At 58.9% G+C, this 107,345-nt stretch overlaps 5 protein-coding genes across 9 annotated transcripts; 1 reads left to right on the top strand and 4 right to left on the bottom strand.

Moving 5' to 3' along the window:
• The first annotated feature begins 3,375 nt into the window (after nucleotides 1-3,375).
• EIF4E2 (eukaryotic translation initiation factor 4E family member 2) lies at nucleotides 3,376-24,472 on the top strand. 2 transcript variants are annotated; one of them, XM_084638441.1, is made up of 8 exons: nucleotides 3,376-3,472; nucleotides 4,734-4,848; nucleotides 5,592-5,726; nucleotides 8,696-8,800; nucleotides 11,078-11,230; nucleotides 11,405-11,541; nucleotides 21,110-21,195; nucleotides 23,999-24,472. In XM_084638441.1, exons 1-7 carry the CDS (start codon nucleotides 3,453-3,455, stop codon nucleotides 21,153-21,155), a joined length of 711 nt encoding a protein of 236 aa, XP_084494567.1. In that variant the 5' UTR covers nucleotides 3,376-3,452; the 3' UTR covers nucleotides 21,156-21,195; nucleotides 23,999-24,472. The 2 variants fall into 2 exon arrangements, with proteins under 2 accessions (XP_084494567.1, XP_084494568.1); XM_084638442.1 differs by lacking the exon at nucleotides 21,110-21,195.
• Nucleotides 24,473-29,919: 5,447 nt separating this feature from the next.
• Nucleotides 29,920-36,343, bottom strand: LOC311525856 (phospholipid scramblase 3-like). Its single transcript, XM_084638256.1, has 7 exons — nucleotides 35,805-36,343; nucleotides 34,903-34,977; nucleotides 34,316-34,508; nucleotides 33,890-34,001; nucleotides 32,251-32,350; nucleotides 31,538-31,596; nucleotides 29,920-30,715 (listed from the first exon to the last, which is right to left on the bottom strand). The coding sequence occupies exons 1-7, from the start codon at nucleotides 36,286-36,288 to the stop codon at nucleotides 30,689-30,691; spliced, it is 1,050 nt and encodes a 349-aa protein (XP_084494382.1). The 5' UTR covers nucleotides 36,289-36,343; the 3' UTR covers nucleotides 29,920-30,688.
• An 8,205-nt stretch (nucleotides 36,344-44,548) lies between these two features.
• Nucleotides 44,549-61,902, bottom strand: CHRNG (cholinergic receptor nicotinic gamma subunit). The gene is made up of 12 exons (XM_084638802.1): nucleotides 59,201-61,902; nucleotides 56,382-56,521; nucleotides 55,400-55,444; nucleotides 54,553-54,662; nucleotides 53,766-53,921; nucleotides 52,357-52,454; nucleotides 49,023-49,226; nucleotides 48,422-48,536; nucleotides 47,468-47,582; nucleotides 46,561-46,768; nucleotides 45,621-45,754; nucleotides 44,549-45,298 (listed from the first exon to the last, which is right to left on the bottom strand). The coding sequence occupies exons 1-12, from the start codon at nucleotides 59,241-59,243 to the stop codon at nucleotides 45,134-45,136; spliced, it is 1,533 nt and encodes a 510-aa protein (XP_084494928.1). The 5' UTR covers nucleotides 59,244-61,902; the 3' UTR covers nucleotides 44,549-45,133.
• A 3,262-nt stretch (nucleotides 61,903-65,164) lies between these two features.
• CHRND (cholinergic receptor nicotinic delta subunit) lies at nucleotides 65,165-73,351 on the bottom strand. Its single transcript, XM_084639836.1, has 11 exons — nucleotides 73,217-73,351; nucleotides 72,648-72,692; nucleotides 71,787-71,896; nucleotides 71,148-71,303; nucleotides 69,590-69,711; nucleotides 69,045-69,245; nucleotides 68,153-68,264; nucleotides 67,746-67,860; nucleotides 66,805-67,015; nucleotides 66,082-66,200; nucleotides 65,165-65,464 (listed from the first exon to the last, which is right to left on the bottom strand). Exons 1-11 carry the CDS (start codon nucleotides 73,328-73,330, stop codon nucleotides 65,282-65,284), a joined length of 1,488 nt encoding a protein of 495 aa, XP_084495962.1. The 5' UTR covers nucleotides 73,331-73,351; the 3' UTR covers nucleotides 65,165-65,281.
• Nucleotides 73,352-83,134: 9,783 nt separating this feature from the next.
• PRSS56 (serine protease 56) lies at nucleotides 83,135-98,546 on the bottom strand. Of its 4 annotated transcripts, none has more exons than XM_084639708.1 (17): nucleotides 98,364-98,546; nucleotides 94,519-94,680; nucleotides 93,228-93,428; nucleotides 92,172-92,225; nucleotides 91,266-91,452; nucleotides 90,773-90,881; nucleotides 90,432-90,591; nucleotides 89,979-90,121; nucleotides 89,346-89,505; nucleotides 88,797-88,985; nucleotides 88,165-88,326; nucleotides 86,969-87,023; nucleotides 86,279-86,438; nucleotides 85,695-85,815; nucleotides 85,259-85,348; nucleotides 84,492-84,598; nucleotides 83,135-83,922 (listed from the first exon to the last, which is right to left on the bottom strand). In XM_084639708.1, the coding sequence occupies exons 1-17, from the start codon at nucleotides 98,452-98,454 to the stop codon at nucleotides 83,749-83,751; spliced, it is 2,325 nt and encodes a 774-aa protein (XP_084495834.1). In that variant the 5' UTR covers nucleotides 98,455-98,546; the 3' UTR covers nucleotides 83,135-83,748. The 4 variants fall into 4 exon arrangements, with proteins under 4 accessions (XP_084495834.1, XP_084495835.1, XP_084495836.1 ...); XM_084639709.1 differs by having other exon boundaries at nucleotides 85,695-85,812; XM_084639710.1 differs by lacking the exon at nucleotides 85,259-85,348.
• Between the last annotated feature and the right edge of the window lie 8,799 nt (nucleotides 98,547-107,345).

Here is a 107,345-nt window from a genome sequence, read left to right as displayed (position 1 = left end):
CTAGAGCTGGGCAAAATGTGGGGGACGAATCGCTTATCTGGGGACATATGCCATTTCAGTCAACTTGGAATGATTTGTGAATTTGATACAAATTCAGTGTAGTTTTGGCCAACACCATTTGGGAGTTGGGGGAGAGGACTTAGGAGCTGTACAGAAAATGGGGGAAGAAGTGATGTGCCAGTGACCCCTTTATAATCTTTAGCCCCGGGGTCAGAGCTGTCAGCTGGGATGTGTGAAACCTGGGTTCAATTCCCCCTTCCACCCAATGTGGCACAAGGATTTGAACTTGCCACATCCCTGCCCATCTCAGGAGCATGCCCTGGGCTATGGAGCATCCTGGGATGGGGGAGGAGGGGGGTCTTTCAATCTCTCCCATCAATGCTGTTCTACTTGGTGTAAATAAATAGTTGTTGGAGCAGGGACTTGGGACCCCCCCCATGTCTTAGGGGTGTGGCCTAACCATCAGCTGAGTCCTTTTCACTTGCGGGTCCAATGACGAATCTTTTATCTGAAGTGGAACAGCTTCCAAAGGAGAGATTGTGAGACCATCTGTGTCTAGCAGTTTGATTGCTCACCTGTAAGGCTGGAAGACCTGGGTCCAAGACCCTTGCTCCAGAGCAGGGATTTGAAGCTGGGGGTCTCACACAAGCCAGGTAAGTGCTTTAACCACTGGGCCACAGTCGTCTCACTCTTTGTCCCACTGACTATTTAAATTCATACTCAGTGGAATGGCTTCAACATGAACCACTGAGAGAAACCTGCCCCCAAATACCTCATAGCCCAGCTGCCAGGGCATTTTCCTGGGATTGGAAGACAGCAGGGCTCTAGGGAAGTCCTGCCTCTTTCCCCACACATGCTCAGAGAAGCAGTCCTGCCTCTGCCAGTGCCAAGCTGCAGAGGCACGTCCAGCATTAAGAGAGCATGTTGCAAAAGCCAGGACATGTGCTAAGACCACATATTTGAAGCCCTTATCACTTTGACAGGTGTGACCTGCTTTCCCCAGCTCGCTGGAAGTCCCTCGGTCACAGATGTGCCTCTCTCCCTGGCAGATGTCAGGCTTCCATCATACAGCGTCCATGTGCTGGAGCTGTTACAAATATTTTTCTTTGCAATTTTTTTAATGCATGTGTGGAGGTTTTTTCCACTTTTCAGCCCTGAAAATCACTGACCCTGGCGGTCCCTTGTAACCCTATGATTCTATGACCCAGCCTTCCCAGAAATTCTTCTCACACATGTCCTAGTAGATGTGGTCACTCTCTGAACTCTTATCCCCTGAAACTAGCTGACTCTACTCTGTCTTCTTTCTCCACCAGCAATATTGTTTATTGTGCCTCTCAGGACTCTGAGGCCAAAGAGTTCAAAAGCGGCCATGGATTTGGGCCGTCTCAGATTTTGGGAGCCCAGTTTGACACACCTAGGACTGAGTTTTTTCAGAGGCACTGAGAATCCAAAATCAGCAGAAGTCATGGGAGCTGTAGACACTCAGGGTCGCTCCAAGATATGCGACCCAAGACAGCTCAAGGAGAGCTGGGCCAAATTTTTTCATGCAAAATCTTTTTCCATTGCAAAATGCAGATTTGGGTTTCGGTCAGCTAATTGTTTTGGTAAGAAGAAAAAAATCAGGAATGTCAAAATAGCTTGTTTGGCATTTCAAAAAGGAAATCTTTTGACTTTTCATTCTGGAAAGGTGTTTTGCTTTGGCAATTCCTCCAATTCTACTTCTGATAAAATGTAAAATCTCTCCCAAAATTGAAACAAACCGTTTCTTTGGTCACCATGAAACATAACCTTTTTTTCTTTGGACATTTCAGCTTGTCTAAAAGTTCGCAACATTTTCATTTCAGGTTGCCCTGAAACAAAATTTCATTCCTGATTATTTTGCCCCCCCCCAACGCCCAGTTCTGCCACCAAACCAAAAAAAATAGTTTTTCACACAGTTCGAACCACAAAGAAGGCACCCCAAGCCCATGGCTGCTCTTGAAAGGTTTGGCCTGACTGCCTCTCAGAGAGACAAGGCGGGTGAGATAATATATTTTATTGGACTGACTTCTGCTGGCGAACGAGGCAAGCGGTTGAGCTGCACATTAGTCCACATACAGCAAGCAGTCACAACCGCAAGCCAATATCACCATCTAATGACCAAAGTTGTTAGTTAAAAATAAGGTTTCTTTTTACTTATATTGACTTGCAAGATTACACACAAGAAGTAACATGGAGTTGTGAGAGGAAAAAAAGATAATCTCTATTATCTAGCAGCATCTGTTTGTCCCTTGGATAATCTAAAAGAAGAGGGAAGAAAATCATTTTTAAATGCGTTTCTGGCCTGAGGTGTTAGCATGAGTTATGCTAGCATATCTTGTAATCATATATATACTGTTATCCCCGGGGTGGGGAGGGCACAGGAGTGAGGATGAAAGGTTCAGAAGGACAGCCAAAGGGGAGCCTGGGCAGAGACCCGGTCAGCACCCACTGCTGCAGCATGCTCCCCAGTAGCAAAGAACCTCCCTACTGTGCTTCTTGCTCCTGCATTGGTGAACGGCCACCGTAGCCAGCCCCAAGAGGAGGCTGACAAGGAGATCTCACGGCTCTGCAGGGTGTGCGTGGATGAAGAGATGCGGGGGAAAGTGCAGCCACAGCCTCAGCAGGAGGAGCCCGAAGAGGGGCTACAACTCGGCGCACGCCAGGCGTATGTGCACCAGGGGCGCCCTGGTGCTGCAGAATGGGCAGGGGTTGGGGCGATGGAGAACCAGGCCCGTGCTCCTGGCTCCATGAAGGAGGCGCCAAATGATGTCCCAAGCATCCCCGGAGCTAATGTGACACGGACTGGCCCTGCCAGGGCCCCTCGGCCTCTGCAGGTGCAGAAAAGTCCTGGTACTTTGTATCGGGGCCAGACACAGGGGTGAGGAAGTGGGTGGAGGCTCCAGCATTTCCACTGGCTAAAGTGGGACGGATCCTGCCACAGGGCAGTGGGGGGGGTTTCCAGTGCTGGCCATGGGTGTGTGTGTGGAAGGCCTGGGGGGCAGGTGCTGGCCGTGGGGGATGAGAGGCCCAAGGTGGGGGCGGGGCGGAGGGGGGCAGGTGCTGGCCGTGGGGGGTGAGAGGCCCAATGTGGGGGCGGGGCGGAGGGGGGCAGGTGCTGGCCGTGGGGGGTGAGAGGGCCGCGGGGGGGGCATGTGCTGGCCGTGGGGGGATGAGACGCGAAAAACCCAGGGACGGGCCCGGCGGGGGGCCGCGCCTCCTGACTTCCGCCACACTCAAGATGGTGGACTGGCTGCCCCCCGCCCCCTAGCCGCGGCGCCCGTCCCGGTCTCGCGAGGACGGCGCGCGCATTCATTGCGCCGTGCGGAAACTTGCGTCGGTGCTGTGGAGTTCCGCCGCTCCCGGAAGTGGCGGAAGGGTGACTGGCGCGGAGCGGAAGTCACTGGAGAGACGGGCGGAGGCGGCGAGCGAGGATGAACAACAAATTTGACGCGTGAGTCTGAGGTGCCCCCCCCTTCCCCCCCGGGCTTGGCTCCCTCCCCTTTGCTCTGCGGGAGCGGGTGGCGGGCAGCGGGTTGTGTAGCCGCCGCCGGGGGCAGCGGCCTCGGGGACCAGACGCCTCTCGGCCAGGGCCAGCCGCCAACGCCAGACGGGGCCCCGGTCAGAGCCTGGCTCCTGTCCCCGCAGCCCGCCCGCTGGCCTGTCCCGGTGAACGGAGAGCTGCGGGCTCCGGCACCGACTGCCACTTCCCCGGTGGGAAGCTCGACCCCCGGCCCTGCCCCGGCGCCACCCTTTCCGCCAAGGCCCCGCACCCAGCCCGCTCTGCCCCCTCCCTGAGCGCACCCCGCCGCGGCCCGGCCTGCTCCGCCCCAGCGCCTCCTGCATGACGCTGAACAGGGGGCGGGAGGCGCGGGGGGGGGGAGGAGCTGATCGACGGGGCCGCTGGGGAGTGCTGAGCACCCACGATTTTTTCCCTGTGGCTGCTCCAGCGGCACTGGGAGACCTGTTTGGTGCAAGATGCTCCCTGGGCTTCAACTGACTAACTCCCCTTAGGCCTGGTCTGTATCTAAAGCATAGGACAACCTGGCTATGATGCTGAGAGGGTGAAAAATTCATCTCCTTGAGAGATGTAGTTGAGCCAGCCTGACCTCCAGTGTAGACACTGCTCGGTTGACAGAAGAATTCTTCTGTTGACCTTGCTACTGCCCCTTGAGGAGTGGATTTACTACAGCAATTGGAAAAGCATCTTCCCTTGCTGAAGTAAGTATCTGTGCTATGGCAGCATAGCTGCGGCTGTGCCATGTATCGCTTGTGGTGTAGACGTACTTTTAGAGACTCAGTCTCTTTTCCATTCCCCAGTTGACGGTTGTCAGTATTAGTTGGTGCATAGGTCCCGAAGTGATGGGTGTGCTATAATTATCTTCAGTGGTACTTCCCTATTTAATGATCTTTCAAACAGATTTCAATGTAGGAAGAAAACCTGTAGTTGTCCTAAAAGTTAATCTGGTTTTTAAGAGTCGATGTGCTTGAGCTTGGGGTTCTTGTTGGCCAAGTGGTCTGTGACAGGGGTAGGGCACATAAGCTTTCTCATGTGGTTCTCCCTGTAAGAATCTGTTGTCAGTAGACTTGCAGCATAGGCTCCATTGTGCCAGCGGTTTGTGCCTCGGGGAGAAGTCAAGTAATATAAGTCTCACTTTTGTAGGATGGCACCTCAGCCATGAAACATGTAAAGCTCATTCTTTTGCCCTTGCCAGTTTGAAAGATGATGACAGTGGGGACCATGACCAGAACGAAGAGAACAGCACACAGAAAGATGGTGAGAAGGAAAAAAATGATCGTGACAAACCCCAGAGTAGCACCAAGAGGAAGGTGAGTTCTTGATGCCCCACTGCCATCATCAAGGGATAATGCTGGCATCTGCATGAGGTCAATCTGTCCCAGTGTAAGGAGTATGTCTAGGAATGCTGTCCTGGCTTAGTGCTGTGTTAGCACCGTGATGGGGAGCCATATAAGCTGTTGGGTAAATAGACTTTGGGTTATGGGTACATGAGCCAAGCTTCAGTATCCTCTCTACTAGTGCAGCCAGAGCTCTTTGCCTAGGAAATTGGGCTCCATATGGAGACGGAAAGCAAAGGTGGACTCTTTCCTCAATCAGATTTTCAGAAAGCCTTGGTTGGGGGGAGCTTCCCATCGCTTTACCAGATCAGCTTTGTGCTTTTTAAACAGTCTGCATTTCTTTGCTGCCAAGGACAAAAGGGAATTTACACAGAGATTAATGCTGCTCCTAAATTGGCAAGAGGGGTTCCTATTGAGAGACGTTCCTCCTGGGACTGAGCTGCAGCCTCTTTAGCACACCCAGTCCTACCAGTTTGGGGAACAAATGTGCTATGGATTTCTAATCTCCTATTTGAATTATAGTCAATTGCTGCCAAACTAATGGTCTGTGTCAAGCTATTAAAGTGAGATGAGATTTTTCTGCGAAAATGAGTCTAAACTGTTCATCTTAGATTGTGATGGCAGCAACGTGTGGGCAGCTAATGCTCTGAATGTAGCTTGTTCAATCTCCTCTTGAGAGAAATATGGGAGAATAAATGAGCTTATCTGTTCCCCAGGCTGTCGTCCCAGGGCCTGCCGAGCACCCCCTGCAGTATAATTATACTTTCTGGTACTCCAGACGAACACCCGGGAGACCCACCAGCTCTCAGAGCTATGAACAGAACATCAAACAGATCGGCACCTTCGCCTCAGTGAGTACATTCCGATTGTTCTACCTTTTTGACTAAACACGATGCAGCTTCTCAGTGTAGCTTTTCTCTATGGCTATGTGTCTGCATGTGTGTACCACGTTTATATACCTACCACCAGACGTAAAGGAGAGCGGTTCATCTGCCTTCATCTGAGTCTCACATTCTGACTCGCCTACAACAGAGGACAGCCCTAAAAGAGACCAGGAAGCAGCACTGCCTTTCCTGTTCTAGAGATTGGTGTCTTTGCTAATAGTAGCAGTGGAAACAGAACTCCCTGAGCTTGTAAGTAATGGCAAGTAAGAAGCATTTCCGTTCTCCTTTATGTCTCGCAGTAGATACGCAGTAAGTCAGGCTCAGGACTTGGCAGGTGGGTAAGAGAGGAAGTGATTTTTCCTATATTTAGAAATATCGAATGGCTGTAACTGATGTGCGAATCATAAACCAAAAGCTTTTCTGTCCACTGCTTCTGGCAATAATGTTGTAGATTCCCATCTACATGCATCCCCTTCATGAATAATATACTTGGAGCAGACATTTGTCTGTTTTACACATGTAAATAGCTGATGGGCTTGTATCTGTTGACGACGTGGTTCCTTGTCTCTCCATGGAGTTGAGGACTGAAAAGCAAAGCTGGGTGGCACTGGCCCTCTGAAATACTGTTATAAAGCCAGGAGACATGGGAAACACATATAGAAATCACTGCCAAATCTTGCAGAAACAGAAATACAATGTCACCATCCAGGCAAGTAACCCTAAATTCAGACCCAGCCACTGTCTTCACTTGTGAATAGTTTCAGAAACACTCTCCAGGATGATCAGGACCGCAGAGGGTACAAGATAAGTAAACTTGTTGCTCCATGAATTTTCCAAGGGTCCCTTTCAGTGTGTTTATTTATCCTGTCCACTTCTGAACTCTCTACTGGACCATTTGAAATGTGAAAATATCCTATTCCAGTCACACAGCTTTGGAGGCAGGTTGTTGAAATAAGTCTATTAGTCTATACATGTTCAGTGTACTGAGGTGTCACATGGGCCTGTCCAGACATCTGGATCATATCATTCCACACACAGGGGGGCAGGAATGGGGAGAAGGCTGGTCATGGGCTGACCCCTAGGACTCATCAGTTTCTCTTACTTCAACAAGTAAAATTTGCTTATCTGCTCTCCCAGCTGTGGAGAAAGGAAACAGGTTTAAATAGTGAGGAACCAGCATAACTGTTCTGCATGTGGTGAGATAGGCAGTAGCTGTCAAACCACTTTAGTTTAAAAAAAACAAAACACTTGTTGGAATGATTTGTGAATTTGATACAAATTCAGTGTAGTTTTGGCCAACACCATTTGGGAGTTGGGGGAGAGGACTCCCCCCTGCACTGCTTTTTTTTTTTTAAAGGAACTAAGAACCTGTGAATCTTTTGCTTTCGCTACAATAAAGAACAAGGAGAAACTTATTGATTCTCCATTGTAGACTGGAAATGACGCACTTTCATGTGGGATAGGAGATATTAGCTTAAGAAAGAAACTTGTTGACAGGCAGGTAACAGTTTTCTGGTGCTAGGTTTCAAGGAGGAGGGAGAATAGGTTTAGGGAAAAGCATCATTTTGAGCGCAAGCCTACTGTGTGTAGTTTTGGCTAAAAATCACTAGGCATTTGCAAATACAAAATTAGCCACTAGAGGGCATATCATACAGTTTGGGGAATCTAATGTCTACACCGTATTTTAATGACAGACTGTATTCAACAAGATTTTTTTCCCCTCATTTCTTGGATCCATAATGAGTTCAGCTCTTGAAAGGGATTTTTCCCCCCTGAAAGATAAGTACAGACATTTTAAGTATAATTCCTGGGCTTAAATTGGTGGCCATACTATTGGGTTTTCTCCTAGTCTTTGTGGCATTGCTCTTGTTCAACTCTTTTGACAGCCCTACCAGAACTTTTAATTAGCTCATTATTGGACAGAATCCTTTAAAATGCAAATGATGGCTTTTTGTATGAAAACAAATCCATCCTTATCTTCTAGCTGGGCCTTATCCTGTGCCATTGAACCAAGTTGGGGAGCTTTACTATTGAATTCAGTGCTTGCAGGATCTGGTCCTAAGTGCTTTATTTAAGGAGAAAACTCTCTGTCATCCAAAACAGCTCAAAGGGCCAGAATAAGGCATTCAGGAAAGTTTTAAGTGTCAAGAAAAACTTTACAGATTTAAAAAAAAACCCACAAAAAATCCCCTAATTCACTGCTGCCTGGGACACTGAAAGTCAATTCAAAGAGTGCTGCAGCAGAAACCAGTGCTCAAAGGGGTTAAAATGTACAGTGGTGGTTAATCTTAGCGGTGACTAGGCAGCCGTATGAATACGCACTTTAAAAGGTGGTTTAAGATCCTAAACTAGCACCAGAATATGTGTATTGTCCTTCAATCACCTATGGTAAAACCCAAACTGTTCCTGTGAGGAATAATTCCAGGAGTTCCCACTGTTGTAGAGAGGAAGGGTATGAAATGCTAATGAGACTCTGTGTAGTGTGGAGAGAACTATCAGTAGCTTACCCCTGTGTTGAAAAGCTTTTCACCACTGGCTGCAAATTGAGGGTGCTTGGGTGGGACTTGTGTATCTCTTCTCGCTCTCCTCCAAAGCAGCCTTCATCCCCCTCGGGTTTTCTTTACACAGATAGACTTTCCTGAATTATTTGGTGTGTCTGTTACGCTCGCAACAGGCCAGACACTAATAATTGGGCTGTGTGCCGGTCACACAGCTGTAACCACTCCCAGAAACACCTGCACAAGCCCTATCAATGCCACTGCTCTGTTTCTGAATGTCCTGAAGGCTACTGTCCTTACGTGCAGTCTGACAGGGAAGCAGCACAGAGCTGCCTCGCTGGAGGGAGAGAGACTGACATTGTGACGCCCCCCTTCTAAAGTGTTGGGAGCCATATTGGATGACTTGTCTTTGACTGCCTGGTGCATGTGGCGTTACAGGTGGAGCAGTTCTGGAGGTTTTACAGTCACATGGTACGTCCCGGGGACCTGACAGGCCATAGCGACTTCCATCTCTTCAAAGAGGGAATCAAACCCATGTGGGAGGTGAGTTGGCGCTCAAGTGTCTGCCTTGTGTTGTTATCAGGAATTTTCTGGCCGAGCAGTGACTGGTCTCCTAGCATTAAATGTCAAGCCAGGCTGTCATTCCGGCTGCAGTTACATTTGTCCTCCTGCAGAGCCCGGTCTCCTCTCACATAGCGGCTACTGACACAACTAATGAGGCACTTGCCCTGCATGCAGAGGAGGGGCGTTCAGGAGCAATGCAAGCTGGCACTCTCCCTGAGACTAAGAAAAATTGCCTCTGGTGATCAGCTGTCTCCAGTCTAAGATGGCAGATTCCAGAGAGACTCCCGAAGCTGCGGCCCAAGAGAACTTGGCTACGTTACTGTGTGCTTTTTTGTGACACATGCACCTTGTTCTGGCTGATTCAGTCAACTGCAGCCTGAATGTAGGAGACCAACTTCTCTCCTTGTGGAAGGAAGAAGCCAGTGGGTGAAAGCTCAGGCACTGAGAATAAACAGAATCATAATAAAGAATCTGGGGGTGGGTTGGGAGGCTTGGATCTGATTTCCTGTCTTCTTTTTCTTGGAGTTCAGCTTGTTTCTTTGTAGTAGTCAGACAGTAGGTCTGCATGGAAATTGCCACACCCGACCAATTTTCCCTCTAGCTTGCTCACCTGTCCCTAACAATGACCAGTACCAGTTGCAGTCTGAGAATTTTATGCCTTGCCATGAGGCACCTAACTGCTACTCTGCCTTGAAGAAATTATTTCTGACCCCAGTTGGCAATTAGTATATGCCCTGAAGCATGGGGATTTATAGCCCATGTTGCCACAAATACTATTCTAATATAAATGTCTATCCTTTTTGGACTCTCCGTAACCTAGATGCTTTCATAAGATGCTGCAGCAGAAGATTCCACCTGTCAGTATTTAAACTTTTTTAAAAAGCATCTTAAAATGGTTCTTTTAATTTCGGGTACCCACTTTGTTCGTGTATTGAGAAAGGAGTAACTTGGAGCTCACTACTACCCTTCGTTTTTCCACTAGTTTCCTTGTGCTTTTTCTCCTTTCTAAATTAATCCTAGTCCACTGTCCTTGTATGGTCATATATAAAATACCACTCCCTGCCTCCGTGTGATGCTAATCCATTACCTGACCCTACCCTACCATCTAGCAGGATATCAGAAGCCTCAATCGTAATGTTTGTGGTTATTTACTGTGCTGGGAGATCGAGCTGCTCATCTGACAAAGGGAAATTAAGCAGCTCACTGAACTGAGGTGCACTCAACCTGAAAGAAAACTGACTCTAACCCACAACTACAAGACCCAATCCCTCACTCCAACCACTGTTCGTTCTGGCCCCGAAAACCTCCTAAGTTCTTCTGATTATTTTCAGCAGTCACATTGGCTCCTTTTTGCTTCCTTGTCCACCTTAGTCAATGTGGAAAGGTCTTCATGGGGTTAAACTAAACTTCCTGCTAAGGACTGACTCCTGGATAGCTCATTTCTTAAGGGGAATGGTCTGTTCTCCCAATCCTGAACATTTGCTCCAAAGGCAATTTGCCTCCCGTCGGTAATCTCCCACATTACTGGAGTTTGTGCTGACTTCGTTTGTCGTCCTTGCGTGTAGCTGTTTTTGCCGCCACCTGCACTGAAATCTTCAGCCTGCATCTGTGATAGCACCAACAGTCATCAGGACTAGGACTGTAACGTCTCCAATCTTACTGTGACTCACTCCAGTACTGGATAGTCTAAGTGAGGGAGCCTGTATTTGTAACAGTTCTCTCTGGTAACTTGCAGAAATAACCTGTTCTCTGCAGTTCTTCCTCTGCCTTTAAGGAGCACTTTACAAACATTTATTCCCTTAACATCCCTGTGATGTAATTAGGTATTCTCCTCCTTTTACAGCTGGGAAAGCTGAATCACAAATTGCGAGGTGACTAGCCTAAGCCTAGAGGGGGAATCAGTGTTCGAGATGGAAGTAGAAGTCAGGAGTTCCTATCCCCTAGTTGCATGTGCAGACCCCCAGATCATGGTGATATGTTGTATCAATTTAACCTGGTTTAGAGTCAGTACAGTGTGAATAGAGGGAAGATCTGTGGAATCTCTGGGGAGAGTCATTGTCTCAAATGTTGCCTGGCATTCAGAATACCTTTGTCATGCCTCCTTCATCACTAAACATGACAATGCTTTAGCATGAACATTCCTTCATTCTGTCCCTCTTGGTCCCATGTGATTGATATTTGCTCATTTGTGAGCTTGTTGTTTTAGCAGCAAAATAGCTGGGAGAAAACGAATCACTTTCTCACCCCTCTTCCCAGGACGATGCCAACAAAAATGGTGGCAAGTGGATTATCCGTCTGCGCAAGGGCTTAGCGTCCCGCTGCTGGGAGAATCTCATTCTGGCGATGTTAGGAGAACAGTTTATGGTGGGGGAAGAAATCTGTGGGGCAGTTGTCTCTGTCCGATTCCAGGTAAGCCTCCATTGGGACTACGTTGGGCATGTGTGCTGACTTGGGGGATGGCATCTGTGGGGCAGTCATCTCTGTCCAGTTCGATGTAAACCGCCCTGCGCACTATCAAGCATATGTTCTGGCTGGAGCGCACAAACACCCATCGGTTTACCCCCCATCATCATTGTTTTGTAGGAGGATATTATCTCCATATGGAACAAGACTGCTAGCGACCAGGCTACAACAGCTCGGATACGCGACACGTTACGCCGAGTGCTTAACCTACCTCCGAACACCATCATGGAATACAAAACGCACACCGACAGCATCAAGTATGTGCGGGGGCAGGGGGAGGGAGCGCTGTCAGTTGAATGTGTGTTGGTTGGAGCAGTTTTCTGTAGGATCCAGGTGCAGAGAAAAGTGGTCACACACACTGATGCTTTGGGGCTGTTATCTGCTAACGATACTGTAAACAGCATGGCCTCAAAAAGCCTCTCGCTGCCCTACTGTTGTTGGGAATATATGAATTTACTAGTAAATCCCTCGGTTTGCCTGTAGCCTGCACTCCTAATCTCTTTCTTAGTGACCCGCCCTGGTCTTCATCTGGGAATGAGCTACCCATCATGGGAAGGGGCTTTTTCGATTAAGAAACAAGATTGCAGTGGGGAACAGTTCCTTTGAATGAGGAGGAATTATGGAGAATAAAATACCAAAGCTAACTGGGATTTATAGAATCATTAAGTTAATAAATGTTCTTGGGAAAGCACTGTGTAAATTTACAGTGCTGTACAACTGATTTCTAATCATAATAAATCTTTATAGTAAATCGTCCCAACCCTTGATAACAGAGGCTTTCTAACAAGACTAGAGGATCATGGTACGTAGAGAGGACAGTTGTATTTTAACAAAGCTCATTATAATTTGCCATGCTAGGCCATTCGGCGGACTTTTATTTCTCAAAGTGTCAAAGAGTTGCTGCATATATGGGTACTAGTCATAAGTAAATAACAATAAACCATTTTCACTGAGGTTTATTATAAACCAGGGTTAGACTAAGAACGTTTCAAAGTTTACATACGCACAAAGAAATTAATAAAGAGAGAAATTCAGTGGAGTAGAGGGCTTTCTAGTCCATCTTGTAACCAAGGGCACAAGTACTTGTTGTTTTATTTTCCTTAGGCTAACCCTGTTTCCATGTCTAAAACTTCCCAGATCTTGGCAAGCCATCCATCCAATTTAAACACCACAGAGCAGTGGTCACAATGACTGGTGAGATCAGCCTAGTTCTTGGTGGGACAAGCGTCTACATCGGGGTGGGCAAACTTTTTGACCCTAGGGCCACATCAGGTACAGAAATTGTATGGAGGGGCAGGTAGGGGAGGCTGGGGGAGGCTATGCCTCCCAAAACAGCGAGGTGTGGCCTGGCCCCTGCCCCCATTCCAGCCCCCCGGAACTCCCACCCCTGACTGCCCCCTGGGACTCCTGCATCCTATCCAAACACCCCTGTTCTCTGCCCCCTGACAATCCCCCTGGGACGCCTTCCCCTATCCAATCCCACCTGCTCCCCACCCCCGGGACCCCCACCCCGTATCCAACCCTCCCTGCTCTCCCCGCCCCACGTTACCCGTGGGGTGGGGGAAAGGGGGTCTCAGTCCTTTCCCTGTGTGTTTCCCCTGCTCGTTTGGCTGCTCTCCCTGGCAGTCGGGCAGGGCTTGCTCCCTGTCTGGGCTTGGCTGCTGGGGACAGGGGCCAAGCATGCTGGAGTTGGAGGGGGGCCCTGACTTGCTCTGCCCCTGTCCCCGGCAGCAGGGCCCAGGCCCCTTGACTGCCCCCCGCAACCCTCCCTGCTCCTCGCCTCCCCCTTGCCGAACTCCCCCTGACCGTGCCGCCCTGGAGCCCCAGGTCTGGCCGCGCTATAGCCGGGCCGCCTGGCCGGAGCTGCAGCCACGCTGCCCAGGCGCTGGGGGAACTGTGACAGGGAGGGAGTGGAGCAGAAGGGGCGGGGCCAGGGGCTAGCCTCCGGCCTGCTCACCACCAGGGAGTTGGGCTGGCTCCTCTGCAAGCCTGTCCTGACCCCGCTCCCTGGCAGGAGCTCAGGGGCCAGTGGAAAGGGTCCCGCAGGCCAGATGTGGTCCGCGGGCCATAGTTTGCCCCCCTCTGATTTACATCATGGAAGCCACAGTTGCTGCATGTTTAGATTGTTGGTCAGCTAGTCATATTACATATTTTTTGTATTAATGTCAAAGAACCTTTCTTTGCCAGAGAACCTCTCCTTGGATGACCACTGGTGTATGGGGATGGAGGGGGAAAGAGATTTTTCTTATTAACCTAAAGCTGTTCCTGACTATTCTGTTGCTAAAAGATCTGACTTGTTTTATTGACTGAATCTCTCATTGGGCTCTGTGAGCCATCTCGCTGTGTAGCAAGCACTCCTCCTGCACATGCTTATGTTAAATGCTTGTGGAGAGCAACATTTCTGTCATGCCTGTTTGATTCCGAGATCTCAGAGGGCTCCTGCAGACCTGCATTTGGCTGTGTTGTGTCTGACCTTTGTTTAGAGACGGCATAGTCTTCAACCTAAGGTTGCGGGACTCTCTGTGGGTGAGGGGACTGTAGAAACTCCTCAGTCACTTTCCCTTCTCTTCTCCCTACCTTCCTCCATGGCTCTGTATAGAAAGGCCCTGCTCTGAGCCAGCATTCCAACTATCGTGGCTGGAGGCAGCTTGGCTGTCTTGGTGAGGGAGAGAGGGTTTACCAAGCGGTGCTTCCAGTGTAGCCATCCCGGCCTTTCCCCGGAGACTGAATGTGCTCTTTCCACAGCATTCCTAGCCTTTGCTGCCCTAGGAAATGGGAATGCATTGCATTGCCCCAGGCTGCTGTATTCTGCCCCTTTGCTCATGGCCCCTTGTCTCTGGATATTGTCCCTTGCATTTGTTCTGCTGACATACAATCCAGGATGCCAGTGTCTGGGAATAACAGGTGTTTGAGGAACAGATTCACTTAAACAGGGCATGTTGTTGACTAGCTCACATTACAGCTGGGAATGATTCTTAAAAGGGGCTAAATTGGCTTGTCTCCTGCTCATTCTGGTGTAGTTAAGAATGCAGGAAGTGAGCTTGCAGCTTCTTGTAAGCAGGGCTAGGCTATTCATTGACTTATCCAAGGGAGAACAAGAACTGATTGCTGTTAGCTAGTTCAAGTCTGCTGCTGTGTGTTTCCAACACAGTCCCAGATCTCCCTTTAATAGTGTTGTTTTCACTGCACAGATTTTGATCTCACTTCCACCGTGTAAATCCAGAATCTGGCCTGTTGTGTCTTGCTTTCATACTGTTTGCATTAGTGTGTAGTTGCTGCTAACAACCAGTTTAATTGCTGCAGTTGTAAACTCTCTGGGTTGGGTGCAGTCTTTGGCAGATTAACAACTCTGTTAGTGTATTACAGCACTGGCTGCAGTCTGACTGTATCTGGCTGAGCTGGTTTGCGTTAGCAGAGTCCTTTTGCTAATAAAGAATCTTTTGCAAACCTGCTGTTATCTTCCAGAAAATCTCACCCTCGTTACCTTCCCTGTCTGTCAAGTCCTGTTGAAATACAAGACTACACTCCACTTATGTTGCACATGTACCATCTGATTTATGACTCTAGGGGGGCTTTCTAGCCATTACTCTATTCTCTCACGCTGTGGCTGTGTTTTATGAGAGGCCCTAATGGACCTGCCCTGCTGGAGATTGTGTCAGGGCCTCCTTTCCAAGTGGTTTCTGGTGGTTTTGTTTGTATGGACTGCACCTCTCCACCGGAGCTCGGCTCACGTGCAGAGTTTGATTGGCATCTCCGCTCTGGGGAGGGAGTGGGTTTCGGGAGAACATGGGCTTTTCTCACAAAAGTGTGTGTGTGTATGTGTGTTTGTTTGTGTAGGGCATTGCCCTTTATTAGCTTTTGACACATTGCAAATGAACATCTCTAGAAATCTCCAGCATGTCCCTCACTGCAGTTTCTGGGCCCTGTGGGGCAGGATTTATATATTACTTGTGTGACATTAAATGTACATATTAAACTTATTTTATACACCCCAATTCTTCCAGCCACTCAGAGGTGACAAGCCCCTCTGCTGCTGAAGGTACTGATGCTGCCACGTTGGTTAGAAAAGAATCGGTTGTACCCCTGTCGTTCAGAGGGGTTGTTCTACACACCATTCTTCCTGGGCTCTGGCCGTGTTTTTAGCTAGATAAGTGGATCTTTCAGAGCCTTTTTCCTGTGTCCCTTCATTCTCATGCTTATGATTTTGAGAAACGTCCTAAATCCCAGCAAGTAGTAGGGTCCATTTGTTTCCATATCATTAGAAGAGCTAGACCAGTCCCTTGCAGCATTGCGTAAGTCCTCGGACCTGCAGTACCATAGACATCAGTGCTGGTCTCCTTTGAAATGCATGTGGCATTGCAGTAGCGGTCTTGTTTTAATGGATGGGGAGAACGTCTCTTACTGTTCCCCAAGAGCTCTTCCTTTTAGCTGTTGTTCTTCAAAACCTGTAATGCTTGGAGAGTTGAGGGAAATTCTGTTGTACCTCTGCAGCCATAACTGCTCCTGTCACCCCTAGGTGTTTTAAACAACCGAGTGAGACGTGGTCCCCAGCCCATTAACCCTGCACCTGGCACAGCCTGGGAATAAAAGTGGATTCTTGACAGTTGCACCCTTCACTTGGCACTTCCTGGCTTTTGAATGTTGTCCCCTTCCCATTACCTTGTTACAACGGAGGCTGTGCCATTTTCCAAGGGAGTGAGGGATTGGCCACCAGCACAGTAGCGTCTGGCGTAAACTACTGCAAATATTGACCCTGGTAGTGGGTGAACCTGGAGCTTGTTGGGGTCAGTGGTGCATTTAGGGAGAACTGGCTGCTGTAGTTGTGGGACATTTGTTTGTTGGTTTAGCAGGGTTCCTTCACTGACCCATATGTTTTCCCCCATGTCTACCCCCAATCCTTCTTTCCAACTCATGCTGTGTGTTCGGGTGGCTGTTCCCACCAGCACCACGCAGTCAGCGACCCAGGGTAATGTAGGAGTGATACCCCCCGAGAGAGGGGAACATATTCCTTGTGTGGCCGCACAGCAGACTTCTGCAGAGCCAGCGGGGCTGGAAATAGTTTTAAGTGACTCTGGAGTATCCTGCCAGAGCTTTGAGCAGGGCGGCTTTTCTGAAAACAAAGCCCCTGTTTGTAGGTGGCTGCTGCTGCAGTGGGAGCTGAGCAGGGTATAAAACTCTGCCTTCCCTTCGGAGTCGGCACTGAGAAATACTGGAACTACTCGAGTCAATTGGAAGAATGGCTGATCTTCTTAGTGCTGGCATCAGGTCTTTGTCACTGCAGACACTTGGAGAAAATAAAAGGTCTGAGGTTAGCGAGATGATGAGCAGATACAGAAGGGAACAGAGGGAGGGTTCTGCGGTGTAGGGAAATGAATTACGTGGTTATGTAGAGCCCCACAGGACACGCACGGGGAACTAGGTCTTGGATCCACTGGAGACTGCTGGAAAGTGAAATCCCCACAGAGTTTAGCGCTGTTTGGCCAGGAAATCCTAGCAGAAACTGATTCTATGGGAAAGTGCAACGGCAAGTCAGTGGGCTTCGTGTTTGTGGGGGGCATCTCCTTTGCCGCCACATCAGAGCATAGCTAATTCTACAGCTCATTTGACCCACTGGGAGGCCCATTTCCATCTGCTCACAATTTCTCGAGAGCACGCTGGGAAATGAAATAGCTGAACGCTGCAGCCACTTCTACGATTGTCTCTTTACACTGCACTGAATGGGACCTGCCCCCAGGGCCTCTAATTTTTAGCCCTGTTCTTACCATTATGCAGCTGCTTTTGTGGAGGGTCTGTGGAAGGGAACCTGTAGAAATCCGCACTGGACTGACACATGCCTTAGTCTGGTCACGTGTCCAGATGTATGCATTGCTCTGTACTACTTCCCATCGGGCCTAGGAATAGAACCGTGGAGGGCAGCGACAGTCCAGGGCTAAAGATTGCTTCCTTTTGTCTTGAGCGTCTGCAGCAATGGCTCACTTCAGTTATCCCTCCATCCTCCAATCCCAGCCAGTAGATTCTGCAAGTTTAAAGAACCCTTTCTTAACACTAGGTTTTGAAATGGCGGTTCTGCCGCTAGGGTCCGTTCTGTAGCATCACAGCGCATGTCAGGGGTGCGGGCAATTCTGAAAGGTTCCTTTCTTTTGGTGGGTTGTCTTTGTCATCAGAAAAGTGACTAAAATGGAGCTATTCCGCATTTCTTCTCAGTGAGCCCAGCTCAAACACGTTCATTTCAAAACATTGCTTTGTCCCTAGTTGCCAGGGTGGCAAATGTCACCTGAGATCTGAAAAATCAAATTCTGGTCTAACTAGTTTACAAGAGCAAGAATCCTTCTTAGAAGATGTGGGATCTGTCTCCAGCTCTGCTACAAACTTCCGGGGTGACCTTGAGCATGTCACTTAATTTCAAGTGCTTCCATTTCGCCACCTGTAAAATGGTGGTAATCCCAAATGTTAAGGATAAATTCATTTAATGTTTCTGTGCTGCTCAGATACCATGGTGAGGGGCATAAAAATGCCTATAAATAAAAATATCCTTACACTGTGGCACTGTCTGCCTCTGGCCCTGCCATAGGCCATAAAGATTCTGCAAGCAGAATTCAACGGGCAGCCTTGATGATGTAGGACACAAACTAGATGGCCGCTCACTCTACCCTGGCTGCAGAAATGTGTCAGGGGCGAACAAAACTAGAGAGGTGGTTTTATCAGTAAAGTCAGCAGATCTCTTTAATGCTAATAGCACTATAAAAGGTGTGGTGTTTTATCACTTCAGATCCTTTGCCTGAAGAGTTTCACTCTAAAGCTGTGAGCAGGACTCGGGAGGTAGCAATACAGCATGGATGCTGTTGTCAAGGTGTCTTAGAATTTGCTGATTTGAAGGGGATGGTGGGTGCTAGGTTCGTCGGGGTAAGGAACTTGTTCCCAAGCACGTTGGGGTGGTGGCACGAGAAGGGGGCAGTTGGGAAAGAGGCTTGTGGGGTGGACATATCCGGGCTGGGAGGTGTGAAGGAAGGCTGATGGGCAGACAGGGGGCTGTGGGCAGCTTCCAGATGGAGGAGCAGATGGGGGGAGCCAGGGAGCACCCACGAAGCCAGGGTGCTGTGTAAGAAGGGCCCATTTTTGTTACCTTTTTGATAACTACACTCTGAATTCAGATGAACATTTGTGGGTTCCGCAGATCCTGGTGTCACACTCAGCCCAGGCAGTGCTCTCAGTAGTCCTGTCTCTGAAAGATCCCCAGGTTGCATAGTCCTGAAGGAAGGTGCTCCCTGGGTGTACGTAAGGAGGGAAGATCTCAGGGGCTGAGCAGATTCTTGGGTGGGGCCCATCCACAGCATGCAGCCCCCTCAGGGGAGGGAGTAGGCTTTTTTCCTCTGGTGTAACTTACACATCTCTTTCCATGCTGTTGCCTTCCCTGTGATGAGCCCTTAGCACAGGGGCCTCCTGAGCAGCAGCTGCTATGCCTGTCCAAATGGAACCGTGAGTCTGTGCGTAAACATCCACGAGAGGCCACAGGCAGGCCCTGTTCCACAGTCGCTCGTGTTTGGTTTTGGACTGCAAGTAGCACCTGCACCCCTTCCCCCCCCCCCCCCCCGCGGCCAGGTGGCCGCAGAAACGGTTAGTGTGCTGCCCCCTCAGGACGGCGCTGGCTGCTGTGATACGTTCAGCAGCGCTGACCCTCGCATTCCCTTTGTTTGGGAGGCTTCGGATCAGAGGTCGGACTCCAGTTGTGCTCATTTAACATCAGGCAGTGGTGTCTGTCTCTCTGATGCTGTCATCCCAGGGAACCACGTCCGTCACTCACCCATCCTAACAAAGGGAGTTCTGGGAGACAATGATGAGATTGTGAGCTCCCAGGCAGGGGAGAAGAGAACGGATAGAAAACAAGTCAGCTCTACACAACAGCCTCCTTAATTAACTCCTGTCACAACTAGAACTAAGGGCATGTCTACACTGCAATGCAAGATCCGTGGCTGGCCCAGGTCAGTTGATCCAGGCTTGCAGGGCTCAGGCTGAGGGGCTATACAATTGCAGAGTAGATGCTTGGGCTGGAGCCCGGGCTTTGAGACCCTTTGAGGGGGAGGGTCCCAGTACCCAGGCTCCAGTCCGAGCCCAAACGCGCTAGCTGACCTGGTTCTGAGACCTGGTGCTGAGGGTTTGGTACCGCAGTGTAAACATACCCGAAAGGGCACCCTCAGCAGTCTCCAAAGAGGCCACCGGCTGAATGGGCCATGGAGGCTGAGTTCCCCTTTTTCCCCAGAAGCGTGGTCACTGCGTGTCAGGCCTGAGGTTCATTGATGGGGTGATCTTGCTACTCCTGCCATATGAGGTCCAAGCCAGGACCTTAGCCTCAAGGACTGTTCACCTTTCACCACTGCTGCGGTGGTTGTCAGAGGGATCTATCCATGTCATGTTCAGAGAGGGGGAATGCTTTTTTTAGGAGCGATCAATGTCACAACCTCCAAGAGGTAAGGTGTGTTGGGAAACCCTGCTTGTATTGGGCCAGTTCCCCAAGAGAAACTAACTAGAAATGGGGGGGAAAAAATCTCATGGCAGGGTATGCAGCCATCAAACACAGCCAGAAAAATATCTGGGATGAACCCTTGCTGGTAAGCCCTGGCCAGGGCTTTGGGCAGTGCTTTTACCAGGCAAGAGCAGTTGAAAATGTAGCCTAAAGATTTTATTGCTGAAGAGTTAATGCCCTCAGGAGCTTACAGCCTGGCTTTTAGGCACAGGTCATGTAAATGCATTGGGAGACTCCCAGAGTCCGGTGATAACACGGAGTCTTCTGTGTTATCTGGAGTCTTGTGGGGGAGGAGGCATTGAACTGTCACAAACTCACTACAGAATAAGTGAACTCTTAGGTTGCTGGTAAATGTTTGGCTTTTGGTCTGAAAATTAGTACTGGAGGCAGAATCATGGAACGGAATCAGATTTTACAACTGAAATGGGTTGCTTCTAATCGACCATGCCCCCATGGATTGAGTGAAATGGCATGTACTATAGCAATAAGCTCAGTATTCGGGGGCACTGAGATACAGAGCTCCTTGATGTGTCTGATCTCAGATAATAGTTATGCTCATGTTCACCTCAGCATCTTTTCCCTGGGAGACCCTTCAATATGCTGTCTCTGTAAAACAGACAGTCATTTTTCAGTCTGCTAACTTTGTCCATAACAGATTCTTCGCCAGGGAATGGAACAGTAGGCCTATCCCTGTAACTTATTTGAAAACATTTTCATTGCAAATAGCTGTCGTTTTTTAGCGTAGGTGTCATTAACTGAGCAGGCTTATGATAGGAAATGAGGCTCCCTCTCTAATAACAATTGGAATCTGCAGCCTGGTCAAAGAATGGTCTAATCACTAAGCCGTACGGCATGAAAAGCAGTGTATTTCTGGGGGATTACAGCGAGCCCTGATATGTGCTGGAGAGTGAGGCCACAGACTGGGTGAATTTAACCAGTCAAGGAACATGATGATCCTCCAGAAATACACAACCCTGGGTTATTTTATTAGGAATAGGAAATGGCAATTCTAGTCTAAAAACAGCTCAAGGGTCCCACCTTGTATCTGGTGGGTATTAACCTGCTATGATGTCACCGGCAGCCAATCAGAAAGCTTCATGTCTGTGCAGAACTTTAAAGCTGCCTCATGCTGTCAGATGTCTGGCTGTGTTTTAAGGATGCTTCTGTCCACTAGGCCCTGGTGAGAACATTGCCTTGCTCTCAGAATGGCCTTTCAAACGCCACTGAATGTCTCTGCGCTCGTTAAAAGTTAAGAACCCTTTGATCTGAAGTGCTGTTTTTTTTTTCCCCCTCTGGCTTACCAGGGCCTGGGAGGAGTTTCATGGCCTGGTGAACAGCAGTGGTCGCTGATCGCTGATCGAACGCTCCCCCTCTCTCTGTCACACCCAGGGTAGGGCCTCATCTTTCTTCTTACATGACTTTATGGCATACCTCTCAGCTTGCCCGCGTTCATATGGGGACAACACTCCACAGCAGACCTGAATACCTTCTGGTCTGGCGTCAGTCCCATCACTATTAGCTGATTTGCTAAAGTCCAAACTCAGCTTTGAATCAAAAGGCACTCGTAATCTCACCCTGGGAAAAACTGCTCACTTGGCGTTTGTAGCCAGGACGCTGTCAGCCAGTTAGCCAATGCATCCCCTGTTGGCAAGGCAGCTGTGTCCCGGTGCCTCGTCGGCTGAGAGGTATGGCTTCAGCTTGTTTGTATTGTCTAGAGTTGGCGCTCGGAAGTGGAGTCGTAATCTGAAACGAAGAGCGTACCTGTAACACAGCTTGGTAACGGCGTCTCCAGCTTGGCAGGCCTTGCTCTTGACCGAGGGCTGAGGTGGAAGAGCTAGACTGTGTCAATAAAGGCTTGTCCATGAGGGATGCGCAGTAGGTACTATATTTAAAAATAGTACTTGCTGTGGCTAACAGGATGAGAGTGCCTACAGCCCCTCTGTTAATGGCAACCCTGTGCAGGGAAAATAGCTAGGTACAGTTGTCCATCTTATGACCAACATCATTTTCACACTCTGGTCCACGTACGGGATTGTGGGTGCCTTACTGTTAAGGGGGCAGAGTGCTACCAGAGTGCTACTTAGTGACTAGAGGTGTCTTCCGTTGTCAAGATGCTGTAGACAAGCTGGATCGCTGTCAAGCAATCCCTCCTCTTGCAGTGTATCCCAGTGTGGTACACAGTAATGTTCCCAAAGGGGATGTGTTGCAAGCTCCTAAATCCCACAAAGCCGCATATGTGACAGCTGCAACTCAGACCGGCTTCCGGAGTTCGTTGGTAATCCCGATTCTGCCACCGTCTCGCTCTGTGGCCTTAGACAAACATTGTTTGGATAAACCCTGTGGCCTTGGGCAAAACGGAAGAGCGTTCTTTTTTTACCTACCTCACAGGATTGACTGTTGGGGAGGGTTAATGAGATGATGCTTGTGAAGTGCTACATAAGCACTTAGTAACGTTTTATTATTAGAAGACATTCAAACGACCTTCCAAAGTAAAAAGCTCCCAGCACAGGTTGTGAAATGCCAACCTTAGAAGACAGTAAATGTGCCAAGTGCATTTGACTATGTGGGGAATGTTGATTTAACTTTCTTAATTGCATGGAGTTGCCTACCCTGGCCAGAGGAGAGTAGAGGCAAGAACAAATATAGCGTAGTCCACAAAGAAACACGTTAGGGACCATACAATACTGGGGGATGGTGAAAGAAAGTGGAACGGCAGTACTCCACCAAAGCAAGAACTAACCCAGCGATAGGAGTCCCACCGAAACCTGCTTTCGAGGTCGATGCTTTGCTGTCTGTGTGTTTGGCATGGGCTAGGGCGCAGCAGTAATTGAACTCTGGATTCGAGAAGAGTTTAGACCCATGTTCCCAAATGGCCACGCAGCCCAATTCTGCCATTAGAGCGCTCAGGAGTAGAATGGTTACCACTCTTTTTCTGACGGTGACCTCCAAGCATGTGTCTAAGTAATAGCAGGGAAAGTACTTACTGCCCCAAATCGCAGAAGGGCATTCGGCATGCAATCACCTTTAAATTCACTACTTTCAGGTTGCCCATAGACACACCAGCCTGCCCCACTGGGATATCCCAGCATGCACCATGCTGTGATGTCACAGCCACCACATGGCTCCTTAGCAGCACAGAGGTTGAAGAAACATTTCACAGTCCTACAGTATACTGCCACGCCTTTGGGCTGCCTGCATTCCCCAGCAAGGGGAGCTCTGCTGGCCTGCTATGATGCATGCTTGGGTGTCACTCGTTTCAGGTGCCCCAAAAGTCTGTTCTGAATGACCCTGTGCCCTGCTACTGTTGTGGGAACTCTGCCCATTGCCATGCAGTTACAGAACCTGCCTTCTCAACAGGTATCCCTCCCTCCCCTCCAACTTCCCTCCTGTCCGAAAGGTCCCTCTAGAAACCTGACATTATGACGTGTCCATCGCTGTCAGCCCCGCTCTAGCAGTCGCCTGGGTTGCTGCTGCTGAGGGCGGTCAGAAAGCACCACCGCAGAGGCTAACCATCGGTTTAGGTTATCCGTGACCAGGCCATGTGCCCCGAGCGAAGACGGACAAGGGGCTGATCCTGCAGCAGCAGGGGTACTAGTCACACAAGGAAGGGCTGCAGGATTGGCCCCTCTGTGTTCGAACTCTGAGAACTTCCCTTCCAGGGTACGGGATTTTTAAGGTAGGGCGCATTTGGTGCCTAACCTTCTTGCCAGTCCCTTTACAAAGAGACCCCTGGGTTAGGGGCTAAAGGCAGGAGAGCTAAGAGCACAGATGCTAAACAAAATGACTTGTCACTCGTTTGAGAGCAGAATAGATGTATGGGAAAGAGACCCTGCAATGAGCCAACTTAGTCCAGTCCTGAAATCTACCAAGCTAGTTGTGCAGGTCTGACACCCCCGTTACTAGCAATAATATCCTGTCTGTTTCCGAATGGATGAGGATGAAACCAGGATCTTCTCATTTTCCCTCTAAGTATACTAGCGATTGGTAGCAGCTTGGAATAAACAGAGACGCTGTTTGGGTGTAGTGTGGATGTTTAGCGGTTAACTAGAGGTGATTTGGGAGGTGAACGTGAATCAGGTGGGTTGTTGCTTGTTGCCCTCAGTGTGGTGGGACCGGTCAGGCTCTGTGTCTGTATCTGGGGCTATGTACTTACCTACGTATTAAACTTCTCATTCTCTCCCCCTCTCTTCCAGGGATAATTCGAGCTTTCGAAACACCAAAATCACATTGTGAGAACAAGGCTGGTGGTAAATTCCTCTCTTGGTGTGAACCCGCTGAGAGGTCTCCATCCGTGCCCTGCCATTTCTGGAGGGCCGCGCAGGCTGGATTGACCACGCCACCCTTTTGCACTCAACCCCAGAGGAAGGATTTCATTCAAAGCCCTTCTGCATCGGTGACTAATAAGCGGCTGACCTGGTCACACGAAACTCTTTGCAATGGCAGGGCAGGAGGCCGACTTTTCAGTTATCAGAGCGCCCTCCCCGTGCCTCCTTCAGCACTTTCTCTCCTCTTTCCATACCCTGTGCAGAGGATATTGTGATCCCATGCGCTCGTGCTGAGGGGTACCAGTATTAATGAATCTCTGCGGTCAGGAGAGATGACCCATTGGTTTGCAAATGCCTCCTTTCAGCTCTGCCAATAAATTATTGGGTCTCTGTTTCTTTCAATCTCTCTGGCTTGGTTTGTTTAAGAATAGCTGGGGTGGCGATTTTCTAGCTTGGCATCTCCTCCTCTGCCCTTTCACCCCAGAGAGGGGGCCAGCCTGCCTCCTTCCCCTTCCCCATCAACCACACAGGAACTGTCCCAACAAAGGGCTGGCTTTGCAATCTGCTCCTCTAGAGGAGGAGTGGAGGGCAGCCCTGCCATAACCCCACAGTATTCATTGCAGTCACAGCAGGGATGACTTCAGCCTGAGGTGTTTACCTATAAAAGCACAGGCTCCGTACCAAAGATTGGTGAATTATAACAATGCCTGGGATGGGTCTAGGTTCCTGCCACCTAGTCAGGCTCTTACAGGTGCTCCTGCCCGTGCCACCATCGTACATGTCAATTAGCTGTCCCTTAAATGAGGAGAAGGAGGGGCTTCCGAGGCCTTAACTGCCTTGACTCCGGCTGTCCGGTGACCCTGCAGGACGTCATAGGTGGAAAGATCAAATGTGGTGTGGGATTAGGGAAGAGCCCCCTCTCCTTGCAGCCAGGGTGGGGGGGGCTGGAGGAGCAGCAGCTGAGTTCCTGCTCTGTCGCTGGGGGCAACCCAGCCTGGAGCTGCCTTCCAGCATTAGCCCGTGTCTGAGAGCAGGCCAGCAGGATGGGTGGAAAAGGCTGTTAGGGGACCTGGGGATGGGAATGACACTGCTGCCACCCTAGCTTTAGGCCAGTGGTGATCTTGCTCACCTGGGAACGCACCCTCTGATTCCACAGCAACTAAGGGAGTGGATTATTTCCTCTGGTTAGTGCTGTATCCAAACTCAGTTCTGCTCAGGAACAGCTCCTGCCTTTTCCCCTCCTCTTCGTCCTGGAGCCCACAGACTTGAATTTTGGCAAAAACTGCTGTTCCCCAGTCAGCTGGAATTTGAGCCTCAGTCAAACTGGAGGAAAGGACTTTGTTAGCCAGTCTCTTTCACACAGTGCGCAGTGACCCAAAGACCTGGAATTCAGGAGTCAAGGCAGATAGATGCTGGATTTTCCTTGCTGACTGCAGAGGTCTTCAGCCTCTTAACCTTCAGTTAGCCTCAGAACAGCACAGTCTAGGGTGAGGGATCTTAGAAAATCTTGCTCTTCCTTCCAGAGTCACTTTACATCATCCCACGCTCTGGGAGAGTCACGCCTGGAATTCCTCAAAGCGCTCAGGGGGCCGGGGGTGGGATGGATAAAAAACAGTTACTGTTGTTCTGACCAGGCTGCGTGGCCCTGCACAGGGTGGCTGGATCAGGGTGGAAGACGTAAAAATCCCCAGCTGCTGGCTTTCCGTAGGCGAGACAGTGGGAGGGATAGCCCTTCTCTCTGTAGCTGTGCTTTTCAGGGCACCTTGTCCCCTCTCACCTCTTGCTGCTTGTTTACCCACCACCAGTTGCTAGGGCATCTCTTAAACAATGGATCCAGTCCAGATGCAGCTTGTTTTGCCTGATACTACCGGGTAGCATACCATAGCTGCAGCACTTAAAATGCTCCTTTTGAAATAATACTCTGTCCTGGTGCCTTCAAGGTTTGTAAGGGGGGATTTATTCTCAGTCGTAATAAGATACTCCTCTGAGCCACATTGTGTTAAGCTTTCTGCAGATGACAGCACTTAAGGTTTTAGTCTCGTTTCCACTCCCCGCGATGCGCAGAGCCCAGTGTTGCTATTTTATGTGTTTTCAGACTTTTCCCCTCGGACGCATGCCGTGGAAGGCCGTACCCAGGAGTGGGCTTGCTATTACCTCTGCCAGGGCAGCAGTCGTGCTGTTTTAAAGTGAGCCACCCTATGGAACTGCCATTCTGTTGGATGTCTGCTTCTCTCCTTCCACAGCCCCTCTGCCTCCTGTTTCCGTTCAAAACATCAGTCCCTCTGGCTCTGATTGTTCGATGGAGATTACTTTGCCCTGTGGTTTGGTCTATGGAGTTCAGAACGAACGCAGTCCCTGGGGCTAAAGGGAGAGTGCGGGGGGCAGGGGTCACAGCTGTCTGAGTCATGGTGGCTGGTACAAAGGGACAGGGTGAGAAGCGGGTTTCGACAGGGCTGTTCTTTTGTAGCCTGTTTTGCTGCACTAATGAAATCCTGCAAGAACAAGAGTGTGGACTGTTTTAATGGAGAGCGAGGGAAGGGCTTGTCTCTACTTCCAGCTTTCAAAGCCGTTCCCAGCAAAAGACAGTCAAAGGCTCCTCCACCTTGGATGGTCTGTTTAGCCCCACTTCTCACTGAGAGCAGGGAACCATGTGGCTGTGTAGGGAGCTGCCTGGCCCCTTGTGTCTCCGCTGTTTTACCAGCCACTAGTGAGCACTGACAATAGCATCCTCACGGGGAGGAGAAGCACCTTAGGCCTCTTGCAAGTGAGCCTGTGCTCCCTGTGACGAAGTGGGACTGTTCTTCATGTTTCCTCTGAATACTGTAGGGGTGCCTCAGTTTCCCCTGTGCATTTCTTAAGTCTCGGTGGGATAAGGGGGTGTAATTGTTGCAGAGCAAAGGGCCACGGTACATAGATGGCCGACACTCTGTCTCCTGGCAACTGATGGCCTGTGCCCTCCCCCCCTGCAAGGTGAGAGCTAAAGGGTTGGGGAATAAAGGAATCCGGTGACCTCCTGGCCCGGGAAAGGGACAAAGCCCAGGGGAGGAGGGGCTGGAGGGAGTTTCAGTTTGGGGCTGGCTGGGACATGGAGTGAAGGGCAGACGTGGTTGTCTGGCTCACTGCCCCCCAAAATGGACCCAGCTGAGGGGTCCTGTTCTCTGCACCTACAAGCTCTGTGTTAGACCATGTTCCTGTCATCTAATAAACCTTCTGTTTTACTGGCTGGCTGAGAGTCCCGTCTGACTGCGGAGTTGGGGGGCAGGACCCTCTGGCTTCCCCAAGACCCCGCCTGGGCGGACTCGCTGTGGGAAGCGCACGGAGGGGCAGAGGAGGCTGAATGCTCTGAGGTCAGACCCAGGAAGGTGGAAGCTGGGTGAGCTTCTTGCCCTGCAGACAGGCTGCTCCCAGAGAGGAGACTTCCCCAGAGTCCTGCCTGGCTGCGTAGGGAGGAGTTCCAGAGCAGCGCCCGGGGACTCCGTGACACCCCCCGCCCGCCCCCAAGTGCTTCATTCAGACATTTGTCAATTCCACCTGGTTCTGCCGACAGTCCTGCTGGGGCAGGACAGGCCCAGCAGGATTTGCTCCCTGCACTCTTAGAACAGACCCAGCTCCATTTGGCTGGGAATGCATTGTGCCAATGCACCGTTCTTGGCCCTGGCTCCCCAATGAACACACGGGCCAGCCCAAGGTCCCTAGCTCTGGATGCGAGCCCTCCATTGGCATAGCCCTGGCTCCATGAAAGACCACCGTTCCTTCTGCCCCCATGACGTCCCACAGCACCTATCGACCCATCAAGTCAATTCTCCCATAGACTCAAGAGGGAGAGTTATTTCTCAACACTTGGGAGGCATTCGTATTGATCCCATGAGGGCGACAGGGCGTCTCTACAACAAGGACCAACCAGCAAGTGGCCAGAGTTGCTGGCAGAGCATTACGTCGGGTTGGGTTTTCAGAACGATGTTTCACCTCTCGGAGAGTAGGCAGCATGATGGCCCACAGACGAACCAGGCTTTCCAGCCAGCTAACGCAGGGAGCCTTGCCATGATGAAACCTGTTCCATGCTGCATTTGATCAATCCCTGATCGCTGACCAGAGCCTGGGGAGAAAAAGCTGCTCAAGCATTGCAGGAGAAATGCTGGGTCTCCTACCTGTAGAGAGGGGGCATCAATCCGAACTGCCCCAAGGGGGTTGTCTGTTCCTGCCAGGATGGGAATAGGCCAAAAATAAGCCATCAAAAAAAAAAAAAAGTCACCTATGCAGAGGAAGGGTCTCTGGATTTCAGGTAACGATACCGAACGCTGGCCACTAGGCCTTGCCCCCCCGCTCATGTGCGATAGCTGAATAAGGGGGATCTCCATGGTACAGACTCGGGGTGCAGTGATTCTCCAAAGCTCATGGGAGCGGGAGAATGAGAGCCCACCCAGAACTTGTTGTTTCCCAGGTCCACAAGGGCATCTGATGTTTTACAGAGACTGGTTCTCCTAGAAAAACCCAGGTTCCTTCATTTATTAAAAGGGAACTTGATTCGCCTCTACTGAAAGGCCAGCCCTGGCCACCAGAAACCCAGCAAGCTCTGTCACAGAGCTACATGAGCTGCCTTTCTTATAAGCCTGGTAACTTACCCATAATTCCCTTTCTTAAAGGGGAAATTCATCATTTCCTCTCAGCTGACCAGGGGGAAAAAGCCTGCCTTTGCTGCATCTGTGACATACGGGGCAGGCAGGTGGCTTCCACACAGCAAGCGGTAAGGGCCTTGGGCCACAACATCACCGGGGTTAGGGGAATCGTGGTAAAGCGGCCAGGGCTGGCTCCTTTGAAAGCACGTAGCCTTTAAACCTGCTGCTGGGTTTGCACTCTGCTTTGGGAGCGAAGGGGCCAGTCCTGCATTTTCCTGTGGAGTCGGTTGCCCCTCTCACAGGGAATTAGGAGCCAGGACTCCTGGCTTAGCACTGACTAGCTCTGGGACTGTGAGCAAGTGTTTACTCCTCTGTAAAATAGGGCTGATGTTGGTTCCGGCTTGGTTAGGTGTCTGAGGTCCCTCTGAGCAACACGTGTCCTGGTTTTAAAAGCCCTGGGCTAATTTCTCCCCTGCACGTGTGGGGTTCGGTGTGAGCTGCACCCCTCTTCCCCCGCAGACTTTTGCACCCAAAGGCTGCAGCAGGGTCCGTGTTAGAAGCTACGCACCTGGTAAGGAAAGGAAACGATGTGTGGGGCGGGGCTGGCTGGGCAAAGGTGTGGTTAGTTGGGAAATCTGCCTCGAGGGGTAACTCCTTAGAGGTCTGTGGCACTCGACAACACCCCCCGGCCTGTTGCTTGCCCCATGCCTCTGAGAACCTGCCATCAGCTAGTGGGTAGACAGGCAGCCAAGCAGGGCTCGGCAATGGTCAGTGAGCTGGTTCATGTATCCGTTTGCACTCGAGAGCTAGGTCATTAACGGACCTGCACCATCAAAGTGCGTGCAGGACTCCTCTGAGTTACTGCGCGGTCCTAGCCCTGTTCCTGCAGCCTCGTTACTCCAGTCGCTCGCTCATGCCGCTGCTCCCATTTGTTGCATCTGGTCCTGCGTTCAGTCATCTGCCCTTCAAGGTGGGGACCGTGGTTTCGTATGTGTCTGTACAGCGCCCTGCACCACGCAGCCCTGATTCCGAATGGGGCCGCTGACCCCTGGAACCGCTGTGTTTCTGAAAACAGTTCCCCAAAGAGCCCCTGGGGTGGTTTTGCACCAAACCCTCCTGCTTCCAGACGTACCTGCCCAGCTGCCAGCAGCCCAAAGGGAAACTCCCATTCCTCGATTTAACGGGGAAACCCCACATACACCAGGTCCACCAAGAGCTGATTTGATGGTTTAATTGACTTCCTGTGTCAGTTACTCAGAGCAATCTGGGAGGGCCGTGGACAGACTGGGTTATGGTGCCCAGTAGGTTGAGGACCTGAGCCTGGCATATGCTTTCGCCGTGTCTGAATGCTTTGCCTCGTTCTGCTCCCCTGGCTTGTGGTGGGTTTGAACCATTCATTGGCTCCTTCCTCTTCCTGCCCTTGTGATGCTGGGGCTGTCGAGGATTCCCAGCGCCAGGTACTGTAGAGTTCAGCGTGTGAAAAGCATGGGTGTGCCTTCTGCGATGTGGGTTCAGCAAGCGGCCCAGCCAGTGCTGGATTTTACGGTGACCTGGGAGCGGAAGGGTGGCCTAGTGGTTGGGGCTCTAGCTTAGCACTTGGGAGACCTGGCGTCAATTCCCTGCTCTGCCACCGACTTCCTGTGTGACCGTGGGCATCTCCCTTAGCTTCCCCTGTGTACAATGGGGATACCTGCCCTGCCTCTCAGGGATGTTGCATTGAGGATTGGGAGGGGCTCAGACACACTGGTGGTGGGGCCACGTGCACACCTAAGACAGACAGAAAGTACGTCAGACTCCAGGTTCTCCAGTTGCCTCGTGAAAGCAGCACACGCAAAGCCAGGCGTTGAGTGCCATCCCACCTGCCCAGGCGATCCGGCGTTCGCGAGGCAGCAGCGGCCCGTGCCTCGCTGTTGGGATTTCCATGACTCCAGGGGGGAGCTGCTGGACGAGTCCCAGGGTCTCTGGCATGGCAGGGCTCCCAGCAGGTCTCTTCTAGGCCTCCTCAGCTCATCTCGAAGAACATGAAGTTCTGGGAGACATGAGAAGAGGTTACAAACAGGCGGGCGCGTCCTTGTGCTCCACACAAAGGTGGCGGGGGCGTCCTATGCCCCTGACTTTACCACTCCTCTGAGCGGGAGATGGGCAACCCCTTGGGTTACAGCTAACGACAAAACACACGGGTGCTGCTGCCTGGAGCACCGTGGGTGTGCAGCGCCCTGCACGGGCCAGGCCGGAGACGGTACGCTCCGTGGAGCGGGGGCCAGTCGAAGCGAGGTGGCTAAGGACATCCCAAGACATGACAGCTGATGGGGGAGGGGAGCTTGGCGAGGAAAAGGCAAAGCGAATCCTGCCCAGCGCCTGTGCCCAGTTGTCCCCAGCTCAGTGCCCGCACAGGGGTGTTGTGCTGCGGGGAGGATGGTGCGGAGGAGGCCTGGCGGGGGGGGGTGGAGGTGTAGCTGTGTTTGTCTTGGGTCTAGTGTAACCAGGCGCCGGAGGGGAACCGAGGCAGCGAGCTGGCAGGTGCGGGGCAGTGCGTTTAGGTAAAACAACGCCATGTCTGGCAGCAGCCAAGAGAACTCGCTAAGGCCCCCTCAGCAGAGCTGTTTGCTCAGGGGCAAGCTGAACCCGGGTGCCCTGCTGCCAGGGGTCGCTGGTGAGGCCCCTTCGCTCCTGTCCCCTCCGGTTGTTCGCCGGGTTAGGGCTGGAAGGTTCAGTGTCCCTGCCCCAGGGCTCTGGCCCACATGAGCCACTGGCAGGGTGGCCAGCCCATGAGTGCGAGCAGGGGGCAGAGGGCACGCAGTGGAGGGCCGGCGCGTGAGCGGGCGGGGAGGGTTCGGCTGCTGGCACTTACCAGGAGGAAGGCTGCTGCCAGCAGGAGAGCGGTGTCCTCGGCCCCCAGCTTTGCTGAAACTGACAGAGAGACGGTGGAAAGGCATGTTGCCCACAGCTCAGCTATGGGTACAGGGGGCGATGCCAGCATCCTCCCGGCCCCAGAACAGCCCCACTGCTTGGGTTTGGGGGCCTCTCTCCCGCATGGGACATTCTGCGGCCTCAGGAGGCGAGCATCCCATCTGCATCCTCTCCTGCCAGGTGCTGATAGCCCCCCTCCCTGGCAAGAGCATCGGAGAGGAGAGCCTCTGCTCTCTGGGTGGCGGAGACACAGCAGGGCTCTTCGCCACCACCCCGGGGCTCTCCCTGCAGCTCGCTCTGTGGGTGAGGCCAGTTCCCTCGTCCTTGCTGGAGCTCAGGTGCTTTGGGGGCAGATGCTGGAGAAGGAGCTGCCTCTATTAGGGACGGGAGGAAATTAAACCAGTGCCTATCTCCATGGTGACTGAGCCTGAGCAAGGCCTGTTTGGAGGGTGAAATGCACCAGGAACCTTCTCTAGCGACAGCAGCGGAGTTTGTCCTGCTAGGGGGCGCTGTGGAGAGCGCGGCCAGCTCTGAACCCCACCGGCGTGTGGTCACCTCGGCGTGCCCCCAGAGCCCGCCAGCCTGCCCATCCCAGAGGCCGCACTGCTGGGGGGCTCTCCCTGGCAGCCTGGCCGCTCTGCGCTCCCCACTTACTGTCCACCCCGAAGAACTCATGGTCCATGTTCCGGTCCTCGTTGAAACCCGGCCACCTCTTCCAGATCACTGCCAGGGGGCTGCCAGCGCAGGAGGTGACCTGGGCGGGTGGACAAAGATGAGCAGCTCCATGGCAAGGCCGTGCTAGCAATGGGCTGGGGCTGCGGACATCCCAAAGGGGGGTTCTAGCAAGGCCCCAGCTTAACATCATTGCTAGACTACATAAGAACATAAGCGCTGCCCCACTGGGTCAGACCATGGCCCATCTGTACCAGTGTCCTGTCTGCATCCATGGCCAGTACCAGAGCTTCGTGGGGGGTGTTCTGAACAGGGCACTTATGAGGTGATCCACCCCTGTCTTCCACTCCTCGCTTCTGGCAGTCAGAGGTTTAGGGTCACCTTGAGCATGGGGTTGTGTCCTGACCATCTTGGCTACTATCCATCGACGGACCTATCCTCCATGAACTCCTCCTAGTTATGCTTTTGACCTTCACAACATCCCCTGGCACGGAGTTCCACAGGTTAATTGTGCATTGTGTGAAATACTTCCTTTAGTTTGTTTGAAACCTGCTGCCTATTAGTTCCCTAATTCTTGTGTTATGGTGTGACGATGTGACACAGCAGGGATGGGGGAGTGTTGACCTGGGAATGTGCCCTGGAGATGGGAGACCTGAGAGCCTGTCACCTGAGCTAGGGAGGGGGAGGTAACACCTCTGCCCAGGAATGTGAACAGAGGCTGCAGAAGGGAACCTGCTGGGGAAGTGTTGACCTGGGAATGTGCCCTGGGGATGGGAGACCTGAGAGCCTGTCACCTGAGCCAGGGAGGGGGAGGTAACACCTCTGCCCAAGAATGTGGACAGAGGCTGCAGGAGGGAGCCTGCTGGGTGGGTTTAGTTTCAGTTTGGGGCTGGGTGGAGGAGCGCAGGGAACCCCAGGGCTGGGGTCTAAGCTCCCTGCTCCCCCAGAAGGACTTGACTGAGGGGTCCTGGGTGTACCCACAAGCTCTGTTTTGGACTGTGTTCCTGTTGTCCAATAAACCTTCTGTTTTACTGGCTGGCTGAGAGTCTCAGTGAATCCCAGGAAGAGGGGTGCAGGGCCTGGACTCCCCCACACTCCGTGACATATGGGTAGGAATAAATAACTCTTCCTTGTTCCTTTTCCCACGCCAGGCATGATTTTATAGACCTCAGTCATACCTCCCATTAGTCGTCTCCTGTCTAAGCTGAATGGGCCCTATCTTTTTAATCTCTCTTCGCATGGAGGCCGTTTCATACCCTTGACCACCTCTGTTGCCCTTCTGTGAACCTTTCCCAGTCCCGCTGCATCCTTGCTGAGATGGGGTGACCAGAGCTGGACACAGTATTCACAGTGTGGGCGCTGGTAGACTTTACACCAATTACTTCTGTTGCGTTCCTTCCTGCCCATGTTCACCCACACTGTATAGCCCACATGGCAAATGAGTACAGCTGCCAGCTTCCGGGTGGATGATCTATAAGAAGCCCGTGTTGCTGTCTAGAGAGTGTAGATAATCCAACGGAAACCAGGGAAAGCCCCCCACCATCCACCACAAAACGTCCAAGGTCTGTGTTTGGCGGGAGCCCCAGGGCGACGCGCTGCCCTATTCCACCCACCCCCTTACCTGGAACTCCTGGTTGGAGGAGCAGCGGCTGGCCGCACAGGAGCCTCGGATCCTCATGGTGGCTACACCGTGGGGGTCACGCAGGTCCCAGAGATGGGCAAGGATGCCCCACCTAGACACAGAGCATGCCGTGTGGTACAGCCAGGCCGTGGGCAGGGCAGCGGGCCCCACGCCAGCCAGAGGGGCGGCGGGAGCCCCTGGGCTGCACTGCTGGGCATGGCGCAGGGTCTGATCACTGGTCCATCCGCCCTGTGCAGCTTGCCGCCCACCAGTGGCCAAACCCTGGCACCTCAGAGGGGGGTGTTGCCCCCCGGTTCACCCACGCTGCCTCCACCAGCCCCCTCGTCCGTGTGGGGCCCAGCTCCTCTCCGTGCTGAGGAGCAATCCGTCCCTGAGCCCTGGTGCCCGAGCCCACGGTGCCCTCACCGCTGCCGCACGCTGCCCACGAGCTGGTCACCGGCGGCGAACACCCGCATCTCCCTCTGGCAGCAGCCCAGGCAGCTGGCGCCCCCCCCGAAGGGCCGCTGGAGCCGCAGGATTTCTTGGCCTTGCGGGTCCTGGAGGTGGACGCAGCAGGAGCGGGCAGGGCCACACAGATGCAGGCACAAGCGGCTGGTTTCTGAGGTGGGCACAGAGAATGGTGCAGACCAGGCGGCCGTCACGCATGGGGGAGACTGCGCCCCGATGCTGGGGCGAGGGGGCTGCGCGAGGGGCCTGCGGGGGGAGGGGGGCTGCGCTAGGGGCCCTGCTCCCCTGCACTGGGGGGGCTGTGCTGCACCCCGCCCTGAGCCAAGGCAGCGCCGCGGGGGATGGGAACGGAGGGGCCGTGGCAGGATCTGAGGCTGCTGCGGGAGGGGGCTCCCGGGTGTGGGGGTGGGAGGCACATCCTGCTGGGGGATGGGCTCGGCCCTTTCCATGGCTTCCTATCCAGACCCTTTCCCCCCATTTGGGAGGGTTTAGTGCCCCTCCCCCCATGGCTGGTGACAATGAGGGGGGTGGGGGCGACCAGTTACCTTCGCTAGCTACCAGCAGCTCCTTTGCCTGCGCGGTGCCCACCACGTACGTTCTCCCTGGGTCCCCGGCGAACCCTGCAACAGTCGCAGCGATGGTGTCTGAGCTGTGCCCCTCCCCGCCCTGCTAGTGCCAGGCCTGGGTGGGCAGGAAATGTCACTGCCCGGCGTGGTGCCTTTAGATTCCTCAAGCAGGGCCGGCGTGGAGCGCCCGTCTGGGACCGGGCCGGGGGTGTTCATGGCCCCATGGCTTGGGGCTGGTGGGCCCATCGCATGTTGGCCAGCTCGGGTTAAACAGTGTAGGTACCGGAGATCCCACAAAGCACCCAGCCCGGGGGCAGGTCTGACATTCAGCCTGCGGGGAGCAGATGACGGGACACAGCTTCCTGGCGCGTCCTCCACCAAACCAACGCCCCCCGTCGTCCCCCCCTCGCCCCTTGGCCGCTCTGCTCCCCTTCTTCTGCTCCTCTGCGCTGCAGGTTCGGGCGGGGTTGTCACTGCACTGGGCCAGGCTGATTTGGGGCCATCTGAACCCCAGAGACAAGTGGGTCGGAGCCGAGATTGGGGGGCGCTCCTCCCCTCGGAGACAGCCCCCACGCATGTGGGAGCCGCTCGCTATTGGCTCCCAGGCCTGGCTGGTGCTGGCTTTTGTGATCTGGGTGACCTGGGTCAGCCTGAACCCCCCAGACACTGCCAGGGGGCACCAGCTTTTGCTCCCTACTGATGGGCGGAGCTGAAGAGAGGAGCTGGGCTGAAAGGCTCTGTGCCCCACTGCCAATCCCTGGGTCCTGGGTGCTGGGATCACGGCAGGGGTCTCGTAAGGAGGAGGTGGGGGCTGAGTGCTGCGAGGGCCACAGGCCAGCAGGGAGCCGAGGCCAGCGGATTGGGCCTCGCACGGGCCTTACCGCGTGGATCAGCTCGGGCAGTGATGCGCAGCTGGGAGACGCCGGCCAGCACCTGCAGCCCGAACGGGGGAAATTCGTCGTCCTCCTGAACCCGCTGCAAGCTCTGCTCCAGGCTCCGTCGGTGGGTTCTCCTGCCCCGCCAGCCCAGCCGTGGCAGAGGTGACTCGCTGGCTTCCTCCCCGGCAGTCCCACCGCGCTCGCTTCCCGGCCGTCTCCGGCCCTTGAGCTGGTGGCCAGGGTCCTCGGCACTCGAAGGGGCATCGGCTCCAACCCGCCGATCTGGCTCCGGGCTCCCCTGGCTGCTCCCAAAGGCCGGCTCCTCAGCCTGGTTAGCCCGGCTTGTGCCTTCCCAGCTGGGGGATGTCCCCCCGGCCCGGAGGCCCGGAGACCCGTCCTTCTTCCTCAAGGATCTCGCCAGTGCTTGGATGTGCCTCTCCCGCGTCAGGTGCCCAAAGGGAGACGGCTGGGAGCTGAGCGCGGCCATCCCGAGGGGGCCGAGAGCTGAGGGCAAGCCCCGGGCGGCAGAGGGCTGGAGCCGAGCGGAGTTCAGGGTTTGGAGGGCACCTGCTCTTCAAACTCCCCGGCCCCTGTGCAGCTGGTGCCGCCAGCCCCCTCCAACAGCTCAGCCCCCGCCACAGCCCCCCTGCCCCTCCCGCCCGCTGGCGTTGCCATCCCAACCAGCCGGATCTCCCCCATTGTGCGGGGACAATGGCATGGCTGGAGCAAAGGGCAGAGCTCTGGCCCCGAGGGGTCAGCGAAGGGCAGGAGGGAGCAGCAGTTTCTCAGGAGGAGGGGCCCATCAGGCGGGCGGTGGGGGGGTGTTAATCAGGGCAGCGGGGGAGACCTGGCAGAGTGACATTAGAGCCAGAGGCCAGTCCAGAGCCCGGTTGGTGCCATGCGAGCCAGGCCGGGTCAGGGTGCTGCCAGGCCTACGGGGGCAGGAGAAAACAGGGTCGCTTGCAAATCTGCGTCTGCACCAAAGTGACTCGAGGCCCCTGGCAGCAGGGAGGGGGGAGTGTTGACCTGGGAATGTGGCAGGGGAGTTTCAATGGGAGACCTGAGAGCCTGTCACCTGAGCCAGGAGGGGGAGGGGGAGGTGACACCTCTGCCCAGGAATGTGAACAGAGGCTGCAGCAGGGAACCTGCTGGGTGGGTTTAGTTTTCAGTTTGGGGCTGGGTGGAGGAACACAGGGAACCCCAGGGCTGGGGTCTAAGCTCCCTGCTCCCCCAGAAGGATGTGATTGAGGGGTCCTGGTTGTACCCACAAGCTCTGTTTGGGACTGTTCCTGTTGTCCAATAAACCTTCTGTTTTACTGGCTGGCTGAGAGTCTCAGTGGATCCCAGGAAGAGGGGTGCAGGGCCTGGACTCCCCCACACTCCGTGACAACTGGTAGCAGAGGTGGGATCTACTGCACCCCGTGAACGGCGCTTCCTGCAGTAAGTGACTGGGGAGCAGTAAAACGAAGGGGGATTGACGGGGACCAGGCGTGCTGAAGATTCAGAGAGAGACGGTTTCAGGGGGCGGTTAACCCCGGGAGTGTGTGACCAGAGAGAAGGACTTTTGCAGTAACAGGGTCCCCCGGGGGATTGCAGCGAGCGGTCCCAGGGGCGGAGGAGTCTGCAGCTCGACCCTGGCAAAGAGTCGGTGACCTCAAGGAGGACTGGCACACGAGGGGCTTTTCCTGGAAACTGTAGAAAGCTGCCCGGCCTGCGAGTGGCCAGCAGGGAGATGTACGCTAAACGCCTTAAGAGCGACCTGGTGGAGCTGTGCAGGCAGAGGGGGCTGCGCATTGGGAAGTCCACCAAGGAACAGCTGATTGCCCAGTTGGAGGAGAGGGATCGCTTGGATGACCCGATCCCTGTCCCTGAGGGAAGCCGCCCGGTGGACGCAGTGTGGGCCCTGGGGCCTGACCAGGCTGGGAGGGGTCAGACTGCTGCTGAGGACATCCCGAGACCCTTCCTACCTATGCCTGGGAGAGGGGTTGGGAGAAGCCCAGTGAAGACCGAGGGCACCCTGACCCCGGCAGCCAGCAGGGGATCCTCCCGGCGGAGCTCCCCATCCCTGGAGCGGAGGCGGCTGGAATGGGAGAGGGAGATGAAAATGAGGGAGCTGGAGGACCGGGAAAAGCAGCGTCAGCATGAGGAGAAACAACGTTGGCATGAGCAGGAGGAGAAGGAGAGGCAACGTAGGCATGAGCAGGAGGAGAAGAAGAAACAAAGACAGCATGAACTGGAGCTGGCCAGGCTGAGGAGCAGTGGGACCCCAGCTGCGGTGAGTGCGGGGGGACCCAAGTCTGCAAGGAGCTTTGATAAGTGCATCCTGGCCCAGCGTAAGGAGGGGGAGGACATAGATAGCTTCCTGAAGGCCTTTGAGAATGCCTGCGAGCTGCACAAGGTTGACCCTGCAGACAGGCTCCAGTTCCTCACCCCCTTACTGGACCCCAAAGCCGTGGAGGTGTACAGCCGAATGAAAGGGCCGGAGGCAGGGGACTATGAACTGTTCAAACAGGCCCTGCTCCGTGAGTTTGGGCTGACCCCCGAGATGTACCGGCAAAGGTTCCGGAGTCAGCGTAAAATGCCTGAGGTCACATATCTACAACTGGTCAACCGAATACAGGGATATGCCCGCAAGTGGACAGCTGGGGCCCAAGCTAAAGAGGACCTGCTTGACCTAATCATACTGGAGCAACTGTATGAACAGTGCCCTTCCGACCTGAGGCTGTGGTTGATGGACAAAAAGCTAGAGAACCCCCAGCACGCAGGGCAGCTGGCCGATGAGTTTGTGAACAGTTGGTCAGGGGGTAGCCGGGAGGAGTCCCAAAATAACAGGCCCCCCATGATGCAGAGAGAGAGTCACCATGGGACCTCCCAGCGGGGAAATAGGGAGAACCCCCTCCCAAGGGGAATGTCTGGCGTTGGGACCCTCCGACCCGCTCGAGGGGACCAACGTGACCTGAGCTGCTATCACTGTGGCCAGAGAGGCCACGTACGGACCCAGTGCCCCAGGCTCAGGGACAGACTGAGCAGACCCAACCTACCCTGGGTTAAATGGGGAGGGACCCAGCTGGACGAGGGGCAGACGGCCCAGGCAAGGGGGGCTGCTAGCTTACTACCTACTCGGGAGGGAAGAGTACCCCAGGCCAGCTCCGCCAGAGGGCTGGAGGCTCTGGACTCAGGGTGCTCGGTTTACAGGGTGGGCGCGGGGCTGTCTCTCCGGAGAGAGTGCCTTGTTCCCCTGGAGGTGGATGGGAGGAAGGTCAGTGGATACTGGGATACGGGCGCGGAGGTGACACTGGCCCGGCCCGAGGTGGTGGCCCTAGATCGGGTGGTGCCCAACACCTACCTGACCCTGACGGGGGTGGGCGGGACCCCATTCAAGGTGCCCGTGGCAAGGGTACACCTGAAATGGGGGGCCAAGGAGGGCCCCAAGGACGTGGGGGTGCACCACCATTTGCCCACTGAGGTTTTGATGGGGGGGGACCTAGAGGACTGGCCAAGCAACCCCCAGACCGTCCTGGTTGTGACCCGTAGCCAGAGCCCGCGAGGGGTACTGCACCCTGACCTCGGGGAGGGTACCACACCGGAGGCGCAGGACCCTACCCTGGTGGGGAGGGAGCGCCGAGGGGCACGGCTCAGAGAGGCTGTGGCCTCAGACCCAGCCAGTGAGAGGGAACTGGTCCCCATCCCTTCCCCAGCCGCTGAATTCCAGGCCGAGTTGCAGAAAGATCCCTCCTTGCGGAAGCTCAGGGACCTGGCCAACCTCAGTGTGGTACGGACCATGAGGAGAGGTTGCCAGGAGAGGTTCCTGTGGGAGAAGGGGTTCCTGTACCGAGAATGGGCTCCCCCAAGGGAAGTGGAGTCATGTGGGATCAGGAGGCAGCTGGTGGTCCCCCAGAAGTATCGCCGCAAGCTACTGTACCTGGCCCATGACATCCCCCTCTCAGGGCACCAGGGAATCCGGCGCACCCGGCAGAGGTTGCTACAGAACTTTTACTGGCCCGGGGTCTTTACCACTGTCCGGCAGTATTGCCGATCCTGTGACCCCTGTAAGAGGGTGGGGAAGGCCCGGGACAAGGGGAAAGCAGCTTTGAGACCTTTGCCCATCATAGAGGAACCTTTCCAGAAGGTGGCCATGGACATAATGGGACCGCTGAGCAAGACGACCAGGTTGGGGAAGAAATACATTCTGGTGGTGGTAGATTTTGCCACCCGCTACCCTGAGGCAGTGCCCTTAGCTTCCATTGAAGCAGACACCGTGGCCGATGCGCTCCTGACCATTTTCAGCCGAGTGGGGTTCCCCAAGGAAATCTTGACAGACCAAGGCTCCAACTTCATGTCGGCCCTGCTCAGGTGCTTGTGGGAGAAATGTGGGGTCCAGCACGACTGGGCCTCAGCTTATCACCCCCAGTCCAATGGGCTGGTGGAGAGGTTCAACGGGACGCTAAAGATGATGTTGAAAACCTTTATGAACCAGCACCCGCAGGATTGGGACAAATACTTACCTCACCTGCTGTTCGCGTACAGGGAGGTGCCCCAGGAGTCTACCGGATTTTCACCTTTCGAACTGTTATATGGAAGGAGGGTGAGGGGCCCCCTGGACCTGATGAGAGACGAGTGGGAGGGGAAGGCCACTCCCGATGGAGAGTCAGTGGTGGAGTATGTCTTGATCTTCCGAGAGAGACTGGCTGAACGCATGGGCCTGGCCAGGGAGAATCTGGCCAGAGCCCAGAAGAAGCAGAAGGTCTGGTATGACCGCACGGCGCGGGCCCGTGCCTACGCCACCGGGGATCCGGTGATGGTTCTCATCCCTGTGAGAAAGAACAAACTACAGGCCGCCTGGGAGGGCCCTTTCAAGGTTGTCAAGCAGCTAAATGAGGTAAACTATGTGGTGGAGCTGTCGAACCGGGCGCACCACCGCCGGGTGTACCATGTGAATATGATGAAGCCATATTATGCCAGGGGGAATGTGGTGTTGGCCGTGTGTGGACATTGGGAGGAGCAGGGAGATGACCCTTTAGTAGATCTATTCCCTGGGACCAGAGCTGGTTCCCCCCTGGAAACAATTCCCCTCTTGGATCAGCTAACCCCTGCCCAGCAAGCTGAGGTCAGGGGGGTGCTGCATCCCTACCGACAGCTGTTTTCCAACCAGCCTGGACGCACTAATCTGACTGTCCACCGGGTGCAGACAGGGTCGCACCTACCGATAAGATGCTCCCCCTTCCGAGTCACAAGGAAAACTGCTCAGGACCTGGAAAGAGAGGTCAGGGATATGCTGGCTTTGGGGGTGATCCAGCCATCTGCCAGCCCTTGGGCCTCGCCGGTGGTGCTGGTCCCCAAAAAGGACGGGTCGGTCCGGTTCTGTGTGGACTATCGGAAGCTCAATGCCATCACCGTGTCTGATGCCTACCCCATGCCCAGGCCTGACGAGCTCCTAGACAAGCTGGGAGGAGCTCGATACCTTACCACCATGGACCTTACAAAGGGCTACTGGCAAGTGCCGCTGGATGCGGATGCCCGGCTGAAATCGGCCTTTATCACCCCTCTGGGGCTCTATGAGTCCCTGACCCTGCCTTTCGGCCTCAAGGGAGCGCTGGCCACCTTCCAGTGCCTGGTGGACCAGCTACTGAGGGGGATGGAGAGTTTTGCCGTGGCGTATATTGATGACATCTGTGTCTTTAGCCAGACCTGGGAGGACCACGTGTCCCAGGTTAGACAAATGCTGGACCGACTCCAGGGGGCTGGGCTGACCATAAAAGCTGAGAAGTGCAAGGTAGGGATGGCGGAAGTATCTTACCTGGGCCATCGGGTGGGGAGCAGCTACCTAAAGCCGGAACCAGCTAAGGTGGAGGTGATCAGAGACTGGCCCGCTCCCCACACCAAAAAGCAGGTCCAAGCCTTTATTGAGTTGGCAGGATACTACCAAAGGTTTGTGCCCCGCTTTAGCGCCATAGCCACCCCCATCACTGAGCTATGCAAGAATGGGAAGCCAGACAAGGTGGTCTGGACCGAGCAGTGCAAGGAGACTTTCCGCGCACTGAAGGAGGCTCTGGTCAGTGGCCCAGTTCTGGCAAACCCAGACTTTGACAAGCCCTTTGTGGTGTTCACCGACGCCTCAGACATGGGACTGAGGGCGGAGTTAATGCAGGAGGATGAAAAGGGGGAGAGACACCCCATCGTGTACCTGAGCAAGAAGTTGCTACCCCAGGAGCAACACTACGCGGCCATCGAGAAGGAGTGCCTGGCCATGGTGTGGGCCCTCAAGAAACTAGAGCCCTATCTCTTCGGGCAACACTTCACCGTCTACACCGACCACTCTCCCCTGACCTGGCTGCACAAGATGAAAGGAGCCAACGCCAAACTCCTGAGGTGGAGCCTGCTCCTGCGGGATTATGACATGGACGTGGTCCACGTGAAGGGAAGTGCCAACCTGATAGCGGAGGCGTTGTCCCGGAGAGGGGGCCCCGAACTTCCCCAGGTCACTGGTCAGAGTGACCCCGCTCAGCTCAGTCTCGAAGGGGGGAGAGATGTGACGCAGCAGGGAGGGGGGAGTGTTGACCTGGAAATGTGGCAGGGGAGTTTCAATGGGAGACCTGAGAGCCTGTAACCTGAGCCAGGACGGGGAGGGGGAGGTAACACCTCTGCCCAGGAATGTGAACAGAGGCTGCAGCAGGGAACCTGCTGGGTGAGTTGAGTTGGCAGTTTGGGGCTGGGGAGAGGAACACAGGCAACCCCAGGGCTGGGGTCTAAGCTCCCTGCTCCCCCAGAAGGACTTGACTGAGGGGTCCTGGTTGTACCCACAAGCTCTGTTTGGGACTGTGTTCCTGTTGTCCAATAAACCTTCTGTTTTACTGGCTGGCTGAGAGTCTCAGTGAATCCCAGGAAGAGGGGTGCAGGGCCTGGACTCCCCCACACTCCATGACAGCCCCCAGTATCCAATGGGGCATTTTGAATCCTCAGCCCGGATCCTGGCAGTGCTGGGCTCCTCCTGCCCCATGGGACTCCCTGCTACCCTCTGAGATGCGGCCCAGGAAAGGGGCAACGTCCTCTGGCACGGGCTGGCCAGCCACACTGTTAGCCCCCATCCCCACTCCGACCCAGGCCAGCCCCAGCTGAGCTCCAGGGGAGTGCTGCCTTAGTAAACAGGACAAGGCACTGGGAGGTTTCCTCCCACCCTGGTGCAAGCAGCCAGCTGACCCTGGCCTGTCTCTATAGGGCCGGCTCAGCTCTGGCACCCCATAGCCCGCCCCATGGTAGCAGCTTCCAGCTGCTAGTGCCTGGGGCAATCCAAAGCAGTCGGCTCTGGAGCCCACCTCTGGAACCCCCTCCCCAGTGCCTGTGGCTCCCGCACATGGCAGCGCCCTCTGTGGCAAAGCAACCCGTGCCTTTCCCCCCCACGAACCCCGTTTCCGACTCTGGCTTGTTCACAGCTGGGAAGGGAGGTTGAGCAAACAGCTGTTCCGCTTGCATGGCGCTTTCCTTTCCTCCGCCACTTTGGGGCCATCTCCCGCTGGGGCTCTTTGGGTGGCTGCTCCTGGCCCCGTGGGGGGAGGACGGGGGAGGGCAGCAGGGATTAGGGCTTTGCTCCAGGATCGAAGCCGGAGGAGGAAGCGGATCAGGGCGGTGAAAAGGCTTCACCAGAATCTCTGCTCTGAAAATCAGGTCTGCCGGATTTGAGGCCCCTTTCTGCCCCAGCCCCCTTGTGCCTGGGTGTGGCATGACAGAAGGCCCTATGGGGGTCTTATGGACCTTCTGGGGCGTCCCACCCATTGCCCTTACACTGCCTGCCCCCCAGCCAGCTGGGGATTGTGGCTAAGGTCTGAGGAACGAGCCAGAGCCCCTCTTGGTTCCTGAGATCTGCAAGGGGTCCAATCTGAACCCCTCGCCTCTCCTGCGGCAGCGTGCCCCTGCCTGGCCATGCTGCTCAGCCGGGTGGCCCCCGCCAGAGACCGAATGCAGAGTATGAGAGGTGCAGTCAGAGCCGCAGAGGCCAAGGCGTCTTGGCCAGCGTGCGCTGGGTGTCCCGGAGCCGGCTGGGAACTGCCTGGAGCAGCGACTGGCGAGGGGGGAGTTTGGAAACGGTCGTGGGAGGCCCAGCTGGCTGAATCCAAAGGGGAGCCAGTGCTCCCTGTGCAGCCGTTACTGGGCACGAATGGTCACGGTGGCCTCCTTCCCTGGCCAGTTGGCCGAGCGGGCGCGTGTGCCCACAGATCTGCAGCGTGCTCCGGGACTGACTCCAGGGCTCTCCCCAGGCAGCTCAAAGCACAACCCCTCCCCACCCCCACCCCGTGTCTGGGCCAGGCAAAGAGCAGGTTAATGGCCAATCGAGAGGGAAGGGGCTGGCCAGAGCTGCCCTGCAAAGTAGGAATTAATCCAGCTGAGCATGTGCCAAACCACTCATGCCCCCTGGAATGCCGGAGCTCCACCAACCAGCCTGGCGCCGCCGGCGAGCAGGTGCTCTGGGCCTGAGCTGCTCACCCTAAAGAACAGGAACCCCACAGCTTGGGCGAGTGTACCCAGAGCCGTGGCTGGCGCTCAGCAGCCTGGGAGCAGCAGCGGGCAGCCTCCCCAACCCCATCTCCCTCTGCCCGGCCGCTTCTGGGAAGCCGGGGCCAGCTGGGCCAACAGAGAAGGACCCGTCTCCCCTCCCCACCTGCTGCCCGCCCCCAGCGCCCGCCTGGCCTTTCCTTGCAGCCAGCAAAGAAGTCCAGCAGCCGTTTGGAAACGCGGTGGTGTTTACTCCCATGCCTGGCTCACATGAAACACACGCGGCCGCCCGAGATCTCCCGCCAAACCCACGCGAACCTGCCCCGCTCCCCTCGCTGGGCTGTCGCCACGTAGCTACCCACGGGGGCAGACAGGCTCCTTGTCCCCTGGGGTTCCAGAGCTGCCAGCTGCAGTGTTTGGGGGGGGCCCAGATTCAGCCAGCGCCCTTCAGCTCATAGAATATCAGGGTTGGAAGGGACCCCAGAAGGTCATCTAGCTCACTTGCCCTTTCCATGTAAACGAGGCAAGCAAGAGGGCTGCAGCTGGGTGCAGCGTGGGCGTGGCAGGCTCCGAACTCTCCCGTTCGGCTGCCATCTCTCCCAGCGGTCCCCGTCGTCTCCAGCTGCGGCTCCCACGAGCAGCCCCAGCTGAAGGGTCCAGTGGGCGGGTGCAGCCGCAGGCTCCACTCTGCAGCAGCTCTGTGAGCCCCGCCTGGGACCCGGTGCCTGGAGCCCAGGGGCCCCCCGCCGCCGTGCAGGGAGGGCTCAGCCTCCCGCGGCAGAGCTGTGGGGTGAGGCTCTCGTGCAGACGTCCTGGGCTCGCCCCCGCCCCCCGCAAGTGGGGCGCTATGGCAGGTAGCGCTTGGGGTCCCCGGGAAAGGGCACTACTGGTGCCTGGTTGAAATGGGCCATCAGGAAGATGCTGACCGTCCCCAGGACGAAGAGCGAGGCCATGACCAAGAAGCAGACGCGGTCGATGACTCTCCCCACCAGGATCCACTCCTCGTTCTCCTGCGGGGAGGAGAGACAGATGCTCACGGCCAAACCTGCTGCAGGCTCCCGCTGTCGCTGGGCCCGTGTGCCCTGGGGCCTTTGGGCTTCGGACCACGGGCAGCCACCGCTGAACTCAGTCAAAACTTCGCTCGCTTCCCCTGCGGCTAAACACGGCCCCTTCTCTCCTTCCTCCCCCATTTCCCTTTCCAGCTTGGTCGCTGATCTGCTTCTCCATACGCGAGTCCTTGCAAATTGGGCCCCTCTGTCCCCACTGTTCTGGGTCCCGCTCTGACCTGAGAGCCCCCCCCCTCGGTTAAGGCTCTGCAAGGGTGGCACTCACGTTGTCGAAGTCGTTCTGCTCCTGCAGCGTCTTGGCAATGTGGTTGCAGGCGTCCACGCAGGCCCGGATCTCGGGACCAGCCTGCACCAAGCTGTGACAGAGATCCTGGGAGCACCCGTTTTCCAGGCCTTTCCCTAGAGACAAGGAGGGGAGGGGATAGCACCAGACAGCTGGCTGCCTTGAAGGCCAGCGCTGCCCGGGAAAGCCTCCACCAACCATCTCTGTTACCCTCGGGCATCTCAAAGGCACCTGGCCCTTTGCAAAGCACCGGCCGGCCAGGCCCCAGCCCAGCGGAGCAGGCCGAACGGCACACAGCGAATTCACGACTAGCTTCGTGCACTGAAGCCTGGTACTTTTGTGGCTGCTCCGAAGCATTTCACGCAGTTTAGCACCAGGGACGCCATGTTTGGCTCTCCCTGCTGGAAAGGCCACGGCCAGCTGGCGGTTCTCCTGTTTTCCAACACGGCTGGGCATCCAGTCAGGGACCCAGAGCAGCGCCACGTGAGTCAGGTGCCCAGTCGCACCCCTCGTGGGAGGGAAGGGTTGAAGCCTGAATTTTGTTGGCGTCACTGATTCTCCCAAACGAGATGGCCCACGCAGGGGGGGAGCTGGTGCCGCTTGCCTCGCCCTGCTTGCTGCCCGCTGGCGGGCACAGGGATGGGTTTGCATCGGGACCCGATGCCGGAGCAATGGGAGCTATTCACTCTCCTCTCCTCTGCAGTCTGGCTCCTGGCACTTGGCGTCCATGGTGACACCCTCACCCCAGTACCATTTCCCTGTCAGCACCCCCACCACCACCTCATTCCAGCCCTGGGGGGCTGCTCTTACGGGGTGGATTTGCTGCCGGCAAAAGGCCCAGGGGGTCACTGTCCAGGGGGGGTGGGGGCCTCAGGCTGCTCCGCCATGAGATTCTCCCCGGCTCCACGGAGCCGTCACTCACCGATCTTTTCCAGGACGGCCTTCATCAGCCCGGCCCTCTCCTTCTGCTTCTCAAAGATCAGCTCGGTCCGGGCCTTCCACAGCATGTACTCGTCAGCCTTCACCATCAGCCCCAGGGAGCTGCGGCGCCGGGCCATCAGCGGGCGGGGGGCCATGTCCCTGCGGCGCATGTGCATCCCCAGGAAGTGGGGCAGCTGCCGCAGGCAGATCTGGGGACAGAGCGAGGAGCCGGTGCTGTGACGCTCGGGGCAGGCCGGGGGGGTCTGCGCCGTCACGCTTGGCACAGGGGAGGCCCTGTCTGTTGGGGGGCTCATGGAGCCTGAGTCTGGCCCCGGGGCCGTTCCATCGGGCGCAGTGCACTTTCCCCTGACTGACGCCGGTGGGAGCAGAAGCAGCGTGGGCTCCATGTCCCCCACCTCCGCCGAGTGGGGGCTGCCAGGGGGGCGCTAATGCCCAGCGGTTCCTTGGCAGCTGGGGACCCGATTCCATCCCTGCGGCCCTGCCCCCTGTGCCCTCATTTGGGCCTGGGCAAAGCGGTGGGGAGATGCAGTCAGATCCGGGCGGTGAGCCCGCGGCTGTGGTGCGGCCAGGGTAACGAGACACCAGGGCCAGGCCCTGCGCCCCCGTGGAGGAGAGTGCCCCATGTGCCATGGGTCGGACGATCCGACCAAGTCTCTGGGGCTCTCGATCCCGGGAAATGGTTTGACGGCTCAGTGCACTTGCCTTTGCTCTCTGACCTTCCCCCTGAACCCCGTTTTCCTGAGGCAGCGACCCCAGCCCCGCAGCATGGGCCGTGTCTGCTCTCCGGAGCTGGCGGCTCTGGGAGGAGCCGGAGGCCGATCACGCGGGCGTTAAGTGGGTCTCTGCCCAGCCTGGGTGGGAGCGCGCGCCGGCCCCGCCCGGCCTACCTGCCGCACTTTCTGCGACATGGAGTGCGTATTGGGGGTCCTCAGCGAGATGTTCAGCACAATGACGGCATTCACCACGATCACCACCGTCACCACCAGGAGAAAGGTCAGGTACCTGGAGGAGAGAAGGGGCCGCTGTCGCTGGTTGCCAGGCCGCCCCACCCGCTTCACTAGCCACGGGCCTGTGCTGGGGCATCTGCCAGCTCTTGGTGAGGCCCTAGCAGCAGGCACAGGGCAAAGCCGAAGGCCAGCTGGGATCCGGGAATGGGAAGCGCCTGGATCTCTCGCTCCACAGCAAGAGATATGTTCATATGTTCATAGAAGACAAAGGGAGCCCAGACCAGAACTTCCCAATGGTCCATCTAATCCGCCTAGCAGCAGACATCTCCTCCGACAATGCCCCTGGCTGTGCAAGACTGCTGCATGGGGGGATCTCCCTCCGAACTCCTAGCTGTGGGCTCACTTTCTGTTCAAAATGTGAAGGAGGATGGTGCTTCTAGCTCCATCCTAGCCCCCGGAGCACACTCTTGAGTTGGGCCATGCTGTTTGCCTCGGCACCCTCCTGCAGCAGTGAGTTCCGCAGATGAACCCTGGGCTGTGCAGCAAGGCATGTCCTGTGGGCCACTAGGAAGTTCTGTTAATTCGTGCCCTGGTTCTTGCATTGCGGGGCAGGGGAGCAGGAGCGGCATGGCCACACATCCAAGGCCTCTGCTGATGCTCGCTTTGAGTTACCAGTCCCCCAACCCCACCTACGACGGCTCTCATTCTCTGGCCCTGCCCATGTCCATTGTGTCCCTTGGAGCAGGGCCTTGAAGGACCCCACTTGTTCTGCCCTTCCAGGCTGAGGTGAATAGTCTCAGCTGGGATTGGGGGGTGAGGAGCCCAGCGGGTTTGGGAGCTTGCCTGGGGCCCTGCCAGATATGGGCTGGCAGGCCCCCAGAGAGCATCACTTACTTGCCAATGAGAGGCATAGCATCGGAGGTCTCAGGCACCTTCTGTGCGATCAGGAAGAGGAAGACGGTCTGGGCCAGGAGGACGTTTATGGAGACCGTGCACTTCTGGCCACCCGCTGCCGGGATGCAGAAAGCAAGAGATTAGCCTGCGTCTGCACCGAGCTCCCCAAGCACCGGCACCCTCTGGGAAGGGCTTTGCTCTTCTCCTGCACACCAGAGCCCGCGAAGAGCCTGCCTTCCTAGTGGTTAGAGCAGAGGGCTGGGAGCCAGGTGTGGGAAAGAATTCTCTGCCGTTCCATCCTGATGTGTGCGAGCGAGCCATGCGCTCCCAGAGACACGGGGGAGCCGAGGGGCCAGAAGTGGGACATAACTGGGCAGGGGCAGGGGAGAGTTTTGCCCATTTCGGTTCAGATAACCAGGGTGCGAGGGTGAGCCCCCGGTGGCCCGTCTCACCCGCATGGACATTGGACTGGGTCTGTCCCCATCAACTGCTGCTGCCCCCTTCCCACTCCAGGAGGCGTGGATTGTCCACAGGCCAATGCCAGTGGCTCGAGCCATGTCGGTGGCTGGTGGCAGCGAACTCGGGTGGGCCAGGGCTCTACCTTTGGCAGGCAGGAAATACACCAGCACAGCCACGGACGAGATGAGCACGCAGGGCACGATGATGTTGATGACGTAGAAGAGCGGTTTCCTCTGGATGATCAGGTAGAAGACGACCTGCTGGTAACCTAAGTCGTCCGGGGTGAAGCGCTCGGCGTTCACGATCTTCTTGGCCGGCCGGTGCTTGATTGCCCACTCCCCATTCTCTGCGGGGAAGACAATACCGCGTGCCTATGGAAACCACGCAGGCCCAGCCTCCTGGGGGTCCAACTTTGGGCCCCAACTCCCCTTAGGAGCAGCATATGCCACCCCTGGGGGAACAGGAGTTCATCCAGCGATGCCCGGAACTGCCTCTTGCCCACATTACAGCAGCGTGGGGGGGGGCACTGCTCTTATTTGGGGTCTTCGGGGGCAGGAGGATAGATTGGAAGAGGAATCCTGCTTGCTGGCATGGTCTGAGCCTGGACACTGAGCTGCCAGTTCTCCCCAGATGTTTGCAGGTGTCTTTGGAAACAGCAAGGCTGGGCGGGCCGAGGTCTGTGCTGTGAGCCTGTTCCTGTCTCTGCATGCCGCCCAGGCCCGACGACGTGAATGACAGGACCAGCTGAGCAACTATTGACATTTCTGTCTGTGCCCGGGGAGCCCATTCACCCTGCCCCTGCTGCCGCCATGTCTCTAGGGGGACGGAGGGGGCCCGAGACAATGCCTCCTGGATACGGGGGAAGAGAAATCCTTTGCTGGGGGCTTCCCACGGGGGGGAGGGGCAGCTGCTAAAGTCCAGGGAAAGGGGCTGGGAGAAGATTTACAGCGGTGCCTGGGAACCCTGCAATGTTCTCTGTCACGGCAGGACATATGCAGCCACCAGCTTAATGCACCCCATTTTGCAGGGGCTGGCTCCCAGGGGCCCAATCCCACTTGGGGGCTAAGCATTGCCAGCTCCCATGGTGCAGGGGGTTTGGATGGAGGCTCCGTCACTCTCCCACCTGACTCCCAGCTGCCGGGGGAAGCCGCGCGTGACACCTTACTAAGCCTTGTTGTCCTGTCTCCTACGACAGATTTTATTTTTTTACCAACCTAGATATCTGGCTCGGCCCGGTAATGAAAGAATAAATCTCGCTGCCCAAAAAAGCATTTTGCTCCTTCAAGATGCAATTAAAAGGTGATGGGAAACATCCCTGTCTGCCTGCGAAAGCTCCATTCCCCACATCAATCCGCTCCCGGTACCGGTTTGCGATTTGCAGGCAGAAGGACCGAGAACAGGGGTTAGAAAAACTCTCTCTGAGTGTGATTATTGACTTAAATACCTGTGTGATGGTGAAAAGAAAAGGAGGACTTGTGGCACCTTAGAGACTAACCAATTTGTTTGCGCATGAGCTTTCGTGAGCTACAGCTCACTTCATTGGATGCATACTGTGGATGCATCCGATGAAGTGAGCTGTAGCTCACGAAAGCTCATGCGCAAACAAATTGGTTAGTCTCTAAGGTGCCACAAGTCCTCCTTTTCTTTTTGCGAATAGAGACTAACACGGCTGCTCCTCTGAAACCTGTGTGATGGTGGCAGCTGCTAATAACCCTCTGTGTGGGGGATACCTGTGGCGCGATGCTGAGCGTGCACAGGCCAGCAACTCCTGTTCCAAATCTTGGCTACAAAACCTGACCCGGACACCTGCTCCAGCCAAGAGGGAAGGACCCAGGACAGTGCAACCAGCCCTGGAACTTCCCAGTGCTCAGGGCCCGAGTGCGCCTCCGGCGGCTCTGCTCTCTGTCATTTCCGTGTGGTGGTGCCCACAATCTGAACAACTTTCCTGAGTGCGTCCTTCCCCCTCTCGGGGCAAGCCACCGTGACGGGAGATGGGCCTTTATCCCGACTGCACACAAGCTGCATTACCCGACCAGGAGTCAAGGGGCAAAGTCCCGCGCTCGGAAGTTAAGAAAAGAGAGCCTGGGAGCCACCTGTGCACCCTCTCGGCCTCGTTCATGATACACGTGCCAACCTCTGTACCAAGTGAGGCCGGAGGCCGGCAGACAACGGCCTCCCCACCCCTGGTTTGGCCCCAGAGCAGGCCCATCCCGGGCACGGAATGAGGCCGGGCCCCTGTGGGAAACAGGACGTGCCCAGGGAATTAACGGCCATCTTCAGGCAGACCCGCGAGAAGGCTGAATTCAGGTTGCCCAGGAGCCCTTTGTTCTGGCCTTTCCTAAGCTTTGAGTGCGGATAGGGGTCAGGGTAGTCTGGGAGCAGGGGGTGGTTGGATGGGGTGGAGGTTCGGAGGTGGCGGTCAGGGTACGGGGAACGGGGGGTTTGGATAGGGCGTGGGATCCCGGGGGGCCTGTCAGGGGGTGGGAGTCAGGGGACAGGGAGCGGAGGGGGGGTGTTGGATAGGGGGTGGGGTCCCGGACGGGTGGTTAGGGGCAGGGGGTTCCGGGAGGAGGTGGTGAGGGGACAAGGAGCAGGGGGGCTTGGATGGGTTGGAGGTTCTGAGGGGGGCGGGAAGTGGGAGGGGGCGGACAGGGGGCCGGGGCCAGGCCATTTGGGGGGCACAGCCCTCCCTCCCTGGCCCTCCATACAGTTTTGCAACCCCAGTGGGCCCTCGGGCCAAAAAGTCTGCCCACCCCCATGCTCGTCTCTACTGAGCTGGGGACAGCCGCAATTTTTCAGAGGCTCGTACCGTCGCCAGGTTTGGGAGCATTTTCACCAGGGTGGCAAAAGGTGCATCCCCGCCCCAAACACCTCCCCCGCCCCGCCCTGCGCCGTGTTCCCACGCTTTGGAGCAGGGATTCGGGGCACTACAGCTGTTCAAGGGAAAGGTGTATTGGATTTTGGGAATTTGGGCAAAACGAGTTATTTTTCCCCGGCCTCGTTCTTGGACCCAGCTGAACCGCTTCAGCTGACACTTTCCCAACCAGCTGAGCCCGAGGCGGACGCCCGGCATGGAGAATTTCAGCCGAATGGTTAAAGTTTGGCAAAGACTTTAAGCAACTGAAAACGAGATCTCCTATACGGGAAGGGTCAGGAAACCTTCATAACAGGCCGTGCTACCAGTCCCGCCTAACCGTCAGTTAAACGCCAGTTATTTACAAATGTCTCCATCCCACACTGGGTGGGCTGGAGGGACCGGTTGGGTGGCTGTTGTGCTTTGCTACATTTCTGGGCCGTGCTGAGCCACGCTGCCAGCCGCCGGGCTCCTCCTGACTAGTGGTGACACCACCCTTTCTGGCACTGGCATTTCCTCCTGTAGCCAACAGCTGGAAGATTTCCGCAGCCACAACTGGTAGGCTGGCCCCATGGGGCCAGGGAAACCCCCCGGGAAACAGATAGAGGAAGCAGGTCGTTACCTGTGAAAGCTTCGGGGTCGATGACGATCCACTCAATGGTCTGCCCATCTTCCACCGTCAGCAGCAGGTTAATTTCATTGGCGCTGTAGGTCTGGGACCTATGTGGCAGGGATCGGGGGGGAGGACGCGTGTGGCTGAGACTGGCTGTCTAAAGGACATGCTCATGCAAACAGAAATGCCGAGATCCAACCAGCCAGCGGGTGCTTCAGCCGCTCCTGGGATCGGCGCTACACCCAGCCTTACGCAGGGCCGCGGAATTGGCTTTCCCTTCCTTTCGAAGCGAGGCAGCGTCTGGGCTGCCTGGCCTATGGCTCCGGCACCTCCCCAGCTTGGGGTCAAGCCCAGCTCTGACTCAGACCCATCCCACGTAGCACCACTGCGGCCACCAGCCTTGCCTGGATCCAGCCAGCTGGTAGGCGTGTGGGCACAGACAGGGGAAGAGTTTTCATGTAGGCCTCAGTCCTGCAATCGAACCCGCCCGGCTGGTCGCTCGCCCTGGTGCGGCACCTCCCCAAGTCTGACTTCAGAGTCGGGACGAGGGGTGCTCGCTTTCCAGGCTGGGGACTCCGTCTGTCTCTGCATTACGGGGCGTTAGGCACATCACTGGGGCCAGGTCCGGTTATCAAGACGGGAGCTGACTTTTATCGTCCAAGGCCTTTCAGCGACGCTCGGGGTGAGCTCCCGTCCTGCTATCGATCGGCACTGGCCGATGCTGGGGGAAGGGACCCCTGCATCACTAACTTGGATGCACTCAGAATTTAGTAACCGCTTCAGAAATCAGATCCGGTCACACGTAGCCACGGACTGATCGGAGAGGAACAACAGTCAGACGAGCCGCCGGGGCCCTGGTCCTGCACGCTGTTCCATGCAGGTGACCCCCACCAAGAACAACACCCACCTGGGTCCATCGGATCGGGGCCCATACAGTGGGAGAATTTGTGGGAAGCGGGAGGAAGTGTTGATCATACACATTTCACTCTCCCAGGGCTAGCTCGGTCTGTCTTGGGAGGGGACGGAAATGTCTGATAAAGCAGGGCACCACGCTGCCACACGCAGGGCCGTCTTGGGCTTAGGGCAATGGGCTAGAACAGGGGTCCCTGGGTTTCTTTGGTTTGCATGCCTTCGTTGGCTAGCTCGGCAACCTACAGGGCTCATGCCATGGTAACCGACCTGGCGGCTGCCGCGGAGCTGAGCACAACCTGCCTCTGGCTAAGGCGGAGGGAGGTACAGAGGGTCACAGCTGTGCATGATCTCATGGGCCCTTAGCTGGTGATCTGGGCAAGCTGCCACCTGAGAGAGGGCGTGAGAACCGCCTGCCCGGCAGGAGACCTACGTGCGTGCCCCGGGCTCTGCCCCCTGCCCTCCCATCTGGGGGGCAGCCCAGCCCCTTCCCGGGCAGCCGCACTCACTGAAACACCATGGAGCAGTTCTGCCAGTCGAAGGGGAAGTAGGTGACGAAGATGGCGCAGGAGGTGCGGTAGATGGCGGGCGGCATCCACAGGAGGCAGCCTTTGGAATCCAGCAGCGTGTTGCAGTACAGGGTGATCTCAAACACCCCGTCGATGCTGGGGGAAGGAGAGGGGCAGGTCAGGCCAGCCAGGCGCTCCCTCCCTCCCTGCCGGAGCTCATGCTGTGGGCTGGCCACTGCCCACGGGACTGGAACTGTCCCAGGGCCACAGAGCAAGGCAGCCCCAGCAAGGCAGAGGCAATCCCAAAATGCCCCCGGACAGCCAGCCAGTGCCCGACTATGGGCTCCAAACCCCCAGGAGCGCCCTACCAGCTGCAGGACAGGACGTGATTGGGGGGAAGGGCGTGCCACCACTGCCCTCTGCTGGATGGAATCGGAACTGCTCATGGCTGGGATCATGCTGCTGCCTGTTGGCTGCTGCTCACAGGAGATAAAAGCCTACTACTGCTGCCTCTAGTAGAGATCTTCCCTTTAGCCCCCCTGGTAGGGCCCTGTGCTGGTGGAACAGAGCATGTGGGGTTCTGTCTGTTCTGTCTGCTGGATGCGTGAGAGTTAGCTGCTGACCGTGACGTCTCTGGGTGGGTAGCCACAGATGCGGCCCCTGCAGGGAATGGAGCCTCACACGGAGTGCCCGGGCAGAGGGACAGCTGGACAAGGTCTGTTTGTATTGCTGGGGTCCTCACCCGGCTTCCCACTGCCCCCCTGCCCTGGGCCCTGCAGCTGCTCACTTGTTCTCCAGGACGATGTCCGGCAGCCACACCTCGGTGGAGGGCACCCTCAGTATCTGGATGTTGTCGTATTCGTCAGGATCCCACTGCAGCCGATAATCGCACCACTTCTGGAATGGAGGGGAAGGGGCTGAGCAAAGCAGGGTCAGACACTTGTCATAGAATGAGCATCTCTGGCCACCCCGTGACCCCCCAATACCACACTGCCCGGGGGCGTGATCTGCAGGGAAACGGCATGCTCTGGCCACAGGCTGGGACCTGTTAGGGTTTCTCTGCAGGGCCGGCTCCACCGTTTTTGCCACCCCAAGCAGGACGTCTGAAGACAGAAGCTGCTGCTGAATTGCCGCCGCGGCAGCCTGCAGAGTAAAGCTGCCGCCCATGTGCAGAAAGACGAGACGCCGCCCTGTCGGCACACGGACGGCCGCCCCTTTCCCATTGCCGCCCCAAGCTCCTGCTTGGAGCGCTGGTGCCTGGAGCCGGCCCTGTTTCTCCGTGACTCGTGCTGGGAGCCGTGGCGTGGAGTGACCCCTCTGGCCTGCGCTCTGTGGCAGGGGTCTCTGCCCAAGCCGCTGATCTCAGCGCCAAAGTGGGGTCTGGCTATGGAACGAGCCCTGAACAATCCTCTCCCTCCCGGCTGCCGTTTGTGAGGCTTTGGCCCCAGCCACATCTGCCTTCAGGCCAGGAGAGGGCTGCGACCTGCCCTAGCCCTTGGGCTGCAGGTCCATCGGGGCGCTGGGGCGTTGGAGGGCTGCTGGAGCTTATCATGGGGAGCGGGAGGCATTAGCTGATCTCTGCCAGCTGCATGCCGCCCAGCCCGAGTGGCTGGCGGCACCCCTGGGCATCTTACCATCTCAATCCAGATGTTGGTGGTGAGGGTCTCTTCCCGCTCGTTCTGGAACCCAGAAAGGAGAGAGGGGATTTTGGGATTGCTGCCCCGCCGCCCTGCCCTCTCCCGCCACCGCAACAGCTTCCCGCTGGCGGCTGGGCAGCCCTGCTGCACGGTGCATGGTGAACGTGAAGCTGCACGGTGCATGCCAGCTACTGGGCACTCAGGCAACGCCCACCTCATGGGGCTGCGGTGCATGGAGCCCTGAGGAATTCTCTCCCAGGGTGCAGCAGGGTGTGGGGCATCCCAGGGGTGCCCTGAGCAGGGCAGCGTCCCATGATCCCGGCCCCTGCCCCCCCAGGGGAAGCCAGCAGCAGCCACAGAGCCACCGAGGTACAGCCAGGCCATGCCCTCACTGCAACTCTGTTGCTGCCAGGAACCCTGCCTCTAATGCATTCACTGCCCCGGGCCCCTATCCAACATCGCCCCAGCTCAATCACCACCCCATGCCCACCTCCCCAGTCTCCCTCTTCCTTCCCCTACTCCCCCCAGCACAGTGATTCTCCTCAGGGACCGTTACCATGGGCGGCTCGGACAGAGAGTCCCGCAGCCAGTTCCATGGGCATCTGCCCCGGCATGGACTCCCCATTCTGACGGCAGGGGTAGTGTGAGGGACGCCCAGGCAGGACTGGCTGTCCCCGGTCAGCGCTGGGGACTGGGTGCCTTTGGGAGGAGAGGTGGCAGGGACCCACTGAGGAGGTGGGACAGGCTGGCGCCCAGCTCGGCATGTTCCTGGCATCGGTGCCCCTGCCTCTGTCATTCCCTGTCCTGGGCAGTGCACTCAGGTCTCTGTCCCCCATGCTAGCCTAACGAGGGAGCAGCCATCCCTGCCCCCGCCCCCAATCTGAGCTGCTCAAGGAGAAAGGCAGGAAAGGGCCCAGCTCTGCAGGTGGGGGCTGGCAAGGAACAGGGACGGCGGGGGGGGGGGGGGGGCTCTGCTTACCAGGGAGATGAGGTTGGTGAGGGTGAGCTTCAGCGTGACGTTAATGATGTCCCCCTCCCGCTGGGCCGGACGCAGGTTGCGGTTGTAGTTGGTCATCAGGTCATTGAGCAGCTTCTCCTCCAGGTTCCGGCACAGCACGGCTGAAAGCAGGGCACAGTCAGGCCCTGAGGGAAGCAGGCTCCATGCCACCCCCACCCAGTGGCCATGCCAGCCCCACAGAGGGGAGGCCGAGGGCGCAGGGCAGGCCCAGCATGGGCAGCAGCAAGGTAAGCTCCCCCTACACCGCTCCGCCGGTCTACCCCAGCTCGCCCCTTTGAGAGGGCGCTCGGCATCTGTGGCCTCTCCGGTGAGACCCAAAGTGGGCAGGTGTATTGTCAGCACCCACGGAGCGCACAGGGCTGCCTGGCTTTGTGCTGTGCGCCGGGACCCGTCAAACGGGATTCATACGGGGGCACCACATGGGAGCTGCTTGCAGCCTCCGCTCACCCACGTGGGGTTTGAACTGACGACAGCCAACAGTGTAACAAGCTTCTGGAGTGGGGGATGGGACTGGCCACACAGGATAAAAGCCTACTCTTGCTGCGTAGTAATGGAGTGACTTCTTGAACACAAGAGGCCGAGCTCTATGCTTCAGAGCGAAAGGGCCCGGGTTCAGACCCTGTCAATGACCTCCATGGGGCTGCCCAGGGCTCCGGGGCTGGACGCCCTGAGGGTGAAGCGAGTCATAACAATAACCCATTTCTCTCTGGGGTGAGGGCCGCAGGCGTCCCGCTCTCCAATCTTCGTGAGCTGGCCCCGACTCTGGGACCCCAGAAGGAGTAAACGTGGCTTGAACTCTACAGGCAACGTGTGTTGAACCCAGCTTAACTGTGGCCTAACAATGGGGTCCTGCAGCCTGTCAGTGCTGGCCCCGGGATCAATCCCCATCCGCTGCCCGGATCGTTAGCTCATGAGCTGGGGCTTTACAAATGCCCGGCATTATTAAATTATTAATGGCCAGATGGGCCAAGCGCCTCTGAATGAAATGCCTCTGGAGAGAAGCGTAAGGGGCTAACGAATTACCTTCGTTAGCAAACCTGCTGCTGCTGCTTCCTGGAAAGCGTTGGGGCCAGAGGCCAGAGGGGGACTCAGAGAGCAGCTTGGGGTTTAGCGCTGGCAACTGGCCAGCACCACTGTGTGTGTATGTGTGTGTCCCACACCCGTGGGGAGGGGCTCTGCGCGTGCCCTGCCCATGTGTGTGCACGTGTCTCTGGCTTCTCTGGGTTCAAAGCCCCTGCTAACAGGCCTAAGCAGCAGCTGGTTCCACTGTCACAATGGTGCCTGCCAAGAATTGTTTTGTGGCCTCTGTCCGTCACGCTCTCAAAGCGGAAGAAGCCCAGTTCAGTCCCCCCTTCGTCCCCAGCGTGAAACGGACGAGGGTGGGTGCCCCAGGACCGGCAGCGCGAAACGGACGGGGGTGGGTGCCCCAGGATCGGCAGTGCAAAACGGACGGGGGTGGGTGGCGGTGGGCGGTCGCAGCATAACATCCCAGTGCGCTGAGCAGGGTTCTGGCGGGTGTGTCATGCTCCAGGACTTCCTGCAGCTGTTCAGGGCTGGGAGTGGGTACAGGGGGCTGGGGTAAGGGCTGCTGATGCTCAGAGCTGAACCCTCTGGCAGGCAGGGCGTGGAAGGGGCTGCTCACCGGGCAGAGATACTGATATTGGGAGCCCCAGTCAGAAGCAGGACTGTGACGAAGTGGGCCTGTTCTTAATGTTTCCTCCGAATATTGTGGGGGTGCCTCAGTTTCCCCTATGCAGTTCTTAAGTATCTAGGTGGTGGGGTAAGGGTGTATGATCATTGCAGAGCCCTAGAGGGCAGGTGTGTGCAGGGGTCTGGACACAGAGAATGGCCGACACCCTGTTTCCTGGCAACTGATGGCCTGGGCCCTTCCCCCCCTGCAAGGTGAGAGCTGAAGGGTTGGAGAACAAAGGAATCAGGTGACCACCTGGCCCGGGAAAGGAACAAAGCCCAGAGGAGGAGGGGCTGGAGGGAGTTTCAGTTGGGGCCTGGCTGGGACATGGAGTGAAGTGCAGACGTGGTCGTCTGGCTCACTGCCCCCCAAAATGGACCCAGCTGAGGGGTCCCGTTCTCTGCACCTGCAAGCTCTGTTTTAGACCATGTTCCTGTCGTCTAATAAACCTTCTGTTTTACTGGCTGGCTGAGAGTCCCGTCTGTCTGCGAAGTTGGGGTGCAGGACCCTCTGGCTTCCCCAGGAGCCCCGCCTGAGCGGACTCGCTGGGGGAAGCGCACGGAGGGGCAGAGGATGCTGAAGGCTCCAAGGTCAGACCCAGGAAGGTGGAAGCTGTGTGAGCTGTGTGTCCTGAAGACAGGCTGCTCACAGAAAGGCGACTGCCCCAGAGTCCTGACTGGCTTCATGGGGAGCAGCTCCAGAGCATCGCCCAGGGACTCCGTGACAAGGACCCTGCTGCGCTAGGTGCTGTATGCACACATAGTAGCTAGGCCAGCCTGCCGGGGGCTGTGCAGAATGGCACTCTGCCCTGCGCCAGCCAGCAGGACAAGGGGGCTGCTGCTGTGCCCCAAGCCCTGAAGGGAGAAGTGGAGCGTGATGATAGCAAGAGAGGAGGCTGCTCTCGGGTCCCCACCCCCAGCCCCAGGATGGAGTGGGGTGGGGGTGGTCTTCTGAGCTTCCCTGATTGCCTGCTGCTGAACCCAAAACAGAGCCCTCTGAGCTCACAGCCTAGGTTTAGCCATCACCTCCCCAGCACCGTACCCGGCTGCCCCTCGCCCCGTCCCCTGTCCGCAGGCCGGGCATGGCTTACCGGTGAGGGAGCCGAGGGTCGCGAGCAGAGCCAGGCAGCGCATGGTGGTGGCAACCTCCCTTCCAGCACGGTGGCGGCTGTGTGCTCGGCAAGCTCTGGAGGTTTATTTTGGGCCGTGGTCAGCCCCCCTGCGCCCCTCCTCTCCCCGATCGCACTGTGCCTGAAGTCCAGCTGTCCGGCCAGCATTATCAGCTGTTCCCCAGCGGATCGCCAAGTGCCTCTGAAACGACAATGGGGGAGGGAGCGACTCACCCTGACAGCCACCTACCGGGGACATGCAGACCCCCCCTCCGTGCTGAGTTGGCAATATTTGTATGAGCCAAGTGTGCCTCAGTTTCCCTGTGTGCTCTGTACTGCTGTGCCCTGATGCAGTGTTTGACTCCCGTAGCTGCCTGGTTGGAGGCCAGACCCCTTAGACTGGCTGAACAGACTGGAGGAGGCAGAAGAGACAAAGGGAGCCCCATGGCCCGGGACATTACGGCCACCGTAGCCTGGGCGCGTGAACACTGCATGGCTAGAGCCAGAGCAGCCAGGTGTGAACAGGCTGTTCTCAGTGTCTTAGCTGGGAAGAGAGGGCCAGAGAGAAGCAGAGAATCAGGGCCCGCCAGAGCCCAGTGGGATCCTCTGTCTCCCACTTGCCTTTCCCGTGCTGAGCTGCCGACTGCCGGAGCCCGGATGCCAGCTGACTCAGAAGGGCTGCCCAGTATCGCTGCAAATACTCCCTGACATGCTGCTCCCTGTAGGGGTACAGAGCCTCGAAACCGGCCTGCACCTTAGTCGGACCCGCTGGTCAGAGCTCACAGCAGGGAACAGATGCTGCTGGAGCCTGAAGGCCCAAGTCCAGAGGTGTGGAGACCGTGTGGAAAAAAAGCAGCCCCTTGGGCACTAAAGGGGATCTCCCGGGAGCCTGCATGTGCCTGGAGTATAGCACAGATCCTGTGAATCCATGACTCTCCCCCAGCCTGCAGCTGGGCCCCACACAGGATCAGGACCCAGGCCAGGGCTTGGGGATGGCTCCCCGAAGCCACGGTTCCACAGGGCCGGGATACGTCTGAGGAGGGACCGGAGAGTCCATCAGGACCAGAGAGTCCAGGCAGTCCCCTGGGAGCCTGCCAGCCCAGAGCTTCTGGTTTGGTGGCTAGAGCTGGGGACTGGGACGCCGGAGACCTGGGTTTTCTTTCCAGCTCTGCCATGGAGCTGTCGTGGGAGCTTGGGCGAATCCCTCCCCCTCCCTGGGCCTCAGTTTCTCCAGCTCTGGACTGAGGATGATCTTTTCCTCCTCCTCACCTTTAATGCCTTTGAGAGCCCCTAAGTGAAGGCGCCAGAGGAAGGCAGTGTTGTCTCAGTGAGGATACATGACCCGCTTAGCCCACAACTCGGGCTTACCCAGTCTCTGCATAGCTTTGTCCCTGACTGGTGTCCCCTCCCTGGCTGGGTGTGACACACGGACACCAGCCCCCACCTTTCACTGGGGAGAGGGGTCTCACACGCGCATGGTGTCGTGGATCGATAGGGACTCGGCTATACCCTGGCCTCTACGTGCCAGTTCCCCCCCCGGCCCCCCGGGCCACACGGCTCCACCTGGCCTCCATGACTCCAACTTCTGACCCTTTGGGCTCCAGCAATCCCTGTTCCTCACCGAGATCAGACTCCCGAACGAGGAGCAATGCAGGGACGCAGGGCAGCCCTTCCAACATGAGGGGCCCCGTGACGTTCTGCCAGCCCTCGTTCCTGTTCACGCTCAGTGTGTGACAGTACCAAGCGCATAGGGAAACTGAGGCACGCATCTGGTTCATAAAGATATTACCGGAATGCCCACCTTTATCACCCCCGCATCTGGGGCATGGAACAGGGAAATCACACCAGGGCCTCCCACCCCCCACTGGGGGCATGCTAGCCACACAAAGGTTTCTGATTCCAACGCCCAGGACCCGAGGCCCCATGTCCAGCATGCTGGAGACACACTGGCAGAGTGTAATGGGGGCAGAGTGTGGGCCTGGGTAATGCCCATGGCACTCCCTCTGCCTGGGCAGTGTGCAGTTGGGGACACTGGTTTCATGAGTGTCTCTAAGGGCAGCTGACGCTGCTGAGTGGCCCCCCCGGGTGGGTCTGCCCAGCTTCCAAGCTGCTCATGTTACGGTGGGCTCCCATCCCCCACAGGCCAAACGCTGCCCTCGCTCTCCCGCTGCCCACGGAGAAGGTTGGCGCAGCCCAGGCCAGGGAAGGATTCGGCCCTGCAGATGGCTCTGCATTGACAGCTCAGTTGCTGCTGATGCACCAGCCCAGTCCGGGGAAATGGATTGGGCCCTGCAGGTGACGTGAGGTCCGATCCCAGTTTCCCACCGCTCAGGACACTCGACACCGCCTGGAGCTTTCGCTGTGTGTTTGAACCAGGAGCTCCGGGGTTAACTAGCTCTGGTCTGCACAAAGGCTGGGATGCAGCCCAGCCCAGCTGCCTGGAGAGGCTTGCACCAGGTGAGAGATTGCAACTGATGTTCTAGCCGGCACCTGTGTATCGGGCTGGGGAGAGGCTTCCTCACACCTCTAGCAGTACAGGACCATGTCAGCCTGGAACAGGGCTAGGGAGAGACTTCTCTTCAGGGCTGGGAGTGCTGGGGGCTGGGCTGGCGTCTGAGGGATGAGCACCAGCCCCAGCTGTCCTGGGGGAGGGGAGGGGTGACCAGCCTGTCTGGGGGTCACATACCAGGCTTGCCTGAGCCCTCAATGTGGGCGACGCGAGCAGCATCAGCTGTCCTGAGAAATGGGATTCCTGGCATATCCCATCTGACGCTCCCTCCCCCCCCCCCCCCGGCCTGTCTCCCCTGCACTGCCCCCCCCTTCACCTGCTGCTGCCTCACCCCCCCAGCCTCCCTCCCGCACACTGCCCACCCCCACCTGCTTCCACCTGACCCACTGACCCACTGGCCAGGGAGCCTGAGTTAATAATACCCATAGGCAGGCCCCAGCCTGGCTCAGGGGGCTCCCCGGCATTCCCCATTGCAGGCCCTAGTGCCCCGTATCTGCCCCACGCCAGTGGGCAAGTGAGGTCAGGGCGGGGCCTGACGCCAGGCTCTAGGGGGCCAAGGGGCTTCCGCCAGCCAGGCCCAGGCTTGGTACGCAGGGCCCTGGAGAGAGGGCACCGATCCTGCTGGTTTAGTGCTGGGCCCCCAGGGGGGTCTCTGCTCAGGGGTCCCATCCAGCCCTGGCTCCTTGGGAGGATGGTGCAGGGGTGATGGGAGGCTGGGCTTAGCAGGGCACTGCCTGGCTCGGGAAGGAGGGGCATCCATCATTCTCCCTACCCCAAGGCGGCTGGGTGGCCGCAGCGTGGAATGAGTTTGTGGGTCTCAGCCCCATGACTGGTGGGTGAGTGGCAATCAACGCTAACTGCCCCCCATCTGGGCAGTGTCAGCGGGGAGGCCATGGACTGAATGGGCCCCAGAGGGCGGGGCAGGTTGGCAGGGGCTGCTGTGGGAAGCTGGCCCTGCTCCCTGGAGAGATCTCAGGCTCCAGCATTGTCTGCATGGCACCTTCCACCCGCACCATCTCCTCACAGGACAGCTCGGGGCAGCCATGCCCAGCACCCTCCTGCCCCGTGGGGGTCACTGCTGTGATAACGAGACACCCCCTCCCCCCCGTGGCCTCCCCTTGTCCCTGGGCTGCTAAGTGCAGCGCAGGGAGGCCGGGTGAGCACCCATGTCTGGTGTGCCCTGGGGAAAGGCGCCAATGGTGGGGGGGAGAGGGGAGGGACCGTTTCCCCCTGGAGCAGGGTGGGGCTACTGGGAACACACGGCATCCGCCCCCGTGAGGCCACCCCCTGGCTGGAACAGCAACTCCCCATGCGGAATCGAGGGCCTTGCTGCCAAAGGTGCTGGGTTTGATCCCTGCCTAGGATCCAATGTCTATGTAGGTGCCATGGTGCCCCACACGCGTACCTGCAGACCCGGCTCTGGGTCAACCCTGGTGGGCTGCTGCATTCAGTTCTGGGTGCTCCCCAGCAGCCAGAGGCCAGAGAAGGGTGAGACAAACCAGCAGGGGCTGATCTGCAAAGAAGGGCTCAAGTGCCCAGAGTCTAGGTCAGCTGGGACAGGCTGAGTGCCCAGGTGGAGGGCATGGGAACACTGCATGGAACGGAAGGGTACAAAGCCCGAGAGGGGGCTGTGACATTATTGACATGAACTGGGACCGTATAGATCATTGTTGCAATCAAGGTCCTGTGGTGGCACCAAATCTTGTATAAAGGGGGTCAAATAAGGTGTCTAAGACAAGGTTATGGTTTGCTGGTTAGGATTATGCTGTCTGTATGCAGGTATCATTTTTGTATTTAGAATTACAGGTATTGGCTCGATAATGTCTGTATTGCGAACTTGTGCTATGCTTCTGGGGGACACCCCAGACAATTTCGTATCAGCTCTGCCTAGCCTGCTGGATGGCCATTAAGGACCATCAGCGACACAACTGACCCATTGCGAGAAGGCAGACATGCCTTGGGACTCAGCAAGGTGTGCAGGGACCTGCCTAGGGACAGAGCTCTGAGGTTTTTCCAGGCCATGTGCTGGGTAGCTTGTCTTTGGGACAAAGAAAGCAGAGACCACATGGCAAGAGACTATAAAGACCTGCTGCAGCTCCTCCATCTTGTCTTCCATCCTGCTTCTGACCTCGGGAGGGACTTTGCTACACTGAAGCTCTGAACAAAGGACTGAATGACCCATCCCAGCTGGGGATGTTCTCCAGAGGCTTGATTTGAGCCTGCAGCTTATTCCATCACTGCTACAAGCCTGCACCAAGAACTTGGCCATCACTGTATGTCATTGATTCCAGTTAACCCATTCTCGCTCTCATCTCTAGCTTTTTCCTTTTATGAATAAACCTTTAGACTGTAGATTCTGAAGGATTGGCAACAGCGTGGTTTGTGGGTAAGATCTGATTTGTATATTGACCCGGGTCTGGGGCTTGGTCCTTTAGGATCGAGGGAACCTTTTTTCTTTTACTGGGGCATTGGTTTTCATAACTATTCATCCCCATAATGAGTGGCACTGGTGGGAATACTGGGAAACTGGAGTGTCTAAGGGAATTGCTTGTGTGACTTGTGGTTAGCCAGTGGGGTGAGACCAAAGTCCTCTCTGTCTGGCTGGTTTGGTTTGCCTTAGAGGTGGAAAAACTCCAGCCTTGGGCTGTAACTGCCCTGCTTTAAGCAATGTGTCCTGAATTGGCACTCTCCGTTGTGTCCCACCAAAGCCAGCATCGTTACAGAGGCAGAGTTGCCCTGACCGGGGGATGGATCCAACCAGCTGGGAATTGTCCCCAGGGCAGGGCTGGGAGCGTTGTCACACCCCGACTGGGGGATGAATCTGGCTGGGAATTGTCCCCCGGAAGGGCCGGGGCTCCCTCACATCTGAGGGAAGGGCTGGTAGCCCTGGGGCTTGGAACTGCCAATAATCAAACATGTCCCTGAGTCTGACCCTGCCCATGATCAGCTCACCCTGTGGCCTGTAGCACTTGCTGGCTGGTCACATGGCACCAGCTTCGCCTTCTTCCCACCTACTTCCCAGCTGCTCAGAATCCACTAATTTCCCTATGTGCCTTTCCCAGTGAGGTTACACAGGTGTTATCCACCGCCCAGTGGGAGGGGAAATGGGGATACAGGGCCTAGCGTGGGGTGCTGGCCAGTGGGAGTGGAGGAGAGGGGAGATGGGGCAACAGGACCTAGCGTGGGGTGCTGGCCAGGGGGAGGGGAGGAGAGACGGGGAGACAGGGCCTAGCGTGGGGTGCTGGCCAGTGGGAGGGGAGGAGAGACGGGGAGACAGGGCCTAGCGTAGGGTGCTGGCCAGTGGGAGGGGAGGGGAGGCTGGCCGGGGTGGGGGCCAGTGGGAGGGGAGACTGGTCCGGGCTTGGGATGGCAACTCCCCGCCATGCACTCCCTGCAGCCGCTGGCTGAGAACCGTGGAGTTTATTCAAGCGCCAGGAATGAGACAAGAGCAGCCAAGGTCACCGACACGCCAAAGCCCCGGGGAGGGGCCTGGCACCCCGCGGGCAGAGGGCGGGGCGGCGGTGCAGCCCAGCAGGGGCAGGTAGCCGTGGCCCCTAGACGAAGTGTCTGTGCTCCATCCTGTAGTCGAAGGGGTCCCCAGCGAAGGGCAGCTCGGGGGGTTCGTTGTAGATTCCCATCAGAAAGATCCCCAGGGTCCCAAGGATCACCACCGGGGTCACCAGGAAGAGGCAGAGGCGGTCAACCGTCCGGGCAACGCGGTTCCAGTTATCCTTCTCCTGGGGCGGGGGGACACCAGGGGCGGGGATGGGACACAGAGCGGGGCAGAAACAGACAGTGGTGGGGCACAGCACGTGAAGGGGGGGCAGAGCTTGTTAACTGGGGTGAGTCTGGGGCTGGTGAACGTGCCAGGGCCAGGAGCCCCCTATCCACACAGCAGAGACAGCCTAGGCTCCCCCGGCACCCTGCTCCCCTTGGCACCCCACTTCCCCAACACGACACTCCCTGTGGCACCCTGCACCCCCAGCACACCCCTTCCCATGGAACTCTGCTCCCCCTGGCACCCCGCTCCCCCGGCACCCTGATCCCCCGGCATCCACCAACAGAACTCACCCTAGCCTGAAGGGAGGGGAGTTCAGGCTTTCTGTCCCACTTAGTCTCTTGTGCCCGGATGAGGTTGCCAGCAAGGGGCCAGTTAGAACCCACTGTGGCAACTGGGGGTGTTCTGGCCCCCAACAGGCACCTCCATCTTGCTGTGTGAGTCTGACTGGGAGGGCGTTCCTGGGACTGGCCAGTGAGGCAGCCCTGGGGCCGTTCCCACTCAACACCCTGGGGCTGGGCTCTGCCCAAGCCCCTCCTGGCGGCTCTGGGCTGCTGCCTGCCCGGGCACACCCACCTCGTTGTAGTCATTCTTGTCCCGCGTGTGCTTGATGATGAAGTTGGCGCCGTCGATGGCCGGCTTCACCTCGCTGTACAGCTGCTCTTGAATGTCGGCCATGCCCAGGGGCCTGGGCCCTGCCAGCGGGCAGGGAGGAAAGGAGATGCTGTGAGGGATGGCACCAATTTGCTGACTTCATGTGTGGGGCCAGGGTCCTGACCTGGGACATGGGGCTCAGGGGGTGGGGCTCCATGGTCCCATCCCAGGGTGCAGGGCTCAGGGATCAGGGCCAGGGTCCTGGCATGAGGCAGGGGTCCCATTCTGGGGCGCGGGCTCAGTGGGGCCGAGGTCCCGTCCCAGGGCCCGGAGGCGGGGGGGAGGGCCAGGTTCCTGTCCTTGGGCATCGGGTTTGGGGTAGCTGGGGTCCCATCCAGGACTCGGTTGAGGGGGTAGGACTGGATCCCATGCCGGGGAGGGTCAGCCGGGTCCCGTTCTGCGGTTCAGGGAGTGGGCAGGGTCTTGCCCTTGGGTGTGGGGCGTGGGCTGAGCTCCCAGCCTGGGACGCGTGGAGCCCTCCCTTCTGTGCTCTGTGGGTGCCTGCCGCCCTGGGCTGTACAGCTCAGTTCTCTCGAGGCCTCAGCCTGCCGGGACCTGCCGTTCCCCCGGGCACTAAAGGAGCCACCGGGCCCGCTGGGAGAGCCCCGTGGCACCCACCCCGTCCCCCGGCCGCGGGGCGCTCACGGGAGGGGGTGACGCGGCTGGCCAGCCCGTGCCGCTCCGACTGCTTCTCGAACATGAGCTCGCTGCGGGACTTGACGGCGAAGTACTCCTCCGCCTTGGCCATGTAGCCCACGGAGCTGCTCCGCCGGATGAGCAGGCTGGCGCGGGGCCCCGGCTTGCTCTCCGCCGGCCTGGACATGTGCAGCAGGCATGGCAGCGTCTCCAGGAAGAGCTGGGGACAGGGGAGAGGCCGGTGCTGGGTGCGTCTCGGGGCAGCGGGGGGCTCCAGAGCCGGCTCGACGCTCCCCAGCCTCCCGCAGGTGCGTGACTGCAGCCCGGCCTTTGGGGGGCGCTCCCGGGCAGCCGCTCTCCCCTGGGCCGAGCCTTCAGGAGCTGGGCTGACCTGTCTCCCCTAGCTGGGCTGAGGGCCAGGTGGGGTGCCCCTGCGCCAGGCCCTGGGGGGCCGGGGTGACGCCTAGACAGAAGGGGCTGGTGCTGGCCGGGCCTAGCTGGAGAGAGCCACTGTACTGGAGGTGCATGGGAACTCTCATGCCACTGGGTGGCAGCATTACTCAGCAGCTGTGGGCACTGCCAGGGTTGAACGCAGGATGCCCGGGGACGTGACTCCCGGGGGGCGTGGGCCTCTGCCCTGATGTGAATCTGCCCCGGGGCCCGCCGCTTGGTCTGCACAGTGCCAGTGGGGCTGGCTGATTTGTGCGGTGCCCAGGCCTTTCCCATGCCCCTCGCTCCCAGGCCCGGGGATCGTGCTAGCGGATTCTGGAGCTGCAGCCAGAGATGGTGGTTGGGCTCCAGGGGCCCCGGCACGAGCCGAGGGAGCAGCCAGTCCCCGGAAGGCATAGGGGCACGGAGACGGGGTGATGGGCTGATGGAGGTAGCTGGGTGTCCGCCCTCCTGGGCACTAAGCCCAGCCAGAGGCCCCTGTGCCCAGCTCCCCTGCTCACCTCTTTGACCCTGCTGGACATGACGTGGGTGCTGGGTGTCCGGAAGTGGATGTTCAGCACGATCACACAGGTCCCCACCACCGCGGTCACCAGCAGCATGATGAAGAGCAGGTACCTGCAGGGGCAGAGACCAGCTCCCAGTGGGGGCAGCCTGGCTTCCCTCCTGGAGACAGCAGGGCCTGGGCCCCCTGCCAGAGGGGGGCTCTGTAGGAGCCCCATGGACCAGCGACGACGCAAGGGGTCTCCTTCGCTGTGAGTGCGTCCGCTGCTGGGGGAAACACTCCGAGACCTTCCCAGCAGGGACCAGCCACCTCCACCAGCCACGGGACACCCAGCATCCCCGTCCCAGCATCCCCAGCAAGCAGAGCGGGCCAGCGGGGCACGTGGGGCAACCCATGGAGACTCACTTGCCAATGAGGGGGATGGCGAGGGAGGTGGCTGGCAGGCGCTGGGAGATCAGCAGCAGGAAGACAGACTGGGCCAGCAGGACGGAGATAGCCAGAGTCATCTTCTCCCCACCTGGAGAACAGACAGAGCTCAGAGTAACACCCCCTCTGCTCCCCCTCAGCCCAGTGGGAAGACCCCTAGGGAAAGAGGGGATCCAAGGAGATGCAGCCCCCCCCCCCCCGGAGGAACTGCTCCCGGCTCACGAACCCCATGACACCCGGGATGCCAGCTCTGATCCCTACCTGACACAACGCAGGCCTGTGCGTTTCCAGCCACCTTCCTGGGGGAGCTCTGGCCAAGGGAACAGCAGCTCCACTGGGGAGGAACCTGAGCCCGAAGGCACAAACGGGGGCAGGTGGCTCAGCATGGGTGGGGCTTGGCCTCGCCAAATCCTCACTGTCAGTATCGGGGTGTGGAAGGCTCTCCCTGCCCAGCTGGGTACTCATGGTTGGGGGAGACCCAGTACTCACTGTGGGGGGGTCAGGATCCTGCACTCAGTGGGGGTGTGTTGGGGGGGGTCTGTGTACTCACTGTAGGAGCAACCCTGTACTCCCTTGGGGTGGGGGCCCTGCACTCACTGGGGGTGGGATGGTGGTCCCCATACTCACTCGGGGGGGGGCCTGTACTCACAGGAGGTGAGATGGGGAACCCTGTACTCCCTTGGGGTGGGGGTCTCACTGGGGGTCGGATGGGGGTCCCTGTACTCCCTGGGGCGGGTGAGGACCCTGCATTCCCTGGAGGTGGGATGTGGGAGCTCTGTACTCCCTAGGGGGTGAGGACCCCATGCTCCCTGGGGTTGGGATGGGGGAGGCCTGCACTCCCTGGGGGTGGGATGGGGGACCCCGCACTCACTTTCGGCCGGCAGGTAGAAGACGAAGATGGCCATGAAGGCGATGAGGATGCAGGGCAGGACGATGTTGATGATGTAGAAGAGCGGCTTGCGCTTGATGATGAGGTAGAAGGTGATGTCCTGGTACTTGCTGCTCTCGGGCGAGACGCTCCTGTCGATGTTCTTGCGGGCCGGTTTGTGGATGATCTCCCACTCACCATTCTCTGTGGGAGCAGGGTGGGCAGAGAGGAGGTGTATTGCTGGGGCCCCACTGGCCCTCACGGCCCCCAACATCCCCACACGGCACCCTGGGACATGGGACTGGCCCTGCCATGCCTTTTGATCCCGGTGTCTCAGTGCCCTGATGGCCCATGCTCTACCCTCTCCACCCTGGGGAGACCTCTCTGCTCCTGGAGCCCCCTTGTTTCCTCCCATGAGGAGACAGCCTCAGGATAAAGCCGCCTCCTCCAGGGCAGTGCCCTGCCCCGGGCAAACTACTCAGGTCACCGGAAACTGCCATGCCAGCCCCTGGCTCTGCCCAGCGGGGGGAGGCGGGAACGTGCTTTACTTGTGAAGGCCTCCAGGTCGATGGTGATCCATTCCACCAGGTAGCTTTTGTTGAGCGTTCTGTCAGGATCAGGTTCCTGCTTCAGGTTCATGGTGATCTCCTTGGCGTTGTAGCGGAGCGAGCTGGGCCCGACAAGAGACGGGTGAGTGGCGGCTTGCCCCCCCTTGCTCCACCCCACTCCCCCGTGCCTCATGCTGCCAGCGAGGATGGGGGCTCCCCATGAGTGGTGCGCCCCGGCCGAGGTCTGGCACTCAATGGCTGCCCCAGTTGTCATGGGGAAGCTGATCCAAAGCCCCAGTGGGTGGTAGATCTGGCCCAGGATACAGTGCCAGGGCAACTTTGATGGGCATCTTTCCATTGACTTCAAAGGGCTCTGGCTCTTTGGGCCTGGCCTGGTGGTGGGCACTGGGGCTGGGCTGGGCCTCCAGCCGGTGGGGTGTGACGTTATTAATATGAACTGTGACTGTATAGATCATTGTTGCAACCAAGGTCCTGTAGTGGCACCAAATCTTGGCCAAAGAAGGTCAGATAAGGTGTCTAGGAGAAGGTTATGATTTGCTGGTTATGATTATGCTGTCTGTATGCAGGTATCATTTTTGTATTTAGAATTACAGGTATTGGCTCGATACTGACTGTAGTTCAAACCTGGGCTATGCTTCTGGGTGACACCCCAGACAATTTGGCATCAGCACTGCCTAGCCTGCTTGATGGCCCACTGAGGACCATCAGCTCTACAGCTGGCCCAATGAGAGAAGGCAGACATGCCTTGTGACTCAGCAAGGCCTGCAGGGACCTGCCTATGGACAGAGCTCTGAGGCTTTCAAGCCATGGCTGGGCAGCTTGTGTTTGGGACAAAGGAAGCACAAGCCACATGGCAAAAGGACTATAAAAGGCAGCTGCATCATCTCCATCTTGTCTTCAATCCTACTTCTTACCTCAGGAGGGACTTGGCTATACTGAAGCTCTGAACAAAGGACTGAATGACCCATCCCAGCTGGGGATGTTCTCCAGAGACTTGATTTGAACCCGCAGTTTATTCTATCACTATTACAAGCATGAACCAAGAACTTGGCCATCACTGTATGTCATTGATTCCAGTTAACCCATTCTAGCTCTCATCTCTAGCTTTTTCCTTTTATGAATAAACCGTTAGACTTTAGATTCTAAAGGATTGGCAAGAGCGTGATTTGTGGGTAAGATCTGATTTGTATATTGACCCGGGTCTGGGGCTTGGTCCTTTGGGATCGAGGGAACCTTTTCTCTTTTACTGGGGTGTTGGTTTTCATAACCATTCGTCCCCATAACGAGTGGTACTGGTGGGGATACTGGGAAACTGGAGTGTCTCAGGGAATTGCTTGTGTGTCTTATGGTTAGCCAGTGGGGTAAAACTAAAGTCCTCTCTGTTTGGCGGGTTTGGTGTCTTAATAGTAAAGGAACCCCAGCCTTGGGCTGTGACTGCCCCGCTTGAAGCGATTCGCCCTGAACTGATACTCGCAGTGCGTCCCGCCCGAGGCCGTACTGGTACACGGGGCTGCAGCGAGCGGGGTGAGGCCCTCACCTGAACTTGAGGCTGCAGTTCTGCCAGTCGAAGGGGAAGAAGTTGACGTTGATGGGGCAGGGGCTGTGGAAGATGGCAGGCGGCAGCCAGTATACGAAGCCGGAGTCGTAGATCAGCACGTTGCAGTAGTAGGCGATCTGGAAGAAGCCGTCGTTGCTGCGCAAACAGAGACACGAGCGGGGCTGACGGGGAGCTCAGCATGGCTGGGGGAGCCCTGACGAGCTCTAGGCTAGTGCAGAAAACCCTGTGTCCCTAGGAGTAATGGGCCGGGACCAGTGTGTGGGAAAGCCCAAGGGGACCTTTCACCCCTGCGCTGCGGGGTGGGATCTGTGATTGGAGTTCTGGGTGCCCCAGCACGGACACAGCTGTCCCCAGGGCGATGGCACCTGCTGTGGGGTGGGATTGGAGTTCCGGGTGCTGGGCACCCGCTGCCAGATTCCCCGACGCACTTGGAATCACCCCAGATCTGGGCTGGGCGCAGCCCCCACGGCTCAGAGGCACCTTGTGGGCAGGCGCAAGGCGAGGGAGCCCTGCTCCGAGCCCTCGCTCTGCCAGCCGCGGGACTGTGACGATCTTGCCAAGGGCCCGAAGGCAGTGCTGTGGGCTGGGTCCTCTGGGAAAAGCCAGGCCAGGACTCACTTGTTCTCCAAGACGATCTCGGGCAGCCACAGCATGTCCGGGGGCAGGCGAAGGATCTTCAGGCCACCGAACTCCGACGTGTTCCACTGCAGCCTGTAATCTGTCCAGCTCTGCGGGAAATCAAGCTTCCAGGATGGAGCCTCCACCCAGCGGCTGGGACCCCCTCCCACACTCCCGCCTGCTCCGAATCTCCCGTTCCCAGGCCGGCAGGCTCTGAGGAGAGGCCAAGGAACAGAGCCTGGCCCAGCTGCCCACCGTGATGGAATAAAGGGCAGGGAGCAGCACCAGACGTGGGCACTAGTGGTGGCATTGCAGTGGAGAAGGTGCCCTGAGCCCCAAGGTCCCGTTGCGTGTCCCTGGAGGCTGGCGCTCCCTGCGATGGGATGGGGGCGGGATAGAGGGTTTTGTTTTGTTTGTAGTCCGAGCTCTCTAGAGGTGGTCAGGGAGCAGCCCTGGGGCCTGCTCCCCTGAGAAGGAAGAGCGCTGTTTGGTGAAGTTCTGCTTTACTTGGAAGGACTTTGCTGCTGGCCCAGAGGAGATGGGCGAGGGATCTTTGAAGGGGACAGACCATTCACAGCTAGACTGGGATCCTCTGGAAGGGGAAGAACTCACTAATGTGGCATGGCTGGAGGGCTGTCACCTCCACAGCGGGAACTGACCGGAGTTCCTAAAAGGGAAACTGAGGCAGGGTGCCGCAATGCCGGGTCTTAGTGCCAGGGGGCACGGCGAGAGGAGGCATCACGTGACACACACCGAGCACCGGTCGGCTGGTTGGCTTTCAGCACTGGGGGCCACCCAGAGAAATCCCTCCCCAAGTGGCTGGGCGCCGGGGACTCAGAAGCCAACAGGGGGCCGACTTACGTGATCAAGCCACACGCTGGTGGTGAGGGTCTCGTCGGCCTCTTTCTGGAAGGACACCAAGCAGAAATGAGACATAGAGTGGGCCCCAGCCCTGCTGCTTGGCACCAGCGGGGTCAACAGTTGCTTGGGAAAGGCATGTTTGTGTCACGTGTGGTGCCGATGCAAACCCAAGGAGCCTTGAGATCTGAACCCAGGCTAACTCCTGCTGAGCTGAGGGGCCTTGGGCCTGGAAGGGGCTTGGCCAGGGGCTCAGTAACTGGCTCGGTTCTCTCTCCAAGGCAGGGTGAGGGCCGTGACGAGTCTCCGGCCTTAAAGAGAGGCCATGCTGAGCTCCTGGAGGGCCAGAAAGCCGTGGTGAACTTCAGCCCTTGTGGACCGCCGCTGTGTTCTCCCCCGGGCTACCTCCAACGCAACCATGCAGGTGCAATCAGCCCCTCCCGACCAATGACCCGCAGGGCTCAGGACGCACCCGAGCCGGAGGGGCCCAAAGGATCTCCACCGGCCAGGGCAGGCCCGGGATCCGGCGAGCCGAGTGGTGAAAGGCCCCCCGAGGTGCCTGCCAAGCTCACCAGAGAGACGAGGTTGGAGAGCGTCAGGCCCAGGTCCACATTGACGCTCTCGTCCCTGGAGGTGACGGGCCGCAGCTCCTTGTTGTAGCCCTTCTCCACAAAGAGGTAGTTCATGAGCCGCTCCTCCTGGTTCACAGCCAGGCCGCCTGCGGGACACGGGCGCAAGCACAGGGCTGAGCCCACGACTCTAGGGGAGCGGGACTCGCTGAGTCTGAGCAGGCAGGAAGGAGCAGAGGTGAGACCCCTCTGTGACGTGATTGGCATAAACGGTGACCGTGTGGATCGGTGTTGCAACGGCTGTCATGTATTTGCCACAAATATTGTACAAAGGCTGTCGTGTGAGGTGTCTGTGGGAAGGTTACGATTTGCGGGCTGGGATTATGCTGTCTGTGTGTGTGTACCATTTTTGTAGTTGAAGCTGTGAATATTGGCTATGTACAGTACTTGTATCTCACTGTGTTTTGATTCTAAGTAGCCTCAGTGAAGCATTTGGTCAGCTTCTTAAGAAAGGACTATTCTCAGTAAGTGCCCAGTCAAGAAACACTTAGCTGACAATAAGAACAGGAGGACTTGTGGCACCTTAGAGACTAACAAATTTATTAGTCTCTAAGGTGCCACAAGTCCTCCTTTTCTTTTCACTGACAGTGAACTTTGGGAAATGCCAATCCACATCTGAGCTTTCCTGGGAACGTTCAAACTAACATGCAAACAACGGTGTTGGCCTGTAAAGAACTCAGTCATGCATAGACATGTGACTTGCCCATGTGACTCCAAACTCCATCTTGCTGCTGTGATTTTCCACAGTAAGAGCAAAAGGGGGCCTTCCACAGGCAGAGAATATAAAAGGCCATGAAAACGCCTCCATTTTGTCTTCAGTCCTGCTTCTGACCTCTGGAGGAACCTTGCTACAAACTGAAGCTCTGAATGAAGGACTGATGACCCGTCCCAGCTGTGGATGTTCTCCAGAGACTTGATTTGAGCCTGCAGTTTATTCTATCACTGCTACAAGCCTGAACCAAGAACTTGGCCATTACTGTATGTCATTGATTCCATTTAACCAATTCTAGCTCTCATCTATATTTTTTTCCTTTTATGAATAAACCTTTAGATTTTAGATTCTAAAGGATTGGCTACAGCGTGATTTGTGGTAAGATCTGATTTGTATATTGACCTGGGTCTGGGACTTGGTCCCTTGGGATCGAGGGAACCACTTTTCTTTTACTGGGGTACTGGTTTTCATAACTATTTCATCCCCATAACGAGTGGCACTGGTGGGGATTCTGGGAAACTGGAGTGTCTAAGGGAATTGCTTGTATGGCTTATGGTTAGCCAGTGGGATAAAATCAAAGTCCTCTCTATTTGGCTGGTTTGGTTTGCCTTAGAAGTGGAGAAACCCCATCCTTGGGCTGTAACTGCCCTGCTCTAAGCAATTTGTCCTGAACTGATACTCTCAGAAGGGTCCCACCAAAGCCAGCATCGTTACACCCTCCACCCACTGCATGCACTTCCCAGCCCCCCACCCTTCCACTTGGAGAGAAGCCCTACCCTGGATGGACCAGGCTGCAGCAGAGAGGCCTGGAGGGCAGAGGGAATGGCTTGGAGGGGTGAGATGGGCACTGCCCACATGTGAGGGTCTTACTGGGCTGCTGGGAGCCTAGAACAGGGCACTGCATGGCCGTGGCCCACCTTCTGGGGCTTGCTGCTGAGGGAATAACCAGTCGCTCCACTACCAGAGCCCCATGCTTGCTGCGCTCCCTGGCTCAGCGCCCCCAGGGGATTTAGGCACTTGACTCCTGTTGACTGCCAGGAGCCAGCTCCTCAGGCCAGGCTGGGAAGCTGGATGGGATCTTCCTAGGAGAGGATTGACCCCCACACCCGGGTGCGCACACACATGCATGAATGCGTGAACACACACACGCCCCTCCACATCCATCCCCCGGCCCTGAGCCTGTTCTGAGTGGGTGGGTTTGGTGAGCCCGTCGCTGGGGCCGGGCCGGGGGGGAATTCAGGAGCCTTCTGCTCTGGAGCAGGGGATGAGTCATTCCTGTCCGGCTGCCTGTGGGCAGAGGGGCAGGTGGGCTCCAGGGGGCAGGGGCAGCGATACCCGGGGGCCTGCTGTGTGGGTGGGGAGGGGGTGCTGTCAGCGCAGCACGGACGGGCAGCAGGATCCCAGCCTGGTGCTCTCTCCCTGGCAGGGGCTGGAGACCTGGCCAAAGCAAAACAGCCGGGGGGAGAGGAGGGGGGGGCTCAATGGGGTGGAGTCACTCCAGAACCATCACCCCAGTGCCCCTCCTGGCTTGGCCTCGGTCAGGCCCCCGCCCCGAGCTCCCACCCTGACCCCTGAGATTGGTGCCCGCAGCATCAGTTCTCCCCGTGGGAAACAGAATGGGGGGGAGCAGAGGGTGCGGGGGGGGGGGGTTGTTTCACTGGCAGCCCCGCGTCCTTACCCGACAGGGTGACGGCCCAGAGCAGAGCGAGCCGCAGGGCCGGCCTCTCCATGTTCCGTGGGTGCTGGTGCCCGGCCGTGCCTTGCTCCCTGCCAGCCCCTTGCTGGCTCCTGGGTCTGTGGCGAAGGCCGGAAGCCCGAGCTGGGAATGTGGATGGACAGCGACAGGTGGGAGTGGGAGGGGGACATGGGAAGAAAATAGCAACAGCTCAATCCCTTCCCACGCCCCCCAACATCCCCCCCCCGTGCCAGGAGCAGGGACTTGGTTTGCTTGTGGTATGTGCTGGGCAGGAAGGGGTGGCTGGGGGACAGAGCACACCTGTCCTGGCCCCAGCGCTGGGTACCCGGCAGCCCACGGAGTGGACCCTGGCCCCTCGTGTGACACTGCGGAGGGAGGGGAGGCCCCGCAGGACTGGGTCCGGGGAATGGGGCTGCTCTGCTCAGGCCACTGTCCGCAGCCCAGTCCCCTAGCTGGGACTGGCTGGGCTCTGTGGCAGCTGATCTACCCCATCTCATGGGGGGCAGGCCACTGGGCCAACGGCAGCCCTCAGCCACGGTAGGGGGCTGAGCCTGGGCAGGAGATGGGGGTGCCATAATCCACATGGTCTGGTCTAAGCCCTGGCCTCTGACCAGTCCCACTGGAGTGTCCCCTGCAGTGGGCTGGACCCCAAGGACCCCCCAGGACTGGGCCCCCACGACTTCAGAGCTGGCCCTTCGGGGTCCAGTGCCTCATGGCTCCCTGCAGCAAACCCAGCCCAGCCAGGCCCTGCGGGGGCTTGGCCTGTGCCCGTCAGGGCTCCAAGCTCCAGGGAGTGTCCGCGGCGACACCGGCAGCCTTGTGAAACCGAGGTAGTCGTGTACCAGTCCCCGGGCACCCAGCCGCTGAGAGCCCTCAGGCTGGCACAGTGAGGCGGGGGTTAAGCCAGTGTTCAGCCAGGCTACAGCCAGGGCTCTGCACAATCTGTCATCTTTGCATCCTTCCTGCAGCCTTGAACCTTTGCTCTCCGTCCCAGGGCAGGCCTGGACCAGTGTGAGCTCCGTTCTTAATCCAGCAGCTGGCCACCTTTCCCCATCGTTCTCCAGCTCACTCAGGGCCTTTTCTCTGCTTCCCTGCAGGGCGGTGGGGCCCACCCCACCCCACCCTTGGTCCCAGGATGAGAGACCAGGTCGGGGAGGGAATAGATTTTATTGGGCCAGTGTCTGTGGGCGGGCGACACAAGCTTTCGAGCTCGGCAGATCGGTCTCCAGGTGGGAACGGCCCAGCCAATGTGCTTTCCATCAGCTGGGCTGCATCCTCCATTCGCAGGTGGGTCTTTACCCAGTTTGTTAAGGGCTCTGGTCTCCATGTGTCTCAACCGCCCCGTCCCATGCCATTACACTCAGCGGACAGCAACACAGAGCCTGGGGGAAACTGAGGCATGCATGGGCCTCATATGAATATTATCACAATGTCCAAGTTCCTCAGCGGGGGTGAGTGAGGCTGAGAGACACAGGGTGGCACAGAGGAGGAGGCTCCAGGGCTCATGGTGGGGGCCGAGGATGGTGAGGGAGAGAGGCAGTTGCCGGCATGTGGAGGATGTGGGAGAGGAGAGAGCGACGAGGGACAGATTCCCCACACAGCCCCTAAAGCTGGCTCCTGCCCCCGGCACTGTGGGGCTGGGAGGGGCGGGGCGTGACATGGCCAGGCTCCTCCCCCTGTAAAGACATCTGTTCTGCAGGGCCAAGCTGCGTGCCCTCCTGTGGCTCTCCCGGCAACTCGAGCGGCCTGGCTGGGGCCCTGCCCATCCCATTGCAGACATGCCCGGACCTAGGGGGCAGCCTGCCCAGAAAGGTGCTCGGTTTGGCCCTGTCTGTTGCTTTGATGCACAGAGGGAGCGGGAGGCTGGTTTTTGCACTGGGAGGTCAGATGGTGTTGGTAACTCAGATGCCTGCCACACAGCAGGGAGCAAAGCTCTCTTTGTTAATGATACCACAGCCCTGCCCTTCAGTGAAGGGCCAGCTGAGCTCCCAGCCCACATCTCTTGGGGCCTCCAAGGAGACCTCCAGCAGCCCACACCCCTGCCCTGCCCCCCTCCCCGAGATCTGGGACTCCAGGCTCAGTCCTGTGGGCAGGGGGCCCAGGCTGGGGGCAGAGGTGCAACACAGAGTGAATTGCCCCTGGGGATCAGCAGCTGGCACGCCTCTCCCCCACACCCCATGTAGCTGCCAGATGAGTCCCCAGGCTGGGGCAGGGGCCCTCAGTGAGGAGGGGACCCCCTGCGGGAGGCCGTAATTAAGGCTAAGATTTTGTCACCGTTATTTTTAGTAAACGTCACAGGCAACAAACAAAAATTCATAGCCTGTGACCTGTGCTTGACATTCACTAAAAATATCCCTCACAAAACGGGGAGGTAGATTCAGCACCCAAGGTTGCTGGGGATACGGGATCCCCCACCGCTAAGGAGGCCCCGCTGCCCAGGGCAGGAGGGAGCTCCGGGGGGTTCTCCGCCACCTGTGACAAGTGCAAGCTCCGGGGTCCTTCACCACCCACAGGGGCTGGGCTGCTGCGGGTCCCCTCACCCCCCGGCTAAGAGTTGCAGGGTTCCCCTGTGACGAAGTGGGACTGTTCTTAATGTTTCCTCTGAATAGTGTGGGGGTGCCTCAGTTTTCCCTAGACAGTTCTTAAGTATCTAGGGTGTATGATCACTGCAGAGCCCTAGAGGGCAGGACACAGAGAATGGCCGACACCCTGTTTCCTGGCAGCTGATGGCCTGGGCCCTTCCCCCCCTGCAAGGTGAGAGCTGAAGGGTTGGAGAACAAAGGAATCCGGTGCCCTCCTGGCCCTGGGAAAGGAACAAAGCCCAGAGGAGGAGGGGCTGGAGGGAGTTTCAGTTTAGGACTGGCTGGAGACATGGAGCGAAGTACAGACGTGGTTGTCTGGCTCACTGCCCCCCAAAATGGACCCAGCTGAGGGGTCTTGTTCTCTGCACCTACAAGCTCTGTGTTAGACCATGTTCCTGTCGTCTAATAAACCTTCTGTTTTACTGGCTGGCTGAGAGTCACGTCTGACTGCGGAGTTGGGGTGCAGGACCCTCTGGCTTCCCCGGGAGCCCACCTGGGTGGACTCACTGTGGGAAGCGCACGGAGGGGCAGAGGATGCTGAATGCTCCGAGGTCAGACCCAGGAAGGTGGAAGCCGGGTGAGCTGTGTGTCCTGCAGACAGGCTGCTCACAGAAAGGCGACTGCCCCCGAGTCCTGACTGGCTTCATGGGGAGCAGTTCCAGAGCATCGCCCAGGGACTCTGTGACAGCCCCCACCGCAGCTGGGCAGGGGCTAGAAGCTGCAGGGGGCCGGCTGGGAGCTCCAGCCCCGGGGCAGAAAATGTCACTGAGGTCTCTGGAAGTCACGGATTCGGTGGCTTTCTGGGACCACCCTGACTTCTGCAGCCGGCAGGTGCGACTGACCCCAAGGCCGACCAAGTAACTCGGGGGGCCCCGGGGCCAGCCACACCACCCCCCACACAACAGCGGCAGTCCTGGGCCGCCTCCCGCCCCCAGCACCAGGGAGTGGCCCGGAGCCCCCACTCCAGAGCAGCAGCTGCATGCCTGGAGTTTATGAATTTTTGTTTATTGTCCGTGACTTTTACAAAATATGCCCGTGACTAAATCTTAGCCTTACACCTAATGCACTGGAGAGGCAGGGCTCCTTGGGCTGTTCCCTTAGCGCCAGCCTCTTCCAACCGCTACTAATCAGAGAAGCGCCAACCGCTCCGAGCCCAATGCAGAGAGCTCACCTGGGGGTGACCGTGGCCCCCAATGCCCAGGCCCCTCAGAGAGACCCCGCCCAGGGCTGACTGCAGCCTCTCCGGCAACTGGGCTGGGAGGCCGAGCAGTGGGGCTCCAGATGGGCACCCCAGCCACGCCATGGCCGCCCTGCCCGCCCACTTCCTGGATCCCAATAAGGCCTGGCACTGGCTGGCATTAGTTTTCTGTGTGGTTCATCTCCATTTCCTGCTGTGAATTTGGGGGCTCTGCAGCAGCTGCATTTTGGGGGGCTGGCAGGGGAGGGGAGCATTGGCAGGGCTGGGATAGCACATGGCCCTGGAGGGGGGGGATTTCTGGAGGGCCACAGGGGAAAGGCCTAGTGCGACCCCCCCACAGGGCCTGAAGGGGTGAATCAGGCCAATTCACCTGCAGGCAACACCTGAGGAAAGCCAGGGCGTACTAAGGCCTAAGTGGCTGATGAACTCCATCTGCAGGAGGAGCTGGGCTGGGCTTATAAAGCCAGGAAGCTGGCAGCAGAAAGGGGCTGTGGGGAAGCAAACTACAGCCCCTCCCTGGGAGAAGAGAGCTGTATTGGAGGTAGGGGGTGTCACGGCGTCCCTGGGCGGTGCTCTGGAACTGCTCCCCATGAAGCCAGTCAGGACTCTGGGGCAGTCGCCTTTATGTGAGCAGCCTGTCTTCAGGACACACAGCTTCCACCTTCCTGGGTCTGACCTTGGAGCATTCAGCATCCTCTGCCCCTCCGTGTGCTTCCCACAGCAAGTCTGCTCAGACAGAGCTCCTGGGGAAGCCAGAGGGTCCTGCCCCCCAACTTCGCAGTCAGACGTGACTCTCAGCCAGCCAGTAAAACAGAAGGTTTATTAGATGACAGGAACATGGTCTAACACAGAGCTTGCAGGTGCAGAGAACAGGACCCCTCAGCTGGGTCCATTTTGGGGGGCAGTGAGCCAGACAACCACGTCTGCCATTCACTCCATGTCCCAGCCAGTCCCAAACTGAAACTCCCTCCAGCCCCTCCTCCTCTGGGCTTTGTTCCTTTCCCCGGGCCAGGTGGTCACCTGATTCCTTTGTTCTCCAACCCTTTAGCTCTCACCTCGCAGGGGGGAAGGGCCCAGGCCATCAGTTGCCAGGAAACAGGGTGTCGGCCATTCTCTGTGTCCAGACCCCTGCACACACCTGCCCTCTAGGGCTCTGCAATGATCATACACCCTTACCGCACCACCTAGATACTTAAAAACTTCATAGGGGAAACTGAGGCACCCCCACACTATTCAGAGGAAACATTAAGAACAGTTCCACTTCGTCACAGGGGGTTCAATAACCTGCAGCCCCCAACAAGGAGGGTGTTGGAGCTGGCACGCCCGGAGAGGGGGTCTGGAAGCTGTAGGAAGGAGCCCAGGGAAAGCGCAAACAGGGTCTGAGCGGAAGGTAGCCCTGTACAGGGTCCCTGGACTGGAGCCCGGTGTAGTGGGCAGACCCAGGTTCCCCTAGGAGCCCCTGGGGAAGTGACCCTCTTAGGGCTGTGGTGGAGAAGACTGCCTGAGGACTGTTGTGGGGCAGGGCTTTGGGACCCGGCAGGGGGAGCCGGGCTAAGGCCAGAGGGCTGAGACACGAAGAGGAGCTGCAAATGGAGCATGGTGAGTGTAACCGCAGGAAGGGGTGCTGGCCGTACAGTGCTAAGCCCCAGGACGGCCAGGCGGCGGGGCTGCCCATGCTGAGCAGAGTGCCCTGCCCCACCTTGGACCATGGGGCATCTTGCCCACTCCTTTGAACCGTGTGGGATTTCTCCTTGTGCAAGTAGCCCAGGGCCTTGTGTGATGCCCTGGCAGGAGGTGAGGGGAACACCTAGCAGGCCCTGCCCCACGATAGCCCAGCCCCCCCAGTGCTTGGCATGCCCACTCCTTTGTGGGCAATGCCCACAGGTGTCAGAGGCCAGACTGTCACCCGCAGGAGACAGGCCCAGTGGGAATCCATGGCCGAGCAGGCTCCCAGTCCTTGGCCTTTGCCCACGGAGCTGTGAGCCCCCAGAGCTCCTGGCTTTCCAGTGGTCCAGCTAGCCTGTGCTGCCTGCTCTGGAGGAGCATTTCCCTGCCTGCCGCTGCCTGTCCCTTTAAATCTGGGGGAGGCATCCACCTGCCAGCCTATGGGGCTCCCCTGGCCCTTGCCAGCTGCGCCTCCCTGCCCATGCCCAGCCAGGGAGTCCTGGAGCCCTGCTCCCTTCCTCCCATGCACGGTGCCTGTTCTGGGTGCCAGGCTGGGATCACAAATTGCTCTGGCCGCCAGGAGGCGGTGGGAGGCAACATGGTGCTAGGGTTGGCTGGATGGGGCAGCCAGCATGGCAGGGCTGGTTGGAGCCCTGCCTGCTCTCCCTGGGAGCTACCCATGGGCCCTTCCTCCATCAGGCCCGTGCAGGGTGTGGACAGGGTGCATGCCTTTCTCTCTGGTTTTGCTGTGCTAAGGAATTGGTGATTTGGGGAGATGGATGGCCCTGGGGTGCTGAGTTGCACCCTGCAGGTGGGGCTGCCTGGCACCTGGCCTAGCAGGCATGGACAGCACTGGGTTCTGGCTGGCCAGGCAGGATGCGGGGAGCCTCGGGGAATCGGGCCCAGGTGTCCAGCTGGTTTCCCTGGAATCCCAGAGCTCTGTGCGGCCAGCCGTGCTCAGTGCATTAGCCATTCACGTCCTGAGCCCCACACCCATGGTGCAGGTCTGCATTCTCCTCCTTGCTCTACATGTGGGGAGACCAGTGAGTCACTGGGAGAGCTGCAGAGAACCCAGGAGTCCTGGAGCCCAGTCCCTGCTCTAACCACTAGGCCACATTCCCTCCTGTAGCTGGGAGGAGAACCCAGGAGTGCTGGCTCCCATGCCCCAACTCTGACTAGCGCTTACCCCTGCCCAGAGAACCCAGGAGTCTGGTCCCCCCAATCCTGGCTCTAACCTCTAAGCCCACGCTCCCTCAGTGAGAGGCAACCCCAGTAGGTGCCTGGGGAGCTGACTGATGGGGAGGGGCCGTAGCTGTTGGGGGTGGGGAAGGGGGGGATGCTGTCTCTGATGCTGTGGGCAAACAGTGTCATTCCCAGCAGGGTGAGCAGCTGTGCCCCTGGGCTGAGCGGGGTGCTGGGCCCAGCCCGCCCCGTCACTCACCCGACAGCTGGGCCTTGGCCTGGAGGAAATGACCTCTCCGGTGCTAGCAGCCGAGCCTGAAAGGCAGTACCAGGGCATGGGAGGCGGGGGGCCATCTCCTGGGGCTGCCAGGGCAGCTGGGAGGGCCAGGCGGGGGAGAGGGGTGTGAGAGCAGGGGGAGTGTGAAGGGAGGGCAGACAGCCTGTGACGGCCCCTTGGGGGGAGTTTGCCTGTGAAGAGATTGGTGGATGCTCACCACCTGCTGGAGGTGCTATAGCCCACCAGCTGCCCCCTGCCACACCCTGGAGCCCATGGCTGAGATGCCTGGGGGGGCCTGCCCAGCAGCAATGCTTGGGGGGAGGTAGAACCCCAAGAGGGGCCCCTGCCTGGCTGAGATGTGGGGTAGGGGTAGAACCCCAGGTGGGGAACTTCTACCCAGCTGATATGCGCAGGGGGGTAACCCGGGGTGGGGGGTCCCTGGTGGCAATGCCTGGGGGTGAAATCCCCTTTACCCCTCTTTGGTGTCTTGCGGGGGTTTTTTATTACGGACACTTTGGTTACCATAAAACATAGCTTTAATTTCAAAAATAACCCTTTCTTTGTACAAATAAATAGCTTCTGAGAGGCGTGCCCCCAAGGGGGAGCCTGCGGACACCCCCAAAGGAATCAGCTCCCTCTGGTGGCTGTTTGACAGGGAGCCGAAGCTGCTGGGGCTGGCATGGGGGTCTGGAAACGGGCCTGGGGGGCCCAGGATTAGAGCCCTTTAGGACCCAGCTTGACTGAGAAAGGAAAGCCCAGGGGGAGGCTGTTCCTTCTGGTTGCCCATGTCCAGGCCATGCCCTGCCAAGGGGCACTCAGCTGCAGTTCGGCTTAGCCCTCTGAGGTGGGGGGGCTGCATTTCAGCCCCATGTAGCCCCTGCAACAGCTGGGGGGGCTGGCCCAGACTCCAGGGTGCATGGGAGGTGGAAGGGACCCCTCCAGTCCTGGCTGCCCCCCTGCCCAGTGAAGGCCTTGCTGTGAGGAGCTGGCTTTGGGGTCCCGGCATTCTCCATGGCAACAGGCTGTGCCAGGCTGGGTCCTGCTTGCTGTGCCAAGGGACCCGGCCGGCACCTGGCTCTGGTGCTGCCCTGTCTCCAGGCTGGCCCTGAATAGGGACCCCCGGCCGGTTCTCCCCTCTCTACGAGGGGGCAGCAGGGGTCCCGTTAGGTCTGCAAAGCTGCCAGTGCCAGGGCGATGAGGCCGGGCATGCTGCGGTACAGCGAGTCGCTCTCCAGCCCCACCAGGGCGGGGAAGGCAGTGGCTTTCCCGCCAACCATGGCCCGAACCCGTGCCCTGTACAGCCCCTTGGTGTTCTTGGAGCCCAGGTCCACCAGGATCTGTGGGGAGAGGGGAGCAGCATGAGGGGGAGAGGGGGCACAGAGCCACAGGGGAGCCCCTGGCAGCCTGGTGACCCAGGGCAGCAGGTGCTCCAGGCTGCACAACGCCTGGGCTGGCAGAACTGCCCTGAGCGTGGGCTGGGGGCCTGCCTGCCTCTGCTGTGGGGTGCAGCTGGCTGGCAGCCCCTGAGGGAAGCTGGGCTCTGAGGGGTGGCACCCACCCTGGCAGCAGGATTTGAACCCAGGCTGCATCGAGGTAAAGGTTAAAGGGCTCAGCCTCCAGCTGGCACCTGGAGCTGCCACCAGAGGGGGGCAGACCCTCCCCACCCGCCCCCCCAGCCAGGGGATGGGGCAAGGGGGGGGTGGGGATGGAGACCAGGAGGGAGAGGCAGCATGTTGGGGGTACTGGGAGTGGAGACCAGCGGGGGCAATGTGGGGAGCAGGGGAATGGTGGGGTGGGCCTCTCCGTGGCAGTAGCCCAGGGGGGCCCAGTGGGAGGCAGGGTGTGGTGCTGGGGGCTGGCTCAATACCCCCAGCCCCTGTGTCCCCGCGGGGCATGGCTCACTCACCTCCTGGAAGGTCATGACCAGGTCCCCCTCCGGCACCCGCAGGACCCAGCGGTAGAGCTCCTGCACGGCGCGTACCTGCAACGCTGCCTCCTGCAGCCCTGGGCAGCCTGCGCCAAGAGGGGGAGAGGCGGTCAGGGCACTCACCGGAATCCCCCAGCTGGTGGAGAGCCAGGCTGCCAGGAGCTGGTCCGGGCCTGTCCCCTGCCACCCAACCGTTGGCATTTCCCTGGCACCTTTTGTCTCAAAGGGGCCAACAGGACTTGATGTGCTATACTGGCTGGGCAAGGATCACTGCAGCCACCTCTGGGATGGTGGGTAGCCGGTGTGTAATGGGGCCCAGCAATGCCACGGAGCCATTGGGGTGGGGGGAGGAATGTTTCCAGCTGAGAGGGCAGGGGGGTTGCATGGCACAAGAGTCCAGTGCCCTGGACCCAACAACCCCCTAGCCTGGCACAGCCCTACCCCTGGGGCCCTGACCCCTGAGGGGGAACAGGTAAGCCTGGCCCCGCACCCCTGGGGTGGAGAGGGAAAGGCCTGGAGGGGGCACCTGGCTCAGCCAAGCTGCACGGGGCCCTCTGTGCTGATCCCAGCTGCCAGGCTGGGTATAGTGGTGGGCTCAATATGGCTCTGCCCCAACAGGGCATGGTGGAAGCTAGGCACCTCTTGGCTGCAGCAGGGGGTCCCAGTGCAACCCTCCTCCCCTGCCTTGGGTGTGGGAGGTGGGAACCGAGGCCCTGTGCCATGCAACCGCTGCGGGGTGGGCATACCTCTGTGATCACCTGGTCCCTCATTGCTGGGGAGGGCTCCCCCCAGCTCTCGCCTCGCCCGCAGGGATGGGTCCCCTGCAGCTGCAGACCCTGCCACAGAGAGAGAGAGATGCCCCAACTGCCCCCTGGGGAAAGGCTCCCCCCAGGCCCCGTACGCTGCCAGTGCACCCCCGGCAACACAATGCGATGGCACCATGAGCCAGGTGGCACGGCTGGCACTGGAGTGCCCTAGAGCGTCTGAGGCCAGGCTGCCCAGTCCATGGCCAAGCCCCCTGGCATGAGACAGGGCAATGCCATGATGGGCCCTGCAGTGCCATCCAGGCTGAGGTCTAACAGGGCACGGCTGTGCCTTGAACCGCCCCCCCGCTGCGAGTAACTAGCTGGGGTGAGGCGCCCCGAGACACGGCCCCCACCTCACCCATCCGCAAGCACTTACGGTTCAGCGGGGAGGCAGCTCCTGGGGGTGGCCCCGCTCCTTGGGCCCCCAGCTGAGCCCGCAGCTGCTGGAGAAAGGCCCAGCCGTGCCCCTTCAGCGCCTCCACTGCCCCCTCGGCCTGCTGAAGCGGAGAGACGGAGGGAGTGAGCGGGGCCCGTACGGGTGGCACCCGCCGGCAATGCCAGTGACGCCGGCCCCAGGCAGTGCTGGGCGCTGTGGGAGGAGGGGGCTCCCTGAGGCTGGGGGTTCAGGAGGGGGTGGGGATCGATAAGGTGCAGGGGATGATGGAGAAGGAGCTGGGCGGGGGGCGGAGAGTGGGGGGATCTGTGCTGAGGTCAGGGAGGGAGGGGGTGGGTTGATGGGGTGCCAGGGTCAGTTTGGGGGTGCTGGGGTCAGATGGGATTTCCAGCTGTTCCTGCCCCTGGGCTAGGGCCATGGCGGCCTGCGGGGGCTGGATTTGGGGTCCAGCTGAGTGGAGACTGTGAACTGGAGGGGCCAGGTGCCCCCGGGCAGCTTCAGGCTGCAGTGCTGCCCTCTTTGGAGGGACTGGGGGTCCCCCCTCCCCAATCAGAGCCCCCCCTTACCTGCAGGAAGAGCTGCTCCTCCCCTCGGAGCTGCCCAGCGGCCAGTGCAGGAGCTGGGGGGGCCGTGTCGCCCCCAGCCATGGCGCTCAGCTCCGCAACCCAGTCCTCCAGGGCGGGGCCCACGGCCTGGAACAGCGCCAAGAAGGGTGGGGGCTGGATCCTGCGATGAGGGGCAGGGTGAGCAGCGTGTCTCCCCCCCCCACCCCCAGCCAGCAGCAGAGCATTTTGGGAGGTGGGGGTCCCAGCAGCCCCGGGGTACGCCAGACAGCACCAGCCCATGAGACTAACCCTGCAGCCGGACCCTCTATTGCCCACCTTCGAGTCAATGCCACCCCCATGTGCCCAGCCTGGTGGGACCGAGCCCTCCGCGGAGCCTGGCTCCCGTGGCCGGCTGGCTGTGCAGCCCCTGGCTTAGGGTCTGTCCAAGAGGTGGGGGATGTGTGGGGTGAGGGAGGGGTGGCACACGCCCCCTGGACCTTGACAGAGGCCACCTGTGTATCCCCTGGCACTGGCCTAAGTCCCAAGGCCTGTCTCTTTCCCCCCCTTCCCCCCCAAACCACAACAGGCCTCTTCCCTCCCACCCCAGCCCCTGATCCCGAGCCCCACACCTCCCTCCAATCCCTGGCCAGCACCTCCCCCCCCCCCCCCGATCTCACACGGGGCCCCACCCAGCCCTGGGACTGACTTTACCTGCTGGGGGCGCTCAGGACCTCTTCAGGGCTTGCCTGCCCCTCGGCCCCCAGCCCTGGGGAGATGATACAGGACTCAGTCTCGGCAGCAGGGCGCTGGGGGGCGTGTGGGGCAGGATGGGGGGCTGGCAGCGGGTGGGGCAAGCAGTGGCCATGCTGCTGTGGGCAGGTGCCAGGGAGCTGGCCCAGTGCCCCAGCCCAGCCCCAGCCATGGGCTGAGACAGCCCCTCAGCAGGCAGCTGGACGCTGCCGGCGTGGGGGAGGCAGCCAGCTCCCGGAAAGACCCCGTACCCCTCGCAATGCTGAGGAGGGACAGGAGGTGCCGGGCTGTAGCTGACACAATTGGGGAGCCCATACTGGGGGTGCCTTCAAAGTCCCCAGTGGAGGTTGGGGGTGGAATCAAGGTTCCCGAAGCAGTGCGAGTGGGTCCCCCTATGTCCTCGTGCGGCCCCAGAGCTGGGATGTGGGGATCCAGAGGCAGGGTATGGGGGGGTCCAGGTCAGGAGTCCCGGCAAGGGCGGGGGAGGTGGGAAATCCTGGGGGCAGGGGTCCCTGCCGTGTCCCAGGTGGGGGAGATCTGGAGGGCAGCTACCTGCCATGGCCTGGGGAGGTAGGAGATCCAGGGGGCAGGGGTCCCTGGTGTGGCCTGGGCAGGGGAGAAAGGAGATCAGGGCAAGGAGGTCCCTAGCATGGCCTGGCCGGGGGATGTGGGAGATCCGGGGGGATGCAGGTCCTTAGCGTGACCCAGGAGGGAGATTGGGGGGGGAGGTGGGGGGTCCCTGGCGTGGCCTGGGTGGAGGAAGTGGGGGGTGGCAGATCTGGGGGGGCATGTACCTGCCGTGGCCCGGCATGTCTGGCCGGGGGATGTGGGAGATCTGGGGGGATGGGGGTCCCTGGCATAGCCCGGGTGGAAGATTGTGGGGGGAAGGCGGGGGTCCCTGGCGAGGCCTGGGCAGGAGAAGTGGCAGATCCGGGGAGCAGGTACTTGCCGTGGCCCGGCATGTCTGGCCGGGGGATGTGGGAGATCTGGGGGGATGGGGGTCCCTGGCGAGGCCTGGGCAGGAGAAGTGGCAGATCCGGGGAGCAGGTACCTGCCGTGGCCCGGCATGCCTGGCTGGGGGATGTGGGAGATCTGGGGGGATGGGGGTCCCTGGCGTGGCCCGGGCAGGAGAAGTGGCAGATCCAGGGAGCAGGTACCTGCCGTGGCCCGGCGAACCCGGGTGGGGAAGAGGTGCCCGTACAGCTGCTCCATGAAGCGGGGCAGGGTGTGGGTGAAGAAGGCGAAGTCCACCTGGTTTCGGAAGAACTCCTCGGCCCGGCGCAGGAAATCCAGCAGCGTCTGGGCATAGGCGCGCAGCTCTGTGGGGAACTGGGAGTGAGCGGGACGTCCCCCAGTGCCCCCGGCGCCAGGGCCCACAGAGCAGCGGGCACAGCCCTGACTCAGCGAGGCCTTTGTCCCCTTAGCTCCTCAGCCTGGGCCTGGGGCACCGTGTGCCCTCCCTGTCCCGCTCTCCCCTACAGCACGTTATCAGCCACCCCGTTAGCTATAGGACCTCAGCCTCCCCACCCCGCCCGGCCCTGCTCTGCTCCCCCCTGCCCTTCCCCTTGGGTGGCCCCATCTGCAGAGTGGGGGCAGCAGAGGGTAGCTCTGCCCTGGGGGGCAAGGGGTTGGTGCCAGGTTGTGGGCATAAGCCTGCGGCCCGAAGAGCGCTGAGGGTCAGAGCCCCTGGGCCACGGCTCTGGGTGTGTTCCCCAGGCCTCCCAACCCAGTGCCCCCGCAGGCTTTGCACCCTGGCAGCGCCCAGCCCCTCCCGGCCAGCGCCACTCACCGCATCTCCTCCTCTTCATCCTGCAGGTCTCCTCGGCGACCCGGGCGCAGGCGGCCCGGCCTTGGGGCGGGGCGCACGACTGGGCATAGAAGGAGCACAGGTGGGCGAGCTCTGTGTGCTGGCGCTCGCCGGGCAGCTGGGATGCGGCCAGCAGCTCGAAGCAGGAGGGCTCTCTGCTCTCGGGTGATTCTGGGGAGGGCAAGGGGCTAGGGATGGAGAGAAAGGGCCACACCCCTGGGCACCACCCCCTCCCCTGGGGGGACCCCGGGCACCGCCCCTCCCCTGGTGGGGACCCCTGGGCGCCGCCCCATCACACCCTCCTATCCTGCCTACAGAGACTCCGGTGTCCTAGTGGCTCAGTTCCCCGCCCTGGCGCTGCCATCTGAGCCCCTCTTCCCCCATGGCTGACAGTACCTGGCCCCAGCCAGGCAATGCCCATTCCTCGCCCGACCCCCGCTGTTATCCAGCTCATGGCCCTGAGGTTCAGGGTGCTCTGCCCTGGCCTGTGCCCCCCGCAGCCCCTGCTGCCGAGCCGGCTGTGGTACTCACTGTCCATCTGGCGGCGGATCCAGTCGGCGAAGGCTGTCACGCGGGTGTACACGCCCGGCTTGCCCTGCTCCCCGCAGCCATCCCCCCAGGACGTGATGCCATACAGCACGGACTGCTGCGACCCGGACTCCCGGCACGTCAGGGGCCCACCAGAATCTCCCTGGGGGAGAAGCAGCCATAGGCTGGCATGAAGGTTGGGCAGGGGTGGGCAAAGCAGGGACCAGCTCTAAGGTCCCCCAGGAGCACGTGACCCAGGAAGCCTCCCTCCGTCTGGCCCCATCCTGCCATTGGCCCCTTTGGGTAGAGGGTAAACTGAGTCACAGAGCCGGGCAGGACCTGGCCAGCAGCTGAGCCGGCAATAGGACCCAGGAGTCCTAGGCTCCTCAATGGTCAAGATTAAGGGAGCCCCCCTGCTCTGCCCTGCCCCAGCCAGGCAACCCATGCCTGGGTCTGCCCCCAGGTCACGCCCGGTGGAGGGATTCCAGCCAGTGTGTACCAGCCTCAGCAGCCAGCAGCTCCCAGCTCTGCCCTCTGGTGGATTGCAGTGGCACTGCTGGCCTTGGCACTGGTTGCTCCATCGTGGCCCATCGTGGGGGCACCTTCTCCTCACCCTGGGACCCCCCCAGCCGTTACCTGGCAGGAGTCGATGCCGCCAGCCAAGTAGCCGGCGCAAAACATGGCATTGGTGAGCAGCTCCTTGCCCAGCGCACTGCGGCAGGCGTCCTGGCTCAGCACGGGCACCCGAGCCTCCATCACCACCTTGGCCGATGGCCCCTCTGCCAGGGCAAAAAGCAAGTCACGGGAAGGGGCTGCTGTCCCCACTGCGCCCCCCAGCCCTGCGGTACCTGGGCCTAGTGCCTGGGCAGCAGGGAGCCATCCCCGGCCCGCTGGGTTGGCTGAGATGCCGGATGCCCCGTCCCAGCTTCGGGGAGATGCCCGGGTCGCTGGGGCCCACTGGCTTCCAGAGGACGCTACTCCGGCAGGGAAAGCACCTGGACCAACCCCCGCTCCCCTGGCAGAGGGCCTGCCAGCAGGGGGCGCAGGAGAGCGCTGGGGGGAACTGCCCCGGCCCCACACCCGACCTACCTTGGTAGAGGGACCCCCAGCCGGCGATGTAGCAGGGTGTCCCTGGGCCGGGCTCCTCGGGACCGTCGGGCAGGCACACCGGGCTCAGCCAGGCCGAGGGGGCCACCGGGCGCCCCAGCTCCAGCAGCGCCACGTCGCTGTGGAAGGTCTTGGGGTTGAACTGTGTGGGGAGAGGAGCAGGGGGTGAGGGAGTGGGGGTGCGGGGGATGGTCAGGGTGCTGGGGGATTGGGATGCTGGGGGCAGTCGGGGTCCCAGGGTGGTCGGGGGAGGGGCCGGGGGCCTCTGGGCACAGGCCCCTGGGGCAGGCAGGTGGGGGACATGCTGGGGGCCCCCCTCTTACCTTGGGGTGGGTGATGATGCGGTTGACGGGCAGCACCTGCTCGCCCTCGTCCCACTTGGCGAGATCGTAGTCCCCCACCACCACCGTCCAGGCCAGCTCATTGCCGTTCCTGCGGGAGGGTGGAGCAGGGAATGAAGGGGGGCAGGCAGAGCCAGGCCCCCCCTCCCGCTCCCCACACAGGGGATCTGGCCCCAGGCAGCTCTGCCAGCTGGGCCCCTTGGGGCTTCCCGCCCTGGGGCTCAGCTGCCCTGCGCCAGGCACCTACCCCCCCGCATCAGGGGCCTGGCCCGAGCAGTGGCTGGGCAGGGTGGCATGGTGAGAGGGAGGCTGCCCCATTGCCCCTGAAGTCGAGCTGCACAGGGGCCATGCCCTGTCTCTGCCCTGGCACCGGCCAGCTGCACTCAGTGCTCCCATGGGAGACGCCCCCACTCGGCTGCAAGGCTGTCGGGCGCCTGTAGCTGCCTGTGCCCCCTGGGGCTATCCCCAGCCATACCCAGCGAAGCAGTGTGCAGCCGTGAGGACCCAGGTGTCCCCCACCAGCACCCCGCCGCACATCAGCTCCCCGCCCAGCCGCACCGAGACCAGCCAGGGCCAGGCGCCCCGCAGCGCCACACTGCCCCCCACGATCTTGCCCTTGGTTGCTGTGGCATTGGGTGCCACCACCCCCCGGCCACACGTCCCTGGGGAGGAAGAGAGAGAGAGAAGAGATCAGATGGGGGGGGGAGAAGATGCTCCCCTACAGCTTTGCCAATGTCCCTCACTCCCGACCCGCAGCCCCCTGCTATCCTTGTCCTACATGTTTCATGAGACAAGAGGCTCAACTGGGCCCCAATATTCTTGGGTGCCACCGAGGGCCCAAACCAGGCCGGTGAGAGCGTCTGTTCCTTTAACAGGGCTCTGCAGGGGCGGGTCCAGCTGCGACTGGGAGCTGGTGTGGAACGGCCTGTCTTCATGGAGCTGTCATGCTTAATTCCAGGAGTGCTTAATAACAAGGGGAGGGGGGGTGTACGTGACATCAGGGATGCACTGCATGGTGCATGCGTGTGGGGGCCAGGGACGCATGCAGTTGTGTCCTGGGGCAGCCGCGGGCGCCCCCACCGCCCTGCCGACGCCAACCTCGGTGCCCACCGAGGCAGCGAGCACTGAGGGGTGGTGCTGTGGCCCCGTGCAAGCTAGGCAGGGTGGGCAGAGGGTATGAAGAGCTCAGCAAGCTGTGCCCATCCATGGTGAACCCTACGGGGCAGCTGCCCCTGCCCCCATCGCCACCTGTTACTGAAGCTGGGGCACATGGGAAGGCATGTCCCTGCCTGGCAGCAGGGTGATGCTCAGCCCTCGCTCCCGCGCCCACCACTCACCCATGGGGTGTGGCCCCAAATGACTTGAGCAGCGGCAGACTCACCGGGCACTGGCTGGTCCGAGAGGTTGTTCATATCGTCCATGTTGCTCTCCAGCCCTGCAGGGGGACGAGACCTGAGGGATGGGCCGCGCTGCCGGGCACACATGCCACCCGCATGCCGGGGCCTCCTGGACTCCCCACCCACCCCCTCGGCTGGGCCCCCTCACAACTCCTGGAAATCAGCCTCCTGCCCAGGCTGGGGTTTCCCTGCCATTTGGTGTTTGTTATTGTAGGAGGTCCTGAGAGCGTGGGGCAACGCATGCTGGTTTATTAAGGGGTCTCCCGGAAATGCTGGGGTTGCACACACTGGTGTGTTATCGAAGGGTCTCCTGTGACTGTGGGGGCTGCTCACAGTGGTTTGTGTATTGTAGGGTCTCCCGGGAGCGAAACCCAGCTACGCAGTGGGCTGGGATCATCCAGCTGGGGAGGAGCTATGCCAGCCTGGGACCTAGAGCTTCCCTCGCTCTGTCCCACCTGTGGGCGGGGGCAGGGAGGTGTTGGCCCTGATGCCAGCCCTCTAGGAGGGGATGGGGCTGCAGGGCAGAGCAGTGGGCACCAGAGCCCAGTGCTGGGGCCTGATCTGGGCCTGTTTTCCCTGCACTGTGCACTGCAGGTCACTCCCACAGCACGACTTCTCTGTTGTCTGGGCTCCCTGTTTGTTATTGTAGGGTCTCCTGTGTGATCCCTCCATCAGACCAACGCTTAGGCTCAGCCCAAGGGGGCAGCAGAGAGCCCTGTGCTGCCCAGCGGCGCCCCCTGTGGATGCAGCTGAGGGTGGCGGCTGGCACAGCAGGCCAGGGGAGGGTTGGGAGCCGAGCCACGTTCGGCACCCGCTCCTGGGCTAGGGCTGCTGGGTGGGGGGATGGGCTCAGGCCCAGTGGGTGACCCCCCTCCAGACCCTGCTGTGAGGGGTCCCGGGATGGGGGGGGCGCTGGGTCTGGAGTCACTTGGCCAGAGACCAGGTGGGCCATCCCCCTGCTCGGTGAACTCCACTGAGCTGCTGCATGAGGTTAGGATTCCTCCACCCACCCCGTGCCGCCATTCGGGGCTGGTACCTACTGCACTCCCGCAGGCGCAGCTGGCAGTGCCTGGCCATCAGCCGAACGCAGGCGTCAGGGCTCAGGTCGTCAGCGGGACACAGGCGCTGGTAGGGGGCACATGCCTTGCTCAGTGCCCAGTTCCTGTCGGCCTGCTCCGGGATGGCCTGGGCTTCCAGGACAGCCTGGCAGCTGGGCAGGGGAGCCAGAGGGGCCTCCGGGGCTAGGGAGAGAGGAGACAGGTCAGAGTGGAGCCCACTCCCTGCCCACAGGCTATGCACGGGGCCGGGCTATCAGCTGAGGGCACCATGCTGCCGAATTTCCTTCCTTACCCTCATGCCCTCCCTCCAGTTCTTCCCCCATAGTGCAGTCTGAATACCTATTGGATGGGCCCTTGTTTGTTATTGTAGGGTCTCTCCAGAGAGCTGGACTGTGCACATGTAGGGTTTGTTATTGTAGGGTCTCTTGGGAGAGCTGAGTTGTGTGCATGCAGGGTTTGTTATTGTAGGGTCTCTCGGGAGAGCTGGGCTGCACGCATGCAAGGTTTGTTGTTGTAGGGTCTCTCAGGAGAGCTGGGCTGTGCACATGTGGGGTTTGTTATTGTAGGGTCTCTCCAGAGAGCTGGCCTGCACACATGGGCTTGCTCTGGGGGCGTGGCATGCATGTGTTTGTGTCTGGGCATGCACGGCTGTGAGATTCCACGGTCTCTTACAGTGGCGCTCAGGTTCCCAGGAGTTACCTCAGAACGGCCCCGGGCCGGGATCCCAAGGGCCTCTCCAAGGCTCCCCGTGAGGGCTCAGCCCTTCCCTTCGCCTGGGAATTCCCACCCAAGCAGCAAGGCGGGGTTTGGCTGCAGTGGCTGGGGTTTAGGGATGAGCCCACCCCGGACCTGGTATTTTGGTATGCAGGTTTGTTATTGTAGGGTCTCCAGGAGAGCTGGCCTGTGCACATGCGGGGTTTGTTATTGTAGGGTCTCTCAGGAGCGCAGGGTTGTAGGGTGGTCTGTGGGGGCTGGTGCTGCCCACATAGGTTAGCCATTCGAGCCCCCGCGCATGGTGTTACCAAGACAGCTGTGAGGCCGGCTGTGCGGGTTTGTTATTGTAGGGTCGCTTGCTGGAGCGAACAGCCTGTAGGCAACAGCAGGGCTCCTGCTGCTCCAGCAGGTCACCCCAGCCTGCCCCACCGATGACCTCCCCGCCGTGGGACTGCCACTGACCAGGGGACAGGCCATGGGGCCTCGTGCAGGAGCCCCCAGCCAGCCTGCGCTGCTGCTGTGTGTGGCTGGGCCGGCGGGGCGGGGGGCGGGCACTCACGGGCACACTCCCCGCTCCGGTTGCCGCAGTCCCCAAAGAGGCAGGGCGCGCACTCCCCACACTCCTGCAGCTGCCGCTCGTGCTCGGCCAGCGCCCCCTCCAAGGCCACCAAAGCGCTCTTCAGGGCGGCCTCCAGGACTAGCGTCCCCCGGCTGGAGAGTGCTGCAGAGAGAGAGAGAGAGGAGCCTGGGTAGCCCTAGCCCGCGGCCCTGACTGCCAGCCGCTTCGGCCTGGAGGGCGGCTCCGAGCCCGCTTGCCTCCCCTTGGGGCTGCTCTCACTTAATGCCACGCCTTGGCCGTGCCCCCTCCCTACCCCTGGCCGTGCCCCCCATCCCAGAGCACAGTTCCACCCCTCTTCTCCCCATTGGGCCTCTATGTGGCTGCGACTGAGGCCCTGGAGTGCAGAGAACAGACCAAAGCGGGTGTGAGGTTATGAGTGTAATAAAACATTAAACTCACTGAACATTAAATCCCACCAAATGAGGGTAAATCCATCCTCATCATCGTATCCACTCATTATACTCCACTCCTGAACATAGCCATTATATGAACAACATACCCCCATATCTCAATGTCTGTACTTTGACCCGTTAAACTTTTACCCCCAACTGGGGAGATTGCAGATTATGTATTCCTTACACCACCCGTTCCTAAACCAAATTTCACCCCCCTTGATCATCTGTACCTTATTCCCTTATAACCAGAAACTTCTATGCTTAAACTCTGTACCGTTTTCTTTTTACTTCAACATCATCTTAATGAAATTAATATATCTCATTGAACGGTGACAGGGCCAGAAAGAGTTAATTAACTCACAGACTGACCTGACGCATTGCCGGACTTTAAAGACGGTTAGGAAGAGATGGAAATGAACAGAGCTTTGAAATGCAAGCCTGCATTGTTACAGATAGAAGGGTAGGTGTTTGCTCAGGGCTTGTGAGGTAAGCAAACAAGTCTTGTCTTTTACTATGGCTTTGATTCAAAGATCAAAAAAGGAATATTAACATTTAGGAAAACTCTTGAGTGAAATAGTGTTATTGTCAATATGACTCTTTGAAGGTTGGGGTAACCTGCTCGTGAACTACAGTATTTAATGGATAAATTACACTGTGCTAATTGCCATGATGTTTAGGAGAAGGAAAGTTAAGCCTGTTGTTTTCTCAGGCCAAAAGGCTGCTGGAAATGTATAAAGACCCTGGGACATGATCCTTCTTCATCTCCGATCTGCTTTGGGTTTCAAGAGGGGGAAACCCTGAGCCATAAGGATTGAGATCCCCAGTCACTGACTGGAGTCACCCTGAATGTAGACATTGGACTATAACCTCTGGACTATTTCTAAAAGGACTTTGGGCAAGTACAAACTCATCTCTGCTCTGTATCTGGACCTCAAGAATTGAATTCAAGTCTGTCTGTGTATTGATCATAGAATCATAGAATATCAGGGCTGGAAGGGACCTCAGGAGATCATCTAGTCCAACCCCCTGCTCAAAGCAGGACCAATCCCCAGCTAAATCATCCCAGCCAGGGCTTTGTCAAGCCTGACCTTAAAAATATCTAAGGAAGGAGATTCCACCTATTGATCTTTCAACCAACTCTCTCTCTTTTCTTTTTTAATACATTTTAGCTTAGTTAATAAGAATTGGCTCTGAGCGTGGATTTGGGGTAAGGTCTAAGTTAGAATTGGAGCTGGGTGTGTGGCTGATCCTTTGGGATTGCAAGAACCTTTTCTTTTATATGATGAGACAAGATTTTCAGTAATCGTCATCGTATCTGACGTGGGTCTGGCTGGAGGCTGGAGGCTGGGCACTGGAAGGGAACTGCGTTGTTTGGACGTCTGAGTAACCCGGGAGGTGCTGCAGAAGTTGTTTTGGGCTGGCTTGGGAAATCGAAGTATTGGAATATCCACCAGCTTCTGGGGTTTGTCTGCCCCGTTCTGTTTGCAGTTCACCCTAATTGAATGACCTCAGCAGGCTCCCACGGGCAGCACCATCACAGGGGGACAATGTCAGGTCCTAGCAGCCAGGGAGATCAGGGGCTGAGCTGGGTCCTCCTGCCCACCTCGGCCTCTCCTGGGCAGGTGGTCTCCCCTGCAGTAGCTGGGCCCAGTCCAACCCTGCGCATGGGGATCCCACTGCCTGGGATTGGCTCGCCCCTGGCGTGGGGCCTGTCTCCCCCCCTTGGGGCTCAGGAGGTTGTGGCTGCTGTCCCCGCTGGGTGGGATCCCATCCCATGCCTGGCGGTGAGAGTCAGCGGGCGACGGCAGCCCCCCCTCCGGCGCCATGGCATCACAGCTGGTGAGCCAAGCAGGAGCCGTGAAGCCATGTGCCTCCCAGGTGGCCAGGTGCTGGTAAGGAGGGTCTTTCCCCTGTTGTGCCTGACCCTCGCACAGAGCACGTGGCTGCCCCGGGGGGTCCTGAGGTGGGGCCCACCCTCTCACACCGGGGCAAACTGGCACACAGAGGGCAAAGGGCCTTGCCCGCTGTCCCAGGTGAGTACGTGGCAAAGTGGAGAATAGGACCCCGGAGACCTGGCTTCCCCGTGTGCATTGTGTGCGTTGCTGGTCGGACAAACAGAGTCCTCCCCTGCAGCAGGGCACGGCGCCTGGGTTTCAGGCCAGCCACTTCCAGGCCTGTAGAGTCTGGGTGCCGAGTGCCAGGCTCTGGGAGCTGGGGAGAGCTGAGCTTGGGACCCGGTTCAGCCTGTCTGGGCACCCCACCCCTCCAAACGGCAATGGGCTTGTCAGGGCTTCGTGCCACAACACGGGCGTGTGCTGGGCACCAGGCATGGCGCTTAGCAACCAGACGCACTGCAGGGAAGGCGCCCTGCCCCTCCAGCTGGGGTTGGAGATGTGTTTGCACTGGGGGGGTTGCATTGCGGGGGTGTTTTAATGAGGGATTGTATTGGAGGGGTTGTTTGCATGGGGGTGCCTTGGGGATTGCACTGAGGGGTGCATGTATGTGTTTGCATGGGGGGTATTTGCATGGGGAGAGAGGTTGTGTTTGAATTGTCTGTGTGTGGTTGCATTAGGGGGTTGCGTGGGTGGTGTTTACATTGCGGGCTTGCTCTGGGGGGGTGGCATGCGTGTGTTTGTGTCTGGGCATGCACGGCTGTGAGATTCCATGGCCTCTTACAGTGGTGCTCAGGTTCCCAGGAGTTACCTCAGAGCGGCCCCAGGCCAGGATCCCAAGGTCCTCTCCAAGGCTCCCTGTGAGGGCTCAGCCCTTCCCTTCGCCTGGGAATTCCCACCCAAGCAGCAAGGCAGGGTTTGGTTGCAGTGGCTAGGGTTTAGGGATGAGCCCACCCCAGACCAGGTATTTTCTTCAATTTACTATGCAAAAGCCAGCAGGTGCATGCAGGGTGGGACAGCTCCCTCCCCGACACATCTCCCCCTCGGCCTTTCCTGTTCCCAGCAGTGCCCCCCATGGGCCTGACCAGCCTCTGCAAAAAGCCCAGGGCGGCCACGGTGAAACCCAACAGGATGGGAGCCCCGAGCCATTACAATGAACCACACGGCCCTGGGGATCCCCAGTGGGGGACTGCGAAGGGGTTTGCCCACTGTCCCAAATGAGCAGGAGGCAAAGCTGGGAATATAGGACCCAGAAGTCTTGGCTCCCAGCTGCCCTGCTCCAACCACTAGACCCCACTCCCGTCCCAGAGCCAGGAACGGGACCCAGGAATCCTGGTTCCCAGAACCCCTTCTCCCCCCACACCACTTGTCAGCTGCACCAATCCCGTAAGCAAAGCCCGCTGGCAGGAAATGAGCCCCTTGCCTGGAGCCCTGGTTGCCCGGCGGGGCTCTGCCTGGGCTGAGCAGGGACTGGCGACCCACCGGCGCCTGCACTGACCTTGCAGGATGCTGGCTGGCATCTGGTGAAGCTCCTTGCCCACGGGGGCGCCAGCCGTCAGCTGCAGGAGGCAGACCAGCAGCAGCAGCATGGTGTGGCAGGTGGGAACACTAGGCTGGTTCTGGGCCGGCTCTCTCCCTCTGCCTGCCTGGCTGCTGTGCTGGGAGCTGGGCCGGCACAGGGGTCCCCCCCTCGCTCCTCGTCTCCACCGCTGCGTGCTCTGGAGATGACAGGGGAACAATGGGCCCCGGGGCGAACGGCGTTGTATATATACAGTGCCCTGGGGGGGGCCGGGGCCGCACTTTCCCATGCTGGGGGACACACAACAGCTGAATTCATTAAGGCAGCGCCCGGCGGTGGTGCCAGGGCCCTGCCGTGGGGATGGGCCGGGAAGGGGGAATAAAGGTGCCGGTAAATGGGGGCGGGAGGGGAGCTGATCCAGTTGGAATTCATTAGGGTAGTGAGTTCGCCGGGCCCGGGCTGGCTGGCTTGGGAGCAGGGGCCTGGCTGCAGCCTTCCCCGGTCTGAATGAGCTCATTGTTCCCGGCCCCCGAGCGGGCGGCCCCATCAAAGAGCCCCCTAATGATCACAGGCAACCCGCCTGGCTTGATCATTTTCACGCTTTTAGCCTCGCCAAGCTGCTGTTGTCAGTTCACATCACTGCGGCCCCGGCACGGACTCGGGGCCCGGGCCCCCCAAACGGCCCAGCCGTTAGCATCGGCGCTGGGGGCTCGGGCTGAGAACGGGCGCGTCAGCAAATCCTGCCAAGGCCCCGGTCCCCGGGGTTCTGGCACCGACCCGCTCTCCCAGAACGATTCATGATGCAAGGCCTCGCTGTGCCCAGTGGCACCCGCGCTGTCCTGTGACCCTGCCGATGGCAGGACCTGGGGGCAGGGACAGGGCCCGGTGCTTGAGGGTGGGTAACCCCTGGGGGCTCAGAGACCACACTGTCCTTGGGGTGGGGCTCTAAACAGCTCGAGCTATTGCAATGCCCCCCAGCCAGAGATTCCCACTTGCTCCCTGGAATGCCCACACCTCCCAGGCCCCAAACCCCCCCCCCCGCCGCTGTGCCCCCATCACCCCCTCTGAACATTGGGGCTGTTCAGCTTGGAAAAGAGACAACAACAGGGGGGATGTGATAGAGGGCTATAAAATCACGACTGGTGCGGAGACCGTGAATAGGGATGTGTTATTTACCCCTTCACATCATGCAAGAGCCAGGGGTTACCTGCTCCCATTAATAGGCAGCAGCTTGAATTCAAAGTAGAGAAAATACTTTTTGCTATAATGCACAATTCACCTGTGGAACTCCTTGCCAGGGGATGTTGTAAAGGCCAAAAGCAGAACTGGGTTCAGAAGAGACCTGGAGGACTTGATGAAGGATAGTCCATCAATGGCTATTAGCCAAGATGGTCAGGGACACAACCCCATGCTCAGGGTGTCCCTAAACCTCTGACTGCTGGAAGCCAGGAGTGGAAGATGTGGGTGGACTGCCCCCATAATTGCCCTGTTTTGTACACTCCCCCTGCAGCTCTGGTAGGAGCCACTGTCAGAAGCAGGATACTGGGCTGGATGGACCATGGTCTGACCAAGGAGGGCAGCGCTTATGTTCCCATGACACCACTGTATTTTGGAAGGTCCTGTCACCCTCGTATCACGGCTTGGGGTGCAGGCACAGCCGTCCCCAGGAGCCTGGCCTAGCGTGCTGGGATCCAAGGGCTGCGGGGAGAACCCAGCCCAGCTCAGCAGTGACTGGGAGCCAGGCAGAGTCCCAGGGTCCTGCCGGCGCTCGCTGTCTGCCTTGCTGCAGAGCCCCAGAGTGGAGGTGCCTCCCTGTCAGCAGGGGGGTGCTATAAACCAGGATGATAGGGGGCAGGGAGCGCAGGGACCATCTGTGCCTGGGTCCCACCAGGATGGGAGAGCTGAGAGCTCTGTGTGCCCTCAGGCTGGCCGCTTGGCACCACGCACAGAGCCGCATTGTGGGGTGCTGGGAGCTCAGGGCCTGGCGAGTGTCAGGAAGCAGGGACCTGAGCAGATCCCTGCAGGCTGGACCAGGGGGCATTGCCTAGCTCTGTCTGGGCCAGGGGGCTGCATTGCTTGGCTCTGTCTGGGCCGGGGGCATTGCACGGCTCTGTCGGGGCCAGGGGCCATTGCCTGGCTCTGTCTGGGCTGGCGGCTTTGCACGGCTCTGTCGGGGCCGGGGGCTGCATTGTCTGGCTCTGTCTGGGCCGCGGGGCATTGCCTGAGCTTCGGGGGGCATTGCCTGGCTCTGTCTGGGCCACGGGGCATTGCCTGAGCTTCGGGGGGCATTGCCTGGCTCTGTCTGGGCCGCGGGGCATTGCCTGAGCTTCTGGGGGCATTGCCTGGCTCTGTCTGGGCTCTGGGGGGCTGCATTGCCTGGCTCTGTCTGGGCCAGGGGCCATTGCCTGAGCTTCTGGGGGCATTGCCTGGCTCTGTCTGGGCTCTGGGGGGCTGCATTGCCTGGCTCTGTCTGGGCCAGGGGCCATTGCCTGAGCTTCTGGGGGCATTGCCTGGCTCTGTCTGGGCTCTGGGGGGCTGCATTGCACGGCTGTGTCGGAGCCGGGGGGGGCTGCATTGCCTGGCTCTGTCTGGGCCGGGGGCCATTGCCTGGCTCTGTCCGGGCCGGGGGGCTGCATTGCCTGGCTCTGTCTGGGCCGGGGCCATTGCCTGGTTGTCTGGATGAGGGAGACACTGCTCCCCAGCTGGCTCTGGGCTGGGGGCCATTGCCTGGCTCCCCCGTCTCTCTGCCAAGGCACTGGGGGCCTGCAGCCTTTCCGGTCCCGCTCTGCACACAGGCTGGCTGATGACGACATCACGTTGCCTGGGCCTTAATTGTCCTACAATGTGTCCCTGACAATAGCCGATTCTCCGGCGGATCAAAGCGCGGTAATTGCCGAGGGTGAGCAAGCCGGGGCTGCTGGCACCGGGACAGGGGCAAAGGGAAAGATGAAAGGCCCCGAACAACTGATGCTGCTTCTGCATGTTCCCACCTCAGCCCCTTCCCGCTTCTGGCTGCCAGCCAAAGTGTGGGGCACGTAAACCTCTCTGGGGAGGGGGGATTTCAGCTACCCCCTTTGCAGGCTCTGGGTGCCTGGGGAAGGTGCCCAGAATGCAGTCAGTTGCTCTCAGCCCACGTCAGCAGTGCTGTGTCTGCATCTCTGAACCTGGCTCTGTGTCCCCCCATGACACCCCTAGGAGCTGGGACAGAGAGATTGCCAGCTCAGGTGGGAGCAGGGGCCTGTCTCCAATGGGGCCGCCCCATCCACTGCAGAGAAAGGTGCAAGGACTGTGTAACAGAGGGTTCTTGGGTGACCCTCTCCCCAACCTCCTGCTTGATCCCCCGAGACATTCAGACCCTCTGCAGTGGGTCACTGTGTGCTCTGTTTTTGACTCCAACCAAGCCCTTGGCCTCACTGATACTTTGTGGCAGTGAGTTCCACTGGTTAAACTGCCATTGATGATGGCAATGCAGCCATCTACCCCTGGCCTGGCCTGCAGCCTGTGGCTCTGCTGACCCACAGAAAATGAGAGACACCCGCCCTGTGCCATGATGAGGGTGTGAGTGGCCCTGGGCAGCCCCCCTCCTCCTCCTTGGGGCTAAGGGCCAGGGCTGCCGTGGGGATGGAGCAGAGCCGTCGAGGGCAGAACCTGGCTGGGCTGGCGGGACGCTCCCAGCAGATAGCAACGTGCTCCCAGGTGGGAGTGCCGTGTTCACATCGGGAGTGACCCAACGCCACCCTGGCTGGGGCCTGCCCAGCGGGTCTCGGTGCGGATCCTGCTGGCTGCGTCTGCATCGCCCCTGGCAGCACGTGCCCCCACAACAGAGGGGCTGAGGGCTGACTGGCCTGTGAGCCCGGCTCCCCGCCAAGCCCTAGTCCCTCGTGGGGAGCATTGCGGCGTGTTGGCTGGGCACCGTGTGGGGGAAGTATGCCTGCCACTGCCTTGGATACCCCTGTGCCAGGCTCTCCCTCGGCCCCTCCGAGTCACCCCCGTGGCCTGGGCTGTGCCCCCCACAAGTCATCCTGTGACCTGCCCTGCGGGCCCTCACGTCACCCCCACAGCCCCTCACTGACATGCCGGTCCTGCCCCGTTCATTAACCTAATTGGCGAGGCTCTCAGCAGCTGTGTCAGTGAGATCATGCTGGTTGTGTGGATCCCAGCCCTCCCGGCCCACCGGCTGCCGGCTGGGGCCCCGCGCTCCCCGGGCCTGGCCAGGGCCCCTGAGCACGATTCGGGGGGAAGGTGGGTCCCTGCCAGGCCAGCTGCGTGCAGCGCTGCTCGGTCATGGCTCATTGTCTGGTAATTGGTGTGAGCAGCCGAGCCCAGCGGCTGGCAGGGGAGGCCTGGGAACCAGCCGCAGGGCGAGGGACAATGGAGGGCAGACAATGGCTGCAGGTTCCACAAACGCCCTCCCGTGACAATAGAGCTTGGGAGGCAGCCAAGGCCTCAGGGCTCGCAGCAGGGCCCGGGGAGCCAGGAAGGGCTGGATCCTCCCCACTGGGCACGGCCCCCTCCACATGCACGGCAGCCGGGCCCGGGGCGAGAGGACGCTGCTGCCACCTGCAGGCCGATGGCTTGGCCCAGCCGGCCCTTCACGCTGTGCTGCCAGCCTGGCGCAGGGCAAGGTGGCGTGGAGCGACCCCCTGCCCAGCCCGGCTCCGCTCAGTGCGGGTCTTCTAGCCCAGCCCAGGGGGAAACCCCCCCATGATGGTCCCAGCTCCAGCGCCAGAGGGAAAGTGTGACCCACTGGGGAGTGTTACAGGGTCCCTGTGTGCTGAGCCCAGGGCTGGGATGGCAGGGGGCTGTGGGTCAGGAGTGAGGGGCACCGGCAGAGCTGGGTGTGGGGAGCGCAGGGCTGGGATGGCAGGGGGCTGTGGATCAGGAGTGAGGGGCATCGGCAGAGCTGGGTGTGGGGAGCGCAGGGCTGGGATGGCAGGGGGCTGTGGGTCAGGAGTGAGGGGCACCGGCAGAGCTGAGTGTGGGGAGCGCAGGACTGGGTTAGCAGGGGCTGCGGGTCAGGAGTGAGGGCACTGGCAGGGCTGGGTGTGGGGAGTGCAGGGCTGGGGGGGCGGGAGGCTGCAGGTCAGGACTGAGGGTGCTCTAGCTGGGCGAAGGTGGGGGGAGGACCTACCCACTAGTGGCTGGCTGTAAGAGGGAGGCAGAGCCTCAGTTGACTCCCCCGGCTCAGCTCTCGGGTGTGGGACCCTAAATCCAAGTTTTGCTTTAAGGACCCTGGCACTGGTGGATGCTGGTCACTATCCCGGGGCAGGAGCCAGGGCATCGAGCTGAGCGACCAGCCATGCCACTCAGCAGCTGGAAGCCAGGAGGAGACCCTCCCCTCCCCCACTCTGCACAGCAGCAGCAGGTCCCTGGCGTGGCGCGAGGACGTCTGGCCTGGGGGATTGTGGGCCGGGAATATCTGAGTTCTAGACCCGTCTCAGTGCCTGACTCCCTGGGTGACTGTGGGATTTCGGTGTGCTGCTCTGTGCCTCAGTTTCCCCCTCTGGCCAGGTGATGCGTGTTGCCTCCTGCTCAGACGGGGTTGGGGTTCAGTGCTTGTTGTCACAGAGTTCCCGGGCGCTGCTCTGGGACTGCTCCCTACGCAGCCAGGCAGGACTCTGGGGAAGTCTCCTTTCTGGGAGCAGCCTGTCTGCAGGACACACAGCTCACACACCTTCCTGGGTCTGACCTCGGAGCATTCAGCATCCTCTGCCCCTCCGTGCGCTTCCCACACGAGTCCGCCCAGGCGGGGTCCTGGGGAAGCCAGAGGGTCCTGCCCCCCAACTCCGCAGTCAGACGTGACTCTCAGCCAGCCAGTAAAACAGAGGTTTATTAGATGACAGGAACATGGTCTAACACAGAGCTTGTAGGTACAGAGAACAGGACCCCTCAGCTGGGTCCATTTTGGGGGGCAGGGAGCCAGACAACCACGTCTGTCCTTCACTCCATGTCCCAGCCAGCCCCAAACTGAAACTCCCTCCAGCCCCTCCTGCTCTGGGCTTTGTTCCTTTCCCAGGCCAGGAGGTCACCGGATTCCTTTGTTCCCCAACCCCTTTAGCTCTCACCTTGCAGGGGGGAAGGGCCCAGGCCATCAGTTGCCAGGAGACAGTGTCGGCCATTTATGTACCCTGGCCCTTTACAACCATTACACCCCTTATCCCACCACCTAGAGACTTAAGAAATGCACAGGGGAAACTGAGGCACCCCTACAATATTCAGAGGAAACATGAAGAACAGTCCCACTTGGTCACACTTGTGCCTGTTACAGGCAATGGACTTGTGCTGATCTGGCCACCTTCTGCTGGGGGCGCCCTCGCTCTGCCAGGACAGTACTTCAGGCTGGATTTGCTGCTGCCCAGCCCCATTGCTCCTCCTTCACCCAGGCAGCACAGGGTCACCTTCTGGCCCCACTGAGCACGGGGGCCAGGCCGGGGGAAATCGGGGCCAGTGGCTGCAAAACAGCAACGTGGGACTTTATTCTCTGGTAGCTAGAGGACAAGGCAGAGCCCAAGCCGGGGAAGGCTGGGGGTGGGCTGAGGGGCCAGGGGGAAGGGGCCCGCGGATTTACAGCCGCCGATTGCTGCTCTCCTGTTGGTTCTTGCTTTGTGAAGTGGCTCCGCATGCCGGAAGCGCTGGCGTCGGCAGAAAAGTAATTGCTCCAATGCAAAGTCCAGGCTGCTGGCGTGACGGGCGGGAGGCTGCGCCGGGGTCTGGGGAGCAGGAGGTGTTTTTCATACCATGCTGGCTTCAGAGCTGTGCAGCGCATTGAGTGGCCCCCAGGCTCTGTCCTCCGCACTGGGGCCGTGTCCCACCCCAGAGGGGGCTGCATTTCTTCCCCTGAGGCACGAGTCATGTCACTGCTCCCAGGCCTCTAGGCCCCTCGCTGGGAACAGCAAAGCAGGTGGGGAGGCCGGGGCTCGCGGATCGGCGACCCGCTCCCCTCCGGGCCCATCGCCGCGGGAGTGATCCAGCACGTGTGTTGGGAGCCCAGAGAGCTTTGCCATTGGCCCCTGGTCCTACACCCATTTCCCCACCCAGCGGGAAGGCTGTGCGAGAACTGCCATGGTGTGAAATGCAGACAGTGCCCTCCGGTCTGGCCCCGGCAACCGCCACCTGCCCAGAGCAGGGCACCCCAGCAATCCGGACGCCTGGGTCCCTTAGTTGTTTTTGACCCGCTGGCAGGTTGCTTGGTGCTGCTGCTCTCCTCCCTCTTCCAGGGTTGTTTCTGATCACTCAAGGGAGTTCCTAGCTTGTGCTGCCTTGTGTCCTGGAGCAGCCGGTATTGCTACTTCCCAGTTTGTCCTCTGCTTGGACACACGGTCATTCCCACTGCGCTTGGGGGTTGCATTGCCACCTCTGGTTCCCGGCCCCGACGCTGACCGGCATGAGTCGGCCTGTGCTTTGCACATCCCCCTGCACCGGTGCGGCTGGCTTTGCCGCAGCTCTGCCGTGCCCCCAGCCCCCCGCGGGGGTGGCTGTGTGTGACGACGCACTTGTGATGCCCTGGTTCCATTTCAGCCTCGGGGGCCTCCTCCCAGCCACGCCTCTGCAGGACGCGAGGAAGCAGCCGGAAGAGCAGGGTTGCCAGGTCTGAGGGCTGGGCCCAGCACCTGCACTTCCCCTTCTCCCAGCCCCGGGGCAAATCCTGCTCCCATTCAACTCAGCAACTTCAATGGAGCCTGGATTTCACGCTGGCTGCAGAGTTCCCAGGATGGTGGCAACTCCATCTATTTGGCAGTGAAAGGCAGCAGCAGGGATGGAACTCAGAGTCCCTCCAGCCCGGAGGCCCTGCCTCTTGAGCTAAAGGAGACTCTCCCTTCCCTGCTGACAGTATAGGGCTTATGGCACACAGCCCAGCTGTTCCATTTCTATAAGGTAGGGGATAGCAGAGTGTGGTGCCAGCCCCATTCATAGCCTAACTGTCTGACTTGCAGGGACTGACTTATGAGGGAAGAATCAAACAGTTTGATCTGTCCGAGTGGGCTGAACAGTGTCTAAAAGGAGAACAGCCTCCTAATGACTGAGGGCCCAAGGAGGAGAAAGTGCAGGCTAGCCAGGGAAAGGCCCTGCACTGAGGTGGATCTGAGCATGGCATGGCCTCTCTCCCAGGCCCCCAGTGAGTCACTCATTCTTGGAGCATCCCAGAGGGTGGTGTCCTGCCGCAGGTGAGGGTGTGACTAAATAGGAATTTCTGTAAATATTTGTATGAAGCCTGTGTGTGCCTCAGTTTCCTCATATGGGTGCCTCAGTTCCCCCTATATGCTGCAGTGATACCTAGTGTGTGTGTGTGTGTGTTGGGGGCTGTTTGGTCTCCGCAGAGGCTCAGAGTCTCGGGGGAATGGCTCCTGGCTGTCTGGACCTTACTTATTAAAAACTGTATTTTCCCTCCAACAGTTACATTTTTCGTCAAAAGATTAAAACCACAGAAACACTTCACTTTCTTAGGCCCCCCGTATCATGGAGTGTTTGCGAAGACAATGACAAACCCCATCACTGGGACTTTGATACCTCGCGAGCAACGGCCACAGATGGCCCCCGTCTCCCGTGTACGCCCAGCTGGGAAACAAAGGCTGTGGTGGGCGGGGCAGGTGAGGTGGAAGTTAAGGGTGGGGAGCAGTCTGGGCACACACCTGAATGGGGACACAGAGAGGTCACCGGCGGGAGGGCTGTGGCTCTGGCTGACCAGGATGGGCCTGGCTGTAACCGTCTTTTCTCTGGGCTCACCAAGAAAATGGTGTAGAACCAGCTCCCTAAGAAGGACGTCACAACCCTGCCCAGGGACAGAGCGTCAGGCGTTGGGAAGCTCCACAAGGCGCAGCTGATTGCACAGCCGGAGAAGGCGGCTCGGTCCACGGCACAGGTTCCAGACCCCAGCGGGGCTCCAGGAGGGGCTGCAAGTGACGGGGGCTCGCAGGCCATGAGAGGGAGCGAGCGGACCGGGGGAAGCAGCCCACTGTGCAC

The sequence above is a fragment of the Lepidochelys olivacea genome (assembly GCF_965140295.1).
Source record: "Lepidochelys olivacea isolate rLepOli2 genome assembly, chromosome: 9".
Lineage (NCBI taxonomy): Eukaryota > Metazoa > Chordata > Testudines > Cheloniidae > Lepidochelys > Lepidochelys olivacea.
The sequence above is the reverse complement of the archived record's forward strand: the minus strand, read 5'-3'. Positions and strand labels throughout refer to the sequence as shown.

What these genes read in the sequence shown, in the direction of transcription:
- EIF4E2 (XM_084638441.1), top strand. Translation starts at nt 3,453, where the DNA reads ATGAACAACAAATTTGACGC. An exon ending in GAATCAAACCCATGTGGGAG is followed by an intron (nt 8,801 to 11,077) that starts GTGAGTTGGCGC and finishes CCCTCTTCCCAG; the next exon opens with GACGATGCCAACAAAAATGG. An exon ending in TTGTCTCTGTCCGATTCCAG is followed by an intron (nt 11,231 to 11,404) that starts GTAAGCCTCCAT and finishes ATTGTTTTGTAG; the next exon opens with GAGGATATTATCTCCATATG.
- PRSS56 (XM_084639708.1), bottom strand. Translation starts at nt 98,454, where the DNA reads ATGCTGCTGCTGCTGGTCTGCCTCCTGCAGCTGACGGCTGGCGCCCCC. An exon ending in GCCAGCCAGCATCCTGCAAG is followed by an intron (nt 94,681 to 98,363) that starts GTCAGTGCAGGC and finishes CTCTCTCTGCAG; the next exon opens with CACTCTCCAGCCGGGGGACG. An exon ending in CCGGAGCGGGGAGTGTGCCC is followed by an intron (nt 93,429 to 94,518) that starts GTGAGTGCCCGC and finishes CTCTCTCCCTAG; the next exon opens with CCCCGGAGGCCCCTCTGGCT.
- LOC311525856 (XM_084638256.1), bottom strand. Translation starts at nt 36,288, where the DNA reads ATGGCCGCGCTCAGCTCCCAGCCGTCTCCCTTTGGGCACCTGACGCGG. An exon ending in TGCCCGAGCTGATCCACGCG is followed by an intron (nt 34,978 to 35,804) that starts GTAAGGCCCGTG and finishes CGACTGTTGCAG; the next exon opens with GGTTCGCCGGGGACCCAGGG. An exon ending in TGAGTTCTTCGGGGTGGACA is followed by an intron (nt 31,597 to 32,250) that starts GTAAGTGGGGAG and finishes TCTCTCTGTCAG; the next exon opens with TTTCAGCAAAGCTGGGGGCC.
- CHRNG (XM_084638802.1), bottom strand. Translation starts at nt 59,243, where the DNA reads ATGCGCTGCCTGGCTCTGCTCGCGACCCTCGGCTCCCTCACCG. An exon ending in TCACCAACCTCATCTCCCTG is followed by an intron (nt 55,445 to 56,381) that starts GTAAGCAGAGCC and finishes TCTGGGTTCCAG; the next exon opens with AACGAGCGGGAAGAGACCCT. An exon ending in GGCCGTCCTGGAAAAGATCG is followed by an intron (nt 45,755 to 46,560) that starts GTGAGTGACGGC and finishes CCTTGTCTCTAG; the next exon opens with GGAAAGGCCTGGAAAACGGG.
- CHRND (XM_084639836.1), bottom strand. Translation starts at nt 73,330, where the DNA reads ATGAACTACCTCTTTGTGGAGAAGGGCTACAACAAGGAGCTGCGGCCC. An exon ending in GAGATCGTCTTGGAGAACAA is followed by an intron (nt 71,304 to 71,786) that starts GTGAGTCCTGGC and finishes CTGTTTGCGCAG; the next exon opens with CAACGACGGCTTCTTCCAGA. An exon ending in CTTCTACCTGCCGGCCGAAA is followed by an intron (nt 68,265 to 69,044) that starts GTGAGTGCGGGG and finishes TCTGTTCTCCAG; the next exon opens with GTGGGGAGAAGATGACTCTG.